General features: G+C 30.2%; 1 non-coding gene across 1 annotated transcript; it reads left to right on the plus strand.

The window, feature by feature from the left end:
• Window positions 1-108,459: 108,459 nt before the first annotated feature.
• On the plus strand, window positions 108,460-108,531 carry TRNAQ-UUG (transfer RNA glutamine (anticodon UUG)). Its single transcript has one exon. It is a non-coding gene; the product is annotated as a tRNA-Gln (tRNA).
• Window positions 108,532-144,179: the final 35,648 nt, after the last annotated feature.

Below are 144,179 nucleotides of genomic sequence, written 5' to 3' on the forward strand. Positions count from 1 at the left end.
TTGAAGGATAGGTTGCGGGAAATGATAAAAGTACCGACATTTCTAATATCTCAAATTGCAATACACTTGGCTTACAAGTTTTCGATTTGGATGATCACATCTACAGTGATGGCCAGCAAGTTTCCGTAATAAATTTTTTTATAAATTGGTTAAAATTGTTTAACTTTCCGACACACGAGGAGTTTTTCAGTTGACTGCGCACATAACTAAGGGATTTTTGAAAGACATACATATATATGTTTTAAGATAGGTTTAACACGATTGGTATTAATAAAAATCCTTTATAATTTTCGTATGGAGCTTGAAAAATTTTAGTTGTCGGAATACAAAAGGGATTTCAATCTATTTTTGTACAAGCTCTGATTTACATAAGAACTCGACCGCATCGCATTCCATAAATGGAAAATATATATATATATATGAATAGTAATGCGACCGTTCTTACTTATGACTGAAGGCTGCAGTCCCTTCCCCTTTAGTATCGGTCTGTTCAAGTTTAGTACTACATATTAGTCCTAAAAACTTATATAGTTCATCCCTCAACTTTATGTCTTCTTTATTTAATCAGTTATAGTACTGATAGTCCTAAGGAATGGTAGTCTTCAGGACCAGTCCCAAAGATTGTTATAACCAGTTCTAGGAGTGGAAGGAAGTAGACCGAATAAATAAGAAACGACATTACACTTTATATGAGTATAAACACTTCTAAGCATAGCAAAGCATAAATATTTTGAGTTTGCGTAAGAAAAATCTGTTTTAGAAAGTATTTTGAAATTATCTCCCTTACTGTGTTTTCCAAAAGCCTATTTTCAGTATATATCTAGGATTAGTTGTCAACTTTGGTACGCGTAACACCTGTGTTGATATCTAAGCTCCCTGGAAGTGGTATTTGGAGGAATTAATAGTTTTTTTTTTGTATCAATAAAATGTCATCAAGTCTATTATTGTCTTCTATAAAAAATGTCATTCAAAATTTTTACAAAACAGTCTGTTAAATGTTGTAAAATTTTAAATAATGGTAATGCCTGGAGATCTAGATTTTCTCTCTGGTGGTACACAATTTAAAAAATTGGAAAACCACAGATCTGAAACTTTTTGATTTTTTTTCTGTATTACTCTGTACGTATAAAATTACTTACTATATTTGCAACAGTCCAAGGTAAATACATTCCGTTTACAAATCAATTCTCTGTCTTTCCATTCCTAGTTAGTTCATTGAGAGTTATTTTTTTTCCTTCAAAATTTATCCCCCAGATATTTCATTCCCAATTTGAAAAGGAATATTCATGACATCATACGGTTTCTGTTTTTCAACTAGTTCTTTATTTTTGTGTAAAGCTGAACAAGGAGAGCCCGGAGGAACTTGCTTAATACTTACGTAGATTTGAGTTGTAAGGAGAGGACAGAAAGAGAAAAGAGGACTATGATTGTTGATGTATGTCAAGAACCAGGGTTAATTATTTCAGACGATAGTCGATATCAGGGACATCAATAGGGTTATCAATAATGGGATTTACTTCTATCTCCAAAAGTACACACCAATACCATCCACAGATTCCGTTACTAGTCACCATAAGATTTTAATGATGAAGAATTTTCCAATCCATTAATCATATATACCCGTCTTCCATTCATCACTTGTCATCTCCAGTGCCGACTGCCCCAATTCTCATTGTACAGCATTACACAAAAAGTAATAGCTTGTTCAAAACTTAAACTGTATGACGTCACTTATTGAGGGAATAAAATCTCATTCTGGGGATGAATTTACTAGGAATGAAATTACAATGCAAATACTGGTCACAATTTGCAATAGCCTGCTAGAAAGCCCATGTTTGTCGGACAGTTAATGAATTTCTAAATAACCTTTGTTTAGTCAGACTTAATATATCAACAAGCACTTTAACCAGAGGCTTGGACACTGATGTAATCAATGTGACATGATAATTACCACCCATCGATAAAATTAGGTTCATTAAAAAAACACGTTATTAGTCAATTTTAGTTTAAATTGCATTTTGAAATAGATATATTTTTCTGTGATCTAACTAAAGTATTACAATATAATGTAGGCACTTTAAAAGGAATGCTCGTAAAAATACCTCTTAAAAAAAGAGGGGGGGGGGGCGAAGAGAAAGACCAAAGGTTATCTCATCCATTACTCAAGTGTTGGGCTTTTAATGGCTCCTGTACATAATAAATACCCATATTTTACTCTGCTGTTAAATACCTACGTACTTACTTATGCTTCATTAATAGTATATACTAGTGATGTAACGGGATTGTGTTTTCATTAACTGCTAAACTGATAAATAGTTAACTAGGAAACAATTTTTCTAAATACATAAAGGAACCGGTTGATGAATCGTACATTTGACAAACCAACCAAAAAGAATAAATTGTCATCCCTTAAGAAGAGACTAAAAATATAATTATAGTAATTAAAAAGGAAAAACGGTTGTTGCGTATGTTTTTTTTTATTTTCTGTCCATCATTTAATAAGTCGTGGGAGTATCAACATTTCCCTCTAAAAGAAAAAAACTTCCGATCATAACCGCTAAAATTTAAATGATTATCTTTAAAGAACAGTTAACCGTTATATCATATAATTACTAAGAGCTCGGAATCGAAATTTAAGGATCAGTTACATTGCTACTAATGTTGTGCTAGTTTTTATTTAGGGCTGAAGAATTCAGTTCTGTCAAGTTCACTTTGGGGCTGGTCCAACTTTGTTCTAAAAACTTATAAAGATGGGTCATTGATAACGAAACTCAACCTTATTTCTTATTTAGTAATTAGTTCTGGTACTCACAGTCCGAAGGATTGGGCTCAAGGACTGATAGGAACGATCCTAAGACTGGAATAGACTGGTCCGTTCCTAATACTGGAATGTAGGGGACCGAAAAAATAAGAACGGACACACCACTAATCCCTTGTACATACATATAGTATTTAAGTACTAATCTGATGGTACTAAAAAAACCTTTTATTGCTATTTTTTCTCACTCCTTGAAAGAAAATAAATTTTACCTGCCAAAAAAATAATAATAATAATATATAAAACAATTCAATTCTTACAAAATGTAGATATATATTGTATGTACATATAATTTTAGTAGACACATACTCGTAAAAGCTTTTATATATTGATAATATAGAGGCACGTCATAATATCACAGACAATTATATATAATGGCTATAATTCATTTCATTGTTTGTAAAAATGCGTTTTTAGATTTTGAATAGAAATATATTTATAGGAATAATTACTCAATTCATGACTCATCTCATCCATCCATGCCAAAACCTGGTAATTCCCTGGCAATTTCATCAAAAAAGAAACAAAGAAGATGTCTGATGCTTCTCTGTTCCTTAATATCTGAACCACTATTAAGGCCTAGGCATAAAAAAACAACAATATGATAATTTATGTATTTCACGCTTTAATCAATAATTAAACTGTTATATTTTTTTTATTTTCTAAAAGCGAGAGATGATATTTCAATCCTCATAAAAAAAGGTCAAAATGACATAGAAGAACGTAGTAGTGTTTTGATCTTTCCTTCTACTTTATTAAAAGTACTACCTATTTAAGCGTCACGTAGTAAATTTTTGAAACTACAAAGCTACTTTTAAAAAAGTAATTAAAAGGATTCTCCATTTTTTTTTATCTCTATGACATTTGTTTCTTTAAAAAATATATCTATTTTGTGCGATCCAAAGGTTAATTAGTCATGGAAAACGATTTCCATAAGATCTACGTTCTATAATCATGACAGTCACAACAATATATAAACTTCCAACCGAAGACATATGTGAACTGATAATTGGATCAGTCTTGCTTTACTTTAATTTAAATCATAATCAAGTGGTGTTGGGCTTTTTCTCGTAATAATTAGAGGACATGCTCAGACCTATACTAGTCCCAAAATCAAGCTTATGTGGCCATCTGTAGCCTGGCTCTCTTTGCCTTCTTTGATACAGAGTCATTGATTATATTTTAGTATGAGATTTGCTCATCGACTGTGTAAGTTGTTCTTATGGGATGGTTAACATAAGGTAAAGTTTTGATAAACTTTAGTTTTGAAAAGTTTCTCTAGGCTTCAGCAACAGTCACGGGAAGAGTGAGACCAATTCTGAGAACATTTTAAAAATATTTCAGAAATCTCCTTTTCTTGGACAAATTTCAGCAGCTTAATCAAGTTACTCATGATTGACAGGACCTTAGAAATTGGAGGACCAAGGAACCATTGCCAACCCACTTTTTGAAAGACCATAACCATGATTAATAGCAAGATAATGTGGTATCAATAAATGATACCATTTTATAAAACTGCTTCCACTTCCTTGATGAGTTTTAGAGCACAGGAAACAAAAGATTTTGCTTTTTATACATGAATACAAAAATACTCATTCAAAAAGAGAAAGACTCGGAATTATTCGTCAATAGTACATCACAAATACCCTGTTAAGTACTAGAGGTGGATTGGGGTAAAATATATCGGTGTTCGAGCTAACTCAGGCTACAAGGTTCGGGCTAATTCGCAGGCTTTCGATCCAAAATATGATACATTTTACTTATTCTTATATATACTCTAGGCTGTAGTGGAATGTCGAAGTAATTTTTGGTATCAATGACGGGATAAGAGGGTTATGAAGTGTGCTCTCTCTCTCCTGGGAGTTAATTTTCTCCTTCAATGTAACTCTGCAAAATGAAAGATTCATTTGCATTATTTGAAGCAGTGATTTTATCTGTAATTTGGAATCTTGTATCGTCATTTTCATTCAGTTTGATCAATTCCAAACTTAATTTTTCGACAGCTCTTTGTTTTTTCACATCCTCCCAGAATAATCTGTCTTTAAAACTTCGCATAGGGAGAGTTGAAATAGCCAAAACAATTGCAACTGCAAAACTTACAAATAATCAACAACGTCATCCTCCACTTATTTTTCCCAAGGTATCAAATCGACGACGACGTCATCGATTTGTTGTAAATGAATTATTTTATATTAGAAATAAATTCTGGGATAGAAGATTTCGGCCACTTGCTTCTCGAGCTTGACAAAAGGAGGTTATAAGGTTTGGCTTTCAGGCTTGGGCCTAGACCAAATCCACCTCTAGTAAAAAAAAGGACCCACCAATAAAGGAACATACCCGTCCACGGATAATTAGGCACTGGATACCTATTTTCGTTGGTAATACCTGAACATTTTTCACATTGATGTTCCCATGAACGGAAATTATCTGCACCTATCCCTAGTTTGTAATAAATAAAAATGGTTACCTATTAAGTACCTACTATATGCATAATTGTTTTAAATAGGTCAAATACAAAGATATATATATTGGTAGTAATTGAAGTCAATAATTAAGACGTTATTCCATCACCCATAATTTATTATGATAATGAATATCCTCCAAAAAGAAGAAGATAATAACAAGAAATGTAATTAAAGAAGTATTAAAAGAAATATTGTGTACTATGTAATATAAGAAATGTTCTCTCTGCACAGACATTTCCCTTCATCTTAATTACAGTGACACCAAATTTATTATGTTCTTAATGAGTTTTTTTTTTTTTCTTCATATTATTAAAGATAAACAAGTTCTATCTTCTTCTATGTATGATAATAAGAATAATATTTATGTGAGTGTTCTTATTTTGCTCCTTCCTCGTCACTCTTTATTGTCTCACAAACAGCCATAGCTGATGCTGTGTCGATGCTTATGTAGGACTGAAGACTCCAGTTCTGTCAAATTCAGTATTGGTTCAGTCCAGTTTAGTCGTGCATATCTGTTTTAAAAACTTATAAATTTCAGTCCTTAATGATGTCACTCAACTTTAAAAAACAACAACTATTAAATGATTGAGTCCTTATTTAGAACTGAAGACTGGAGTCACTTCCAGTTCGGGTTGGTCCTGTCCAGTCCTGCATATCAGTACTAACAATTTATATCGTTCGTCACTCACTTCTTCTTTAATCAGTAGTAGGAGGAGGGGGGGGTAATTCATGAAATGGAGAAAATTAAATTTTAGTCCAACTTTTCGGATACAAGAGCCAAGAAGATCTTTTAAGCACTTTCGGGAAAAAAAAATTACCGGCCATCCCCTTTACTCCGAAAATTACTTTTTCACCCATAAATACGTATTTTTTAAATCTATTTTCAAAGCAATAAGAAGAAACGTGATCATTAGAGCCTTTTATGCTTTAATCAATAGCTATGAAATATTTCATGTTTATAAAATATAGTTTTAAGGTCATAAAAAAGATCACAAAAAAATTCAACTCCTGCTAAATTTTTATTTTATTGTGTGTACTAGGATGCTCAATTTTTAGGATGACATGTTAATTTATACTTCTGATGTACTTTAATGAGAAATTAATGTTTGTAAAGTTTCAGTCTTCAAAAGGCGTTTTTTGACGTCCATAGCCATTTGAAAATGACTATTTTTAACGACAGTCTCAATTTGTAAAGGGATTCAGAAGTTTCAATTTTAAAGTTCTGTTGACTTTACTGTTGATACTATTCATATTAACGAAAATGTGTATAAAATAATAGAAATGGTCAAATTCGAGCGTCATGTAAACACTGTTTTGATTGCCAAGGAGATTAATATTAAAAGAAAAAAATCCATGAAAAAAATGAATTTACTTTTACTACACCTAAGATTATGGATTTTTGTTTTAATTTATGTATGGCCGTATATATGAATGTATGTACGTACTCATGCAACTGTGAACATATTGTCAGTTCATCAATAATAATAATGAGATACATATGCACATAATAATATATAATAAGAAAAATCCCGAACGAATTGACAATGAAAAAGAAAAACTGGGATAAAGAAAAAAAATAACAACAGCCATTGCTCATTTCTCTCTCCTAAATTCCATCTATTTTCTTTTCCTTTATTCATTCATAGCTCATTCTTCTATACAATCCATCCTGCTGTCTCCGTCTTCCCATTCAATCCCATGTGGAGTTGTAAAAAATAATTCGTTTCAGGGATGGCTGTTGACGTGACGGACATATCAATAGGCTGATCATGATGTTTCATTCACTAAATGTATATTGTACATACATAATATGTAGAACTCCAGTGACACATATTATGAAAGCTGCTTGTGTTTCTCTAGAGTTTACACATACAAAAAAAAGCTAGAGAAACAGGGGATTCATATGGAGAATTTGAGTGTTTGCTTTATGCTCTAAGGGGGCCATTGATCCAAACTATTTAAAGAAAGGGGACAACAAAACAAAACTCTTCATTGGTCTATTTTACTATTCTTAAAATAAACCATTCTGAAAAATGACAATAATATATTCTTTGCTTTGCAAAGTTATTTCCTTAGTATTAAAAGGTTGCGATTGAATGTCAACTTTCTGCTGTCGCTGTCTCCAATTTCGAGATAAAAAGAGAAAGTATGAGGTGTGGTCAAACTTATACAGTGTAACTTTTATTTTTGACGGCAAACGCAAGTTCCTCACTTCTCCAATTCATGATAGTGACTGACTATATTTCCAAGAAAACTTTAGAATATCGCCTCTGGAATGAAACCATGTCTATGCCGCTACTAATTTAATGCTTTATTACCCTATATTATAAAAAAAAAAGTTCAGTTGCCGCATCCTGTACTTTGAGTGAAATTGTGCAGAATATTGATGAAGGATGTATTAAACAAAATATGCTCTTGGAGATAGGCATACATTTTTCTAGCCACATTTCCATCCTAATAATACTCAAAATCTACAATAAATTAACAGCTTCATATCCCCAATGACGTCATTATACAGTAACACGGCTAGGAATTACTTTTTCTTTCCCAGTACTCAGACCTTGTTTTTATAACACACATTAAAATCACTCAAAAATACAATCCGGCAACTCCGTAATTGTTCTCATAACTATAGCAATAGATCATTAGTGGCAAGGTATTGCAACATTCTAGAATACTTGCTTACAAACATTCGTTGTTGTTCATATAATTTGATAGTATTGATCAAAGTGTGAACTATAAAACAATGTGGGTTAATATGTTTGTGTGCCTGAGAAGATTCCCTCGTCTACGTGAAAACTTTTATCTCTGCAGGATTTTGCGTTTGATAGATATGTACAAATGACGTTACTTTATCATTACATTATATCTGTACAATCGTGTAGGAAAAATAAAGGGAAGAAGGTATGAATCAAGGGGTTTCCTACTAAGTCCCAACTCCTACTAAACTAAATTGGTCTCATCATCGTTTCCAATATACTATATCTCTACCATAGATATAAACATAAATGATATATTCACAATAAAAGCTCAAAACTGCTGAGCAATGGAACTACTAATACAAATATTTCCCATATCAAACGGAAAATAAAAAGAGTAAAGAAAGAAAGAAAAAACCAACTCAGTCATCAATTTTTCATTGATTGAGTTGATGTGTACATATCTATATATAGTATCATACTCAATACTATTGAATTTCTCCATTTCTCTACAACAAAAATAGACCTTGGAGGCTTCAATAGGAATGAACAAAGCTACTTTATACTAATGCTATTCTGAAAACTAGCCTTGACTTTGTCTAACTCTCAACAATTCACATTATAGGTCTAACACTCATGACAAAAATAACTAGAATGTATTATTGGAATATCAAAAATACTCAATCTTCATTTAATCTTATAAAAGTCTGTTGTTCGTGTTATCACAAATGAAATCCAAAACAGTCGAACAGATCAGTCTGAAGTTTAGGCAGTATAAACGAAAAATAACATAGAAAGTTTCTATAATATTTTTTACGGCCTCCAAGATGTTTTTGATCAAAATAGATCCTCCTTTTATGTTATGTATTCAGTAATGACTCTTGATCCTATGGATTTCTTCTTTTCTTTTCTTCTAATATAATCTTCTTCATTTAATATGTATGTTATTTGTAAAGTATAAATCTTATATTTATATCTATAAATACCCTGTCAACATTTTATATGTCAAAGTAGTATATATTCAGGGGCGTCAGCAGAAGGAGGGCTCGAGTGGCTGTAGCTCCACCAATTAAGGAATTTTTTATTCTTACTCAAAAATTTAATATTTTAATTTTATTTTTCAAAAAATTTAATTTTTGAAATTTAATTAAATTTTTGAAATCTTTTTACATTTAAAATTTTGTTTTATACATTTTTTTCCAAAAAATCTAATTTTTCGTAAATAACTATGAAAAAAATTTCGGAAAAGCTTAATATTTAAATTATTTTTCAAAAAATTTATACTTAAAATTTAATTTTAGAATATTTTTTTTTTTGGAAAGTAGCTAAGGATTTTTCAAACAATTTAATTTTTTTGTATATGGCAGTTGGTTTTTTAAATTTTTTTCCAAAAAAAATATTTTTTCAATTTTTATTGTGAGAAAAATGTTATTTTCCAAAAAAAATGTAAATTTTGCTGTTTTTTAATTACAAAAATCACACTTGATATTTAGTGATTTAATATCTATGCGTATATAGAAGTTATTTAACCTAGTTGTCCAGGATCTTTACTCATTTCTCTCCGTCCTTGTGGATTCTATATATTTAGTTTGGGTTGTGTAACTTTGTAATTTTCCTTCTCTCATTCTATATTTCTCTCCTTTTTATGTGTCTTCCTTCTTCTTCTCCTCTCCCTCTTTCTTTATCCCATTGTCTTTTCTGCTACATTCCTTCTTTGTTTATACTCCGGTCTATTCAGCCCTGCAACGCGGTACTCTCTGCTAGTATATTATAAAATATTGTTAACCAATCTCAAAAAGTTTTTTTCTTAATATTTTGCATTTTCAAAATTTAGCTCTTGCTATCAAATTGACTCGAGATAGTATTGCTGTGGTGAATATCTTACTCTGATATCAAAGCATTGAAGGATTTAACAAAGTAATTTTTTTCGAAATAAGAAATGAAATTTTAAGCAATTAGCTTTTTCAATGTCTAGTTCTTATCGATCTCTCATTTCTCCGTAGTTTTGATGTCATTTTAATCTTAAGTCCTTACATTTTTGGTATCCGTTTTACAAAATTTTATTTTTGACTGGTATTCATGCCTGAAGGAAGTGATGTAACAGCAGAGGAGAGAGGCATTAGGGGCCGTGCCTTCCCAAAAACATGTTTGTGCTCCCCCAACTGAAACATAAATTAAAATCCAAATTTATATAATTAACAATAGTTTATTTTATATTTGTGAATACGAAGGAGTATAATAATATTTTATGTTTTGAGTAAATTGTCTTTTATAATAATTTGCAATTAATCATTCCAAATTATGGGCTTCATAAAAAAAAATTATTACAAATTTCAAGAATTAATATATGTCTTAAGTTTCTCAATCTGCAAAGAGGGACCACTCTTTGAATTTGGAGTGCGCCATCTTGTACATAGGTAAAAACCTTAAGCTTGGTTCCTCTAAACGTTGCTATACCTTAATTTGCCAACCGTTGTTTTGAAAAAGTTTACAAAATCAACATCAAAACATAAAATTGACATTCAATCAATTATAAAAAAAGTTCACAGCATCCATAAAAATGTACCACTGCCTTCTGAACCGTCCTAGAGAGTAAAGTACGGAAAGCCTCCAAATCCCAACTTTCAAGGATTTTGTGGTAGTGTTGTGGGACCTTCATTGGAAATCTGTTCAATATTGCACCTGACAAAATAGTCTTAAGGATTAAACTCTGGTGAGTTTGGAGGACATGAACTCGGTGGGACGTAAATCACATTCTCTCAATCATGAAAATCGAATGTTCATTTCAAAGTGTGACAAGGGGATGCGGGGAAGACTTTGGTGCTCAAAACGATGATGATGACCTTCAGGCCTTACTTGAAGATGAAGGAGGGCATAACGTGACCCTCCCTGCTATCATCGACGAGAACAATAACTTACTTTGAGTACTTGGCCTTCATGGTCCTAGGGAAGTTATAAGGACCTTTTGATAACCATTTATTGTTCTTTGAGTTATGCTCTTAGATTTGAAACAAATTTTGCTCATTATAGAAGAACCTGAAAAGAAGCGTGATTGGACCGTGTCGACAACATCAAGTCACCCAGAAAAATTCAAAATAGAAACAAAAATACAATCAGTCATGTACATGACACAGTCGAAAACACATACTTAAAAATGCATTTCTACAATCCATGCGAGTTACTATAAATGACGACAATTGTTTTCAATCTCTTGTGTTGTTCGTTGAATGAAATACTAGACACATTTATTGTTATGGAAGCATAAGGAAAGAACATTAATATAAATTAGAATTTTAATTGAAATTATTTCTCACGAAACAGAGTAACTTATATATACACAATGTACATTGTACATACGTACACAGATATTATAAAGGAACGCGAGAGAGTGAAAGACACACACACATACAATCTCAATCCATTACAATAATGAAATAAATGTTGCAATCATGATGAAGAAACACACATTTTTAAAAAGGCAATGCAAAGGCCTTGTCTCATCCATACTGATAACGTGTAACATCTCCGTGAAATATAATTATCTCCCTGTATCTACATTAAAAGAAATAATATAATATAATAATTTATATCCGGGGATCCCGTTTTACTAGGATTTATTGGAGTTTCACTCACACGGAAAATCCTGCATTTAATTACTTCATAAATAAGTTTTATTTAATTACATTATAACTCATTAAATTGCACGCTAAATAGTGTGCTGTGGGTCGGATCGGGTTACGTCATTTAAAAAGTGGGAATCACAGGATCTAAATAAATAAACATACTGCGTACTACTAGTAATAGCTAGAGTTGACATGTTTGTAATGAAAATCCTACCTTTCAAAATTATACAATGAAAAACGGCAGATGTATGTTAAATAGTTCCCACAATCATTGAATAATAATCCGACAATTAGAGAGAATTGGCTACTTTGGGCTCTTTATTTCTATTTTTTATGAAAAGTGCAGATTTTTGGAAGTGATCCGGACTATTTTTTTTTATTTAGACCCAATTTTATTAAGAAGACTTATCCAGGCACATAATAAACTACCTATATTAGTTTAGTCTTACAAAAATTGTAACTATCTTTGACAGGTTATAGAATCAAACTACAACCATATAATATACAAATGTTGACATTCGGTCTGAGGCCGAATTTTTTTCCAGAGTTTATAACGAACTGAGTGGTTTTTTGGTCAAGACCCAAATATAATCATTTTTTTCTCTTTTCTATCAATAAACGTTTTTTTTTTAAATTTTATGATCGAAAAAATAGTGTATTTTTTTTCTCAGTTCAGACAGAACTAGGTGGTGATTTGTCATAGACTGATCTGGACCAATATTTCAGTCCATACCGAAATATAATTGTTGGTGTCTCTTCTCTAACAATTAATGTCTTTAAAAAAAATATAGTTAAAAAAATGACCTTTTTTTTCTCTAGTTCAGACCGATCTGGATCTATATTTTTGTCCAGACCTGAACATAATTATTTCTTTCTCTTTTCTAAAACTAAACAGTTTTTTTTATTTTAAAGTCGAAAAAATAGTTTTCTTTTTTTTCCCAGTTCACACCGAACTATGCGATTTGTCATAAACCGATCTGGACTGATATTTTGGTCCAACTCAAATATAACTATTGGTTTCTTTTTTTCTAAAAAATTTTTTACTTCTCTAACTTAAATGATGTGGGACTGGATGGAGATCAAATTTTACGAGACCAGACAATAACATACTTGAACCTGAGTTAATTAAAACTATAAAGGTCTCAGACCGTTCTAAGATTTTCAAACCGAACCCAACACTATTCCATAATTAGAAGGAAAAGTAAATGAATATACTAGTAGGTATGTATGTAATAAGATCGAAGAACCTCTTTGAAGGGGACTCTAATAAGAAAAATAAAAAGACTGGAGGGGGACTCTGGAACAAATAATATCTTTTGAGGATTGCTGGATATTATATGTAATATGTATTAAAAAGTAAGGGGGGGGAAGAAGGGGAAATTGCTTTGTAATGACATTTTAATCTACAATAATACATAATTCTTCACAATCTATAATTGAAATACCATTTGATATAATAAAAATATATATAATATGCATTATTATATAATCAGACTCAACATCCATCAAATGAAACAAAAAAGTAATAATAAAATATTTGCCTCCAAGATAAGCTCATGATGACCAAAGGAACTATGCTCCTACATACATACTACTTATTTCATTATTTTGTAAGTAGAGGTACAAAAAAGACATCCCATTAAAATAGTTATCAAATGCATTGAACTCTTATCAACTAGACTATTTTTTTCATTGTAGTATATTTTTCTTCATGTTCTTCGTAGGAAAGGGAGCCTTCTTAAATCAGAATTTGAAAAAATCAATTTGAAGGCTCATCAAATATCTTTGATGTAGAGAATGTAGAGAAGATCTATTGAACCACCAAAAGTAAGTATTGACGGATAGCTGTAGATATTTGGTAGCGATTACCGAGGAGTGGGTGGGTTTCTATATCTGAGGTAACTTTGAGGTTAAGTATATCCTTTCTGATTTGTGTAAAAAAAATACTTGAGTGGGCTTGAAAAAGTTATTATTTAAGAACAATTTATATTATATATGTAATATTATAATGTTTTGGGTGCATAAAATACTTCCCCTCTGTCCTATTACAATTGCAGACCTCGCGTCGTGGCCATGATGAACTCTGTATGTGTATTTAAAAAAAAAAATTTCAATGATCTTAATTGTGTTTCTTACTCAAGCTTTGTTTGTTTGTTTCTCGTAGAAATAACCCCTGGTGTGTGTATTATGTATACCACCACCCTGTTGACAAGGAAACATCCTGTGGCAAATCAAAAGTTAATGAAAAAGAGAACCTCAATCAATCCATGTGTTAAAATGGAACTGCCTATCAAACTGATTCATTTTTTGATATATATGCATCTTCCAATAGTTATATATATATACCTACATCTAATAAATAACTAATGTCTTAACTGATTACAAATTAATTAAAATAATTAATTAACGTCACTCTGGATCTCCTTATTATGTTAAGAAATAGGAAAGATTGAATATAATAAAGAACTTGGAAGTTTTTTTTTATCATTACCTAAATGCAATTTGTCACAACGATCAATTCGTATTCAGGAATTAATTTAAGAGTTTATATACCTTTAATTATATGTATAAGGAATTAGGGTGTGATATAGAATATATTATTTGAAGTGACGACGTTTGTTGCTGTATATAACTTCTCTTTTTTGGTGTTCATTAGCATTGTGTCGACTAGAACAATTATAGACTTCATGATTATTTTTTGACCCCACACAAATAGTGAGTTGACTTTCTAATTGGAATAAATCCGCGTCTACTTTATGTTTTTAATGAGTCCACTTGATTTATATCTTTGTTTGATTTTCAACTTTTTTCGAATTTCAATTACATGTAGTGTGCGAAAGTATGAAAATTACCTATGCAAAATTGTATTTTCCTATGAGGTAATCTTTAGGTCGTACATTTCGATCAAATTATGAAAAAAGACAAAACACTTTACTTAGTGAATATAGATTCTATGAATACATTTTTGGTTCCTCTCTATAAATAAGTTATGATAGATTCTTCCAACCAATAAAAAGTATTTTCAAGTTTTCTTTTCTAAAATTGTCTTATTGAGGTAAAAAAGAGAAAAAAGTTAGGAAAATTTGATAATCGGCATATCGCGCGCATCTTTTATTTTACATTTTCTAAAAAGAAATATCAAATTTTTCTTCTTATTCTGTCTTTTTGCTCTATAGAATAGCTTTACAACAAAAAATATGATATTTTATATAGGCTAGAATTATGTCTAACTAATTAACGTAAAGTAAGGATGAATGCTGCATTTGAATCTTTATTGACCAATTTAAGAACTTTTGTCTCCTTTTTAAACTTTGAGCTAGATGTGCCAACTAAAGATGACATCGTAGGAAAACGACTTCTTGAATAGGTGATTTCCTTTAGAAAATCCCAACTTTTCCGAATATGCAGTAATCGAAATTCGATAAAAAGTTGAAAAACAAACCGGCCTAATCATTAATCATTTTAAGTTTCATGGCATTGTCTCAAAGTCATTTTATAATCATTCAAAAATAAAAAAAAGTATTGTTGTAAGTATATGTTGTAATTAAACGCCCATATTAGATTTTTATCAAGGAGTTAAAATGCACTTTCTTGCAAATTTGAAGGATTTCAAGTAATAAAATTGTTAACTATTGATGTACTATTTTATTTTAGTGATTAATGAAAATCAGTGAATTCCTCCAATTTATAATTTAAAAAACAATTTTTTTAATAGAAATAATATATTAATTTTAAGGAAAAATTTTTAACGCCAATATCTCTACAGATAACGATGGTAAAAAAGCAAATTTGATGCCATCAGATCTAGTATCATTTATTCTAAAGAAAACCAACATTAATTAGTTAACCAAATTCTCATCCACAACATAAAATTAGATATGTTGCAAATTCGTTTTTGTATGAAGTAATTATCCCTCTAAAACCCTCTTAAAAAAAGAGATTTATAGAAAAAAGAAATACATACAGGGTGTTAGCATAATATGTTCGTTTTATGCAGAAATGAGGGATGACATCTTTTTGATATGCTTTTCAAAATTGTGTAACACAATCTTTAAATTATGAAACCTAAATAAAACTTCTTTAATATATGAAACTTGTTTTATTGCCTTAAGAAAAAGGGAAGTTATTTTGTCGCACCCTGTATGAGAATTATTAGGTGGACTCTGCGACTTTAACTCCAAACAGGACAATGACTTGATTAATTTTATGCCTCTACTCTAACCTGAAAAAATCAATCTCTGATAGCCTTTAAGTAAATAACTGTCCTCAGTCTATTAATGAAGTTATTTACAGTCAAATAAAATCTAAAACAAAATTGATAGAATAAATAGTCAATACTAAGGTGGTTACTTGTTACTGTACACATATCTCCCAATTACTCTGTAACCCTTTCCAAATAGTAGTTGACGCCCTGCAAAATAACAGTTTTGCTTTTTTTGGCCTCTTCCCGGATTTCAGTCATCTATTTGGATTGTAGGTATTTATGTTTCAGCCGTAACGTGTATCCATATTTCATCTACAGTAACTAATTGGCGTCAAAACCCGATTTTAAATCCCAATACTTAATGACAGTTTGATACTCAATTTTATTCATTTTCACAAAATACTCACCTCAACTCACTCAAACGACTGTTAACTAACAACTGCGCATACAAAGTGGAAAGTAACTTTCAACAGATGTTATAAAGATGTGAATAGATTTTATTTACAAATGCTGCCTGCCATCTTCATGTTGTGGTCAGGAACTTTTCAGAACACCCTTGTTCATGATAGAAAAATAATCAATGGGCTGTGAGAAATGAACATCCATTGCTACTAAACTTTTTATCTTTTTCCCTGTTATCTAATTTATAGACTCATGTAGATCCTTAGCAACATGACTCAATTGACTTAAGTCGACACAACACTAGTTTCCACCCCTTATTTTCATTGGGAAACACACCCAAATGAGAAAATACCTTAATTTATGATTTTTTTAATGAGATTTAGTAATGATCATTAGTTTATAAGACATCACTTTAATCTACGGCCCCATCCGTCTTCTCCTGATTATGTTAGTCTTTCATCATCATCCCACCAACGACACTTCTTCTTCCTAAATTCAAATAATAAATTCGTGAGAAATTAAAATATGCATAAATATATTTGCGTGTTTATCTCTCTTTTCAATCACCTCATTCCTTCGTTTTAATCACGAAATAGATTGCAAAAAAAAAAAAAAATAATAATAATAAGTGTTGAAAATCTCATCAACCCATGATATTAAATTTAGAAAAAATAATAAAAGATATATGTATAAATGCTATTATATTTATGACATATCAGTTTAATTAACAAAATAATAATATATATATGTATATTAGACTGGTTCTTAAAATGTTTGTTTTTAAAAGTTGGGAGGACATAGTCGAAAAATCTACCCCTTTGTAAAAAAGTTTGAGCCATATTAGTCATTGTAAAGTGCTTGTAAGGGCATTTGAAGTTTTATAATTTTGTTGGTGGGAAAAATAGTACTTTTACCTAAAAAAATAGCCCACCTGTGAAAATATACCAATTTCTTTAACTGAATGAACAATCTTTCAAAAGTAATTAAATAGTTTTCTCGTTCAATGAGAGTTTATGTAATAAATAAAAAATGACTTATGAAATATTGTTGTACTATAATATTTGTAGTTAAAAGAAATCTATTACTTATAAAGAATTTTATTTAATAATTTTTTTTCTCCTTGGCAATTAAAGTACTTCTTACATGAGGGTATCCACATTTTTGACAATGGGCCATCCAGAGTGTGGTGCATCCTAACCGGAACGGAATCTACGGAAAAAAATAGAGCGTAATTAGATGTTACGGTATCCGACTTATAAACACTATCTACACTATTTCAACCGCATAGCTTAGGTTTTTACCTTTATGAAAGAAAAACTGGATAATATGGCGTTATATCTCATTGCAGGTGTCCATTTTTGAGAACTGCTCAAACAATTCTTACTCAAACAATCACAAAATAGTCTGAATAGTATTTTTTGTACAAAATCTTATCTTTTTAAACCAATTGCATTGATACAATATGAGATACACATTAATAACGCCTTCTATTGAAAAAGAAAAAAAATACGCGACGTATTGATATTTTATTTGTCACAAACTACTCTATTTTGACTTGTATGGACTATTTTTAAGTAAAAATGCTATTTTAAAAAAATATAAAAGTTGTATAGTTTTTAAACTATAAGGCCTCTGCAGAATTTTTATTTACTTATCTATACAATTCATCTTTATATTTCTACATTTTTTTACCAAAAGTATCATTTTATGACAATATACCTTCAACATTTTCGAAAAATAATATTTTATGGACCAGTCTAATGTACATATAAGAATATTATTAAATTTATGTATTTTACTATTCCCTTTAGACATGCTCTAACGAAATAATAATTTTTCATTCTTTTTAATTGCATAACAATATATTCTTTTTTTTTTTTTTTTTTTTTGACAAATTTCGTATAAAATTTAAGCAATTCTACCTACATAAAAAATAATATCAAGTGTGATAGTTTTAAAAAAAAGCTTTGAGCAAAAAAGTATGAATATATATGTACCAAGTTTTCTCTAACGAGATCCCGGGATTTATTGGGCTAATACTTACAAGAAATTCCCGAAATATATCGTATTTAATTTTGTGATTTAAGATTAATTTAAATATATATTATAAATCATTAAATAAGTCATGAATCGCTTTAAAGGTTTTACGATTTATGCATTGCAAATTATATTTATCGATCATAGCTCGTTCATTACTATTTTTTTTTTTTTTGGTGTGTTAAATAGACACACACAATTAAAACACAAAACCACGTTTTATGAATGATAATGATAAAATTGAAAATTGTAAACCAATATAGTGTATACAGCTTTCTTCAACAAAAGAAGTTTGAACGACTGTGATAACTGTGCATGTGATGGTGGGACCTTGTTTGTTGGCTAGTCAGAAGTGTTTGGCTTCATTAAAAAAAATGGTATTGATCCAGGAAGTATTTATTCGACAATCTTGGAAAAAGCAGTGTGCCATTGTTGGTATTCTTAAGCCTGAATAAAACTTTTTTTTAGAGAGTCAAGAAGGAACTGGAAGAGTCTGGAGGTATTTACGAATGCCACATTGCAAAAAAAAAAAAAAAATGTTCATTTCGTTATTAAAACTTTTTGGTAACCTGTGTTTGTCCTCCATGCTCACCAGCCATTAACCTCATAGACTTATTTGTGCAGGTTGCTGTGTAGCGACACAACAACAGATCCTTCTGTAACACAAAATCTGAACTGATATCCAGGATCCGAGAGGAATGCCAGAATCTCCAAAAGGAGACTGTTATCAAGATCTACTCCCCTTTCCGTGTTCAATTTGAGGCTGTTATTGACACCAAATATTTGAATATTGAATAATATGATTAAAAATTATTCAGCTTTCATTTGGCATTCAGTTTTTTTTTTTTTTTAATTGCGTTTGTTGTTCAAAAGATGTCGCGCCCTGGATGTGTAAAATTAAACTTTTTCTTTCTTATTAAACTATAGAAAAAATTAATAAATATTTCGCACTATTTATAATTTATTAACGGGATCTAAACTATTTCTCGGGATACCCCTCAACAACAATTTCCCGGGAAATGAGGCACCCTATTATTTGCATAGGTAGCTACATCAAAGAAGTGCACCAGGACAAAGGCAAAAATGCGTCTTTTTATATAAGTCATAAGAATGATTACGCACAAAAATATTTATGTTTTTTTCTCCTTCAGACAATAAGTAGGTGTGAATTTATTACTTCAATTTCTACCCTTTCACATATGAACATTAGTTTGTTTGACAGAAACTAATGTGTAGACATCTATTGTATGTGTTCACTACAGGGTAGCGTTTTATAATAGGGGCCCCTATCTTTAATTAGAAATATCGTCACTATTTCCATCAATTTAGCTAATAAAATTACAAATTACATTTTTGTAACTATATACATGTACTTATCTTCTACACAATGGTAAAAAAATCAATGTGGATGCAAAGAAAGTCTCCGGAAGGCAAGAAGTGGGTGAAAAAGGAAGGTATGTCCGGAGAAAATAAAACGGTTGGTCACCCTATTTAATATAACTTTTTTTATAAATAAAAATCATATGTATGTCGCAATCAGAATTCCAGAATATTTGATTCAAAAAACATTTGTTTGGACTTTTCATTCATGAAATTTAAGCTGAATATAAAATGGGCCAATTTACAATATCTAATAATATAAATCTTAGAAGCACGGGCCCCTTTTTTTTTTTTCTCACAATAAATCTGTTTTAATGATGTGTTTCTTTATCAATTGTATGATTGAACTCTGAGCGTAATTATTTGAAGCATTTTGTACCATTAGAAGTGAAAAATTTACGACTGAGAAGGTATTAATTTGTTTTTATATATTTTTTATTAGAGGAAAAATGATTTGGAACTGAATTGCATCGACACGTCTCGGGACTCCTTTTGGGACAAATTTCCCCATTTTGCAATTTCAAAATATGGAGACAGTTTTAAGAGACTGGGAGCAAAAGTCGTAAATTGAACTAGCAAGGAAATGATTCGTTATGTGAATACTTAAATGTATACCTATGACAAAGCATCATTAATTATATAATTGAACTCTGCAATGCAATTGTTGTTCGTCGTTAGAGTTCTCATTACCATTTAAATGGTAGTTTTAAAGATAAAAAACCATTTAACGAAAATCCTAATAATTATACGTAATTATATTTACATATGTACATTAAAGTTCATGTCTTAGCAAATATTTTGAAAGAGTATTTGAGTTAATTATATACAAATATAAATTTTTCTTTATTAATATCGTTGAAATGATAAATTTGCGTAAGTATAAGGTTTTACGGTAAGGAATCTAAACTATGTTTGGATAATATTTTACAATTTTCTATGAATATTCATATAATTCAAAATTGGAAATAAACTTTGACTATCATTAAATCATATAATTGATTTATTGAGGATCATAATTAATTAATCTAAGGATAATTATTTATGTGAAGAAATTACAGACTCAAAAGAAAGAATAAACATTATAATACGAGAAATCATCATTTCCCGCATTTTTCTGATTGGCTTGAAATAGTTTCCTGCAGTTTGTTTCCAATTAAAAGCATATTTAATGTACAAAATTCAATTCCTTGCCCAAATTTGAAATTTTTAGGAAGAAAATAATATTTAATCAGTTCCATATGCCATAAAAATGTATTATACGTTTTCTCCATTTAATAGAGCGTGTCTACTTCTTTATATTCCACGTATTTAATCATAAGATTTTCAGTTTTATCACGCGAGGAGGTGAAGACTTCAGTTGTACATCCTTTTTTGTTTGATGCCCACTTATGTTTTGTGTTGACCTCAATAATTATCGACTTGGTTTGACTCAATTTGAGTACATAGTTTTTGGCCATGTATAAACTGTGATTCAATTTTCAAATTCCAGAAAAAAAGAGTGGATTTCATATTTTACATATTCAGTCGGTTTTATGGTTTTTATCACTACACCTCGTCAAATATTATAAGATTTGTGGGGATGTTCCTTATTGATTTTCAAATTAATTTTTATGGAAAAAAAGAAAAGACAACTCATAACCAATTTGTGATATGTATCATTACTATCTTTAGCTAGTTTTTTTTTTAATATGTCCTCCTTCACAAGCAATAACATCCTCGACAAGCCTGTGAACAATTTGGTAACTCTTGATGATGGATGCTGTGTCCATGGCGTACTTTGCTGTCATAACATCAGCGAGGAGAGAATCGAAATTTGGATGAAAGGTGCAACAGATGAGACGCCACAAACTGTAAAGTCCAAGTGGTTGAGGTCAGGGATGGAGGAGGGTTAATGGAGGCCGGCAGAAGTATGCCATATTATTGCTCCAGACATTTTGGTATCTTCTTGTCTGTGTCGGAGGGTGTTCTCACTAATTGAATTCTTGATGTTGGTGGCAGTCCGGATGGAGATGCCTACGCTCTCTGTAGCCTTCTCGGCAACGACACCGGTGCATAGGATATAATAGTACACGCGTTGGATTTTTATATAGAGTCATGAGAAAAAAAAAACTTTTTTATTTTTGTTTCAGCTGTCGTTTGGTTGCGTAATGAAATCTTATAATTAAAAATCATTGAGCTATAATCGTAATGGAATATTACTGCAAGCTTTAAGTTCCCACTCTGTGTACCACGGTTTTGTAATAAATTTTATGATATTACAGTTAATAAAAAATATTATTTTAATTCTGCTAATAGATCCTTAACAAGTTTGTTTGGTTCCGTTCAACTCAATCCAATGATGTAGGTACAACACTAATATATACGAACTAACAAAATAATATTTAATTCAGACTCCTATTTCCTTCAAAATGAAAAACACAAATATATATATATAATTTGATATTCTGACAACCACGAAATATTTTATTATTTTACATATGTAGATATTATACACTTATATTTGGGTTGTTAATTCCAACTCATTTATTCTACCTCCCTGGACCCACCACCATGTCTCTCTTCTCTCCTCTCCTCTCCTCAATAACAAAATTAAAGAGAGAAAGAAAGAGAAAGACCACCCCTGACATTTAAACTTTATTGTAGGTAGGTCGATTGAGTGACAGAATGAGTCATTCATTCACATTTTGGTTGTTCTGATCCATCCATCATTTACCATGGTCTAACACCCTCCTCACATGACATTATTGCATTATGCATTAAGCTTAATAAATAGGTATATAGATGAGTTTATCAAGATAGTTTGAAAAAATATATATGGGACACAGTTTGCCATTAATAGGGGAGAACAGGGTTGTTTGGCACTCTTTTTACTTATTGGCAGAGATGGAAGAAAGTCCTTATACTACAAGTCGAGTCACAAGTCTCCCTTCACAGGTCTAAATCCTTCAATGTTTTCATAGAGTCCAGTTCAGGTCCTTGAATATTTTATTTTGTTCCGCATAAAGTTAAAATAAAGTGACAAGTCTTTACTATAGAGATCAATTCAAATATCGAGTCCAAGTCCTTACCTCTGCTTTTTGGCGTATTACTCAGCTTATAAATGCGATATTGAGAATTGAAGTGTTTTTTTTTAAAGTAAAAAATCATCAGTTCTAATGTTGGTATTTTTTAATTTTTTAAACAACTTGCCCTATCGAAAAGCAGTAGTGATTCTCGATATATATTGGCATTTATCGGGATAATTGAATCAAAATTTAATTAGACGAAACTATATATTGAAAATAATCAACTAAACGTATATGTAGGAAATCATAATTTAGTTATAAAACTTATCATAATTAAGTCATCACAAATTGGTATTTATATTTATAGATTAATGGAAGTGTAAATTTGATTTTTGAAGTTTTTGGCTTTGTAGTTTATCATTTTTTTACCCATAGTTTCCCTCCTAAGAACAGAATCAACTTATTTAAAAAAGCCAACATGAGTTATAAAATAATTATCAACCATAACAAATCCATATGTGACAAGTACAGTATCCATTTTTAAACGTTTCCCTTCGCATCTATCATTCTTAATTAATCTTTTTTTTTTTTGACCCTAACAATCAACGAAGTAATATAAGGTAATTGACATCATATCTAAATGTGTCAATTATAATTATTTAAAGTAAAAAAAACACCTGTAAAATCTCAGTTCATACCTCACTGGTAGATTCACAACATAGTAAACCTTTAATTTCTAATAATCCATAACGATTATTATTAGAACCGATCTTAACTATTGCGATGCCGTATACGAGAAGACTTTCACGGTCCAAATTCCAATTAGAGTATGAGTTAAGATAATAATAATTTTTAAGCGCGGAGCCTAATGTTATTGTGTACCCAAGTACATAAGTGGCCCTAATACATACAACACATAGGCTGAAAAGTATCGGACTTGACAAATAAACAAGATTTTTTGTTTGAAATTGTTATTTTTTTGTAATTAATTATTATTATTTCAATTTATTTATTACTCACTTTATGTAGCAGAGTCCCCATGATATATTTCAAGCCATTGCTTCACTTGAAAGGTATTTTTTTCCTATCAAGAAGCTGTGTAAAATTAAAACACAAAATTGTTTTGATCCATTGTTTTGGAAATTACAAAAGTATCGTAACACATAGCACAATAACTTACACACTATAGAACAAATTGTCATAAAATTTTGACTGCTGTCCTTTGAAGGATGGTACTAACTGAAAATGAGGTTAATTTAAAAAATAGCACCATTTATGCGTGAAGCCTGGACGTTTCAGTCCATGTGTAACATACTTACATAATTAGTTAATGATTACATTCATCCATTGAATCAACCGAATTCAACATTTGGATATTTCTTATGTTCTGGTATATTTAAAAAAAGAATTGTTGACCCATTTATATTTTGGAGGGCAGATGGTGGACTAATGTATTTACATATATGGGTGGGCCAATTATGTGCATACATCTAAAAGGGAAAATGCTGTTTAGATACGTTCACAGACCAGAGAAGCTCCTTTTGGCATCCCTGTCAAAAAAAGATAGGATCAACAAAGACGTAGGGAGGGATATGAGAGAGGAAAGGAAAAAAGAATGATAGATGTCCTATCTAGGGCTGTTGCTTGTTTAATTTCCTTTATCTAACAATGTCTGAGTGAATGATTCTCGAACACGAGTAGAATACATTTAAGAGTTCGTTACATCCATTCTGAACGATGTAAATTTATGTAATTCTATTTTTTTTTGTACCAGAGTCTGGCTACCATGGAATTTTAGTAAATATACGTAACAAAGTTATCAGTATTTTGAACTTTGATTGGTTGATCTCGAATGGGCTCTTCTGACAGCCGTAAATATTTATCTTCTAATCAAATGAAGGATAACTCCACAAGAGGAAAAAATTGGCTGACTACCAATTGAATTTGGGAGATTTTCTTCTTTCTCTTTTGAGTTGACTGTTTGCAAGAGCAATACAGATGGCGACATGTGTCTGGAACATTGCTTTATGTATTCAAATGAAATATTGTGCTACAGTTAACTATTTTAATTACCAATTAAATAAATATGGTAGTACAAAGTGACGTATTTATCCATGCTATATTCGAAAAGCTAATTTCAGGCCTTTTTGTTCTCTTTTTAGAGGCACATTGAGATTCAACTTAATTTCTTTTCAGCTGCCGAGTTATTTAATCTAAATTATGATTTATTAGTGCTTTAAACACTGATTTATGTTTTGAGGATGTAACATTCTGAAAAGTTTTGCGCACCGTTTGGTCCGGTTTTCAATTTAAAAAAACACGTCCAAAACCGTACATACAATTTTTTTTTTCCTAAATGACGTCATTATACATATTAGCTAGTGATTTTATACTTCATCAATCTTCATCAATGCTTTTAAAAATATTATATACTTTGATAATGTCAAAATTAAGAATAAGATACTTTAAGCATAAGTAAAATAATTTAAATTGTAAGCATAGGAACTTTACTATAATCTTAGTGAAAATGATGCATTGTAGAGGGCGCTTTTAAGTTTAGAACGTTCTTTATGAGCCTATAACAGGGATGGGACCATATTAAGAACAAATATAGCTCTATTAATTATTAAAAAATATTCTTTCTCCTAATTAGAGGAAAGGTTGAGAGATTCAAAAAAGGTATAATTATAGATTGCTCCAAACTTTACAAAAATGAGATTTTTTTTTTTTTTTACTCTACCTTAAAGTGTATTACCATTCAATCTAATTACTTTATGTCCTATATTATATAGTTATATCATCGACAGATAGTATCTATAATAATGTTCATGTGAAACACAGAAACAATTTAGAAAATAAGAAAAAGTCATTTCCTTATAAATATATTTTGGAAACATGATCCATTTCTACATACGTACATTTATCTTATTTCTGATAAGGGTAGATGAAAAAAAAGAAAAAAATGTGTATAGCTCACATATACTTATATACATACAAGTACAATATTATGATGAACGAAAATATAAGTCATATAGAAAGAACAAGAGAGAGAGAGAGATAGATGAAAAGATGTAATTTACTCAACGATCCATATCTTTTGAACTTCATTAATGAAATAGATGAATTAGTAACATGACTCTTTGCTTCAAGTTGTGTATCAACGTACGTTGATGCATCATAATACATTTACAATTATATAGGGTATAAAATATTTATGGGACGATTACTCGGAATCGGAGAATCGGATGTTTTTCTGGAATCGGAATCGTCATCGGGAACGTAATGTTTAATTTGCATTCAAATTCTTATTTATTACTGGTATTTAAATATTTATTACTTTTCTAAAATATGAAAAAAAAAATAATATAAAAAATCCAACAAATTAAGGAATTTGGGTTTTTTTACTTGAAAATTTAATATTTGAAATTTTATTTGATTTTCCAAAAAACTTAGTCTTCTCTAAATTGTTATGTATTTTTAAAAAAATTCTCCCAAAAATTTAAATATATACACTTTTTTTTCAGAAAACTTTTATATTTTAATTCAAAAATTACATTTTTGATATTTTTATCCAAAAAATTCATTTTTTCGAGAACAATTGTGAATTTTTGGAATTTATATAAAAAAAATGTGATTTTTTGTAAACACTTATGGACTTGGAAAATTTTGGGGTTTAGGTTAACTGGAATAAAACTTAAATAGGAACGAGGTATAGCACAAAACCTTCGTTTCAAATCAAATTGAGTTATATCTCTCAATTTAAGTTCGATTGTCTCTTACTATGACGGTATATAATCTTTTTACCAAGTTTGATTAAAATCAAATCAAATTACTAACAAACAAATTAAGTCAAAAACACAACCTTCGTTGACCTTCCCTTGGGGCAGGAAAAAAGAAAGATAGAAAAACATAACTTGATATAAATTTTTTCAAAAATGAATGTAACTGTTGTTAGGTTTTACAACGAGCTAAAGTACTCCATGGCAAATAAAATAATATTTCTTTTTCTCAAGCTGTTAATATTATTTCATTTTTGAGAAGAAAACATCAAATTATAGTGTAACTACTTATGAGTTTGCTCATGAAAAGGGCAGAGTAACATTAAGGATTTCTTAAGGAGTTATTATTTATAATTCATAAAGGCAAACTTTTTTTGTTCGTCCACCCCTAAACAATTCGGGTAATTCCGCTTTTACTTTTAATAATTCAAAAAATCGAGGTTGAGTGTTTTTTGCTAACAATGTCACTTCATATGGGACAATGGCACATGATTACATCCAAGTAATAGTTATATCTAAAAATGCAGGTATTAACTTTTATAATTATTGTATTCACCTTTTCCATTAAACTGTTGATTTTATGAAAATTTGCAACTAGTTAATTTCTTCATTTTTGAACCTAAGAAAATAATTCATACAAATGGTTGCATATGCCGCGTACAAGTTGCAACCAAAAAATGAGTTGAATTTTTTTAAATCAAGAATTTAGAGTAGACTTTTGATGATTTAAATGTAAGAATTTCCATGGATGTTCTGTAGTTATTATTTTTTACCTTTTATTAAAAAAATTGATAAATAATTAATTGATGAGTATTCTGTGGCACGTTATTAAGTTCAAATAACCACAGTTCTATTACATATCAACGCATAATAAATGCGGAATTTTAATAGATCCAAATGATATACTAGTTTTAATTAATAGTTCGTAGACAAAATGACTGAGGCTCTAATTACATAAGATTTAGTTAGACGTACTAGATTTAATTGTTCGTATTTGTTTATACAAGTAACAACATGTAAATAAATTTTAACTAGTAAACAAACATAAGCAGAAAGCATCTGTATCTCAATTACCTAGCCTGGAAATTGGCAAAAGTGGATGCGAATATTTCCTAAAGGTGTAAATAAAAATATTATTAATTTTTTTGTAAAAAAACTTCAATTATCCATAGCTTTTCACAAAAAATTAAATTTAAAGAAAAAAATGAAAAATTAAGTTAAATTTCAAATATTTAATTTTTTTGAAAAAATATATTCAAATATTTTATTTTGCTTTTAAAAAGCGAAAATTACGTTATTTGGAGGTGGGTCTACAGGCCCTCTAGTCCAACCCCAGCGGACACCCCTATTTCCTCTACCACAGCCCTCTCTCCCTTTCTGAGGTACAGTGGTATCTCACAAATATAAGAATATATATTATTATTATTATTTCTCTGACCGTTGATAAGTCGAATTTATATTAGGAGTTGCTAAGGCTGGAACCCCTCCCCAAGAATTATTAATAAATAATACAATATTTAGAAAAAAATTATCAATTGACTAATTACTACTAACTGAATTTGGGCATTTTGTTTTCTTTCTTTTACAAGGAAAGGATGGAAGATACAATAAAGGTAACGACGTGCTCGTCTTCAAAAACTGGCGTAGTATTTCAATGTGGAGTGAGATAGCAGGGGTGTCCACAGAGGCTGGGCTGGAGGGCCTTGTCCCCCCGAATTAATGAATTTTACTTTTTAATAAGACTTTTTTGATCAAGATGTAACATTATACGCAAAGATATGGTTAAAAACATTTCCAAGACCAAGCCCTCCCCCCTACTTTCATAAAAAAAAATATAATTCTGTGGACGGCCATGGATAAGAAGAAAAAAAATCTGCATTTCAAAATTAAAGATCTGAATGCTGGTATTACTTTCAGTGATTGAGTGGATGTGATTACTTCTTCAAATGCAGCTAATCTGCTGGTGTAAAAGTGAATATCTTATTCATGTTACGTATTACATACTAATCATAGATATTTATGTGCTCTGGGGGTCATTATATATAGTAAATTAAGTGAAACGATCACTCAAAAGATCTTTTGTTACTCATAGTATATAAAAAGTTCTTATAATGACTATGAAAAAAGAAAAAAAAAGATTTGTGGGAAGGCATTGTCTGAACTCATTCAAAGGAATTATTCATGTACATATGTATGCATGTATACATAATGTATGGATGGATAGATAGAGAGACTCAACATTTGCTGACGGATAGTATTTCCAACATTATTGTCGTTTTCAGACATTTTTTTTTCTTTTTCAGGAGCATGAACAACAGATACATTCATCATGACAGAAATCATGACTCTCAAAAAAAATATATAGATATGGTTTATACAAATTTGGTCTGTCAACAGAAAAGTAAGCAAGAATGGTACCTAGATTACTTTTTTATTCTTCAACTAAGTATTATTAATTTCTATCAAAAAAATAGTCTGATTAATCCTTGCTAGGCGCCACAAATTGTACTTAAAGTATCAAAAATCATCGTCACAATGAAAAATTAGAAATTGTTACATTATATATGAACAGAACATATCGGGACTTAATTAAGTCTCATTTACCGAATAAAGAAATCAAACTATAGTTGGTACTCTTGGGCATAATAACTCATACAAGAAATTTAAATACGAAATCTCCATCTATCGGGTGTGACGAAAAAATCTTGACACTTTGTTTTTGCTACATAAATCAAAGTTTTTGTGAATGCGGTAAAATTGTTCCGGTCAAATACTAAAAATAACCATAAAAATGAATAAACAAGAAACTAAATCTTCCTATGTGTCTTAAAAGTCCAGAAAATGCCATTTGAACGTTAACAACAAATTTCGGTACATGCACTTATGGACGCAGGCAAGAAACCAACAAAGATTACAAAGCAGTTGGGGATCTCCATGCCAATCTGTTATGTCGTTATGAATTCGAAGACAGTGGACAGGAAGCTTGGGTCGGGTATGCAAATGAAATTGAATCTGAAATAAGTCAAGGAGACTACCCAGGCCAACCTTTTGAAGTCAATGCGGGAGTGTTCAATTATATACAATTATTATAAATCGAAAAATACACATTTTTCGATGGTACGGTGGACAGTTCGGTTCGAAACGCAAAATTCCTTGTCGTGCTTCTGTATCGACTTCAAAGGTTTAGCCAGAGTAGCCTCCTTCACTTATTTCAGATTCAACGTTCAGATGGCATTTTCTCGGCGTCTAAGACACGTAGAAAGTTCTAGGTTTATTTTTAGTATTTGACTAGAATATTTTTATTTCATTCATTAAAAATTTGATTTATGTAGCAAAAGCAAAGTATAAAGATTTTTTTCGCCACACCCGGTATCAAAAATATGAGTTTATAATATTGGGCTGTTTTTATAATGATAAATTATAGATTGATGCATTACATTTAAAAGGACCATATCGTCACTAAATGAAGTCTCATTTACCAAATAAAAACTCAAACTATAGTTAGTACTATTAGATATCTTAACCCACACTAGAAATTTGAATACAAAACCTTTAAATTACCGAAAATATGTGTATACAATATTCGGTTGATTGTACAATGAAAAATTTGAGATTGATACATTATATTTAAAGGACCGTATCGTGACTAATTTAAGTAGCATTTACTAAATAAAGAATTGAAACTACAGAAAAATATTTTTGAGTATCATAAATAATCCCAGAAATTTGAATACTAAGTCTTAAATATATCAAAATATCCTTATAAAGTATTGGGATGATTGTACATTTAATTATGAAAAAAAAATGGACATTAAACCTTTTCATGATTTTGTGTAAGATTATTTTTATATTGAGACACCACAGTTCTTTATTTTAGAAATATGTGAAATCTGAGTAAAAAGGCAGATATAAAATACCACTTTGCAATTTTATTATTTTTTACCCATGAATTATTCATTCACTTGGTTTTTTCTTCTTGATCTCCTTATACGTATTTCTTTTGTTTTAAAAGACTGAAAAAGTTCACGTCATTCCCATAACTTCTTATGTAAGCACAAATAGAATAATCATTGAATTGCATATTATTTATTCAAATGATTTGAGTCATGGATTAACAATATTCAGTTCCATCTAGTGAAAGATTACCTTAAAATACTATTACTATTTTGCATGTATTATAATAGGTATATTTTTTTCCTCGTTAATTCTCGCTTGAAGTAATTTTAATCTTCCATGCAAAGATTTATAAAGTATTATTATTAAAGTATTGGATACACTTAAGCGAATGAGAGTTTTAATTTTATGCAAATTTTTTGTAACTTACTACATTCAATTGCAAAGTCGTCACTTAAAATGTGAAAAACAACGCTCAAGTATGAGACACAAAAGTATGTTTTGCAGGTACATATCAAAAATGAAGCCTAAAGAAATCCTTACTCTAATTATATTTATTGTTCCTGGATTTTCATATATGTGATGCGTCAACACAAAAATGAGCATAAGTTACATTAGGGCTCTTCAACTAATGATTATATTCAATTTCTAATAATTGATCAATCACTCAGAGGGATCAAAAATGTCTCTAAAAGGTTGCATAAATTCCTGGTCACAATTAAACGAAAATAAATTAAAACAGAGCTGAAATCTCTCTTTCTGTAAGAACAATTTCACTAAGGTTTTTTCCCCTGGAAACAAAAAAAAATTACTAAAAAGGCAGTGGAGTTCTAGATTCCGGACTCGAGCTATTTTTTCATACGCTCACTACAATGAGGAATCGGAATTCACTTAGTCCCATGAGAGCTAATACTTAATTTTCACTTGGACTCGGAACCAAATGACCACAGAATTTCAGCAATTTGACGAATGAAAGGTACAAAAATGAAGCCCTCGTTCATGTATTTTCATATATTATCATATGTATGGTTTATCACAAAAATAATTCTATTTTCCGTTTCTATCATAAAATTTTATTATCAATTCTTCAGTAATTTCACCAGTGCCAGTTTTTAAGAAAACCATTACCAACACTTGTCCTCAACTTCGTATTTTAACCTAAAAAATATGGTGACAAACACAGTACGTAAGAAAAGCAGTTTAGTCGAACTTTTAATAAATTTGACAAAAATATCACTGTTCTAAAATGTTTAATATTTAACAATAAGATTAAAATATTTTTCATATGCCTCTATAACAAGTCCAAAAAATTGCAAAAAAACCACTCACAATCAAAAACATATAGTTGCTATATCACGGATCCTCAGACTCGAGTAAAATATCAATATGTATTTGTACCTTTTAGTGTTTTATGTACTCAGAGCTGTTGTACTTGAGTCCTGACTCGTAATAGTATGAATTCGGATTTGACTTTAACTTGGAAAAGGTACACCCAGTAAACATTTCGACCACGATTGACTCCATTGTCCTAAAATGCAATAGATTAGATTGCACTCCAATTTCCTGCCCCTGTATTCACTTCAGGATCCGAGACCGCTATTGAGGACAATGGAAAATTCATTGAGGGGTTTGTATTTTCAATGATTATATAAGCTACTCAGTTTTGTTTTGGAATAAATCTTAGATAGATCAAAAAGGCTGGATTTTGTTATTATTCCTGTATATTTGAATATGTATAAAAAGAGGTGACTGCAATCCCCCTTTCGCTTCGAAGAGGCAGATACAGCCATAGAGTTGATTAATCTTAGTCCTGGTCATATTATATACACATACGTATATTTCAATCTTCCCTCCTTTTACTAACTTCGTTTCCCCTTTGAGCAATTTTATAAATACATACACAATCACATTTATGCATTAGTCAAAGCGGAAACATTCAATCAGTGAAGTTAATGGAAAATATATTAGAGTCTACATTTCTTTTTGATATTTACATTATGAAAAAGTAATATTAGAAGATAAAAGACAGAAAAACAAATACATTTAATATTGTGAATGTACATTAGACTGTCCCGTTTTCGGGTAAATCCTTATTGTTGCCTGCACAAAAACACGTTCTGCTGCAGACAAAAAAATTAAAAAAAGAAGTCTTTATGCGTCGAAATTGAACAAATGTTTCAAAAATACGTTCCATGATATGTTTGTATCGGTTCTTAATATGCGTCTTAAAATTTGTACGGTTCATATTTTTGGTTCTTAAAAAAATTTCAAACATTAAAGAGCTTTCTCACTGGGTTACCTCGTGAACACAAAATACTCAGTGTATTTTGTTGTCAACTGTCAATTTTTCTGCTTCCTTTCTCCAAATCACTAATCTGAAAGTTGATTGATTGAATTAGAAATATATTTTTTGGATGCTCTTAACAATTTCCAACAATTATTGAACAGTAGTTCTATAGTTGGGTAGTTTTCTAACTACCAAATGATTTTGGGCATCTTTATGGAAGAAAGGTTGTGTGATCCAATATCGGTGACAACGTGGCCTGGAACATATCGTTTTCCCTAATATTCTAAGTAAACTACTTTAATTTACTATTTTATTAAGTTTTGTATAACTTTAGTGATATTTCATACATAATAATAGTTGACATTAGTCTAATAACTTAAGCTTAATTAAAGTATTTATCATTCTTATAGTAATTGGTGGAGATTGTTCTATATGACGGTTTTTGCGTGCGATTCGGACATCTCCATTAAATTTAATTAAATCTAAAAGCCACAAATTTTAATATATCCGGACTGATCGGACTGCAGTATTTTAAATTTTTTTTTAATGATCCAACTTTAATAATTGTAATGTTACAAGATCTCTAAATGAGTTTGTTTATGTTGAAGATACTGGGTGATGACTCAAAAATTATAAAATTTTAAAAGCCGTTTTCACTTTCACATATTTTTATTTTGTGCCATTTTTATGCCACACTTTTGAAGCAAAAGTTAGTAAATCATCAATTTTCTATACTTTTTATTCAATATGTCCCCCTCCATTTTAAGTAAAGGCTTCAATAACGGGTACGAACAGAAGCACAGCTAGCCTTGATGAAATCAAAGGACACATTGTTCCACACCTCCGTAATCCCAGCCTTCAGGCCATTGACATTCGGATTATAAGTCTTGTTTATCTTGCCTTCAAAGACAAACCTAACATCGAATTCCAGGGGGTTCACGTTGGGTGAGGACGATGGCAAGAAGTCTACCGGCCATAAGGTAGCCAAATTCTCCCTGCAGAAATACTGCACCTTCTTCTACAAGGTTGCCAGCCCCCCGTCTTGGGTAAGCACATTGTTATCCCTGGGAACGTGCTCTTCAACCATGACAAGACATGGTACCTAAGGACCTTGTAGTAGACATCTGTGTTGATTTCCTTATTTACCTTGAAGAAGTACAGAACTCAACTAGAATTTACAGAAAGTTGAAGTTAAGCAAATTAACAAGGAAAACCGTGCAACCATAATTAAATTTAATTCTTATTACATCAAAACACGTCGTTGTTAACCGCAATATAATTTAATAGTAAGTAGAAAATAACAACATATTTTTTTAGCCAGTGCAGTTTCTTTATACTTTATTCATTGTACATAGAAGGAAAATCCCTTTAGTTTTAAAATTATATATATTTTTCTTAGGAAAGAAAAAAAAAAATCCAACAATAAAAATAAGAAAATGCAATCAAATAAAAGGTGGAGGTAATTATATTTAAGAAAAAGAAAAGGAAAGTCAAAGATTCAAAGGAAATACCGAACAACGTTCGGAAAACATGTCTTTCAATCCATAAGAGCTTCTTATGGGTAACATTTATTTTGTTCATATATATATATATGTATAATATATGTTATAAACCATGACAACCCTAGAACATAATATATTCTTGTTGCTACATAAGATGGTATCTTGTTATAAAGAATACGTATGTACAGAACCATTTGATGGTTAGAGATAAGTTTCTTGTTATGCGCGTATATGTATAGTAATCAATGCCCGCTTTCTTTAAAAATAATAAGGAAAAAAACGACAACATAACAGTCTAATATCTAACTATGCACAATAGGGCGGTCTGCGTTTTAACTACTATTAATAATATGAATATATGGATTTTTTAAGTTACCTTATAGAGCAAAAAGAAAGAATAATATAGGGGTATTTTCATGATCCGCGTATAGCACAATTATTACGTTATTCTATATTTTTGTTCCATCAAGTAACTTAATAAAAAAATTATTTTTTATATGTTAGAAACAGTAGAACAGATTTTTAACATTTTCATCACTGCAAATCCCAAGTTTTAAAATGGTGCAACTAATCTTGTCCAAAGTTTTTAGCCTGGTATTTTTTTATGACACTTTTTTTACTAAAAATTTCTTTGAAATTTAAGTTGACATTTCTTTAACCCCCTGTTAATGAACATCCTTTTTATGACACAGTTAGTGAAGGGGATAGAAAGAAAATGTAAGGCATTTAGTTACATGATAAACAGTTGAACGGTTAAATAAATGGTACATAATTTAAATGACGTAATTATTATAACTATTCAATCCACTTTGAGCTCTTAAATATCAATGAAAATGCAAAAACTACTGTAAAAATATAATACACCGAGAACAAATAGATCTTTTTCGAAAATAATCTTAACGCCATAAATTTCGTATTTTACTAATTTGTTAGCCTTATTGTAATTACATTTAATTTATGTTTTTAATTAAAATTTTTATGGAATATTATTGATTACTTTATGTAAGTTTTTGGAATCTATTTAGTATCATTAGTATTTCAGGAACCTAATGAAAATTATTGTTGATAAATGTAGATTTAAAGAAATAAGGAAGCATTTTTATCAATATTGGGGTCTATAATATATCCCAGTTCCTTAATAGAGGGTTTTTAGTAAAAAGAGGTCCTTTTAAATAAAGTACATTTGACTTAGATAATCTGATATAGTCCTAGACAATGCAATGCGTATCCTTGTGGTCCGGGTAGCCACGGTTAGGTATGACTATTGTATGAAAATCGAATATGACACTCCATATTTTCCAAATTAGTCGTAATAGAAATTTGACAAAGAAAGTTGAAAAATAAGTCACCCTAATGTACATTTAACTACATACATAACATGGAAGTAAAACATTCAAAATATATGGTGATAGTTACGTACCAAACATGTAAGACTCCTTGTGTTTCTACTACAACTAAATTGATTTCAATCTTCTGTCATAAACGTGACGGTTTGAAAAACTCTTGTTACAAAATAGTTCCATACGCAGACTGTCCTCCCAAAATAGATAATTATTTAATGTTCTTTTTTGTTTATATATATCTATAATTATGTAGATAAAGATACATGCATTTCCTGTGAATACCGACCTACTTCATCACTAGTGAGGATCAACAACTATATATGTCTCCTTTCAAGTCATGCTCATAGCTTCAACATTCTAACAACTCATTTTTATGTATGTATAAACTTTTTTTTTTCACTTATCGTTTATTGCAGAGATCAGGCAAACATTAAGTAAAGAGTCTCATTAAGAAAACTTTAACTTTCAAAGTTATAATTATGAAAATATTTCATATGTAAAATGATCAAAAATTATTATCATAAAGAAAAAAAAATTATCATATATTATAAAAAAATCTACATTGAAATGAGTTTTGAAGAATTGGAAAACTATCATACTTACAACTGCGAGCCTTTTTATATATCTTATTAGGAAATGCAAGGTTGAGAGAGTCAATAAAAAAGGCTATTTGTTTTATTAATATACTAGAGGTAGTACCCGGTGTTTTGGAGGTTGACGAAAAAGACAAACATGTTTTTAGTCATATAGAAGATAACTCACCAACAAATACTTAGTGTTACTCCTGTTGTTGTGTCGGTCCTTATTTAGGTCCAGTCTCACTCGTGGGTCCTTAAAGAAGGTAAAATCAATCCCTCGTGACGTCAATGAGGGGTTTGCCCCTTCTTTTAATTATTCTGTGATATAATCGAATAAATTATATAACTTAATACATATTTCTTATATCTTATTTGGCTTAATAATCCCTCGATATTTTCATGAAAAATTTAGGACCGACAGTTAAGGACCAATTTCAAGGATTAACAGTCCTAAGGACTGGTCATAATGACAAATCGTCCTAAGTACCGATAGGTCCGATCCTAAGACTGGACTGGATCAAATAAATAAGGACCGATATAGCACTAGTTTAAAAAACAAACAAAAAAAGACTCCTATGTAGTTACTCAATACTTATATGTTCTCTCCTAAAGAATAGTATTAAGAGGTTGATAAAATAATATAATATCATATGATGAGCTAAGTAGTACCTTAGATAGATTCTTAATATCCTCTAAAGTCACATTCATTTTTTATATAAAGTACGTCCCTTTTTTTTAATATGATGATGCAAAGGCTCAATTCTATTTTTTTTTTTTTTTCATAAATCGAGAATATACAATTAAAAATGACTTAACTTCATTCTAGCTACATGCATACAAAGATACTGACCTACTTTTCTTTATAAATTAATATATATTTAACACTATTTAAAAGCAAAAATCTAAATCAATTCACATTTCAAAAAAGTATTAGCTTAGTCTAATTTGGTTAGGCGATCGTAGTTTACTCACGCTAGGCTGATATAAGTATAAGGAAAGTTGACTTTTACTGGAATTATATTCTGCTAAAGATGGACCATAACCCTAGTACAAAACTATATCAAAATAGTAGAACTAATTTAACATATAGATGTGTTTTTCTTTATGGAAGTAGGGTTAGGAGCTATATGACATTCAGTTGTACATACAAATTACGCCTACAATCCATAAAACAAAAAAGTATTTTTGTGGAAAAATAAATATTAAATTTTTTGAAAAAAATTATGAATACTACATTTTGAAAAAAAAAATTCCAAATATCGATGGCAGTTCAGAAAAAATAAATTAGTTGGAAAAATTTTTTAATTTTTTTTTTGAAATTTGGATATTTGGGAAGGTACTACATCCCTTACAGCCCAACCCCTGTGGACTCCACTGGTCTATATTACTATAATGATGATTACTCCTCAAGGTGCTCCGTTAGTTCAATCCTATTAAAGTATAATGATATAATTGTGATTGTATTAGTATACAATTTAGATGTTATTGTCTATTCTTTTGTAACTCTGTTTATGAACAGTGAAATGAGGAATACTTTTTTTTGAAAAATGTCGATAGAGATTGCAATCAAAGAAACAATTTAGAAAATTATAAAGTTATATGAAGAAATAACTCTGTTTCCTGTTTGTGTAAATATAAGCACAAGGGAAATGCGATTAAATTCTGATTCATGAATGCTTATTTCCAAACATTTGATTTGAGCTCAATGGATATTGAATTATAAACAAGCCATTTATTTACTTTTATACTAGTGATGTAATGGATTCTTGAATTGCACTCCCTAGTTCTATGGGGTTTTTTACTCTTAAGGTTTCCTGCTCATTGCGAATCATTCTCTAAATTTTAGAAGTTGTGATTCGGTTCCTCGATTACGATGGAGATTTGTTTTTTTTTCCATTATATTATGTAAGAAATAGCACCTACATAATATGATGGACAAGGGGGGGGGGAGGTTAAGACAGATCTCCAGGTTACGGGAGGTCATAAAATCTTCTTTATATAAGAAAGCTTTTATTTTTCTATAATTTTTAGAAGGGGCAGCAAATAGTCACGAGTAAAGACTGTCTTAGCTGATTCTCTATTTCTGATAGAAAGAGACAATACACGTCGTTACCTTTATTTTATCATGTTCTCCAAAAAAAACCCAAAAAACAGAAAAAAGGCCCGAAATCATCTAGTAATTAGCCGAATTAAGTAATCATAGACAATCATTCTCATATAATTTCTACACAAATTTTTAAAATGAATTACATATATATCTTTCATTATATTGAAATCCTACACAATATTTTATTCTATAATGTATTAGAATATTACTTAGTAATATTTTATTGAAAGCGTTTCTATATTAGAAATAATAAATGGTCAATATATATGTATATATACGACGTGGGATCGATGATAAATTGTATTCCTGACCTTTTCGGAACAGAGCCTAAGTATAATATAACTTATTATTTCGTTTACTTATAAAGAAAATAATTATCAAACAGCCTGATGTACAAGTGAAACGAGGCAATTGATAGCTGAAAATAAAATACATAGGATATTTTTGTGATAACGAGATAACACAAACTTGATGAAAATGACTTAATATTTTTTTAATTTATGAGCTCTAAAACACGGTTCAGGAATCGGTTCATTTTGGAAGAACCGATTCTTTTACGCAATTTTGAAAGACGGTTCGTAGATAACCCATTTTACTCAGAGTTTATCGGTTTGCCCCCGGTTCGTACACTTAATCCGTTTCATCACTAGTATGTGCTATACCTACATGCATAGGTGAGCTTTATCACAACAAGACTACTCTTTGACGGATTTTTTTAAATATATTTTACTTAGATCAAAGGAAATCTTACTGACTCGAATTCAACATCAAAGAAATGGACACGGTTTTATTGCAAATGAAAAAAAAACTCTTTGTCAAAAGGAATATTTTTTGTTTTTTCGGAACTTGTTAGAAAAGTAAAAGTGATAAATCAAAGAAGAGTCATAAATTTGATATATCACTACAATACTATATATGTAGCCATTATTCAGCATCAATGGAATCGTTGATAAGTAGTCAGTCGAGTTGATTAAATGTGAAGGGAACTGGTGCATAAAAATTGCATCAGTGTACAACAAAAACGGGTAAAAAAAAATTTTTTTGAGTAAAGGAAAGATAGTTTTTTATTTTCATTATATTCATATGATGTTTTTTGGCACTTTTTCCAAAATAATGAGCTTATATAAAAAAAATCTTCTTTATTTTTTCAGCTGTTGATTTGTTTAACTAGCTCTATATTTAGTGTCCAGAAAATTAAAATGATTTTGACATCAAATATTTAGCTGTTGAACTGTAACTGAATCTTATTTTAAGCGTGAACCACTGAATATATCGAAATAATATATAGGGAATTTCAACACATGAAGAAATTAACATAATTGGTCTCCTTCAATTGAGGGAAGGATGGAAAATGAACTTATATTAAATTTGTGATCTCCACTAGATCAACTATTATAATTAATGTTTTTGTCATCTGTTTATTTGTCGACTCTTTTCCCTTAGGGTCCATGTACTCGTACAATGTATATACACAAGTCTTTGGTATATATTTTTACCCTCCTACCCTCTCCCCTGTTTATATTTGGTACACATTATGTAGATACTTTATTATAGCTTGTGCAATTTCAGAAGCCCTCCTCCTTCAGCATATATACTTTATACAAAGAAGCTTATTGGTATTCAGAACGACGTTGATTCGTCAAACTCCATAGAAGTACTTAATTTATATATACATATACTACCTTTAAATAGAGGAAAGTCCAGCAGTTTATATAAAGACAAAATTGGCTAATAACCACGTTTAATACCTTAAGAAAGAATAACAATTGGTTTTGATTGCGTACACGGCGTAAGCTCATTAACACAATGTTTTGTTAATTGAATTTGAATTTATATGATGTTAATCTATAAATAACTCTGACAATCCAATAGCTAACTATCAATTGCTTTTAGCCCTTTTTCTCTTTCTTTAAGAATGAAAGATTGCAAGATAGAATAAAGGTAAAAACATGAGACTAACTTTTTTTTATGTTGTAGAGATAAATATTTGCAACAACCGATTTTAAAATAAAGTGTTCGAATCCAATCCTGTTTGGAATTCAAGTATTTGCTAAAGTTAATTTTGGCTATAATTCTCCGCTATAATAACTTATCGCCTTGGGTTTATGGTAATCTTGAGTTTGAGATGGATCTACATACCAGATTAGTCCAAACGGAGGCAGCAAAGCCTCACTTTTAAAGTTAATTCATTGTGGTCTCATACCTAGTAAAGGGATACTAAGGAGATATAATCAGCCATTAATTACTAGAGATTGATATGACTGCACTGGAGTACGGGTATGAAGAAGTCATTCCCTGTAGTGAAAAAAAAAGATGAAATGAGAAAATTATTGGTCTTTATGTTATCAAGGGGGAAAATGCAGACCTCTCTTATCAAGTAATTAAGTGACGGTCATAAATGTAAAGTTTCTTTTTTTATGGATGGTATTGCAGTCTTCTCATATTCTATTATTGGATGAGCCTACCAATCACTTGGATATAGAAACTATTGATTCCTGTGCTGATGTTGTTAATAAGTTTGAAGGAGGGTTAGTTCTTGTATCACATGATTTGAGACTTATTTATCAGATAGCTGAAGAAACATGGGTTTGTGAAACAGTAAAATAATGGTATAGTGACATTTTGAAATACAAAAAGCATCTTAAAAACAAAGTTTTGTCTTATTGTGGTTTTTTTTTGGAAGACATGCTGCAAGATAATCTAAAAGTCGCCTGGTCTATCTCTTAAAAGGTAAAGAGAAGAAAATAAATGAAAATCTATAGAAAAATTTCTAACAATGAGCCCTACATATGTACCTACACAAGGGTATATATATATATATTTAGTTCAACATTATAGAACAATAGACGAGATGAAATCTCATAAATCAGTCCTTTAAAAAAAAAAAAAAACACTTTTGAAATGAGGAATCTCGATATGGTTTTAATTAGTATCAATAATAATAAATCGTTTTAAATAACAAACCTTAAAAAATATATATTATGTATGTAAAAAGATTGACAACAATTATGATTTACGATCCTTTTACATGTAGCCCTCCTCATGCATCGTGGAGGGGTATCCAGTTAAATTGGGTTCCTTCTTTTTTAGGGGGGAGAAGAATAAATAAATCCTTTGTGTTTAATGAGCAAACAGTGAACTTTTTTCCCCCCTCTTTTGATTTATTTTGTTTTTAAGAAGTAGTAATTTGAGAAACAGAGGATTCTAATATCTTTAACATGGAAAACAAATACATAGAGGAATCAGTACGATGTACATACACATTGTTTATTTCATTTATATACAAATCGGTTTTTTTCTCTCTATAATGAGAATAACAACCAAGGATAATCATCTGGATTTAAGTAAACAAGTACAAATTGAAAGTCAAAGCTGCTGTGTGCCTACAGATCTTAAATCAATCAATTAGAAATGTTTGTGGCAAGTACTTGCTCGAAGGATGATGTTTTGTCACGTTTTTACGTAAAGATGGGATTTTGATTATTTCACTCAACCTTTTCTCTAGAAATAGAAATAATTCTTAGAGTTGTAAATCCTTCGCATTTTTTGCCGCTCTATTTTGATTTTTTTAGCAACCTCTGCAGTGTTTTTTTTAATTAAGCTGTAATCATTACGAAGGTTGTATAAAATATGACCTGTTGCTATGAAAAAACAAAAGAAACCGAAAGTTTAGATGGTAATCCGGACAATTTGAAGAATATTTATGAGGAGAACAGCCAAAGTATCATGAAGTTTTATTAACTCCCCAAAACATTGATAGTGTTACTCTCCGTCATTTGCACTAGTGCCTACTTTATACTTAGCTGTTCTCTCTGCAAGAATTATAGAATCATGATAACAGTTTTGGAAGATAAAAAACCACTTTTCAGATTGCCTAATAGAAAAAATTTCAGACTAGGTAAGTTTATATTTTATACGACTAATCATTATTATTTTTCTATTTGAGTAGATAACTTCTAATTAATCAACATCTGAGTAGCTCTTCTCTGTGTTCTTGTTTCCTCCACTCTGATTAGCTTTTTGTACCTGATTTAATCAAACATTATGACAGTTGAGCTGTTCTCCTCTAAAAAATTCGTCAAATTGTCAGAGTTACCAAGATCATTTTCATCTTCTTTCTTTTTACATATAGAAATGCTTAGAACTACAACGCTACAAACTCTTGAAATTTCTACATACATCAGTATTGTTGTTTGTTTTTCAGATCGGTAGAATCTGTTTTTATTTAGTCACTCTGTTATTTAAACAATTGAATCAGTTTTAATCTTTTTAAACTACACTAGCTTGGACCTCACTGATACTTAATTGTAAGTAGTGTTGAATTAGTGTATTACTTGAATTCGAAAAAACTCGACTTTACGAAAGTTGACAATTTTATGATAATTACTCAACTTTGCACATAAAATTTGTTTTTAGAAAATTCGACTTTACTTAAAGTAGAATAATCAAAATCCGAAGCATTCAAGTAATGATAAGTAAAATCGCATTCAATTATAGTTTTAAGTATAGGAATAAGTTTTCCAGGTGGTTTGAAAAACTTAATTATGTATCTACTTAAAATCAATTCCATTCTATTTTTATCTCTACTTAGATGACTTGATACGTATGTACATATGCAAAATGATTAGTGATATCCTTGATTCGTGTAATTATTTAACGTTTTAAAAGAGCTATTTAACGCTGCTAATTGATACAATGAAAGATGGAATCGACTCTAGATACGTACATACACACATACAATTATACATTACAAATATTATATATGTAAATATTAACGGCTTTAAATAAACATGAAAATAGTTGACAAATGAAGAAGATTAGGAGTTCGTAGTTAAGGGTGTAATTAAGGGATATGTTGGAATTCCTTGCACACCAATAGAAATAGTTTTAAAATTTCGAGCCGACTTTAAATATTTATAACTAGCAGCGTCTGGCGCGATACATAGCTAAATAGGAGGGAATAGAAACAAAGAAGGAAGATAAAAGAAATGAGAAAGAGGGATGGAAGCATAATAAGATAGATATATGGAGAAGAAAAGAAGGAAGAGGCAGAGAGAAGGAGAGAAATGTAGGAGGTTTTTTTTTTTGCATTTTTGGTCAAAAAACGCCTCTTAATGACCTCAGAGCCCCAACAAAATAATCATAACCATGTGCTTGGGGTAATTCTATACGTCTACTTAGTAAATCCCCGACTGATCGTTCCATTGTTTTCGATTCAATGAAGAAAACGAAAAAAACAAACAGACTTTTATACATATAAGATATTAAGAACACTGAGTTCAGAACTGGGACAAAGACATATTATAAATTACGAAATCTTTTAGATCAGTAGTTCTTAAATTTTTACGGTGTTTACGGGCCATAGAGACAGGATTCCATGTCACTTGTACTTGGTGAATTTAGTTTCCTTAGCATTTTGTGTTCTATTAAGTTTAGATAAGTATATCATTCAATTTCCACTTGCAACAGCTGACATAAAGTCATGGGATAACAGGGCTCTAAAGTAAATTATATTTATTCATGGTAGCACTTGCGAAAATAACCAGATCTCCAATTACCTTCCTTATCGATTGAAAGCTACTTTTTAGATACTTCAGCTAGTTGGTGTAAAAATATGGCTGTCGGGGTGGATGCACTTTAATCAATTTTCTAAAGGGACTCTAATATAAGGATTTGTAATAGGCGGTTTACCTAATTTTGGAACCAAATGTGGTCCGTAAAACAACATCATGTTAAAAAAGGGGGAAAAAATACCATACACTCCTGACTTTCTGAAAAATAATTTATTTGAAACCTCTGCTTTGAGAGGATGAAAGATAAAATCTAAGAATTTTTAAGGATTTTATTTGTTAACTATCTTTAAAATTATGGTATTCGGTTTGAAAAAAAAAAAACTAAACTCAAGGGATTCTCTTAATTTTGTTAATATCAGGGTCATTCAAACAAGTGGATTTGAGAAATGTATGAAAACCCTGCAGGAAATTTTCCATGCGTGCTAATCGGAAAAAATCGAATATTAATCTGGAAATTTGATGTTATGCAAACTATGTAATTTTTACGACTTTTAACTTATAAAAAATGGTTTTTCCCCCTTTACTGCTCAAATGAAGTTACACCAATTACGTGTATGTAAACATTTTAGTATCACAAATAAATTTATGTGACCTCGGAAATATCTTTAAATTCAATATTCATAATGTATATTTCCTTATCTAGAAGCGATTAGGAATCGAATTGCACACATTGATTTCAGAAAAAATATAATGGGGATTGTGTAGACTGCAAAATTTCCACCTAAAATCAAATTGAATTATGCATCTCAATTTGTTTCAAAGTACTGATCGATTATGCATATTTTTACAATTTGTTTTACTTTGACTTTTCAAAATTTTATAGCCTCTTACTGTGACCAAATATAATCTTCGTATCAAGTTTGATCAAAATCAGTCCGTAACTTTTTCTGTAATCCTGGTTACTAATAAACAAACAAACAGGAGCAAAAACTTCGTTGGCGGAAGTAGTAACTTCTCTCTTCTTACAAAAAAATTATTCAAAAAATACGCTTCCATGAAATAGGTCACCAAAAACTATATGCATAACATAGATTTTAAATGTTTTGACAAACAGGAACACCCCAAAGATAAATCTTAGTCACGACCCTTGTGGTTATCATTTTGATTTTTCTTTTTTCATGATTATAATTGTTCATTATTGTACTCATAGGACTTACATACACCCAAAGGAATTGCCAAGATGATTGACTCACGGTAGGGTTCTTTGTAAATATATAGAATAACATAGAATGTATGTAGTATTTAAAGTGAACTCAGCATATTTACTTTTAGTAGAAATATACATATATATACAAATAAGAAGAAATAAAAGAAACGGAAACCCCATTAAGCAAATATAACTACTGTAAATATTTCTTCCCTCTGCCGCTTATTCACAGCACAGGATGTTTCAATATGACTTAACTAGTACGTAGGGGAGACAAAGGACAATTGCAATACGGGTGAGTTGGAACGGTACCTCTTTCTCAAATATCAAATAAGCTACAGCCATTTAGTTTACATGACAATTGAATAATATATTGTAAAAAATCAATCATTTGTCTAAAATTTTCATCGAGAACAAATGCTAATGGATCACTGGGCAACCTCGCTAACACAAAAATACTCAATGTATTTTGTTGCCAGCTGTCGATTCTCTCTTCTCATTTGATACGTAATGGCTTCTTGATCATTCATTATTCTTGGTAAATAAACAAAGTAATAAGTTTTACTTAGTATGAGAAAATTTTCAAATCCACGTGAGCATACAAATAAAAAATGATATATGTTGGTAATCTGCAAGATATTAGTGCTCTTATTAATTATTTATCTTAACTTAGAAAATTCAAAAGTGATATTTAGTCATATTTTTCTGCAGATATGTGTTATCTAGATAAAGTTCCTTATTTGGAGGAGAGAAAATGCCACAAAAATAAATTTTGGAAGCATATGAGTAACAAAAGTGATTCCAAAATTTATTTGTTTGTGGCATTTTCTCTCCTCCAAACAGGGTTCATTTTAAATCACAAAACCTCTTGAAGAATTGTTGAGGTTAGAAGACTGTAATATGGAAAAAACGAATAATCTATTGGTCTGTTCCAAACTTACAACGGTACATTTACAAAATGTCGATAGATGTGGTAACCAATCTTATCCTTAAGTACAAATGGATAGGAATACAATTTCTTGTTGATCCCTTATATATATATTGACAATTTTATTATTTTTAAGAATAAAATTTGACAATCATATACAAATGATACAGTTTCTACTTTTTTAATAAAATTTTAGTACGCAATATTATAATGATGTATCGATTGAATTACATTGTAAGATTTAAATATATGCAATTCATTTTTAAAATTGTAGATGAATGGTATGACAATGATAGTCTGGGATTACTTAAGATATAAAAAGGAGTTAGTATGATTGGCTTTTTTGGCTAACTAACAATTAGTTACTGATTTTAGGTCATTTTTCTGTGTTGCTTGATACAATAAAGGTAATGGCGTAGGATATCAACTGATTTTGGAAAAAGTTGTTTGTTTAGAAACCTTATTTTTTTAATAATACATTCAGTTTTTCGTTGTTTTTCCAGTAACTAATGTCATTTGATTTAATGATTTATTTTGTTATCTGTTGAAATAAATATAAGTGAAAAATTGAGATATTTTAATGTTCAGCACAAAGAGGAAAGTGGTAAATTTTCCTTGCATTGTTTTTTTTTTAAATTAGAGAGAAGTTGCAAAATTTGATGGATTAGGTTGTATGAAAATGCAACTTATTTAAAAATAGTGGCTGATGTAACTTTTAAATCGATTGAAACAATAGCAGACATTATAAAGGTATATTGTACTAAGTTTAACTAGTATAAATTAAAACTGGCCGGAGTAAATGAGACAATGGTTAAAAGTGTTCCAACTATCCTCAATTGCTCGTTCCCTTCTACTTGTACGTAGGCTTTTTTTGATAAATCGCATTAACAATAACTGTTCTTGATATTTGATCAAATTACTTTCCTCCTTACTCATTTTACTACCACTGACATCTCTCATATAATGAGAATAAAATAAATAATATATATACAATTATACATTCATAATATAACGTAGACACATTGAAAAAATACTAAAAAGATAGAAAAGTCAAATAATGCTTTATATATATATATTTTTTTTTTGTAATGGGCGTAATTTGAGCATTTTAAATATTATCTATATGCCTAAAAATATATGTATATATTTATAAAAAGTTAAAATATTGTATTAAACAAATGTGAAAAATAAAAGACACTTTTTTTTAAGGAAATTTTCTTTACGAGTTTTAATTTTATTCTGAAAAATTATTTTTTTTGTTTTGTTTGTTATTATATACAAAAATAGTTCTTACATAAATAATAGTGCTGGAAACTAATGTTGCGTTGGTCCCTATTTAGGATCGTGGACCGCAGTCCGTTCCCAACTAGTCCAGTCCTTGAAGAAGGTTAACTGTAATCCTCTTGACGTCATTCCTTAGGACCTATAAAACTGGTCCTAAGACTGGAATAAACCGAACAAATAAGGAGAGACAAAGCTCTAGTGGAGCCACAGTCCGACAAGTTTTTTCTTACCTATATTTCTGTTCAGACTGTAGACCTACATTTAACTGTTTTCTAATTATAGTCTGGTTTCAAAATATGCACCAATTTTCTCCCCTTCTCTGATGTACGAATTCTACAAAAAAATAACAACTCGTTAAACTTTATATGACGTTATTGTATCCATGATCACAATTTAAAAAGACACATGACATCATCATCAATTCATCTATAAATTTGGGCTGTACCAAATTTTAAATGAGAATGATGTTGACAGATTTTTTTGAGTGACCGATACAGCCCGAATTGATTTTGGGACTAGTGTTGTTTGGTATACTGACGTATTTAATATGGTACCATACTAAACTGGTGTTAGAACTGATATACTGGTAATGTTAATCCAAATTTTTTTTTAAAAAAGATACACAGACGACGTAATATCTCCAATTTCTGACCCTAACAAACAAAAACTTCATAAAAATAAATTTTGTGACAATACTATATGGACTAATTTATATCGGATTGTTTTGTTAGACTGATCCAGGTCAGTCTAACAAAAATTTAACCGTCTCTGACCAGTCTAGGATTTCCAAAGCAAAAGCTAACACTTTGGAAAAATACAATTCAATTCAAGAATAGACATATAAAGTATGGTTAACATCTACTCCGTTAGTAAAGGATTTAATAAAAACAGCTACAGCTACAAATACATGGATAAAATATTGAGGTATTCATGAATCCATTAGACAAAATAGACATCCACATGACTAGACACAAACCCCTTACAAACACACATCAGAATATTTAATTGTTCCTAGCAAACAAAGAAAGGCAGGCAGGCAACCATCACGTCGGTTTCCATTGAGGTAGATAAGGAGAAGAATGGAAAGGGAGATTTTTAATAAGGCTTTAATGAATAACCTCATATAAGTTTTTATCTCTTGATTGGCCTTGAAACCACCGGCTATTAGTTAGTTAGTCAGGTATTATTTAATTCAAGTTATCTTGATGATGCTCTGACAGAAATGATATGTTTTAGTTCTGACTTTTAAGAACCTCCATCAACCTGAGATATTGATATCTTTTTCATGTATCATTTCTTAACGCAAAGCGTCGTTATCGTCGTAATTTATGCAAATAGGCCACGTGATGATGATCTCATTTTCAATGGTTGTCTAGCTCGTTATACCTAATTAAGTTTAGTGGCTTATGAATACAATTTTTTTTGGTCCAGTGCGTAAAGAGACCGGTCCTTGAAGTGTTTGTTCTGAAGATTGAAACATGGGCCGGCTTATTTTTTTAAGAACGATTATTGAAAAAATCTAAATATATTTTTTCACTGTAGAGAAGAAATTGATAACTACCAACTGAATCAAAACCCTTTTTCTTAATCTTAATAGAGAAACAAGTTCAAGATAGAATAAAGTTAACAACTGGTATTGATACTCGTTCAAATCAAATTATTTCTAATTCGAATACGTCATTTTATAAAAGGTAATTCGAAATTATTAATAAATAAATAAGAAGCTTTCTACAATTCGTTTTGCCACCATTGGACTATACACAACTTTAAATGAGATCAATCAAGACAATTTTTTTTTTTGTAGAACGAATATAGAGCAAAAATCTGTTCCAAAAAAAACATGGACCAAAGAATTGAGTCTCACAAAACATATAATAGCTTCAACCCGGTCTATAATTTACAAACAGACTCAGATCACTTTTATTGCATTTAACAACATTTTGTCTAGGGTATCCGCGGAATTATATTCTTTAGGGGGAGGGGTTTGGTTTAAAAAAATTGAAAAATCCACAGCTATTCAGAAAAAATTTAATTTTTTGGGATAAAATTTCAAAAATTCATACCTTCTCACAAAAAGTGAGACTTTTTGAAAATTAAAAAAAAAAATCCACAACAACTCACAAAAAATTACATTTGTAGGGAAACAATTGCAAAAATTAATAGCTACTCAAAGAAAATTCATTTTTTTGGGGAAAAAATGTATACACCCACAGTTATTCAAGAAAAATTTTTAGAAAAAAAATTCATAAATTCATAGCTACTCATACAAAATTAAACTATTTGAAAAAAAAAATCAAAATCCATATTTATTTATAGAAAATTTAATTTTTTGAAAAAAAATTCAAAAATTTTATTTTTTTGGGAAAAAAAACAAAATGTATAGTTATTCAGGAAAAAAATAATTTTTTTTTGCTCTGCAGTATAATTTGCCCAAATAACGTTTTTTTTAAGAAAATAAGTCTTTGAAAAAAAAAAAAATTAAGCCTATTTTTGCGTAATTTTTTGTAACTTTACAAAAATTTTCTAGTAAAAGGAAACAATACCTTACCCCTTTTTTTAGGGTGGAGGTTATAATAAAATAAAGGATTAATTTGTATGCCATTGAAATGACGTCGTGACATAGCTGTGAAAAATTTGTTGGAATACCAACTGAAGTAGGGCCTTTTTTATGTGTTTATGTTTGAAGGAAAAGTACGTCAGTATATTAAGACCCCATAGAAGGAGGATACAAAAGATCGATTCTGTATAATAATACATCAAGTGTGATGTGCATATGTTTGAGGAAATCAGCATGTTTAAGGAGGAGTAGCTCTTTATCTACCCGGCCATGGGTACAATCACTATTATTATTATGATTACACTTTTTTTTATCATAGTCATCATCTTCTTCATAAGTGGTGCCTTGGAGAGAGAAGAGGATATTAGATTTGATTGAAGAGAGAGAGAGAGAGAGAGAGATAAGATTGAAGATAAATCCCCTCAGCTCCTTTTAATAATAAACGTCGTCTCTTTGTAATTTAATGCTGATGGCGCAGATTTTCTTTATTTATTTCACATCTACCAGTCCACAGATGTTGCCAAGAGATTCGCTTCGTACTACATACTTACTCATGGTTAAAATAATATACATATATAATTTGTAGGGTATTAAAATCGTTCTAATCGGACTCATATTAATGGTTTATTATTGGGACTATTAGGGCGGTCTGTTTTTTTAACTTTTTTCTAATTTCAATACCGCTGGATGCAAAAAGTTATCCTCTGGTAAGAAAATAACCCTTGCAACATTGCATTGCTCTAAAATGCCATCTTGAGGCCACACATCTCAGTGTATGTCTGAAAAAAAAGACATAATTCTTTATTTAGTGAATAAATATAATTTAAATTACTTTAATAAATATTTTTCTGTCATAAAAAAGTATTAATGCAGTTTTTTTCTACACTCACTCTATGGATCCGAACGAAGGAATAACGTAATGAAGTTTAGAACATATCTTTTAGATTTTTCTTTTCTGTATATATATTAATATATGTATATTGTATACAAGTTGCAACTTGTACAAATTGCAATCAAATAATTCAGATGACTAATTTGAAACGAAGGATTTACAATCCTTGGGATGATAATAACGCAATAATTAAATATTTCATTGATAATCAATATAGTAATGATGTAATTTAGTGTATTTTAATTCAAATTACTAAAAAAAATAAGTATTATGGGGCACCATTTAAAGTTCAAATGGCCATAGTTATGCTACTCATAAATATATAGTAACCATATAATTTTAATTGATCGAAATGGAATAATAGTTGGTAATTAGAATGACCCATGCTGTAATTAAATAATGCATTTACAGACGAAGAAATTGCAACTTGTACAATTTTCTTATACAACCTGTAACTTGTACACTAGATATAACGTACAAAAAAAACCAAAAAAAAAACTGCACGTTATAAGCGAATGATCAACATTGCCTTAAGGTGTCCTCTTTTTTTGTTGCATAGGATAACCTTGGAAAAAAACTTTATAAATATTTTTTTGTAGGTTAGAGAAATGTTTTAATTTTTTTTTTTATAAAGAAAAGAATAATAATTTTTTTTAAATCTTTATTAATGAAATAATTATATTTTTTTTTTTCAAATCAAATGTTAATCGAGTTCTGCGACCTTGTAGAGTAATGAAATTTTGTATTTTTTATTTTCTTTCAACATGACAACTTTTCTGCACTAGTTGTAATTGAAAATTGAATAACAAACCTCCCTAGCGTACATATAATCAATTGTAGTATGTAATATTGTTGTACCATTTGCTACACTCCATAAATATCATTGATATATGAATTGTCAAAATACTTTTCTTAAGAACCATAATATAATTTGAAACATCCTTTGCTTCTACGCACATTAAACGTACTCATATTCGGTATTTTTCCTCCTACTTGGGGGGAGTCTACTTCTCTTGCTTTATTCCCTGGCATACCTCGTGGATATAATTAAATAACTCTGTTTCTTTAATATTATTACTATCATTATTATAATAGACTTCTTCACAGCATGAAGGAATGCAGGCAGGCAGACGCAGTCATCCATACATATAACATCAAAATTGAATCAATACAAAATACTAGATATTACATCATGACCAGTAATTTAGACCGTAGATTTTCGGCTCCTCTAGATTTTACTGTATGACATATTTGACATCTTCTTATGCTTTTATATTATAGGTTTTAACTTAATCATTAACCTTTACTTTTGTATCTTAGCGGTACAAGAAAAGTTACTAGGGTGCACTCTATACAATCGAAACTAAACAAGATCTGAAATTTTAAACAATCCGAGGAAGTAAGTAGAAAAATTCCCATTACTCCGTGGCATAATTTTTTTAGAATATAAACTATGTTTTAACCTTGAATTTTTCACCTTTTATAATGTTTTTATTCATAATTATCATTTAAAATCTATTCAGTTTTGCTGCAATACCAGCGCAAAGGATCTGCATAAAATTCGTACCGGATGTTAAATAGTCCTAATAGTTCAGAAGAAGAAAAATAAAATTGTGACGTAATAAAGAAGGAATGGTTTTTATAAAGACGAAGGAATAAGGAGTTTCAGATCTGGATTCATAAATCTATTCCAAAAGGACCAGTGGTACCTTAATCAAAGTCATTATATTCGTTGAGACTTGAAGAAATGTAAGAAACTACATCAATAGAAACAAAGGAATGTTTCAATAGTACGTACAGTTTAAGTTCAAACATACAATATCAAACATAAAATACGACAAATATGTCATGTGGAAAAATCTACAAGAGACGAAATTACAATCAGTAAAAAAGTTCACCTAAAAATTGTCCATATCGATATTACTTATAACTACTAGGAATGCCAATGGTCTTCTTCGGACGATTTGCAGATCTTTACTTGACACATTAAAGATCATGACGATGTATATTATTGGATATTGCTTGGAATTTTGAATCCAGTTCCTACAACAAATGTAGACACTGCAATCATGCCCTCGAAATAATTGAATATAAATTGAGTATGATAATTTTTTACTTATAAGTAGTTTTCTTCCCTATTTGAAGACAGTGGCGACATCTTCCGTTAATTATTCGTTTATTCCGGCAACTCAATACATTTGTGTCATCTTGAGTATAATTGTAATTATTTAATTGCCTTATTCCCTGTAGATGTGGAAATGTTTCGAGTTTCACTATCTGATTTATACTAGGGTGATCAATCTTCCCCTCTCTAACGTGGAGATGTCCTCTTTTTAAATTATGTCTGGTGACTTTTTATATAAATTTATGGTATGCCTGGTTTATGTAGAATGATTTTTATTCGACTGAAATGAGCCAAATTAAAAATTTGGAATGCCCAAAAGCAAAGAAAATATTTAAAAAAACTCCAAGATCAAAAATAGACAAGAAACAAAAATTATTAATGTCAAAATTTTAACAGTAATTCATCCAACCCCCTAAAACTCTAATAATCGGTACCATATAAAAATATGGTCAGGCAAGAGTTAGCCAAAATTGAATTAAACGCAGATCCCTACAGTTGACCCGTTTTGTGTTTCTCCATATTTTGATTTGTAGTTCTATAAATTTAATTCTCTATAACATCATTATTTCAAGAACATAAAATTTACCATGTATTTTGTTGTCAACAGTTAATTTTTCAAATTTCAATAATCTTATGAGTAGTTGGTTGAATTTTAATGTGTTTCTGTTAAGTAGTGAACAGTATCAACTAACAAAAATTCCATATTTGAAAAGAATTGGCTAATTACTAATTGATTTCGGACTTTTTTCTATTTATTTTTTGAATAAAGGTTGCAAGACCGAATATAGGTCGTTATAAACTTTTTTTTTTTTTTTAATAAATCATGAATTCACACATAATTTTGTAAGATGTACCTATTTGACATGTCATTGCCACAATTTTATTTTTTTAGGACTGGATAGTAGAAATTGAAAGTTTCCCTTCAAAAGGAACGATGATACTTCGCTAACTGGGGCAAACTCGTGTCATCACTAATACATAGAATATCCATGATAAATTAAGCCTTTATTTTTCATTATTTATTCTGTTCTATAATGTTAATAATACGTATTATAATGACCCTTATTTATTTTTTCCAGGATTACGTTCTCTTATCAGCGTTTGCCAGGCATTGTGCACACAACGCCCTTTTTCGATAAGGGAGCTTATTATCCTGTTCTTCATTATCGCATTACCCATCTCTATAGAAACACACCATCATCCTCTGTTTGTCAAAGACAAACGTTTGATTAATTATAATTGATCTCCTTTAATGTCGAAATCTTTCTTTAGAAGGCGGAGAGGCGTTCACTCCCCAACTAATGCTACAACAACCTCTATATGGATTTTCTTTTTTTGAATACTGCTGGGTATCCTTTTGAGAAGAAGAAATTAGAGTCTTTTCATCCCTCTTAAGGATTTTTGAAGATCATTACTCCGTGAAATTCTTTCTACGTATAATATATGAATATATATTATATGTATGTGCGTAGAATGAACAAAAAATGTCATTCAAAAAAGCAACCGACTATTTTTTCTTTTATGGTCAAATCATTCTTTATTGTTACAACTCTGTTTCCTCATATTTGAAGGAGGAGATTTTTTTTTTTTTCCATTTTTCAATTCAATTCAATTATTATTATTATTTTTTACTCAAATACATTGTATTAAGTTTTCCTTTCAACACATATTAATATTATACATATATTTTTTTGTACGCCTCTCTTTGAGTTATTTCATATTTATAAAGAAAGAAATGGTCTCATTAATCATTCCTTATCCTAATTGACCAATGGGATATATATATATATTAATGTAATAAAAATAGATTAGGGGAAGCTGTGGAAAAGCGATAAACGATTAGGGAAATACATATCTCCCCCCTCATATGTAGTATATTCTCGGGTATAAAAATTACTTCTATGCTGTTTTTATTGTGTGTAGTGCATTAGTGATGTATTGAACATTCGCATCCGTTGATTAGTTAATTATCTGCGTAATGGAAATATTCAATCGACAATAATTGCAATATTGGTATGGGAACTGGTGTTCTGCGGTATTCTGTACAATAGTGATTTAGAGATACTGACACATTTTAAACTGTAATTTTTGTACTATTGCATCACAAAGAAAATGTACTATTTGTACTATTGTATCACAAAGAAAATTGTCTGCCGATAAATTAACACCCTAAAATTTTTAAGTTATCTTATAAACAGGGTGCGACCTCTATTTAAGAACCAATACGATTTTCCCCCAATGGATTTTTTCCTAAACTAATCATCCAAGTTTAATACAAACCAATACTAAATGAAATCTGAATGAGAAATAATAATTATTATTCAATATAATTGCCTTTGGCGTCAAAAACAGCTTTGACTCGACCTTGGAAATGGGACTAAGTCTTAATGAAACTCTACCTGATCTTGCACATCATCTCATATTTTATGTTGCAATATGATTATGTTGGTGTGTCGCTCAATTTCCCTACATAAAGAAGTCAAAGGTTGAGTTCCGGTGAACTTGGTTGCCAAACATGCCCAATAAAGTCAAGACAAAATATTCCAACCTCATTTTATGATCAGTATGCCTTGCTGTTGATTGATTTTCACTTCAAGGCTCTTGCAGTTCCTTCATGACTCTCTAAACAAAGGACATGTCAAGCATGAAAAAGCATACAATTTCAACATAGTTTTGTACGGTGTGGATCGCAATAATAACTCTTTGCCTTTTCCACGATCGTAGAATCAATACTTTGTTGATCGATGCAATTCTTTTAAACATTTGTTTCAACTTATCAACATTCATAAATTCATTGTAGGCATCTCCGTAATTGCGTGTAAATTGCCCATTGACGACGTTCTTCTTTAATTTTTTTTTAGTGGAAAAAGTATTGATACTTGATAACAATGTGGTATTATTTGAATTTTAGAAGTATTCGTAATCGCATTGACAATACATACAATATTTTTTGGTATAAAATGAAATATCTGTATTCCATTTGCAAAATTGTTTATCCCCCTACCTATTTAATGCTAATATGCACTAAAACATCACCATATAAGGCAAAATATTTCGATAGATGATTTTTTTTAAAAAAACACCAAGGGTGTCCATTTACTTGAATTGTAATGGTCCTTAGTATGGGATTTCAAATATGTCCAGCCAACGTCTCGTCTCAATACTTAAAAACGTCATTAGTTTTAGAAGGTACTACTTCTAAAGGTGTCCTTTTCATCAAAATCATAGTAAAGCCTTATCTCACTTTAAATATATAATTTATTTAGGAAAACCGTAATAATCTTTTTGTTGCCCTTATTAGTAATTTAAATATAATTAAAGTTTTTATTATTCTTATAAAAAAAAATAAGGGCAAAGATTAATTGATGATGAAGTCATTTAGCAAAGATTGTTTTGATTCGGATATTGGTATCAGTAAATGGAGATAGGAAGGCCCAAATACGAAATACCAGGGTAGGGTATTGGTAAATTGTTTTATCCGAGACCCAAACCGGCTTCGGGTACTCAAACATTTTTCGGCTCTTAAAAGGCAAATAGTATTGCTTAATCCTCGTTAAAAAAAAGATTATCTATATTTAACATAACATCTCTAATTATCTTGATTAGTGGTTGGAGCAACCTCTACATATGTACATACACAACATTGTTTCTTTTGTTGTACCAGTTAATCTATAGACCAAAAAGAAACATAAAAAAGGCTGAATATCATTTAGAAAGTTATCCAATTATATCAATTATGGAATCATTATTCCATACTTGTTGAAAACTAATATCATATTAATAAGATATTCTCCTAATTTAACCAATCAACGTGCAAAGCATTGATTTTGATAAGAAAAAAAGTAGAAACATCAACAGCTGACATCGAAAGACACATTATATTCTTGTTTTAGCGAGGTAACAGGGTGTCCGTAGTTATTTCCACACGTTCATCAATTCACTAACACAAAAATTGACACTGATTTGGTTGTCAGCTATCAATGTTTCTTCTTCTTTCCTCTAATCAGTGTTCCTAACATTGATTGGTTGGACACAAATTAGTTCATATTGAGAGGTGAGCAATTATCAATTATTATTGAATAATAATACCATATTTCGAGGAATTGGCTAACTAACAACTGATTTTGGATCTTTTTTTTTTCCTTTTAGGAGGAGTAGTTGGGAGTACAAATAGGAAATTATCAAATGATATTGTATTAGGAACTAATGTTGTTCTAATTGTAATAAAAATGAGTTATTTGTTGTTTCGAAATTCATAAAATTGTACCTTTAATCCGTATTTTATTTTATTAAGGTCCAAACTTCTGTTACAATACTCTAAAAATTCGAGACAATTATCCCTGTACTTTTGGTTGCAAATCAGGATCCGAATGATTGGGTAGGGTACCCAAATATTAACGTTTAAGGTCCAAACCCATCTGGATCTGAGAAAATGTAGATTCGTCCTCTCTTTAGCAGCTAGTTTCTAAAATATTAATGGCCACATTAGAGTATTTTTAGCTATTCGACACATCACTACATAATATGTCCATTGTATAAAAAGTACGTAATCTGTCTATTATATTCCTATCCCAATCAACCTCAATATGTCGATATGTACTACTGCCTACTTTATACGTAATGCTGTTTAAAAAAATCTACAAAATTGTAGTTCAATAACAGGATTAATTTGTTATTAATCCAAAACAGTTTATCAATATTTACTCTCTTACAATCCTACGTATATTTCCCTCCGTGGAAAATATATATGTTATTATTATTATAATCTCTCTGGGTAGATAACAACACATTAAATACACTCACTCACCACTTACTCAAGCAATAACAATATTACATACATACTAATAGCATGTCTTTATGTACTTTTCGTTTACCTATGTCCGTACTCCTATTGGTGTATTTGTAGGGAAATTCTGCTTTTGGGAAGGGAGTACGTAATACATATGTATGTATCTACATAATTCAATAATGGCATAAAATAATACGATTACTTATAGATGTTGCTATTAAATTATCTCCCTCTTCATAGGAAAACAAATGTACACAGGATTAAAGGGGGAGGAGGGGGCTTAGTTTTGGATTTTTTTTTTTACAAAAATAAATTTTTGTAATAAAAATTTCAAAAATTAAACCCAATTGTTAAGTTCTTTGAAAAAAAAATTCTAAAATTTAATTCCAATTGTTAAACTCTTTGAAATAAAATTTCAAAAATTCACAGTTGCTCACAAACAAGTTTAATATTTTCGAAAAAAAATTCTCAAATCCATAACTATTCTCAAAAAAAATTTCAAAAATGGACAGTTGTTGACAAAAAATATTAATTTTTTGGAAAAAAATTTCAAAAATTGTTTCTGGAAAAAAATTTCAAAAATCCTTAAATATTCTCGAAAAATTTCATAAATTTACAGCTGTTCACAATTAATTAATTTGAAAAAAAAATTAATTTCAAGTATTAAATTTTTTAGAAAAAAAAATCCATATCTGTCCCGAAAAAAAAAAGATCTCACAAAAATTTCACTAATCCATAGCTATTCACAGAAAATTAAATTAAATTTTATGGTAAATTTTTTTTTTTTCAATTTTGAAAGTAGGAGACGTTTTAGGTTTTAAAGGACTTTTTTTATTAAAAAAATGCAAAATTTGATATAAAACATCTCCTATTTTCTAGTAACTATTTATGATTATTTGATTAGGTGATTAATTATTGGCAATTCTACATAGGTCATAAACCATTTTTCGAAATATTTATTTTCCTCATCAAACTACTCCAACCCATAATAACAACTGACTGCGTTTCCAAAAAAACACTTTAGAATCTCGCCTCTAGAATGAAAACATATCTACTCCGCTACTAATTCTACATCCTGATTGCCATGTATTATACAAATGCAACTTTCATATTGCCACATCCAGTATTATATATGTCGTGTAGAAGTTGCGATTTTGTACAAGTTGCAACCAATAAAATAGATAAATAATTTAGCATACATGTGATTAAGATATTGCAATAATTGAGCATTCCTATATTGAAGATGTAATTATTTACTATTTTTATGATAATTAGTAATATAAATGACGCATAATAAAGTTCAAATGTCCAGAGCTATATTATTCCTTAATACATAATAAATATGTTATTTTTAGAGGTCAATGGAACAGATGGTGTAATTAAATCAATCATAATGAGACGTTGTCGTGTACAAATTAAACTTGTAAACGACATAATAGTACTAAGACTATATATGGGTTGATACAAGATGTAATTTGACAAACAGATCCTATAAGTTGCTCATTTTATTTATAATAACATCAAATAAGTCATGAATAATTTATAAAATGATGAAATTAAACTGTTTTTTTATATCTAATTGTGATTAAACCACTATTTGTAAATATTAGTGTTGTTCGATTTATCAGTACTCTAGCAGTATAGGGAGATTTGACCATTTAAAAATGTACAATGCTAAATTACTATTGGAATAAGTACTTGAAATTCATTACGTCATACAAAAAAAAACCTTCCGATTCCGTAATCTCCAAATTTCTCAGCCCATCCTGCTCCAAACAAAATGTTGCTTAAATTGAAAGACAATTGGTGGACAACGCGGTCGGAAGAAATTATTCTCTTGAACTCAATGGCTGTAGGTTCGCGTCTCAATCGTTTCTAGAAAAGGAAAATATACAGACTTCCAAGATAATCCATATTTCATATGGAGTAATTGTAGATTGAAATTTTTTCAAAAATCCAAGTTAATTTTACTTAAATAGTGCAACTTCATCTGACCATTTAAGTAACATTAAAAAAAAAAAAAAACGGTTAGAAAAAAAACCACTTTCAAAATAGTCTATAAATATATATGTAGTAGAGAAGTTATGTATGGGCATTAAGACTGATTTCCTAATCAATCTTTCTCCTCCACGGTATTAGGTCAAAACGTCTACCGACAAAATGTGGAATAAACAAAACGTCTAACGGATAAAACGTTGAATGGACGAAACTTCGACCGTAAAAAACGTCGACCAGAAAATATTACATTTCAAAATATGAAAAACTGTTTCGACCACATTTCACTCCAGACATTTCCCGCCCGAGATATTTACCCCACCACCCCTACATAAACTGAAAGTAAGGAACCCTCACAAATCCCAATTTATATCTCAAAATTTGGGATTATTTTGGGTACCACCGGACCTCAAAATGAGATGAAACCAAACGCTAGTAATTAAATTACTTTTCAGGGGCCAACACCCCAATTTATGTCACGAGAATTTATAGTTATAATGTTAAGACATATTAAATATTCTTATTTATTCCATTATTTTCTTATTATATAAAATTATAAATCCTGACTAATCCAACGTATATATTCTAAAGTATCCATGTGCTAATTTTTTATTAACATTTTCATACTTTTTGGATTTTCTGCTCAAGTCCTGTCCATTTTGAATTTGCCTACGTTACATTTGTGTTGAAGCTTGCTCAAGGGTTATTTTCTTTAACAGTTTTTCTTTTGTAGGAAGATTAACTTGCAAACGTATATGAAAAGCATTATGCCGGCCATCAACTGAATTATTCGTTCTTGGTAGATCTTTTTTTATTCATTTCAATTAAATTATATTATAAAAATAAGTTACCTTCCAGGGCCACTTCCAATACTTCAATTTAAATCTAGGAAGTTGGGGCTACTTTCGGATACCTGCGGCTCCCAAAACGAGATGAAACAATAAACAGTCTCAAATTTCGGGGCCCCTTTCTGGGTGTAAATGGGAGTGGGATAAATTTAAATATTGGGTGTGGGTTTCATCCCATTTTGGGGCCGGTGTTACCCGAAAACAGCCCAAAAATTTAGGAGGTAAATATGGATTGTGAGGGGCTTGTAGTAGTTGCTTAAATAGTGCCGGTGGGTTTTATCCAATTTATGGGCCAGGCCGTTCCCGAAAAGGTTAAAACATTTGGGGGGTACATATGGATTGTGAGGGCTCTTAGTGGTTGCTTAAATAGCGGTGGCGGGTTTAATTCCATTTTGGGCTACGGTGGTGACTGAAAACTGCGCCAACTTGTAAAAGGGGGTTGAGAAGGGCCCTTACTGGTAGTTTATATAGAAATTCTCCTGGTGGATTATTTTTCAGGTGGGAAATGTCTTTATGGGATATATTGCAAACCTATTTGGAGTGCCCCTTTTATTTTATATTCTACGGTCAACCTTCTGTCAGTCGACGTTTTGTCTGGTCGATGTTTTGTCTATTGGACGTTTTGCCCATTCGAGGTTTTGTCGGTTTACCTTTTATCCACTCACCCTCCTCCACCCCTTCATAGTTTTTTTTTTCTACAATATTTTTTTACAATTCGAGTGTCATAAGGTTCATCTACCTTTTTATTTTCTCTACTCCCAACTAGGATTGAAGAATATTAATCGAAGAAAATAATGAATAATAGCTAGACCGTATTATAATAAGTTCCAACCACACACCTCCTACTTTAAACTTCAGGTATATTGTCTCTTTGAAAGAGGATATTATAAAAGGTCAATAGCGGAAATACGTAGTTATTTACTAAGTCATTTCGGACTTAAGGACCTTAAGGACTGAACTGATAAGATTGCAATCTTTTTAGTTTTTTAGAGCGATCCGAAACTAAATATGTCAAATAATTTTTGCCTAGATATATATTTAACTTAAACATTTCAAATTTGATCCTAAAATAGTGCATAATATATTAAGTAAAGAAGAAGAACAACTTATTATATTGTATGTTATTCCGCAAGGACATTGAAGTCTATACATATTGATAGTTTTATGAAACTTTCATCTTAAATTTTGGTAATAAATACTACTTTTTCAAAAAAAAAATGCTCTAATGATCGTGTCTTAATTTATACTTTGAAGAATAACTTTTAGACTCATTAAAAATCCCAAAAAAGTGATTTCTAAAGTTTTTTCCCTGTTTTTTTAGAAAAGGTTATTGGCATTCTGCTATATGTAAACATAAATCTATTTCAATGAAATTGTACAAATGTTTTAGTTAGCTCTATATACAGTATAAAAAATATGTAAAAAATTTAGCACCAGCCTCACTCTAATATGTACTTTGTATGTTGAAGGAAGTTTGAATATCCCTGAGACTGATGAAATAAGAGGAATCTTCATCATTCTAATATAAGAAAGGACGGAATGATCTGAAGAAAATGCTATCGAGTTACAACTTTTCTTATCTTCCTTTTATGAATGTACAAAGAATATACATATGTATTTATTTTTCTTGACATGGAGTTCAAATATCATTCAAATAAGCAAATTTTTCCTCGTTTCTTTTTTAAAGTTAAGTTGTTTTTTATTCTTCATCTTTTTTTTTTTTGAATAACAATATTCATACATTACAATGTGTTCACTATTATATCTCAAAACCTTTTCCGTCAAAAAGATGAACTGAAAAATTCCCTCAAATCAGTTTGCAGTTTGCCAATTATTCCCTACTGGTGCATTATTCTTCAATAATGCACTGCGTACAAGATAAAATTAGAATTCAACCAATCGACGCTCAGAGCATTTAAAAGAAACCAGGGGCATAGAAAAATATACTGCTGATTAACACCTACAATATGAATTTGGAGTGACATTTAAGCATTTTCACTGACATTATGGATTGTATAATTTACTGTAAGTGACGTCATAAGCAGTTGTTAATATACACATTTGTAATTCGAAAATATCGAAAATGAAATTCGATTGCTTATGCTGTATTCAAGATAGTCACCATTTAGAATCCTGAAATTAAGTTTTATCTACATGTATGAGAATACAAATGTTAACTTAAGTCTTTGTATAAAATTTTTAAATACTAGGGTCCTTGGTAATTCTGGGACAAGGTAGTATTTTATACATGATGTCAAATTTTAGTCAATAATTTTATGTTTGCATAAGTGAAAATGAATTTTAAGGTAGTCCTACCCATACAAGCAAAAATGTAAACATGCTTCCTACGCAAAAAGATGACGTTATTAGATAAATATTCATTTGTTGTTTGTTATAACTGCTTCTTTGGGCATTATTTTTTATCCATACACATTGTACATAATCTCCAATGTAGTTTATATTGTTTAAAACTTTATTTCAAGTGAATCTTCAATAAGTTTTCAACTTTTCATTGAATGAATGACATAAAGGATATATATTTATTTTTTTGACTGTTTTGTTATTTATATACGTCAAATTTAATAGATAATTTTTTAAAATAGACAAAACACTTTTTTTCAAATTTAAGATTTAAAATTTTCGTAAGAGTCTAAATTAGATAACAAATTTTCAAAAAAAAAATACGAGATAAATTATTTTTTTTTCTTGAAAATTATGGGATTTAAAATTTTTTAGGCACTACGAAATTCTTTATTTACTATATATATAAATTCTGCAAAAGTGGGGGACCAATGCACCATGGCCACTATGGTTTCGACACCACTGATACAGCATTATATAGATAATTATTTTTATTAAGTTCTAGACTTATGTTTTGGCTTTCTTTTTTAAACCTTAGGCGAAATCAAGCAAAGTAGCTGCGATGTTAAGAGAGAGGAAAAACTAGCTTTGATAAAATAATCTATTATTTCATATTCGTTCATAACTTTTTTAAAAAAAAGGTATGTATTCATTTTGATACAAACATAATTCCGAGATTTAGTATTATCATTATGTAGGCTACTTGAGGGATAATTTTTTGTCTGAAAGGAGGGTTATGTTAAAGCAAGGAATATGTCTTACAGTAATTTATTTTCTTCTACTCTTAATTTGTAAAACCATAGATACATGAAATATACATGATATTTTTCTTTTTCCAAAATTTGTCATTTTTTCTTATATGTAATAATAAAAAGCTTGAACTTCAAACTTGTATTATATTGATTTGAAGGATTATGTGTGAATAAATTAGAACTGTTTGTAATTGTATAGGTAGCCATGTATCTCAAGGACCTGTTGCTATTTGAATCTTTCAAATCGGACGAGAAATGTCATCGCAGCGAGATTCAAGGCATAGGGAATCATCTTTTCTTCGTGCGAGTCACATTCCAACAGAGTCGACTAGGCTGGCGGAAATGGCTCGTAAAATCATCTACAAATTTAAGAAGAGGCTAAACCACACGAGACCATAGAGAAGAAGGAGGGCCCAGAAAAACCCCATAATTAATGGGGTTACCCTCAAGGATCCCCCTGATCTGGTTCCCAGAAGGATACATGCTCACGGTAATTAATTGCATCGACATTTTCAAGAGCAACCTGCTGCCTGAGTTCAGGCAAATTTCTCCGACGGCACCTTTGTCTTTTAGTAAATTGGGGACCTCGCTCACAGTGCGAAAATTAATCAGATCTTCTTAGCTAACATCATCGTTTTTGGGGACAAAAGAATTTGGCCGTCATATGGTCCAGATGTCAATCTCCTCGACTTTTCTTTCTGGCCGCACATTTGGAGAAGGGCCAATGGCATCTGTCACCCAAATGTTGAAGTCATGAAGGCCTCCGTGGCTGTCATGTACCCAAACCTTATATGCAATACTTGCAACTCTTTTCGCAAGTGACTTATCGCTAATGGCGTTCGAATAGAACAAATCAATTTGACATTGGCTATGTGTTAGAAAAAGATAAATAATGATTTTTATTAAATATATAATTAAAGAATGGCCGTCTATTTTTTTTTCAAGTGTGTATGTTTCAAGTTTAAACACTGTATACAATAATATCGGAGAAAAATAAACTCAGATATATTGTGTTGCAGAAATTTTAGCAAAGATTAGTCTACTTCACATTTTTTTATCATAAATTTTAATTTTAAGAACTATTTTTCACAAAAAATTTAATTTTTAAAATTATAAGTACATATTAAAAATGTATATTTACCACAAAAATGGATTAATATGTGTTTTTCAAAGAATGATCTACAAAATAAAAATTATTTAAATATAAATTATGCACTAAGAACTGACATTATATAAGGAAATATAAGAAGAAGGATTTACTATTCAAGTGAGGTAAAAAGTAAAACAAAATGATGTCGATAGACTTCCATGTTTCTAGATTTCCATGGTCAAACTACCAACGATTTATGTATAGTAGAATATTTATTAAATGAAAGAAGAAATTGAATCCGTTATAAGAATCGTCTAATGAATGTCTTAAGAAATTAAAGTATATTTGTTTGGTCGTTCTATTTATTTATAACTAATTGTAAAGCCTCTTTTAATTCCCTGAGACAATCATTTCACAATTATTTTGGTTATATTTTTTGTTTCCGCCAGTATTCGGTGAAAAAATAATGAATGTTCTATGTTTGATTTAAGTAACCTAATATTATAATTCATTTCCCTTGGTCACTGCAATTTGACTACAACAATCCCATTACTACTCCTCCCCTCCTCATTGTGGCTATAAACTTACTTAATGTGGTAGAAAGTGTCGAATAACTACATATACAGAATAACATTTATACTTTTGAACTGTAAAGCTAAGGAAGGAACTTTAATTAAAATAGGATTATTTTAATTATTAATTATCATAATAAACACTTATTTCTCTGACTCTAAGAAATTAATTTAATGATTATGAAATGAAATGTAACATCTGTTTCTACCAACATAGACTTATTAATTAATAAGTAATTTTTTATGACTCTGTTGTAAATTTATCATACAGGCATATATATTTTTTTAAACTGTAAGTACCAATGTACATACAGAGACATATTTAATTTATTGGGAATGTTTTAAAATAGTTTTAGTAGAGTAATAAAAACAGGAAACAATGAATCCTGCACCAAAAATATGTTATGAAAATAGTTTTATTGACTAAGATATTATATATTATTAAATTATTATTGCCTTTTCCTTTGATTAAAAAAATAGTTTTGGCTAAAAACAATAAAATAAAAATAAAAACTTATCAAGGACGGTTTTATAATTAATTTTCAGACAGGTTAACATTCCGTAAATTCACTATTGTTATCAGTATACCTACTACGTTCATATAAATATATATATACTTTTTTTTTTTGCATGAATAACCATTATTACTATGTATTCAACGTACTAGGTATGTTAATACATAAGTGCCTTTAGAGGCATTAGGACCTCATTGTCATTAAAGCCGAAAGTGTAAATATGGAAATTCATATTAGGAGTCGTAACCTTTCCACAGGGTCAAAAATATCTCAGCTTTATTGTAAGCAACACAGATATATTTAAATCTCTTACTCAAATTAAAATCTTATTCATAGCATATTTTTTAAAGTTCAAAATCATATCAACACATTTCAATCTGTTTTCACTCTCTGAACCTTTCCTTCAAAAAGAGGAAATAGAAATGCCCAAAATTTTAGGGTAAATTAAGTCATTTTCCCCGAATGCTTGATTATTTTCTATTTAGTAGCAAGGATATTTCATTTTTTTAACAAAAAATGAATAAAATTCTACTATGTAAATTTAAAGTAAATTCTCATAAGAGGCAAAATTAGACGAATCGACCTCTGACAAAACCATCATTGGAGTTGTTGATGGTTTGGAACTCCTGTGGTGCTAGTCTTTAAGTTTTTCCCTTTGGCAAAAAAACAAAAACATCATGGGACTGCCATATTAGGAATGCAGCACTCCTCAATATACGACTTCAAATCGGTCCCATCTCTGTTATCGACCCCTTAAAAAATGTCTTACATTTTAGAAACCCCTTTTAGAAGCTATCCTTTTCAAAAATATTATATATACCTAGTTTATCAGTTTACAAATTGAATTAGCTGAGTAAAACTTTAGTTATCTTTCAAGTATGAAATCATCTTTAAAGACATTCTTCATTTAGGCCTTTATTTATCATTCTGATAAAAAGTGATATTTTTCAAAGATTGTTCCATTAGACCGTTTAACATCCGATCCGAATGTGTCTTTAAGTTTGTGTTTTTGTTGACGTAATATGTCAAAAATTTGGAAGCTCTGGAGGGTACTCTTGATTATCAAAGCTTAGTAAATTAATGTTGATTATATCATTTAACTCCTTTGTTGGTGAATTCATTAGTAATTAAAAACCCAACTAGTTTAATGACCAAAATTATCTGATTTCATTTATAGAAGTTCATGCTATTCCCTAAATACATTTATAGGCATGAAATAAGTGCAATTAAAGAGACTATGTCTCTAGTATAAATAAAGAAGTAAATTAATAGTTTATAAAGAGTATTTATTAGGTAATTAAATAACAATTTTTCTTACTTATTTTTTGTGACGGTCAAGTAAGGCTTGACTGGAGTGTCTAAATAGCCCTGACACAACCATATTGAATTTTTTATTAACCTATCCTTGCACTTAAATTTGGTTCATTAAATCAGATTTATTGTTAGACATTCTATAATACCCTCAACCTATAAATATAAAAAACATTTTTCTCAATGCTTCTTTCATTATTATTATTTTTTTTTTGTTAAATAAAGAATATCATAAAAAATTTAAATTCTATAAAAGAACCCTCTTCTCTTAAGTCATAAACAGTTTTATAGATTCATTAAATAGATTTAAAAATACCCCCTCACATAAAAGTAATAAACAATTTTAAAGACATAAACATTTAAAGAAACGACAGTTTAAAACATCTGCTAATTGAAATAGCTTAATTGAAGTTGTTGTTTTTTTAGAAAAAAAAAATTAATAGGCAATTACGTAGAAATGTATGTATGTATATTCTTTAGTAGAAAAAGACTTAATGGAAGAAGTGTGAATGCAAATTATTATGTTTACGACTTAATGGCTAAAGATATCATCATCAACATCAAATATGCTTTTGACATGATTATATTATTGGGATTTAAGGGCAAAAGCACTTTATTAAAATAAAAGGCAATCGTGAGCAAATATCAAGAGAATAATATTTTTTGATAATAATAAAATATTTTACTTCATCAAAAATATAAACACCTAATGATGTAGTTTATATTCAAATTTCTGGAATTGGTTGATCGAAAGCTTTTAAACAAGCTAGAAAAATGCACCTATTTGCTTCAGGATATACAAGGTATTCTAAAAGTCGCAAGCTTCTAAGATTTTGGTGTCTAATATTTTAGTAGGAGAGTATTCTATCTGCTATTTGATTGAATGTAACGCAATTTAGGTTCAATCTTTATCTTCTAATGTAAAACAAATGAGTTTAAAGTTATTTATATTAGTCAAGATGTATCATCTAAGAAAAAAGGTTATATCGAGTTGAAAGTATTAACCCACCAATATTCAGAATTGGAAGATCTTTTTGCTGCAATCGAGACAAAATATGCCAAACTTCCCAAAGATATGGTGTGTAAAGCATATTAGACATTTCAATCTCGTCTAAGGTAAGTAGTTGAGACGGATATATCGCCACAAATTATGATCTAAGTTCAAGAAATCTTATAAAATATTTACAAGTAGTAGTTTACTCAACATGCAACCTATCACTGAATTAAATAAAAGTTAAAGAAGTTTACAACTTATGGTCGACCCTGTACCCTGTGGTAGCAAAATAGTTTTTTTCCATGTAAGATGTCACTTTTAATTATACCACAGTTGACGTCACTAGATTATTTTTTGTCATTTCTCTAATGCCTTATATGCAACTGTTTCTTCCCTACACCTTGTAAATTTAGTTAAAAGGGGGAATTCATGGTGACTGCTTGGTAAGTTATGTTGAAGACTTGTAAACTACTCTAGAGGCTTTATTTGATTTATATGACTTTAACTATATAATCTATGAAATGTTTTTTTTATAATTACTCGTATGACCTCGATTTTTTTTTAAAAGATTTCTTCAATAGATCAGATGGAATTAAACCAAGAAAGTATAAGTAAACATTATAGTAATACAATGAATTCATCAGAGGTAGGAGTTGCCTTTAAAGTTCGTATACATAGTTGATATTCCCTTCTCTAGGAGCTACCGTGAATCGAACCTACGTACATTCAGTTCAATACAATAACTGTGTGTTGTCCGCTGAGTTACGTCGCTTCTTTTTTGGTAACACTTGAATCCAATTTGTTGCGATTCTTAAGGATTAATAACTAAATAACTAACTAATAAAGAAAAAGAAGATAATTAAAATTATCTGAATAGTACAAACTTCAGGATGGGGTTATAATCTCAACTTATTTTGATATTGAAAGTATCATATTGTCTAATAATATACATATACAGTGTTGTTAAAAATATGAGCAAAATTGAGTACAACACTTTTTGTATTGGCAATCTGACCAGTATTTTTATTTTTCCTCAGCTGCTATGATTAATCTGTAATTATTGAAGAAAGAACATGTAAGTATAAAGTGGGTATCATCATGAAAGATGGAAGATTTGTTGGGAAATTATAATAAGTGTAAATCTTTGTTGGACTCAGAGTAGAATTGAGGATGAATATTGGAGCAATTCTTGTCTTTTGCATTTCCTTACTAATTAGGAAGTGGGATTTTTGTTCCTTCCTTTTCTCTTTTAGCAGCTTGTAGATAATCTAACAAAGTGTCATGACAGCTAAGCTGCTCACCTCTCATACATTCCTCAAATTGTTACAATTAGGGTTATTTTGGTACAGTCTTTGGGTTGGTACTTTGGATTATCAGTTCTAGAACTGATATACCGAGAAGAAATACATTTTAATGACGTCATCAAGGAGAAAACTTTATAAGTTGTAGGACTGAACTGAACGGAACTGTCTCTTTCTGTCATAAATAAGGACTGACATAACATTAGTAATTTTTTGTTTCTTTTTTTAAGTATAGCGGTGAGTCATATTTTCTAAAACTCTACCCCTATAACATAATCAAAACTTTTTATCTCTTCATCAAACTCTACCATCCACATGGTATGCTGCAATATGTATAAGTGACGGCTGGTTCAGCTACTGCTGCAGTAGCTCTTACTGCTTTTATTCTCTATATCATAATTTTCTATTGAAATTCAAAAATAATGATAATAATGGTACACCATACATTTCTTTTTACGAGTTTATTGTATGTTCAATCAAACAATGATTGTATGGATTTGCTTGTACATACCCTGTATTGAACATCTATTCAATACATTCTATATTATATAAAATTATATGTAATAGTAAGAATATCAAAGATTCTTATTAATTTTTCGTCTTTATGTCAACGACAGATGTCTCCTCCGAGGATTTTCATTTAAAGAAACAAAATTGTCGTAATACAAAAACAGACATAATGTACATATTATATTGTACATCAGAGTGCCTTGCATATTATATTATTGAAAAAAAAATTCCCAATAAATCTCACAAACTTCGACAGAAAATGAATTGAATTTAAATAATTTATAATATATGCATCATTCGTAATATGGTTGACAATTTTTCATTTGTTTGTATTTGAATGAGAGCAAAGGATATTGACATTATTGATAATATGCGCATATCTAACAACAGATATAATTCCTGGTCATAGTTATCCCAAGTTATGAGTCGGATATGTACGATATATCATTGTCACCATAACAATATTGTCGTATCAACATAGGTATCGGTATTTTGATACTTTTATGATGAAAAATATAAGACAAAAAGGATAGTTGAGGGGAAAATGTGAATCCGATTCGATTTCCAGAGTAGACTTATCTCGAATAGTGAGTTTAATTTTTAACCCAAAGTGATCATAAAAAATATTTAAAAAAATAGTAACGACATATCTTAAAAAAAAACTTTTTTTTATCTTCCATGCATCATTAACACTCATTTATCTATGATGATCAAAAAGTAAGAAATGACGTCACCTACTTACTTAAATATTTATGCGTTTTTAAAATCTTTGTAGTTTATAAGGAGAGTAATACAAATTAATGATAGGAAACGTATTTCTCCTCGGAAAAAATTGCATCGAATGAATGAAAAAACAAGCTATAAAATATTATTAAATACTATAAGTAGTATCTGGCATTGTCTTGAATAATTCGGTGTTGACTTACAGATAAACATTGTTTTAATATTATAGAAGAAATCATCAGAGTTACTCTCCGTTTTTCATAATCACACTACCACGTAGCTACCAAGGTTGTGCCTTTAGCAGTCTGGTGGTTCTAATGGTTCAAGTGGTTCTGGTTCTTGAACTGCTAGAAGCAGAACAGACAAAGTCGAACTGTGACAATAATATATTGCTTATCGGTCTCGGTTCTTGTGCTTTTGTTCCTATATAGAATATATTATTAGAATAAGTTACTTTTAATAAATATGTCAATTTTCTGGGTTTTTTTTGTGCAACTGCAGCGTTTTCTAATGATTTTTGTACGTGCTAAGGTAATACATTTGTATCTGTGTTCAAAATAGCTAAGACCTTCTTATGGATCTGGAAAAGTGGACTTTATGCAGATTTTTTAATCCACGTTTCTTTATTGCGAAGTATTTTATGTAAAAATGAATTGTATAAGCGTATTTTTTTATCACCGTTTTTAACTGTGAAATGAAATGGCAATGGTCCATACACAGAACCATAAAAAGTATACGCATTATCTGTGAAAATTTGAAATTTGTTGGGCATCAGCCTAACCACAATGTTAGTATTTATGAAAGTAGTGTTAAGTTAGTCCTTATTTAGGACCAAAGACTGCGGTTTCATCCAGTTGAGTCTATGCCAGTTCATTCCTGCATATCTGTCCTAAAAACTTATAAACTTCGGTCCTTTAAGACGTCACTCACCTTCATTTTTTGCTTTGTTTAATCAATTCTAGTACTGACAGTCCTAGAGACCGGTCCTAAAACTGGACTGAACTAGACCGAATAAATAAGAAATAACAACTCTATTTATAAGTCTATTAGTGGAGACGTACACAACCGAAAGGGTTTGTAGAAATAAAAATCAATTACATGTCATCAAATAGAATAAAAATAAAAACCATGTAATATTGCTGAATCAATATATGAAATGAATAAATATTTTTTTTATGGATAGAATCTAATTCTATATCAAATTATGTTATTACAGCTCTGTACTACTTCATTTAATTCGTCAACCATTGACAGTAATAAAAAAATGTCAGTTCCCAAAGTTCATTGACCATATTTCTTATAGAGGGGGGAGAGGAAGAAAAATGTAATGAATGTAATTGGAATTTTAGTAGTTATACATGTACATATACGTATGCATACAAATAATTGATATCTTTCATTACTTACTTACATTGAATTATCTAGCATACTTTGGAGAGATAGGAGAGAGTGGAGCTAGTTGGCTCACTTTTTGGCATATTACTCAATTAGTATGAGTGATATTGAGACATGAGTTTTTGTGTTGCAAATCTCAATTTAAATATCTAACCTTTGACATCAATTTCAAAACATAATTCATAGTGCTTTAGATCTACTATCAATTCTAATGAAGGCAATTTCTTGATCTAATTTGTTTCATTCATAGAAGAAGTTAGTGCAGTAGTATTTACAGGTATATAATTAAAAGAAAGTTTGATTTAATTAAAAACATATAATTCAAATAATAAATTAACTTATAAAGATATCTGCTATATCGAAAATCTATAAACAGCCAAGTTTAGCATATGTATAAATGTATGTTTGAATTTTAAATAAAAGGCATTTTACAGTGTATTTATGTTAATGATATCTCACAGGTGTTTTACATATAGCTATAGGGTACGTTGCTTATAGTGCTCCCAGATGAATATCGTATACCCATAAAGAAAAAGCTCTGTGTGAGTGTGCTCATGTAAAACAAACATTAACACTGATGATTTGTTGGGTTATCTTCTTTGTTATTAAATCAAAATTTGTCTGTCTAATAAACCGAGACATTGCCAGGCACTCCCACTAGTAAAACGTAAACTAAACATAAACATATTCACCACATTAAACTTAATATATTTTAGGTGATATCACAAATTCCTATTTATGATCGCAGATGTTTACATTTTTCATTGGAGTTTTTTTTAAATGTTTATTTTCGTTTTTTGTTATCTTTTGTGTTCCCAACAAGCGTTAGTTAACTTGCCCAGGCTCCTTTTTGACTTCAACCACTGATATACAAGGGCAAACTCATTTTGTACTAATGAATTCTAGACAAAAAATAAATTTATCTTAGAGCGCAGAATACAAGACAGATCTAAGTTTCTCTCTCCGTCATATGAATTCTGAAATATCTGGAATGATAGTATCCATCCTTTAGAGTAATTTTCTAGCCTTAAAACAACCTCCAAATTAAAATTAGGATAAATAAAACTTATGTAAAAGTGTTTTTAATGATTACAAAGGGTTTTTATTGAGTCTGTATCTTGTTCTGAACTTGATGAATTTTCATTTTTAGGGTGAAAAATGATAAAAAACGAGACTCTTCTTTAGACCCCTATAATTTATTCATAATACATGGTGATGAGGAATATCATAGCTTATATTAAAGAAAAATATTCAATGTATAATTTAAAACAAGATCTATTTAAAAAATATGTATCTCCAAGGATACTCATTGTGAATGGATCACTTTATTATTTCGATCCTGTTATCTCATTCCCTAGGGAGGAGTCCACTCTACTCCCTTATGAGATCTGGTAATTCTCCTCTGATGAATTTTCCTCCCTCGTCCTCGTGGAATTTGAAATCTGAGTTCTAACATCTTTTGAGATGGATCGTCAATTTAGAAGTACCTACCATTCATCGCCTTAATCTTCCTTTTACGAGGCATGAGTCATGAAATTAGTATTGAAATCTACAAACTGGAACGAAAATCCTTGAAGGTGCATATTTTTTAAATATATCTATTTTCTTAAAATTATACATTTTCAATAATATAAGCGATCATATTCCTCATCACTTTGTATTTTTAATAAGTAATAAAGGTCTGACGAAGAGTGTCGTTTTCATCATTTTCAGCCTAAAAATGAAAATATATCGAGTTCAGAACAAGATACAGAATCAATAAAAACAATTTTGTGTAGGTTTTATTATTCCTTCTCTTAAGTTTAGCGATTGTTTTAAGGATAAAAAATGACTTTGAACAATAATAGTCCGGAATTACTATACTCTCAGATATTTCAGAATTCAGGTGACTGTGAGAAAAACACAGATCAGTTTTGGATTTTATACACATAAATAAATTCAACTATTGTCTTCAATTCATTTGTACAAAATTACCTCTCCCTTAATTGTTCCCTGTGTAATGGTTGTACTATCATGAAATCCATTATTTTTCCAAAAGATAACTATAGTAATATTTATGTTGCAATTGATTTACACTAGTTATCGTTAGAAAAATATGATTTTCTACAAAAAAACTTTTCTGGCAGTTTTGTGATTGTTAGACTCAGTATTTTTTGAGCAGTTGTCAAAGATGGACATAAGCTAAGAGAAAATACGTGATATTTTACAGTTCATCTTCCAAAAATATGAAAATGCAAGCCAGGTTGGGGAAAATGTGAATAGTGTTGATGGTTCTGATACTGTAACAGCCAATTATGCACAATTTTTGTTTTGTAGATTCAATTTTGGTAATTTTGATGTCAAATATACACCTTCTCTGGAAGGCCAATTCTCGAAAATTGGGTTAGAATGATGGAAGTCGTCGATTCTGACCATATTTTTTTGATTTCCAAGGAGATTAAAAACTAAAAACAAATCTATTATAAACAATGGATCTATTTTTACTACACTTAATATATCAATATTTTCTGATTAACTCCATATAACTCATTAGTTAACAATAAATACATTTATTTTAATATAATATAATAAAAACAGGTTAAGAATTTAGGCAAACACTTGGGTTTCAAAATATGAAAAATTACTCAAAAGTTGTAAATTCAGAAATCGGGTGACAGCTTAGAGTTGGATTTACTCGCCACTCCCAAATAGCCGTTGCTAATGTACGAAATAAATGGAAGAAAACTTACTTGACATGTGGACCCACTAGCATCATTCACCACTAAATTATTATTTGTAATTAAACTTTATTTAAAATATAATGTAACCAAGGTTTGAATGCAGTTGGAAAACTCTATATTTATCACTAGAAAAATGATGGAATGGTTCTAATTTCCAAGTCCTCGATGGGTAAAATATCTTGCAATATTTGAATCTCTCTACTCAAATATGATCAAATATACATTGACTCCATATTTGTTAATATGAACTAAACGAAGCATTTTACTCCATTTCTTTTTATTGATTGAATTATTTCCCCAACACCAAATATAGTTAGGAGCTCATAGATTAGGTTAAATAAAAAAAAGGATAAATAAATCAATAATATTATTATTTATAATGGAGCTAAATATTTGCAATTTTTATTAAATATTTTATTTATTTATTTCCAAATAATTCATTAGCAATTTTAATTAATTTTTTTAATGCATTGCACACCCCCTTCCCTCATTTTGGACATGTAATTGACCCGCATCATTTTATGTTTTTGCTCCTTCATTAATTAAATAAATTTAATGACGAAATTAGAAACTTCTTTTTTCTTTTTGGACATCATTTTTTTTCCATCCTTATATTGTGCACACATAAATCCTAGCTACGATTAAATTGTTAATTGAATTTTGCCTCCCTTAGGAAATCTTATCAGTCACAATAGAAATATGAGATTACCTTTCAATAAAGACTTACTTACTCTTTAAAAATGCTTTGAAAGAATGGACTCTGTATTAGGGAGGATTTCTTTTTTCGAATTTCGATTACGGCTAGTTAGGAAAGAGAGAATCCCCAACTATACTATGTAGTATTCAGTTTACAAAAGCGGTGTTGTTCAATCCCACGTAGTTTTTTTATAGAAAATAATGAAAATTTATTTCATAGGTTCTATTTTTTTATCACAGTTTGAGCACCAACTCGAGACCAAAGTATCGGACCCAATATAATTCACCTAAGCCCAAACTTCTACAACATGCGAGTCTCTATTAACACAATTTTTTGTGGTGTTTGTACTGTTGTTGAGTGAGAGATAAAATGAAAGTTCTACATAAATTAAATTAATTAAGTTTCTAATTAGTTTGATAATAAATTTCCCTCATTAAAGGGCTAGTGACGAAATTTATGAATACATGGAATATTAGATAGGTGTGTTAAAAACCCAACACATAAATAGTGAGTATACACCCTTATGTAAGGGAATCTTTTCTGTATAGGTAAGTATTAGGGACGAATGTCGTAATAGTATCAATGTTGAATGAAAGATATCAGTAGCAATACTGATGAGGTAATATTAACATTGTGAGTTTAGCAATATATATTGTACTAGTATATATCTATATTGTTAAAAAAGTGTGTGAAAGTATCACAATTTTGTTTTTGGGGGTAAACTTACAAACGAGGGAATCAATCAGTCTGAAACTGGGCATGTAAATACTTGGCAGTGCTCTTGGTAACCCGATCAAACAAAGTTATATGTTTTATTATAATATTTTATTGTCAGCCTCAAAATTTGAACAAGTTTGAATATTTCTGCTATTTATAATAAATTACCCTCGTAGTAATTTACCAAATACACTTCAAAATGAACTGGATTCAGACATAAAGGCAAATTTAAAAAGCACGGAAAACCTCGATAAGCTTTTGAGTGTTATGCATAAAATATAGCACAAAACTATTGCATCTGTATCTCACTTTTTATAAGTAAAATTGCATCACTTAAAAATGAGATACAATCAATTGTAAAACTATCTGGAGAGAATTTATTTTTTAGTAAGAATATTAAATATGATCACCTTCAGTATCAATCATAGCTCTTACACTTCGACAGAAGGCTTTGCAGGAGTTGATGACAAACTCCTCAGACAAGTTGACCCACGCAACCACTATGGCAAATTTAAGTGTGTGTGAATTTTTGTTGGTTCCCTCTCTACAGTACCCCACACAGCAAAGTCTAGTGGGTACAAATCTGCCAAGGAAGGGACCACATAGGTCTTTTCTTCCTTGCTTCTCGAGCCTCCCGGCCTTCATGGTGTATGTCAGAAGGTAGTGTGGGGTTCTTGTGTATAAATAAAATGCCAAGTCACTCTTCACGGCCGTCCGAATGGTCCTAGCAACCACGGAAAAGACTATAGCGAGGCTATTCATCGATTTAGTAGGGTCATCCTTGATCTTTTTCTCCAAGCTGGGCTCACTTCCCAATGCCCATCTTCCTCTCTACCTCAACTCCAGCATCGAGGAGATCTGAGAAAAAAGGCAGCACAGCCTTTTGGCTCTTTGCTCACTCCTGATGACAAAATGTTTATTAAAGTTTTTTTATGCAAAAAGGATGGCTAAACCAGATTGTCAAACATAATCACGAAACCTTACTTTATAAAAGAGAAATCTAACATTAATTAACAGTCCACGTTTTGCTACACAACCCGGTATAAATTTGATATATATTTTTCCTTATTTTCACATTAAGCTAATGCTATTTTTTTTAAACGGATATTAATAATAACACTACAATTTCCTTTATTTTAACATCCCTAGTGAATATATGTTTACCTTATGAAAGGGTCTAATTAAAAAGACAATTACTTATATTTATATACAAAAGTAGTAAATTCAAACAATTCCTCACAATCCTTTTTTGTTTTTTTAAATAATAAAATTTACCATTTAATGCATCACGAAATTCGTGGTGCTTTTATTTTATTTTTCTATAATAGAATACAATGACGCATCATACTTTCCATATTACGTCGTAAATATTTTGACCACATTAGATATCTAGTCTAGTCAATAGCAACTACTATCTGCTAGTTTTTACACATATTACATTTTATATATAATATTCTGTATAATGATAATGAACTTTGTGATGAGAAGATCTGTCATTTAGCAAAGACTGATCAATTCTATGGGACGACTAATGCATCCAATTCAGACGTATTTAGTCCTGTGTCAGTCCTTATTTATGTAGTGTACTCCATTCCATTCTTAAGATTGGTCCTATCAGTCCATGGAAAATGTTCTTTGGACGGTCTGTACAAGAACTGATTAAAAAAGAAAAGAAATAAAGTTGAATGATGTTATCAAGGACCGAACTTTATAAATTTTTAAAACTGATATTTAGGACTAAACTGGACCAGACTGAGACTAAACTGAACGGGACTGTAGTCTTCAATCCTAAATAAGGACCAACACAATACTAGACGTATAAGGATAAGATTTAGGATAGGACGGGGAAATTTGTAATTTTGTTTCATTTTTGAAAGATTGAGAGAGTCCATATAGATCACATAATATTTATATAGATACTTTGTTAATCCTTTCGTCTTTCTAGATTAATTGAAATTGCCATTTATTTTTAATTAATATAAGCTTCTAATCAATCTTACTTATTCTCTCTCCTCCCTCCCTGTCCCCTCCTTCCATTCTCCATCTTCTTTTCTTCCTTCCAGCATCAAACAATATCAACATCATTCGTTGTTAATCCATTATGATATATGATGAAAACATTTTTTAAATGACAAAATGTATGTTTCGTAATTCTAGCAGCATAAATGGATAGGTACATCATACATATAATAACAGAGTTCCTCCCAGGGAGAACGAGAAAGAGGGTAAAATAAGACTCCTACATATGTCTATTTATTTTCATATTCCTCGCTTTTTCCATTTCCCGAAAAACTATTTCAATAATTTCTATTATCATTATATTATGATGTATTTCCTCTTTTTCTTCTTGTTTTTGTAAGACAACACGCGTGTTCCTAGTTGGGATTAGGGGTTCTGGTGGAACATGAGAAGAAGAAGAACCCATGGGATCCACTCCCTTTCTTTACTCCCTATGAGCCCCCCCCCTCACTCTTCTCCTTATGATTCCAATCAATTATTGTTATTATTACAAAAATAATCATTATTAATAAGGGTATGAATATTCTAATTGATTTATGATGCAGCGTGTCGAAAGAAAAGCTCCATGCTGGCGTTATAGTCCTCCCTATACGCTCTGTATCTAATTACATTGATATGTAATTATGTACGTATATATGTATGTGGCAATCTGCAATACGGAAATGAAATGTCTTTTGGTCTAATTGATAGTCCCTAATAGAGCTTAACTCCATACGTAACATATTTGATACATGTGTTTTGGAGTCCTCTATTGGAGTAGTTTCACAATTAATTTTTTTTAGCACAAAAACTTTATGGATGCAATTGCAAGCAAGAATGGGCACTCGGCACAACCCAAAATCTCCCTCTAAAATCAAATTGAGCTCTCCCTCTATTTTCTAAGTTTATGGTTTTTTGGCGATGAGAATCAAAGACTTGTTTAAAAACAACTAAAATATTAGTTCCAGCTATTTTTAGTGGTAGAATGAGTTTTTATTGTTGTTGTCGTCTTACTAGTTCCTTCACTCTCAGGGATTGATTGATGTTAACAAATGAGCATGACTAAGGCTGATGATGGTAATGTCTAAAACAGGCTTCTCCCATTTATTTGAAGACTTTTAACCCCCCCCCCCTTTCATACCCCTAGTTTTTTGTGTTTTTTAAATATATTTCTCATCTATCAAGTTCATATTGCTTTCTGTATTCTGGAAGAAAAACAACTACACATTGAATCACTTGTAAAACTCAAATAAATGTATCTCTTGCGTCCCTTTACAATAAATAATATTGTTAAAATTTTCATATTCCCAACATAAAGATTTCTTTTTTTGCCTCAAACTTGTGACAATGATAGTTGTTTGATTACCCTCAGCAGTTAAGTTTTTCTATTGAAATAAATATATATATATTTAACCGAAAACGAGACATTGATAAATTATAACGTCTCAGCCTTGGTGAATCAAATTAACTAATCAAATTAAAGGATTAACAACACACCAAGTTCATTAATTAACAAATCAATGTTCCATCTTCTAATTTTTGTCATAAGTAAATAATATCCTTATAATTGCATGATATTTTATATCGGTTATTATAGAATGGATAATTATATATAATCTTATTAACTTGGACTTTGATTAAGAGAATATAATGAACCTCAACTAATCTGCATTGAGTATAAACTGCAAAAAGGGAAAAAATATAATGTTCATGTTATATATTTATGTGTAGATAGGTTCCTAATACTTTTCACTTTTGACATCATTGACCAAAAAATAGTAACCTATTTAGAAGGAACCTTTCATTATGGTTCTTTTAACAAATGCTATTGATCGAATTATTTTGTACTTTAGTTTTGGTATTATGTGACAAAGTGTTGTCAGTTCTCAGAAAAGCATTTGGTTACCATTGAATGGTTATAACTGTATTTTAATTGATAAAATTTCAATAAGTTTAGGATTGTATGCCTTTTTCTTTTTGTCATCCAAAGTACTCCTATTTTTGTTTACTTTTTGCAAGGAAAAAAAGAGTGGGAGGAGAAGATGGGAGCTATAAATATGGTACTACTGAAATAAAATCCTTGTTAATATCACCTTTTTGGGGATAAAAGGAATTACTGCTATAAATAGTAGACCCTTCTACATATAAAGTAACATTAGTAGAGGAAATAAATATTCTTATTTTATTTAAATTCATATAATTGGTGTAGTAGAAAAACATCCAGTAATTATAATGGAATTTTTTAATTAATTTTTCCATTAATGTTCATCTCTTAGCAATCAAAAAAGTTTTACATGTCGGTCAGACTCGACGATTTCTATTTTTTTTTTTAATATACATTTTGTACTTCTGGAACGTCGGGCATCTTTGACATCAAAATTATAAGAATGGAAAAGTTGATAGTTTTTGCCTTTATTTTAAATACTTTAAACATGGCATATTGTCTCTTTTCTGTTGTCCATTTTTGACGGACACTCAAATCACGATACTTTTTTTTTTTATTATAAATAAATAGGAAGTCTTATCTTTCTAACACAATCAGACGTAAACCGATTGCACTTATACAACGTGATCTACACATAACTAAAATAATCTATTTGTAAATAACTAAAATCATCTATTTGTAAATAACTAAAATCATCTATTTGTAAAATAGATGATTTCTTTTTACTACTCTAATATATTCATTTTATTATGCGTTATTCGGACAATTTAAATCAAAGATAGGGGAAAGTGCATACTTCAGAGGGGCAATTTAACACCAAGACGACATATTATATAATGAACAAAAAGATCACACACAACAACTGTTTTCCCTCTTGTTGTTTCTAAACTTAGTTATTTCCTAACAAATATGGCAATCCTAATAATGTTCATATAGGTATTGAAAAAAATCCTTGATTTTCTTCTCGTGTGATATTCGGACAAGATTCGAATTAATATCTGCAAAAGTGTGAGGACAAAGTAACCATCCCTCCATTTATGTCATTCCTAATTTGTACTCATGTGGATATGGGAGGCTAATGGACCGGCACTTTTTGAGAAACAATATGAATTTATGTAAAGTTGCCTGATTATGAGTATTTTTATTTTTATTATGCTTACCCATGCTGGATCTTGCCTTATATTATGTTTTTTCGTCAATCCATGACTATTTTTCTAATACGAATAATAGATCATGTCGAATAATAACTAATGGATAACAAAGAAGTGATTACCAACTCTTCCATTCGAATCGCTGTCGTGCTTGTTTTTAATTTAATTTATTTAGAGTACTACAGCAATAAAGGATTCAAAGTACTTTCGAGGCACATGCAAATCTATTGTATTTATATAATTATCTTTAAAAATAATTAATTAAAAAGTATTTTCCTACAAAATAGCATTAATTAATTATATTATATACAAATACAGTATATGGACAATACTTATTTATTATAATATCATTTTAAATTGAATTAAAATATGCAATCGCAAATATCAATATATTAAATATTATCTTTTGGGCAAATGTCCGTAATGGGCGACGAAATTTCCTTTGACAAAAACTTTCCACCAATAGTCAACTTACGGTTTTAGGTGACTCTGCTCGAATTTTTCTTAAGCTGACGGATAACTTTAGAGTTTAAAAGTATATGGTAACAGTTTATTTTATGGTTTTACAAAGTATCTATATATATCATGGATATGTAAATTACTTTCGACCAGAACGTAAAGAAATCACCGACACTCTACAGGTAAACAAAAAGTTTCAATCGCTTGAAGTTATAAGTATGTTTGTATTGAGTAGCGACCTATGTTGGAGTAACTTAATAATTGATGGAATCAAAATTATTAGAACCACAAAAAACTAGAAACTTAAACCCTCTTATACCTTCAAATCAACTCCCATTTCCGTCTTCTTTCAAAGATATCAAGTAACGTGGGATCCTCAAACAAACATCTCTCCCGTGAAATCACTGTATACTCTTAAAACTATACACAAAAACGATGATTTAATACAATAATAAAAGACGCGTTCATTTCCCTTACGATTGAAGCTCTTGACTCATTCTACATATAACTATTATACAAGTCTGCGTGAAATGAAACTGCACAAATATGGATGTAATTTTTTTATATTGTTTGTTCATATGTCACTCAATGGATGATGAGCCCCCTTGGGACATTGTGAGATGGCGTTTCCTTGTTCTACTATTGTTTGTGTTAGATTGTTGCCAGAGTATATAAGTCACTTTTAGTCAAAAATGGAATAATTAGTTCTTATTGATATCGGCTCTAATATTATTAAATAATGTTTTTTAACAAATACTGTTTCAAGTCCTTTATAAAAAATTACTTATATAATAGCCAATATCTTAAAACAATGTGGCTCCTGACAAAAGATCCAATCACTAATAACTTGATAAAGTAATTTGTGGAAGTGCAATATGCCACTCCCATCTATGTCTAGTTTTTCAGCGCTCACAAGAACTTTTCGATGGACTTTAACCCATCTTCCAAAAGCTCAACAGCATGTATCTTTCTGAAAAACCATTTTGTATTTGTACAGAGTGATGCCTTAAAAGTTTTTCCTTTCCATTTTTAAAGAAAAAGTTAAAACAATTAGAGTCTTTATTCAAAATAATCAAAAGATTTATAAATAACAAAGATATTTAAATTCATTTAAAGAAATGAGTTATTTCACAAGAAAGATACTTAACTTTTTTTTTTATCCCATGACTTCTCCTATATCCTCTATTTTCTGATTGATCCTGGATGTTTGGAGGCTAACAATAAGACCTCATCAATCTCTTTTTAAAAAATAGGTCTGGAATTAATCATTGGTTCTTTGCCGATGACGTTCCTGCTCCTTCGTCTCGTACAATCTTTATCAAAAGTATAAATCTTCAATTATCAAATGAAAACATTTTAGAATAACTTGCCATTGTTATTAAAGGTATAAAATATCAAAACTTAAGGGAAATATTTTATAAGTTTACCTTGTATACATATGGAAGCTGTACAACTCTAGTTATGATGGCCATAGATGAAATTTATAAAAAGATGGAATAAGGCCGGTATTTTGTAAATGCTATTTGAAAATATGTTTTTTTTTTTCTAAACCTGTTATTATTATTTCATTGTTGAGGAGAGAACACATTATAAGTACATATAAAGAGTAACCACGGATCTGTTGGCTTAGGAACGATGGAGAGTAACGCGGAGGTGTTATAAGTATAAGACATTACTATACTTGGAGTAGAATTGAGGATCAACATCGGAGTCATTCCTACATATATCCATCTAGATAAGGAGTGAGGTTTGTCTTTATTTCCTTCATCTCATAGCTCCTCGTAGATAATTCAATGAAATGTCATAACAGCAAAGCTTCTCTCTTCCATAATATTCTTCAAATTGTCATGGTGAACAATTTAATTTTTTTTAACATACCTGTGGATGCTATTATTTTAATCTAAGGTAATGGCCTATGTGACAAAAGAAATTTTATAGTATTTCTGAACAGGTCAAGTTATATACTATCGTATTTTGTACATACTGTTTGAACCTATTAAGTTTAATGATAAAGATTACATAATTTAAGCCTCCATTTGTTTTTTTCTTCTCAATTAATTCATTAATCCAAAAATCTTTCTCCCATAAAAAAAAAATCATATCAATAGCTTTGAATGTATGGATTCATTTTAATAATATCGCTATCCATTTGCATTGTCATTAAAAGATCATTTTTAGTACCTTACAATAGCAATGAACAAAATTTTTATCGATATGTTGATACTTTTCTGTACTTTTTCAACTAAGGAGATAATTCATTAATGTCATTATTGATTTTAATAAAAAAGAATAAGCTTGGAAACCCAAGCTATTTGAACTTCAATCAAATTGTACATATTATGAAAATCATGATACTTTAAGACAACTTAACGCAGAGACATTCCTTTCAACCTACCAGTTCAGAAAAGTTAAAATGATGTCACAAAGGAAGTCTTTAGTATTTAAAATTATTTTGGTTACTAAATATTTTATTAATTGGTATAAAAAAGTTCACAATAAAAATGAGATATTATAGATTTTTTTATTAGTTTAGTGTCAATAACACCTATTTATTTTTCAGAAATATACAGCAATATCAAATTGTAAATATCTTCAATTGTCAAAGTTCTTGTGATGCATCTTGAGGAAGGACTTTTTTAGTTACTGAATCTCCTTCATGTTTAAACAAACTTCTTCAAAAACAACACTTTCAAGTGGATTTCGACTTCCTAACGGAGGAATTTTGGATAAAGTATTTACTTTGAGCTTAATCTAGAGGAGACCTAATACTATTCCATAAGTTAAAGCCCATTAGGAATTGATCACCAACAGGTCTACATGGCAACTGAATTAGTTTGTCAAGAAGTGACAAGTTTCATGAAACTTCAATGGCCCCAATTGAAAGAACAATATGAATTTATCTATTTAATCAATAAATTGTACACTATTTTTTCACCAAGACAAAAATACGAGATAAGATAAAATGTGGTGATAGTGGGGTTCATCTAAAAGAACAACAATATGTACGGGAGAAAGTCGTGTGACAAGTGGGAAATTGGGTACTCACAAACATATTTAGAATTTCTAAAAAAGAATTATAATGACAACAAATGCCCTGATATGAATGTGTACGTATATCAAGTACCATTATGCTGTTGAATTCATAATATATTTTATAAAAATTAAATTATTGAAGGGAAATAATTATGTGTAAATTTAAAAAGAGAGCAACAAAAACTCATTGTAATGTAAAAAAAAAATTATCAGTAACCTTAAAAATAGGAATGAACTTGTATCAAATTAAACATCTTGGATATTAATGATTTGACATATATTTGAAGTTTGTATCTGTAAAATTTGGGTGTTTATTGAGAAAAATATTTAATATGGCTTATTTTGAGCATTATATATATATGTATTTAAACCCAATTTTAAATACACATTGATAGGTTAACACAACCTTTAAAATAGTTAATTTAAAATGCAGTTTTTATACATTTGGCATTTATTACAAATAACTACCATACCTCCACTTTTCAAATTGTATTAATTGAAAATTAGCATTTTTTTTTTTTTTGTCAATTTGACATGGAATGACCGTTAGATCTTGTTTATTATTAGTCACATCGAATCATACGATAAGACATTGTAAAGGTGTGAATGTATACTACAAACACTTTTTCGACAGTATTGTGCTTGGCTGGGTGAGTCGTAAATCATCGTGCGTCGAGTATGGAGGTCTCAAAGGAAGAAATAATTTGTAGTATATGTACACTCACAACTTTACAACACTATATCGTATGATCCGATGTAACCAATAATGAACAAGATATACTTAGTTAAAAAAAGGGGTGGGAAATCCGAAATCACATTTCTAACCAACCTAATGTATGTTATAGGTAGAGTTGTAGAAAACATAACATGACGGTATGCACAAATAAAATGAATTGAAAAATTACATGGTAACTCTGGCAATTTTAAAAATGTTTAGGAGAAGAGAACCGTTTCATTAAATTAACGTACTAACGACAATGAGAGAATAGAAATAAACACAAAACCTACATCGTTTTTATTAAGGGTATAGGTATGAACTATTCCGATATTAATAGACAATTTTACTCTAAATCGAAAAAGAACTTATTCTTATAACTTTCCAACTATTTTTTTATGTTACACTCTATTCTTCATATACACAACACTCGTGTTACTTGTGATCAAACTTTATACTTAAAAGTTCTTACTGTAAGAATAATGATAATAGCTTAGAAAAATAAAATAAAAACACTGTTCATGTTTCAATAACAAAAAGTATGGACTACATTTAGGTTATATTATCTCTGTATATACAGCTTTATATCTATATCAGGGCCTTAAGAACCGAAAGGAAGGCAAAAATTCTATATTATTGAGTTTAAATTATATGCATCTCATACGTCATATATAAGTTTACATTTTACACGTCAAAAAATGTTCACAATTCGAGTTTTGATATTTTATTTTATTTACAAAAGTGAGGATGCGTTATATTCTAATAATCATTTGCAATTGTTTTTATTTATAAAAATTGTCTGTATCTTCAAAGACGACAAAATAGAGAAAAACATAATTATTGTGCTGAAATTTATCACGTGTTAGATGACCCCTACCAAGATTGTCAGTTACCTGAGTATCAGCTGAACATCCGTCTATGTAATTAAAAATGATTTGAAACACTAGGAGGAGTCGCCAGAAAGTATAGGATAAGTCAGAAACGAACAATAAGAACAAATGCCATGATTATGTGAGTCAAAAACCCCCTTCATAGAAATTCAGTGAGGAAGTTTCACAGTATGGTTAAGGAGATGAATGTGAGGGAGGTTATAGTCTGAAGGATAACAAAAGAATCATCTCATTTTGACGGCCACAAAGGAGAAGAGCTTGTCTAAAGACAAGCTTATTTTTAAATGTGTTCAAGAACATCTGGCCTCCCAGCTCCTCCGACCTTAATCCTTTGGATTAATCCATTTAAGCAAAGGTATAGTCCACCCATCAAGTCTACACAAGCTGACTCGTTATCAAATTCAACTGTAATGTTTGTCCAGTCTTTAGGAAGACGGTGGATTTCGTGATTCAGGACGAGGGAGGACATATTGAATACAAAATGTCGATTTCAATTTCAGTTACAATTTGTTAGAAATAAACTTAATTTTGAATAAGTTTTTAATAAAGCTTGTAAAATAATCTTATTTTTCAACTTATATTTGACGCATAGAATGTGTCGTAACTATTGTCATACCTCGGCCAAAACAATATATGCAGCGCAATCCACCCACATTTTGCGCCCCACCTATCTAAAAATTGCTTCTGACGGATATATATATATGTTCATATCTAAGTATGTACTCAAACTAAGCTATATTTCTATAACGAAATCAACAAAGGTTATTTAACAACTTCAAAGAGAATTTTAAAACATTATTTGACGTGTATTTTTTGTTCTTAGATTATATATATCCTGTCATAATATATTATTATTATTTGATTTGCTTTGATTTTCAAAATTTAAATTAATTCTCAAAATAATATTACATTATATATACATACAAATACATTGTAAATCCTGTGATCAAAGAACATTATATTAGTTATCTAATTTATATGTACATTTATACGTAAAATATACTACTCTTCAAACCCCATCAAAAACTAATAATAACAGGTTTGGAAACTTGGTAACATTCGTAACATGATGTTATTCAACAGGACTCTCAAATTTTTAAATAAGTTCTGAACTCAAGCATAGGCCCATTCATACATTTCCCTGTCATTCTATATATTTTTCTATTCATGTGCACATTTTTTAATTACATTGAATATTAATTACTTTTGAATAAGGAATCGCAGATGGTGTGATCAATTTTTATTCTATTTTAGTTGGTTAGAAAAAAAAAATTCCGTGGCAGATCTTGAGTTTTCACATACAAAAAACGACGTCACTTAATTATTTGACAAACGCAATTGTTTATTCCCTTTGGTGAACTCATGGAGGTTGCATAGTTAGTTATAGAGTAATTCATGATACCCTCAGCACGCCTACAGAGTGGGTGCTCAAAACTTGCAGTAGAATTTAATAACAATTATACCCCTTAGTTTTAATTATGAGGTTTGATTATACAACCTAACGACAACAGAAACAAAGAAAAACAAGTATTCTTTTTATCACTCGTATCTAAGTGTAAAAATCGGAGCTACAACAAAAAAGGCAGCGATCTCCTCTGTGCTTGCGTCAGTCCCCAGAAGGATTCAGAGATCAATATCATCCTCATACGGACTGCTTACAACGTTAAGAAGTTAATTATAGCTCCAAACATCGAAAGAGAGGCAAAAATTCTGCTGCAACAAAATGCCCGACTTCTGGCTTGCCTCCATGTGGCCCTCCTTTGGACCTGACCTCAACCCCCTGTACTTTTCAGTTTGAGGTGTCTTGGAGAAGAAAGTTTGCTGCACCTCTTACCCAAATTTCGATTCCCTCCAAGCTGCCATCATGGCAGATAGTAAGCTATAGATACGGCTTTCATTGTCATTAGCTGGCAATCTGTTCACCAGCGTGTCGAAGATGTTATTGTTTGCGAAGGAGGACATAGTTAATAAAAAAATTGCTGAATATATTATTTCGAAGTATTTTAAATTGGTTGTGAGTTGTTTGTCCTTGATTCGATTCAAATAACGTTTTTTATAATTTAGGCATGCTACTGCAAGTTTAGGGTCCCAGCCTGTGGCAGGCCAAAAAACATTATTATCCAAAGACTTACAAAATAATTGATCACGTGGTCATCGTTTGGAAATTTAGTTTTTAGGATTGGTGTTGGAGTAAAATATGTTTTTGTAGAACATATTTAAAAAAAATTTCGTTAACCATTGTTCCGGCGCTGAAACGTTCAAAAATGAACGTCACTCATTAACCATTTAGTATCCAAGTATTTTTCTGGTTTATGAAGAATAATAAAAGCAAACAAAAAACTTTAGATTAACTGCATTTATCTTTGCTTTGAGGACTTTGTGATTGGGATGGAAGGTTTTTATATGAAACAATGAAGTTATAAGTAAGATATTTACAACTGTCTTGATTGGAATTTTTTGTGAAGTGAAATTGGTGGTGTGGCATTGATTGAGTAAAAATAAGTATCACATCAATTTTGAGAGACTTGAGAGTCCTGTAATAATATGAATGAAATCAATGGAGATTTGTGCAGAAAATTCGAAACATAATCCGCCTTTTTCTATGTGTTGATTTTTTTAGATAAAAAAATATTTTTTTTTGCACGTTTCAACAATTTTTCTATGAATATAAAACATAACTATTCATATATACATGCACAATATGTAAATTCTACAACGCACAACAGACGGATAAGAAATCTGAAACGTTCATTCTTTGCTCCTATTCCATAATTAATGAGGTTGTCACTGACAGCCGAAAAAAAAGAAAAAAATGTTTATGAAAACATATAATATATAGTAGACTGGATGAAGGACGGAAATTAGACTTTTAGAAAGAGATAGAACGAGTGAAAGCTTTTTTGTTAAAACTAAAAATAAGAGACTTATTTTTTTTTAATTTAATTTTTTACTTTTAAAATTGAGTTGAAAGAAATTTTTAAAAGGGATAATACTATCCAACTAGCGTAGTAGAAACTCCATTATATTTTAAAAACTTTTGTTACATATTCTTTAACAATAAGACCATTTGTTACGGGTCAACACAAAAAAAATCTTGAAGAAAAATCAGGAAAACGAGAAGTTGTCATTTTTTTAAATATATATACCGAAGGGCTATATTTGAATTGAGAGAAATAAGTAATCACTAACTGCAAGGCATCTCTGTTAATTATCAAACTTTGTGTATGTATCATCCTAAATCAAAAAACGAAACACCATAGTTCATAATTGAACGATAGTCATTTCAATAGATAGTTAAGAATACGAACACATTGGGGTATTTTTAAATGATGTTTTAATTCAGTGGGATCTTTAAATTTGAACTTAAATCGGCAAATGAATTATACTATTCAAATTTTAAGTATTTATCCATCAGAAATAAGGCTTCTGGAAGGAAAAGAGGAAGGACTGAAGTTATTATTCAGAGGACCAATCGCCTTCCACAACAAGCTTTAGATATAATGTCCGATAACTCATTTGAAGAGTTGTATTAAGGTATATAAGTATAAGTTCTCGTTAGATTTAGAGAAGAAATTAGCATCAAAATTGTAGAAGTTCTTGCCTATTTTTTTGCTTGATACGGACTGATTTTTTTTTTATTTCCCTCCCTTCTGCTCACAGCTAATCTTTTCTCAAACATTTTCAAACCTTCAGGATTACCATGTCATTTTTAGTTTTTATAAATTCAAACTTTTACAAACCCGCAGGTTATATTTTTTACAGCTCAACTCATCTGCTATATTGCTATATTTCTACCAACATACTACATATTAAAGGACTTTGACTCACTTGGAGTGAGCAAATTGATATTATTTTTTACAGTCAAATGGGCTATTGCCTCCCTCCACCACTTTTTCAAAATTTTATATTATTATTATAATTTTTCTAACATATTTTTGATTTTAAAAGAATGTAGTCTTTATATATAAAAAAAACATTCTGTCAAAAGTGAACCCAATACACCCTCTCTCCTCTAATATCCTATTCAGGACTCTTCCTTCCTTCAAAAAAATCATGCAGCCGTGCCAGTGAGCATTTCCATTATACAATTGTACACTACTTACTTGAAAATACATTCTAGTGCCGGTATTCAGGACCATCACTGATAGACTGAACACCATTTGATACTCAATGTTTAAGGGTCTTGTATAATGATAGTATAAATCTAAGAAGAGGTTGTACAATTAAAATAGTCTCCCTGGGAGTTGGGACTTTTTTTTTTCTTTTAAAAAAAATAATGCACAAGAAATATACCGAAGAAAAATAAAAAAATCTAAAATATTTTTGTACATGAAAAAATATCATGTGGGTAAAAACAGAGGATTACTGGGTGGTATCTTTATGAACATGATACTCGTCTAACTTTACATATTTATAATCTAGAGCAGTGGTACTTAAAAGTGGATATTTAATATATGTGACGCATTGAGGTGCCGAGTTGTGGGCTCTAAGGCGACAGGAGGGGATTAGTTGGAATCGGCATTTTCTAAATTAAAAAATGTGTAACAGAAGGTTACTGTCACGGTTTTTTCCAAAATGCCTACATACACCTAAAAAGTAGGTTGGTATTGAGGAATGACTTCTGATTCTCTTTTTTATATGTTAAAAATGGAAGGTGTATCACTAGAAATTATATCATTGTGTTAATGATTTAATGATGATGTATCATGAGTGTTAATTAGGGTTATATCCTATCCCGTAACCCGACCTATATAGATGGAGAGACATTCCAAATACTAAATTGGGCCCTAAGTTGCAACTAGTATTTTTTTTTTCTATCTTAAGATGATATTTATTAACTATTTTTTTTTTTTAATATTTGATGACCTTTTTTGTTTATATTTTATATTTAAGCCCGGCGTTTGATATGTATGTATTTATCTCACTGAAGTCACAAGTCCGGAAGGTGCATTTCAATGCCAGTTTTAGTAGAATAAAATGTAAATTATATTTATAATTCAGTACTTCAGCCCCCCCCCCTCCCCCCGGCTCAAACATTTTTTGGGTTGGCATGGCCTCGAAGTACCTGCTCTGTTTACGAAACTGTTTTTATCAATCTTAAATATGGAACTTAAAATTAGTCCTGTTCATAATATAGGTCCTTGAAGAACATCATGTATTTTAAGTGGCTCTCTATATGGCATCATATAGAGAGCATTAAAACATTTCAATAGAATGGGCACTTTATAGAGTAAAAATCTCCTTGTATTTTTCTTCAATTTGATTTATTGTACTAGGAAGCATCTTTATTAAATCTACATAGGGACACCAATTGGAGCTCTGTTCCTCAATATGTTTCAAAGTTGCTATGGATTATGCATTTCTAATTTAAGCTTTTTGTTAGCTGGACCTTGAAAAAAATATGACTTCTGTTCAACTTTATCGCGGAGGTATTGAGCGTACTTATGTCTATTTACTGATTGAATTGGTTCAAAAAATATCAACTATCTTTAATACACGATAAAAGTTATCCACTATTCTTAAATAAAGTAAAAAAATGAAAGTATTAGATATTAACAACTCCAAAATAGGCAAAGTAAATTGATGATGACGCACTGGTTCATATCTATAATGACGTCATTTTGCAAAGATTGCTTAATAAGACGTCTTTTGCGTCTGATTTGGACAAAATGTCCAAGCTTTGGGACCAATACATGCCTAATTTAGTTACTGCAAATGACATGAAACTGAATAACGCTTTACTGAAAATAACTTAAGACATATTTAAGTCCATTGACAAAAGAGTTACCTAGGATGGTTTTTTTTTGAAAAATTAGTCTGGATTATATTTATATCAATCAACCAACGATTTTCCATTTCGACACATAAATTATTCTATTTCATTATTTATTCAAATTACACTTGAAGTCGCAAATATGTTCGTTCACTAATAGGACAAAAAAAAACCTTTTGGAAATGTGATGAAATAAGTTATTTTTTAAATGTGATAGAAAAAACATTTTTGAAATGTGATAAAAAAAAACCATTTTTGAATGGTGATATTGGAGCCAAATAAAGACATATAAATTAAATTAAATCTTTCAACTATACTTATTATTCTTAGGTCTCCCGACTCAATGCATATTTTTGACAGAAATAAGTAAATAAAATATTGAGTTGTTTATATACAAGGGTGGTCCGAAAAGTTTCCATACTCTGATTTTTTTAGTTTATTTATCAAAATCGTCTTCTTCTAACTCTCCACACTTCTCCAAGGGCTATTTTTATCTCTGTAACACTTCCAAATAGTACTCGGCGTTTTTCTCAGCAAAAGAACTATTCATAAAGGTGATTGCCTCTTAATTTGACGAAAATCTTTACAGTCCACTCTTTGGACTGTATTTTTGTTTGGGTGTATAATGGTGTATCCGAGTTTCATCTACAGTAATTGATCGAGGCCAAAAACTCATATTTATTGCCCCAAAACTTCGCCAATAGAGCGATACTCGATTTTATCCATTTTCACAAAAACACTAACATCAACTAACTTAAACAACTGTTACATAAATTTTGCGTGTTCAAAATGGCTTAAACTTTGGTGAATATCTTTTAAAAGATGTTAAATTGATGTGACTATATTTTATCTAAACCCTCCATTTGATTTCTAAGACTTAATTTGAAACCAATATGGTCTTTCAAATACAATATATAATATTCCTATTATTTTATTGTGTCGATGAATTTTTTGCTTTTTAAATGCAGTTTGCAGTGCCTTGCACAGGATTAATCAGAATAATTTGTTTAAAATAACTGACAATCATTTGTCAATAAATACAAATGCAACATCATTCTTGCTTGGTTTTGTGTTGACGATCCAGATATGATAATCTAATTCAATACCTTTAAATCACATGATACTAATTACGTTTATACATAATATATGTAAGTAAAAGTTTTTATTATATCCAAAAACGAACGTCTCATTCAATACAATTAGTCTATTGATTAATTATAATTAATTAATTGATTGTTTAACTTTGTACATTGCTTACATACAATATATTATAACTAATGTAATTTCTATAAACTCGTAATTTACTTGCATGACTCTTAATACCAAATAAATAAAAAACAACTGATAACAAATAATACGTCGACAACAATGAATAATTACATTTTTTTTTTCTCTTTTCAATAATGATCCTCTACTGAAGGCTTTAATTATGTATAGCGCATATTATGCGTTTATAGAGTCATGGAATGGAAATAATGAATGTTAATCGATTATATGTTTTATACTTTTTATATTACATTAGACACATTCATTGTACTCAATTACATGACAAAATAAGTGATATGAATGGATGTATTTATACTTTCAAGTATCAGGGCATCCTAGTTTTTGTACTGAGAGACATTAAAGAATATTTATCAACTAATTCTCCTTCTATAATATACTATATTATTGGTAGTACCCGGCCTTGCCCGTATTAATTAGACGTCGGCTAAATTAAAATTTTTTTTTAATAATATAAAAGATAACGCCCCTAAAAATTATCAGTTTACTCTCTGCTTTTCATGAACACACTCACACGTAACTATCCAATACTTAAATCAATTCATTTCGTTCTGTTCTCAAGTATGAAAGAATAACGATATAATTTTGAGGGGGAGGGAATTAATATGATGGGATGACGGATGAGTACTCTGGTCTCCTATCACAAAAACTAGCAAATCAGTTATCCATGTATGCTAAATACAAAACGCATGCAAATGCTAATTTATTTTTACATATCAGCTCTTATATTATATTCAAATCTTAACGTATACTGAAAATGCGTATGAATTATCATATACATAAGAGATCCATAAAAAACAGAAAGGAGGTTATGTATTGGCCTTCGTTTGTTTATTCGTCACCAGGATTACGTCAAACATTACGACTCAATTTCATCTTAATCTTAGTTCCCATTCTAGTTCATTAGTAAATATAATTTCCTATGAACAGTGCCTCATTTCAAGGCATGTAAATTTTGTGCTACTACTTATGCATGATTTATAAAGCAACGTGAATAAAACAAACTTATATAAATATAGAATTACACATGTCTAATTACTAAGATCACGTTGAGTTCAACACAGATATATCCTTATACACAAAAGCTTAAGGATAATCATTCACGAATTACTTATTACTCATAATCAGTAATCATGATGCTCCCCCCTCTCTAGTTATAAATACACAAAAATTAAAGTTACAGCATGTTCAATAACGATATTATTATTTTAATATAATGAACATTTTCTCCTATATTCTGCGACTCCCCCCTCCCCCCCCCTACTCAGTCTGTTTTACTCATAATAATAATATAAAGTCTTCCATCATCGTTGTTCATTGTCGTCATCTTGCAAGAGCAATAATACTATTATTATAAGATATGTTTGTTCACATAAGCGACGAGGCGCAATTACTGGAATAATAAGAATCCCTATTACATATACATAAAGTTTAATATAATAGGAAGTTGTATATATGTATAAGTTTACAGTAATACCATTATTATTAATGCCAAATCGCTCATATATCCTATTTCTTCTAACATATTACAAAACAGTGGCGTACCCACTGGTTTTGCCGGTTTATAGAGTAAATTTAGAGGATGGGGATTTTAAATCCGAGACAGGTTTATACCTCAATATATTAGCAGCCATGATATCTATAGTTATGAGAATGTGTTCATCAGATTTTTTCTTACAAAACTGTGTAATAAAAATATTATGAAATGACCTCAGAAGACGAATGCTGTTTTGCCATTATTGTGTACATCTGTGCCGGATGCACACACAAGGAGATTATTGAGTTGATGAAGATGTCCCAAATAACTGTATAAGATATTTATGATGCCTTCAAGGAGTCGGATGGAACGGAAAAATCTGCAAGGAAGACTCATGATCCCTCTCAGAGCAAAAAATGCAATCCAAAATTGCTCAAACAAAAGGGCAAAGGAAATGTGGCCTCCTAGATACGTGGATCTGATTCCCTAGAACTTATATCTGTGGGGCGCTCTGGAAAGTCTAATAAACGTGAATATAACACTGTTCACTCCTTGCGGGTTTTTATTCTCGAGGCAGTGGCATATATGTACCTTGAGTTCCTCATCAAGGCCTGGGCAAGGTTCAGGGCAAGGTTGGAGGCTGTGGGTGAAGCTGAGGGTGATTAGTTTGATTGATCAACTTTACTATGGATGCCTTCATGTAAGGTCAAAAGAGTTGTGAGTTGCAGGATTAATTTTAGGAACAAAATTCTGATATACATGATCCTTAAATATTCCAGAATTAAAATTTCCACCCTGTATACATTAGACAGTAGTGTTGTGTTGTTCCCTTTTTTTGGTGCAGTCTAGTCTTAGGACAAGTTATATTGGAAGTTATACCTATCGGTTCTTTAATTTTTCACGACAATGTCTATAGAGTATAACCCCCCAAAAAAAAAAAAAAGAAAAAAGATATCAACAAGGAATTGACAGAGGTTCAAATTAAATGAAACGCTTCTATGTTAAAAAAACCGAACCTGGTCACCGTGAAAATATAAAGAATGTTTGGAAGAACGAAAACATAAAGAATGTTGCATATCAATGTTAAGGCAATGGAATGGTCTTTTGCATGCCTCATCATCTCTATATTTTTCTTTCTATATAGACTAGACCATAGTTCTGGATAAGAACTCACTCAACATTACTTGTCAGTCAAAAATTGGAAAGATAGGAGGTGCTAGAAAGGCACAAGGAAGAGTCCCCCCCCTAAAAAAACAAAAAAAAACTTTAAAGTTAGTAAAGAGCAATGATTTTTACCTAATGACATAAAAAATGCTGACCAGAATACTTGATTACGACTGATCTTGTTATAAAGAGAATTGACTGTATTTCATTTTTCCTAAATTTCATTATAATTGTGTAATTGTAAATTTTATTTTCAATTGTATCGTTCGAATTCGAATGAGAAAGGGTATTAGATTGTACTTTTCCTATACTCACACAAAATGGGCAGGGCCGGTTTTAGAGTGAGGGGGACTTGGGGCCTTTTCTTTCTTTCCTTTAATTAAATTTGATTTTTTCAAAAATATTCTAACTTTTGTAGGAAATAAAATGCGTTGACATTTTTTTTTCTTTTTTTTACCTTTTTGAGAAGAAAATAAATATTTTCGAGCAAAGAATGTCTTATTTCTACAATAATCTTTTTTGCTCAAGACAAAGCCTTCTTACGACTTTTTTCAACAAATTGTGTCTATATTTCATTGAATGCTGCGTTTTTTTAGAAAATAATGTATATAGAGATATATTTTTTTTTTAAGTCAATCCTTTTTTTATTTTAGGTATTGTTTTAAAAATTCTTTGTTTATATTTTAATTTTTTCAAATCTTGATTTAGTGGGGGCCTGTAACAAATGCTCCCAGTGCCCTCCCTGAAGATCATCCCCTTAATTTTTTAGTGTAGTTAAAATTCAAAAATATTTCTTATTAAAATAGCTTTCTGAGTCTAGACTAAAATTGGGAAGCCGTTTGACTCATCTAGATATTCCGAATTGTAATATCTAGTTACACCCTTGTTATCAAATATACATAAACATTTATTTCATTTTCTTGTAATGGCGTGTACTCAGTTATTTGTGTAAAAACATCTTGAACTAAGTAGAATGTACAAACATACATATATATAATATTCATACAACAGACCCATCAATTTTTTTCAAGTGCATCTTTATAGTCAAATAATATATATATATGTTTATTTGATGAAAAGAACGCTTGCAATATTTTTAATTGTAACTATAGATATATCAGTAAACAAGGACATCTAGTTTATGGACAATTACCCCCGTCACAACTACTTTGATAAACTCCATAAATACGAAAAAGCAATGAACCATAAGTTAGATATTTGAGGAATCCATCAAATTGATCCCATAACGGAAAAGAAGGGGGGTAAATGACATCAGTGCTGGTTTATCGAGGGGGTAGATTTCTTAGTATATTTACTTCATAATGAACTTAAAACATCATTACAATGCAAGAGAGATAGATAGCGATAATTGCCGAGAGGGCAGGAGTCCTTCCAATTATTCAAATTTTATAACATATTAGAATACTCGTCTATTTTCTTTTCAAAACATGTGTGTTTCCCCTCCCAATGTTTGAGATCTTCCAACGAACCTGGTGTTGGAAGTAAAACCGTCTAAGCCTTGACCAGTAGTTCATCAAATGTAGTATGAATGAAGACACCATTGGAAAGTACGAGATAGAGAGTTGTTAAGGCAGAACTCATCCACTGTCCTCCATCGATTAAATTCCATCTGCCATTTAACCGATGAAACAACTGGATCAGCGATGTATCGAATATATCAATCATTTTAGAAGTATCTGATTTTACCTTGAACTAAGACATCATCAGAAGATCTGGGAGATAAAGATATTTATAGAGGCAGAATGGAACTCTCTCAATTCCTAAAATGGGGTGATGAGTGATGTATCGACTATTTAAATTGACCAATGATCTGCATTTGAAAAATATTCATATCTGTTTCAGGAATAATGGGATACTCGCATCTGAAAGAAACATCTGCGTTTGAATCAGTAGTTTGAAAATGTAAATATATTTCCCCCCACCTCTTAAGTGGGATGATTCCACCACAACTTAAGTGCCATTGAAGGAAGTGGTGGATGAGTGACTTTAAGGCAGCTTCGTTTGGCTCCACCACCTTCATCAACTCATGTCATATACCCTCCACTTGCAAATATTTAATAACTCGTTTGTTAATCAAATTCAGTTACAATATGTTGCTATGTATTCTACTTTTCGTTTAATATCTTCCCAGGATAAGGGCTAAGAATTGTTTTATAGACTGACTCGTTTTGTTGCTTACTCTGAAGGGGCTGAAGTTATATTATACCACTGCTACTCAACTCAACTCATTTACATATTAGTACTATTTTTCCGTTTTTTCTTCCTTTTTTGTAGAACCTATTATTATGTGTTACTACTTTATTTTCATCAAATCGAATAATAATAATGAATTACTCAGTATCACCGTTGAAACAATGCATTTTCTATTTTTTTTTTAAATTTCTATTTTAGCGAAAAAAGGAGGAATACCCCTTTATTTTATAGTTATTAGTGTGATGAAATAAAATTGTTTCATTTTCAAAAATACTCTTTTACAAGCATCTTTTATTCAATTAATTATTTAAAAATGAATGTCTTATCGAATTCTCTTATTTCTGTATAATACCTATACATGCATAGATAAGTAGTAAAATAAAAATATACAAATTAATAAATAAATAAAAGTGTTCCCGAAGGGAAAGAAAGATGGAGAGGCATTTGAACCCAAAACACTCCCACTGTCCTATACTTATCGAAGTCTTTAGATCCTCCACCACTGAAATTTTCTAAGACGTATTGAATATGTGCATTTGCATCTACAGATTAGACACATTTTAGAAACATTTGCGTAATGTAATATTCGCATTCGCATGGTTACATTAAGAAATATTCTGTAATGTATTTGTATAAGTGATATTACACTATTCATATTATAGGGGTTACCTATGCATGTGCACGTGACGTTATCTTCCTTTTCTCCTTTTACTATGATTATTCTTATGTTTTCCTTCGTGCTGTTAAAACGTGCTAATAAAATATATGTAATTACAATCACCATGGTGTATCTCTCATAATCATTCGGATCCCTTGTTCCTCTACGCCGTGGGCGGTAGGCGACAATATTAATTAATAATTACCTCTTCTTACCCAGGTGCATGCTTGCTATAGTTGTAATCCACAACGTATTCGCATTTTTATTTACATATATTTTTGAAAAGTGGATGTTTTACATAATATTCGATCACAATGAACTAAAGCATCATCGAAAGGAAAGAGGGACAAAGAGGATGGTGAGGCAGAATACGTATACCCCAATTGTTCCCTATCTACCAAACTATATTTGATCATAAACCTCCAAAATTATCTGATCAGTATTTTATTGAACTTTTAGAGATATTCACATTTATACTAATATAGCAAAGTCTCTCTGTATGGAAAGTAATCCAATATATACTCATGAGAGCTAAATATATTTAAAACATCAGCATATAATAACTAATTTTAGTTTTTTGATGAGGATTAGAGTTCTCTCATATTTTGATCTCCAGCCATTTCCATAGAATACCGCTTTACCGTTTTAGACCTTCATAATTTTTCGTCATTTCTGTTAAATACAAATAATCAATAACATCATCGTGCCCTTATCTTTCAGATGGTATCAAATTCAGGATGACTTCATCGATTACTTTTAAAGGAATTATTTTATATTATAAATAAATGTCGGGCTTGAAAGTTCGTGACATGATTTTTTTCGGACTTGGCAAAATTAGGATTGGAGAGTGAGCTTTTAGGCTCCAGGCTCTATCCCATCTAGTTAGTGAAAAGCTTTTAAAGAGTTTCCCAATTCATCTGGACCACCATTTATACTACTAATTAATGGACTTGAGTACCTTCATTTCACCAAGTTCATGTACAAACTCTGAACTCGTCTGACGCGAATACCATTTTTACATAAACAATATGCAGATATATGAACATGCATATTATGTACTTGAGTAAATAAAGTGTTTGTTTAATATTAAATAATTTAACACCTCAAAAGAAGACATTTATTTATTTGAATGTGTCTTTGATTGATTGCATATTTTTTGTTAAAAAGAAACATTTATAATATAATATTTAATTTGTTAATATGAAAATTGAATGCATCGAAATAGAGGAGACCAGGGTAAATTGTCAGACTTTTTATTATGCATTTCCTTTAATGTCGTCTGTACTTTAACAATGATCGAATCGAAGTGAGTTGATGATTTTTTAACTTGACTCAAATGGTGAGTCCATTTTCACATTTTAAAAAACTAATATTATTTGGAGTAGGTTTACTTATTATCACTAAACCTCATCATATGATGTTTTGAGTTTTTTCAGTGATTTTCTAATCAACTACAATTTCAAACTAGAATGGGCAATCGGTAACGCGCCAAAACTCCCCTTAAAATCAAATTGAGGTATGTGCTTCAATTTGTTCCAAAGCTATTACGTTTTTTGTTACTTTGACCAATCAAAATGTATTGGTTCGAACTGTGATCATATATAATAATCGTACCAAGTTTGATCAATATCGATCTGTATCTTTTGCCGTAATCCTTTTAACTAACAAACAAACAGATGCAAAAACATGAGCTCCATTCAACTTCGTTGGCGGAGGTAATGAGGTTTAATCTCTGAGAAGAGAAATTTTTCTTATTCCACATTTTTGGTAAAGTATTGCACGTTGTCACAGTTTTAAAAAAGTGACTCATTAGTCATTAGAACTCACAAAGCAATAAAAAGTGATACAAAAAGTATTTCGTTGAATATATAGTAATAAATGGGAAGTGAACATGCTTCGCTGTTTAATTATTTTTGTCTCTCTTTCTTCAGCAAGGTATTTATTCCATTTTGTATTATAAAATACAAATTATTAAATAGATAAAATAAAGGAAATTTCTATTATTAAAAAAAACTTAGGTTAAAATTTACTTCCCTTTATTGACCTCTTGATCTATTTTACAAACGCTTAAACAAATTTTTATAAAAACAAATCCTCGTATATAATAGTAATATATTTTTCAAACTTAATGTACTTAACAAAAAAAAACATCTAAAAGGAAAAACAAAAAAAGACTACTCAGTCCGTAGATTCTTTCTTAAACTTCTTATTTCAATGAATAATTAACCTAAAAGAACTTTCCTACATATATGATATCAATGAAAAATATTTTAATTGATTGGGCAACTTAATTTCACGATGAGTCTTGTGGTTATAGAATCCTCTGGATTATATCGGTGTCTCTAGTGCAGCCGATATCAAGATAGTCTTCACATTTCTTCCGTCAATTACCCTATTTTCTTTGAGATGGTGAGCAATAAACTCATTACAGATACCAATCGTTTTGTCCTCATCTGTACTCTACTTCATGTAGACGGAATTTCAAATAGCACAAACGCTTCCCGTAATACATCTTGGCTCAAAATGTTTGGAATGAAGTAATGTAAAATAGCTTATTATTTTCAGAACTGGACAGTAAACAGAAGCGTGTTTGATATCGATATAGGTTCGTCCGCAGTCTTTGCAATATAGTGAAAAGCTAATCAAACTAGTTGATATCTGAAACTGAGAGGCGAATTTCCGGCCATCATTGATGCCTTTCAATGAACATATAATTCTCTTCTACTGTATTTTTCCTTGTTTTACTCTTATAATTTATCGACTCGATTTGATCCAACTCTACTTAAGCCAACCCATCACTATTTTCAATGACGAATGCCCTTGATTTGATCTGTAATTTAGACCAGTGATACATAAAATGTCTTATCTAATTATAGTATTTATTTTTTTATTTCCAAATGTGAGCACCTGTCTCAGTCATGAAGTTAATAGTCACATTATAATATAATGTATATAATTATGAATATAAATATGTATGACCAATTAGTAAGGATATTTTTATTCGTTGACTATAATTTATGAATTTATAAAAATCATTATTTTATCAATTTAGCACTAAATTGAAAAAAGTACTTTTATAAATTAAATAAAAAAAACCATCTTACAAATTTTCTTTCAACTCTCATCATCACAGTCAATTTCGATGATACAAATTTTCTGCAAGTATCAATATTTCATTAAATATTATTATCTAAAGAATTTTTTACATCCGTTGTTTATTGTTGCTAACAAAATAATTATAGTGTTACAAATGATAACCTAATTATTAGTTTTGATATTTATTCAATTAATAAATACAATTAATATCAGAACAATTATATGAGTTTCGAGAATATGACATGTTCATCTTCTATCTCTTACAAATTATAATAATAGGTTGAACAAAAAGTAATTTTGATTTATATTTTTCGCTTGATTTCAATGCTTTATTAAAAGTGTTACAATCATCCGATTTAAGCTATGTATGCCTTGTTCTGTTCGATAACTTTTTGACAACGATAATTCAACTTCATAATGTTCTTGTAGTAGAAGCCCTTGTTCCTATTGCGAAAAACCCAAACAAAAAATTTCCAAAGACCTCTATTGAGGCCAAATTTGTACCTAAAAGCACGTTGGCCATTGAAAGGAAAAGGTGGTAGTCTCTTGGTGAAAGGTCTGGACTGTAGGGTGGATGCATAAGAACTTCCCATCCGAGCTCCCATAGGCTACAAGACAAAGCCATTGCTACCTTCAAACGGTCGAGTTGTTCACAGTGGAGGGCAGAATTTAAAGGGGAAAAATGGATCAAAACACTGTGGAGCAACACGAACTGAAAGAATATCGGTGCTGTATACATCAAAAAAAAAAAAAAAAAATTGGTTGCTTAAGAGATGTTTTCCATAGTGAAGTCAATCACTCAAACCAACCACCAAAATCTTTAACCACAGCCTCCAACCTGGGGTTGAACTAGGCTCCAGCCGTGATGAGGACTCCTTGTTCACTGCCTCGACAGTATAAGGCCGAAAGGAGTGAACAGTCTTATGTGCACATTATTGGACTCTCTCTCCAAGACGCCTCACTTGAGTAGTCCAAGGGGTTCCGATCCGGCAAACTAGGAGGCCAGATTTATTTCACCAAATCATAAGGATCTTAAAAAGGTTGGTTTTTCAGGAATAAATCCGGTTCCAAATACCCACATTGGACAAACTACACTATTTTAAAATTCTAGCATGACACCAGATCTGTTAACATCAATTTAAGGTCTCTAACATCATTATCTATTGTGTTATTTGGATCTTTGGGTGTGCGCCGTATTGCATTTATATTAAGAAGACAAATTCAGGAGTTGTATTTTTACTTTTACAGGTTTGTCAGCTGAATCTGAGGAGCACACTTCCATAAACAAAGATCTTAAGGGTGCCCAGATTTTTCTGCTCTAAACTTTTTCCAGATTAAAAATCACAACCTTCTATACTGACCCTTTCTGATATAATATGTTGTTTTTGTAAAAAAAAAATATATTTTTCCAGACACTCCATAACAATAGGATTTTCAAAAATATTACAAAACAGTTCTTTCTGTCATAAATGTACCATTTAAAAAAAAATTAATGCATAATACCTTGTAATTAGATTAAACTATTATGTTTTCTATGGAAAAATTAAAAAATACTCCCTTAATAGACTTTTCATGTAATTATAATATATTATGCAATAAAATTTTCTTCGACATGGTACTGTGTATGACAAAAATATGTGCATTGTAATTTTAAAAAATCCTATTATTAAGCTGTTGGTAAATGAAACAAATTTTTGCTCAGATATAATATGTTTTAATATAAATAATATTTTATATATTGCAATTCTTAGAAATTATAGCAATACGGTATTTCTTAACTATTATTAAAATATTAATGAATTGGAATGGGCATTGGATTTATTTTTCTTCTTTGAATCATTCCATCACTAGTTATTTTCTATTTAGTCAATTTTTAGTGTCATTTAGTGTTAAAATGCGTCATTATTTACTCATCAAATCAGATATTTACAAATTAAAAAAAAAAAAAACCCGGGCTTCCCGAACAGGATGCAAAAAGAAGACATTCCTTGGGAAAGGTGACAGTTGATCACCCTAATTACACATATTAACGGAGATCCTATGGAAATAGATCAAAAATTAGTGAGTCGTTTCATCAAGTTATCATACAAAATGATTTTCTTTCACTTGCTTGCGTTTGGGAGTGGCAATTGAAATCTAATTCACTCACTCAAGATGATTTTGCAATAATATGTTATTCCCAAAGTTTTCTTTTATGAATTTAATATTGTTCTTGTATTCCCGCCTACGAATTAACAAAGAAATCTCAAGAAAATAATGACATTGTACAGAATATCATTACAATTTGATACTCACATAGAATCAGTTATATTTCATATTCTTCTTTACCTTCAATAATATCTACTGATAAGTGTATTAAATGAGCATTCCCCTATTCAAGTTTTGCTATTAAAGTTTTAGGAGGCTGCCAGTTGGAACATGTACACCATTTCTTTCTAATGGATTGTTTAGCTGCAGTTAAAATTAGACGAAACGAGAGCGTGTTCTGAACAAGTTGAAAACTACAACATGAGTATTAAATTTTTCAACGCTTAGATTAACAAACTTTGAAGATAAAATTAATGTAATTAATTATAGTTGCATATATGTATAAAATCTTAAAATTTCGACATTTTCATGGAAAGTATCCATGACATAAAGTAAATATCCCAAGATCTTGAGATAAATTTTAAATAGTGCTATATTTGGTTATTCTCTATCGCATTGTAGGGATGTATCGGTCTATTGTCGTTCTAAATTTGAAGGGCATGTATGAATAAGATGGCTTTTGCCGTCGGATATAGAACAATCTTTGATGTCGTCGTAGATACCAACCAGTGACGTAATCATATATCTATCTTTTGTAATTTTAATAAGCCTAATTTATAGTTTAATTAAGCCAAAATAAAGACGAAATGTTCCCATGTTTTAAAGATACTTAACTAATTCAACTAGAAAACTGAGATACTTTGCTATTATACCTTAGATATACCTATGAAAAACAATATATTCTTATAAATGACTTTGCATAGCCTACTGGCGAAAGGTTAAGTTTTTAACTACCTAATTTCAAAAAGAAATAAAACCGTTCAAAAGTGAATGGCAATGATTGAAAAATAATTCCAAGCATCATCAAGAATCACAAAAACATTTTCTCAATAGACTTAATTTTCATTTGAACAACACTTCCAATTCGAGCTCGACTTTTGAGTAATGTAAATGATTTATAATTTTATTTTTTATATAATATTATATAAAGTACTCCAGACGACAGATAAACAAAAATCAATTAATAATTTTTCCAGGTAGATTAAAAATTCATACTTTTATATAGTATTAAATTAATACACCTATCAGCTGGAATGGGTTAAAATGCATTTCACCGGGTGTTATATAATGTTCAAATTTGTATCAAAATCAATTAACGATTCATTTTTTTCACGAGCCCATTTGGTTTCGAGGCCCACAGGTTGGGAACCACTGCTCTATATGAAGAAGCATCTAACATGTGTGAGCCCACACATATAATGTAGGTACATATTTACAACATAATACATTTATAGAACATCCCTTCAAATCTCATTTGCTTTTAATTTCCATAGAGAATTCGTTATAAATTCATTACTTTTTTTAATTTATTCTTTTTAATATTTCATGTTTCTTCTTCATCATCCAATATTTAATAGTAATACTATTATGATTATGATTAAAATTTGAGAGGGAAAAAATCCATTTACTTAATTGATTTTCTTTCTTTTTCTTAATAGTTTGACTACCATAATAAATCAAGAATTTAAAAAAAATAAAATAACAATAGATTGAAAAAAAGTACATACAACCATTTTAAAAGCAAAAGATGAGGAGGAAGGAGAAGGCGTGTCTATGAATACAATCAAAGTTTGTTCCTAGATAGTTTAATTTTAAGATGAATTTTTTTTTGCTGTTGTTTAGTTATGTGTATGCTCATTAGACTGTCCCGTTTTCGGATTAATTTTTTCTGGCCCACAAACAAATACGTTTTTGTATGGCAGTAATAAAAAAAATTGACTTGTTGGGATTGTACAAGGGGTAACAGGAGCGTCTGCAGGAATATATATATTGAAGGGGCTTGGTTCTTAGAACTTTTTTTTAAATATTTAATAAATTTAAATTTTTGCCCCAGACCTTATGAAATTTTTCTCATGTTAATTTTTTTCTACCACGTCAATAATGTTTGGTTTTTGCGTACACCCCTATGTAAAAAAAGGTATCTGATGGATTTTATTTTGAAGGTGTTTTAATTTTTATAGAAAGGACAAGAAAAAATTTCTTAATGGAATTTTTCTTACCATGTGACAATTTTCACGTGGTAGAGACAAAAAAGGTCTAAAAACTCTAAAATGATTGTAATAAATAGGTTCCTAACAAAATCGTGCTATACTCTAAAATTATAAAGGAAAAATTACTGTGATTACTAGTGACGTGCAGGGTCATTTTTATCCCGTGGGTAGGATTGTGTATTTCAACCCGCAGTTCCAACAAAAATCATCTCGTTAAAAAAAACATTTTCTGGAAAATAACACTAATTAATTTACTTACATATATAGCATATAAACAATAACCATCGGTCAATTTATCCTACAATCTTAATAAACTGAATTATAATATGCTATCCCATATATAATATTTATTAAATATTATGTTTTGGCCAAATGTCCCAAATAATCCTTCATCGAAATGTCTGTTAGCCAAATTGGCATTCGGCAAAAAGTACATTCGGGGAATTTTTCTACAGGTCGGGGCCTTTACTACTCTTCGTATAAGCTTACTCCTGTTTGAATTGTAGGCTCTACAATTTTAATCCTAATCATAAATTGTCCACTCGGCAAATGTTTTTCGGCAAATTGTCCTTCGGCAAAATGTTTTCGGCCAATTGACCGCTCACGGACAAAAACACTCCACTGCAAAAAAAATTGAATTAAAGAAAAACAAAAGAACTCGAACTATTCTACTCCATAGTGATGAAAATCTGATGTATTTTTGTAGCTTGTCTGATTTTTTAAAGCGTCTAACTGAATCAGGGTTGCAGAGTCGGTACATAAAATGCTCGACTCCGGCTCCAGTATTTTGAATGTCACCAACTCCGACATCAACACACATTATTATTTTTTATTAAAATGTTTTATAGCCAATATAAGTACTATTAATTCTTTTCAGTTTATATACATAAAATATAGATTTAATTTATAGCTATATGTAGATAGTTATATGTAGTAAATAATTGTACTATGTATAATGAAAATATTTTGAATATAAGATGTTTAACTAGATGAACAAGAAATGAAATGGATCTAAATCTAAATATTGCTAATACATTTGAGAAAATAAGTTATATACTTGTAGCCCAGGAAACACAATACACACTACATATGAGTGCAATGTTACACTTTACGCTTATGACTGACTATTCACAAGTGTAATTAATGAACTAACACGACTAGTCGCTATGCTCTACCCAACATAATAATTTAGACTTTAGAAATGTTTGGGATTTGTGATTGTATTGACCATGGAGGACGTTGGATATTTGTGAAGTAAACTTACCAATTATTGAACTTAATAAGTTTCATATATTAATAGTACTTAATACCTTTAATTAATAAACATTATTCCTTAATAACTTAAGGAATACTCAATATAAGCGTTAGATTATAAATAGGTAAAGCTTTGAAAATTTATAATACTCCAGTAAAAATTTTGCAACTCCTGACTCCACCAAAATGGAAACAAAGCCTTGAACTGAAGAATTTATTTTCTTTTTCTAAGCTGTTATCCTATTTATTTAACTCCTGAGTAGTGAACTTCCTTTCCTACTACATTCAATAATTTTCTAAGCCTGATTGAACCTTCAAGTGTGCTCATGAAAGACGGAGAGTAATCTTGATGATTTGTTGCGGAGTTATAATTGTAAGTCCTTGTTTGACATTCAGGAATAGAATTGAGGATCGACATCGGAGTAATTTTTGCCAATGTCCTTCTTTATTTCCTTCTCCCCTCTTGCTTTGGCACAACCACTTGTAGTTGATCTAATGAAACATCATGACAGATATGTTGATCTCCTTCTAAACATTCTTCAAATTGTCAGGGTTACCATGTTGATTTTCGGTTTCTTATTTTTAACATGCCCAAAATGCCTGAGCTAACATCACCTTTTACCTTCCTCTTCATTCTTGCACTTAACCATTAGGATATATGTAGTAAATAAGAAGAGTTAATGGCAATTCAGTTCTACACCTCAATCATAGAACGATTTTTTTATATATATTTGAGTTGGAATACATTTAATGAAAGACAGCCTTTTCTTTACTTTGCCCCCCCCTCCCTCCCTTATGAATTATTATCTACTGTTTTACTTTTACTCTTAGCATGCACACATGAAATATCAATTTCAAAAATCATGATTAAGTTAAGATATGTTTTTAAATTATAATAATAAAAAATCATTGTGTTCCATTTTAAACATAGATAGACGTAAATTTATTAATACCATGGAAGCTTTGATAATAAAGAGTCATGTTCGTCCTAAATATACAAAGCATATTTAATTTGTATTTCATTATATTATATCGTTATGCAAGTAATATTCTATTTTTTCTTATTGAATTTGGGCCATCGTAACTTACTTGTAAAATTTAATTTAGTTATATTTTGCTTAAAGTATCAATGGCCCCATGGTGTAATGGTTAGCACTTTGGACTTTGAATCCAGCGATCCGAGTTCAAATCTCGGTGGGACCTCCACTTTTTTTCCCTGCTACTTATTTAACTGTAGAATACGTTATATAATTTAATATTAATAAGTCAATTAACCCCATTTGTTTTATTTTTTTCAAGCAAATAACCTTCACTTTATTAGAACCTAATTATATAAGGTGCGACAACTTGACCTCCTTTTTTGAAACGGCAATAAAACAAGTTTTATAAGTCAGAAAAGTATTATTTTTGATTCACTATGATAGTACACATTTCAAGTTAAAGTTTTGTGAAGCATATTATATAGGAGAAGTCTCCCAGAGTTCATACACAGAATAAACTAAACTTTACTTTGATACTTTAATACCCCGTGATTTTTTCATTTTTTTTTGCTCTCTTTAAATAACTTTTAATTAAGGGGGTTTAGAGTAACATTTATTTGATATAATAAAAAGATGTACTTTTCAAAAACAACATAATATTTTCTTATTTTAAAAATGTGGGTGATTAGTTTTTTAGATAATTTATTAGGCATTGGCGTTTTGAAAGGTACAGATAATACCTTATGGTACGGAAAAAGCAATACAAATATTGCTTTCTCCCTGGAATAAATCCGGTTTCAGTTACTTGATTTCATCAATTTGCACAAATATAAAAATTTTGCATGACAAAGGATCTAATGATGCTAATCTTAGATGTCGAAAATCATTATTTGTCGAGTTATTTGCGTTCAAATTATAAAAATGAATCGAAAAAAACCCGAAATTGAAGCAATTATCTGATTATCATATATCGCACCAATTAAAACTTAAAGCTAAATTGTAAGTTTGTATTTTAATCTTATAAAATTCATTTTCGCGACATATTTATTTTCAAGAGTAGACACATGTTCCTCACAACTATAACGGTATCGACTGTGTTTCAAAGATTACTCTGGAAAATTCCCTCTAGAATGAAAGAACGTCCACCCCACTACTACCTTTACAGCTTGATTGCCAAGCAATATAAAAAAGTAAGTTGAATTGTCACACACTGTATTATTAGATATAGGTGTTCATGTCTACATATGTAAATTATATTATAAAATACATTTATCATAATCATAATAATTACGAAAAATACAATTATTACAAAAACAAAAAGAGAATTATTCTGCTATGAAATGTTGTAATTTATTTATTGTTATAATATTAAGTGAATTCCATCCTATTGTGATTAAAGAAGGCATGTAAAAAGTTTAAACAATCAATATTTTTATCGCGTAAACTAGTTTTTTAACGAGATAAATACCTAAAAATAATTCACTTTTAATATATTGTTATTTTCCAGAAGGAAAAATAATTTATTACTAGTTTTTTTTTCGACAATAAAAACAAAAGGTTTTCGGTAATCCAAATACCTGGGAGATAATTCATAATAACTAATTATAAACATGATTAATATGTGAAAATAATAATTACAAGCATAACATAGAATAAACTTCTTTTTTTTTAACATCAGGATTTGTCCTTTCGAGATATTAAAATTATGCAACTTGGGGAATCCATAAAAATATTACCAAATTAAATGACATTTACATATTAAAGCATTAATTAAGATTTTAAATCTCTTGATTGCTACCTTATCAATATAACCAAAGTATCCCTTGTTATTTTGACGAAAATGCCATTGTATGTTTTGTTCTGATATTTGACTAATGGTATTTTATGGTCATTAGATTTTATGTAGGTTAGTAGTAGTTAAAATGCTTTGTTCTGTTTATATATGTTAAATCTACACGGATTCACGAATATAGTACTTTTTTTTTCATTCCAAGGATCCTATAGCTGGCCTTAAGGCAATCATTATTTTCGTTTTTATAACCAATAAACCTGAATTTGACAATTATTTCTATGTTATTTTTATATTGGAGTATTTTCTTAGCCTCTGTAAAATACAAATAGAACGAGCGATGCATCATGTTCTAAAGTCACATTACATTTATTTTTTAATAATAAAAAACCCACAACATTTTATAGTTAAGGTTCATATACATATATGTATATGGATCATTCGTATTGGACATCTTGTTAATCCTTTACATAGCTTCTGAACAAAACGAGAGTGTTAATATTTTGCATTTTGATGCTGACGTCATATGTATATGTTTGGTATCTTTCTCCTAGGATTTCTAAGGGGTTTCACCCTTTGTGAAATTCACAGATAATCTGACAATTAATTATTTGATTATATTAGGTGAAGTAAAAAGTATTCCATGAATTTTATTGGATATTTTTTTTTTTTTTTTCAAAAAAATATTATCTCCAAGGCCACCAGTTTTTTCACATTCACTATTCAAATTTTCGAGAATTGGCCTTCAAGAGTGTGATACATCTTTGACATCAAAATTACTGGAATGGAATCCAAAATTGCATATCATTGGCTGTTGCAGTATCAAGCACTATTAACATTTTCGGACACCTGGCTTGAGTTTTCGCCTTGTTTGAAGAAAAGCTGTAAAATATGAATTATTTCATTTTTGCTGGTCTCCATTTTGACGTGCCCTCAAGTAGTACTGATTCAAAAAATCACAAAATTGTCTAACTTATTCTTTTATCACGAAATTTATGTTTCCAATTCCATCCAGCATAAACCGAGTGCACTTATCCAACGCGAAATACACATTACGAAAACCATGTTTGGAAAAATAAATGATTTATTTTCACTACTACAAGTATATAATTAACTTAATTCATATAACTATTTATGCATACCGTGTTGACTTTTATCTCGTGAGCCAAGTTTTGTATTTCACAGTTATACAATTCCCAGCTCCTCCAAAAATTAGGTCTTTCATTTCTTACTAATTAAGTTTTTTATTACATGTCGGTTTGGGTTACTGAATAAAAAGTTAGCAGGATTAGTGGGCTCTAAAAAACAACCTTCGTGCTAGTGGTGTCAATAGCCCCTCTTTTTGGAGGAGGGGGTGAGCACCTTAATATATATATATAATAAACTTTTTATATAAGTAATTATTTTACGCTGTTGATGATTTTTGGGACTAAATCACCCCAAACGATGAAAACTAGCAACGCCCATGTTGTATTCTATTAGTCGTAACGATAAAATGAGAATTGATGTTTAATGGGTAAGGATAGTTAAAAATATATTTATTCTTAAAAAAATATACAAATAAATAATAAAATTTAACTTTATTTATAGTTTACCAACGGATTTCTCACAATTTAAAAATCTGTTTTTCTGGGATACAGCTCATAGACAATTTTCTTGGAAATTAGAAACAGCATGAGATAATTGCAAAGTCTGTTGACAAATACATTGAAGTTCTTTTCTTCAATAAATTAAGGTTCCCAACAACTTTATTACGAACTACTAAATTATTGTTACAAACATCAATTTGTAGATTTGCAATGAAACATTTGTTAACTTCTAAATTTTCAGTAAGCCTTTCAAATATGGCAAATTTTTGGATAATGAGTTCAATTAAACAAAATTTGGTGATCTAACTCCAAAAGGTTGCCGACTCCCTTTTTCGTAGATCCATCTTGGTAAGACATGCAAACAAAGGTATTTATTAACTTTCTGTTACTTCTCTTCAAATCCTTAAGCGAACACTTCTCATAGGATTTGAGCCAGCCTAACATAAAAATAATATTTCACTGATATAAATCTTCATGTGGCATTATGAATTGTTACATATGATAAAGAATGTCATTTTTGAAGAAAAAAAAATATATATACTTGAGAAGATGGCAGGAACCAAAAATGAGATGTTACTGAATTTAGAATCATCAGCTACTTGTTATATGACTTTGAGGTGATAAAATTAAGTACTCTTATAAAGAGGTGAACATTCTATATTTATAAGAGTATTAGTGCACGAAAAATATTATAATGATGTTTAAATTCATATAAATTCACTTCTAAAAAAATTACAGCAAAAAACTCTATCAAATGGCTTTTTGAACAAAAAATACCCTTACATTGGATACTACTTTATGATAATGATTACGTCATATTAATTAAATCAAAGTGTTATGTACTAAAAATGTATCAAAACGTCTATATTTGTACAATTATTATTAATATAATGATCCATTAGGGACAAAGAAAAGTAGGATAATTAGAGAAAAATATCATATTCTTTCCATTGTAATAGTGATTTTTTGTTTAAAATCTTGAAGTGAGACTGTGTAACGATGTAATCTACATAATGAATACATTTTAGAGTCTAATATATAATACAAATAGACACTAGAGGGATGATCTTTAAAAAAAAATAGCAAAAACTTAGATCCTTTTATTTATTTGGTCCCCCTTTGACATTCAATAGTTCACTATTTCATCTAATATTAATGAAGTTTTCATTGTTTTAAAAGTAGTCTGTTTAGGCCCTCAAAATAGTCTACATCAACAACAATGACATCACATTCAAATGCTGTATACATCGTTGAGGTAGACAAATAATAAGAACGCCTAAAGACATTTTTCTAAAAAAAAAAATCATAGATTAAATATTTTTTTTTAAATCCACAGTTCACAAAAAGTTAAACCTTTTGGAAAATACTTTCAAAAATCCACAGTTATTCATAACATATTAATTTTTTGGAAAACAGTTGCTTGCAAAAAAATTGAAAAATTAAATTAAAATGTTAAGTATTATTTTTTTTTGAAAACAAAATTGAAATTTTAAATTTTCTAGTAAATAGAAAAATTGCTTTTTTTTTTTTTTTGGGGGAGCTACATCCTCTCCAACCCACCTTGTGCGGACAACCCTGGATACATATTAAATTTTTATATACCATTTCAGTCTTTGAGGTGGATAAACACAACGTGGAAGTAACAAAGTGTAAACATTTTTACATAGTTGGGAAATTATGCATATATGTATATTGGGTTTAAGAAATGAGAACCAATTTTTATTTTCATTTTTGGATTTTTATTGATACGATTTATGTCATGAATACTTTTCTGTCATTCTTTTTCAAAGCTTAACATGTAATATGCATAAAGTATACACTATAAGAGCTAAAAATAATATACATAATTGGAATTTATCAAATGAAATGCAAGAGTTGTATTCTTTTAGGAATGAAAACATTTTTACATTTTTTTCAATATAATTTATTGCAATCGAATTGTATTTTTTTATTTTGTTGAAAGATTATCTATCTATGGACATATACATATTTGTGCATTTAAATGAGGCCACCGTTTTCGAGAATAGCATAAGAAGAATGAGGATTGTGGTATTTAAGATACGGAATATTTGAATAATCTTACGTTGATACGTAAGTTATTTGATGTATTTAGCCAGGGTTCTGCAAAAAAGAAAACAAACGACAATCAAATAGTGAATTCATTTATAATACATTCATAATATTCTACTACTAAGAAAAAGTAAAAACCCCATGGACATTTTTGAAGATTGATTGAATTGTGATAAGGATATTTTTGTCCTGGATTTAGAAACCTTAATTGCTTTTGCAATTATCGAATATTGTTGTGCGTGCTTGAGTGTGCACTCGACTATAAAATATATAGATTTTATATAATTTATGCCTTACCTGATTTGTCAATTAAATAACAGCCTTCATTCTAGCATTCCATTAGTTTTTTGTCTCCTTCATCAAACATTGTTTTTACATTTATAGGGTTCATGAGACTACGACTTACTAAATAGTGTACCAAAATAACAAAAGTTCGAAACTCAGTAAGCAGAATATTTTTATTTTACATTTTATTCTTTTAAAGAAAAAAAAAGGAAGTTCAAGGACGCGTTTTGATTTTAAAATCTGTAAAATATCGAGAGGAAAAAATGTTTTTTGCATGTTGTTCTATTAAACTTATGCAGTTGAATATTCTATAGGATTTTTAAAAAAATTAAGTATTGTAGATTTTTAAGAAAACTTTTCAACAATAATTGAATGTCATTGTTGATCCTTCCAAATTATCGAATTGAATCGATATACATGGTTTTAAATAAAGTCAAGTATTAATGATTAGAAATATATCTTCCAACTCTATTGTTTAATAATTCTCTAATTTCCCTCACGTTAAGACTATTTTAATCCTAAAAATGTCGCAATTAAATAAATATGCACATTTGGTACAATGTATTACACAGATTTATTTAGACGGTTCTCTTCATTTTTATTACTCAAATCTCATTTTTTAATGACAAATGTGAAAAATATTATTATTAAATATACTTTTGTTGTTCATTTATGCCAAGTAAGATACATTGTTTTTACTAATTTATAATTTTGGGCTACAAAATCTGTCAATTAAACTTTTAAAAATGCAACCTTTTATTTATTATTCCTTAATTTCTAGTGTTGAGTTGCTTTTAGAATAACATATTTTATTTTTATGTTCTATAATTTTTATATCTTTCATTTATTATGAATATTTAATTCCTTCCTTATGGTTTTTTTGTGTTAGCTTTTTGGAAAAGAAACTGTCAATCAATTATTATTGCTTCTAATTATTTTCTTTTCATTAATAGGGAAAACTAAACGCAATTTGAATGTTACATTTATATGTCTCTCTTGTCCATAAATTTGAGATGCAGTGTTTGTGACTTCATTTACTGTTTACTTTTGACGTCCATAACTTTGTGTGTGGTATGTTTTTTGAGAAGTCGAAGCGGTGAAGAGAAAAAATAAACAGTTGATTTCCTTTTTTTGGACATTTTACAGATTTTCAAATAAAAACGCGTCCATAAAGGACCTACTTATGGGACGTTTGATGGTTCATTTTCTTTATTTAAAGGAATAAAATACAAAATATCAGGCGATACCAAATTCCCAACATTTGTCATTAGGGTACACCCTAATATATATGCATATATTCTTTTCGTATCGCGTATAACGCACATATCTTTTTATTTTTTTCTCATTTTTACTACTCTTATCTCTTTTTTTCTACCTGGGGGAAAATATATTATCAAATGTACTTCCAGAGTTCATTTATGCAAAATAAAAATATCCTTTAATATCCAATTGTTTCCTTTTATCATTACGGTACAGTCTAATGTACTTGTTTAAAGAACTACACTAAGTGAGGTCTCTTAGAATGCTAACTAAATTGTATATATCAGATCAATCACATAATTGTAAAAAAAATTGGGGAAGAAACTATGGAGTAAAAAAGCTCTAAATATGGAAACCCTTGATTGTTCCCCAAAGAGTATGAGCCAAGAGCCAAAATACAATAGTAAAAGTCCTTGGATAAGAATATTAAAGTATCGATTTTTTAATTATAGAAGAATATTCTATAGTTCAAAGACTAATAGAAAATCTTAGACACATCCAAATTCTATTTTCAGGTCTCCGTTAGGTCTTGAATGATCCCATGTATGTTGGGTCCCATATCGGTTTAAAGGGCTTGTTTTTAAGAAACACAATATTTGCTTTTTACTAGTTACTCTAGCGCGTATTGAAACCTGACTAGTGGTTAATTTTAGCAGCCCTTATGAAATACATTCACAAGTCGGACTTGGGACGCGGGCTGCCTGTTGAGAATCTCTAGTTTATCCCGTTTGAGTTTTATTTAAGTCTGAATAGGATGTTTTCGAGTCCGGGTTGTGTTTGAAATATTTAACTTCAAGCCCTAGCTGAGTAGGGAGTCTTATCACCTCAATTTTAAATCGAGCCATAAGTTGCGATATAATGACGTTTAATTTTATGAATCCCCAGCTCTTGGCAGACCCTTCAAAGTGTGAGAAAGGGAAGGAAAATATAATAAGTATATTAATCTGTCAATATTGAAGTAGCAAAATATGGAGTTATATACTAGAACATAATATGAGAAGGAAATCCATCACTTGAAGTCATTTCCAGCTGCATCTTTATTATGCCGGTCTGTGCATACATACTTCTATTACATCAGTCGCCAAAGGAAGAACGTAGTCGTAATATCTTTCCCCATTTGAGTAGGAGATATACATAAATGCTCATACTGTTTTGATAGGTCTCAAGTGTGGATATATAAATATGTAAATATAATGTATATTCCCTAGCAATAAACCCTTCACTTGCATTCATAAAACCATCATCTTACAGCATCACCCGTTCCTTATTGATATAAATCGTACATACGTGGTGTGTCAGCATAAAAATAATCTTTCACAAAAATAAAGAAAATGAGGAAATCCTAAAAAAAAGGAAATGAAAATTCAATATTTAGAAAAATTCTTTAAAAACTCCAACAAGATTGTTCTTTTTTTAATTTGAACACATGTAAACAAAAAATATGTATAATAACAAGTAAAATTTAATTTTTTCTCCACTAAATTGATTAGGTTTTTTTCAGTTTTTTTTTTCAATAGTAGAAAATTGCAGAGAACAACAAATGACGTCTAACCTTTTTATATGTAAAATACAAAATAATTGATATTGTCAACATACATTGTGTACATATGCACGAACATAATAAAATTTTTTAATACAAACTGTGCGATTATTGAAGATACATAAGAATATTAATATAGTTACAAAACTTTATTTGAACGATTTAAACGACTTAATTTTGCCCTATATGATATTTGATATAATATAGATTAATTTATAACCGATTTGTGGGACCTCCAAAGGATTAATTAAAATAATTTGTTGATAGAAATAAACGATACTTCATCGCCCTCACTCGATAAAACACATAGGACCATGATGGAGGCAGCACTTTGGGACGACCTTTGCCTTGCTATCGGCGATCCACTTGTTGCTGTGAGTGTCGAAGTTGAAAACTTTTTCTTCTGAGAAAAATCTCAGAGGAGGAATTAGGCCAATCTTCAACTGCTACAAGATCATAGTTGGAGCCCCAAACGCTTGGTTTTGTCACCGGTCAAGAGGATGTGTGCTTCGCCATAAATATAAGGGGTGATGCCAAAGTCTTTAACGGCTCTATTCACCGCTATCGTGCTTAGAGAACGTTCCTTGACCAGTTTTGACTTGAACTTAGTTAAATCTGTCACCATTGACCTCTAATCTCTAATAAATGGCTTTCAATTAGAACCACAATGCCCTCGTTTTTCATCAAATTTATTTGTTAGACCCTTAATATATGAGAAACTGTTTTCATAATAGAAAGTTTTAAAGGCATGCTCAGTTTAGTGACATAATAAATCTTAGAAATATAAGGGAAGGCTGTCCTCGGACACTCAACACATTGATGAAGATAAATTAAACTTATCTTCCTTACGTCAAATCTTCCTGGCATTGTAGAAAAGTATGGACTGATATACATAGATTTGTCTCTAAGTATCCTTGTCTTGTTACATAAGTATAGATAAACGTCATTTATTGTTGCAAAACACAGTGTAGCTCTATTAAACTAATAAATAATACATTTTTTTATATTTTGGGGAACAAAGTTAAAAATTTGTAATTAGAGTGTATTAGGAGCGGAAAAAATTAAATTAGAGCAGGAAAGTAACATGGAATGGAATTATAATTGAATTAGGTTCGTATGTAGTTACTTTTCTCTTTCTTTCTATCCAAGTCTTAAAAATGTTATTATTATTATTTTCCATTACTACTTTTATTATAACACAATTCTAAAAACTCTAGGTGGTCCTTGGTTTCTTTCTTTATTTCTACCTTTTTATTTTTATGGATATTAAAATTATTATTTTTTGTTATTCTTCATAACATTATATTATGAGTATACATATATTTATTTGTAGGGTTAAGAGGCTTTGATTGCTTCCTCCATACAGGGCTAGTAATAATTTTGCAATGATTAATGTTTTTTGAATGACCCCAGGGATCGCAAAATTATAAAAATGGTTATATTTCAAATAATATCATCAAATTTAGAAAATTTAATACATAAATACAATCAATAGACACTTTATTTTAATTTTCAATCAATGTAGCCGCCTTTTACATTAATAACCAGTTCTAAACGGGTACGGAAGTTTGCTCAATCGTTCTTTAAAACAATCTGCTCTTGATTGGCCCTTTGTTTTGTCTCAAACTTCTGAAATCTTTCCCTTTAGGTGTTCAAAAATACCAAAGATCTGGGAGAACAATAGGGCTGTGGGGAGGACAAAACTCTTGCATTTCATGTTTTTGGAGTAGGATTTTGCACTGAACTATACGTTTTACTCAATCGAAAGGCTTGACGGAATTAACTTGAAGTCTTACTTCACCAAGCAGCACATGGGGGTTTGGCTGCTGTTAAATTCACGAGCAAAGCCATTGACAGTCATATTTTTTTATAACACATTTTAATCTTTAAAAAAAAAAATTAGACAAAAATTTTTAATTTTTAAATATAAAAAACTCATTTCTTTACGATTATCCAGTAATACGTTTAATTCTAAAAAATCACCAACGAAAAATATATTTCAATCGAAATTATTCAATAAGAGTAATAAAAAAAGAAGAGCAAAAAATGACATCGATAGACTTACATACCATAGTATATATAAGATCATTATAAGGGAAATTATTCGTACCATACAATCGCTGGATATCATCCTACTCGATAAATTTTATATTTGTATAAGTAGGATAAAACCAGTAGCAATATATAAATATTAATGGACAAATTGCTATCGCAGGTTGCAAGAACATAAACATCTATTCTAGAAAACCACATATTTTGTCTCAATATATCCAGAAAGGACTGATTGGATCGTCAGATAAACATCAATTGCACCACTGCCTCCACTGAAGTATTGCTCCAAATTGGTTTATAAAAAAATTCCATTAAACCGAATTGACAAAAAGAATCGGTCTCGAAACGAGTGTCATCACTCGCATCTAAGATAAATCCATTGAGATTGTAGTCTAATGCGTGTCTGTGAGGGATATAAAGTCGATTATAAATTATAAAATGTGTAATCGTATCCAGATTTGATTGTAAATATATTCTCTTCTGTTATATTTCTTTATGAAATATTTCCCTTGAAATTATACAATATAGACCTAAGACTGTAATGAAATGACAAAAGTTTAGAATTAGGTACTGCAATGATTTAAAAACTTGCGTCCATGTTAAATAGGTCATAAAATGTTGTATTTTTCATAATTTAAAAGGCATTTTTGTAGTTTTAAATTATTAATAGCTATAAAAGGTTTTTTTATTAAGTATAAATGATTTCGAAAAGTATATTTGATAATAATATATTATAGACTTGGTATCAAAAATGAGGTTTGAGTAGTGAAAATAAGGAAAAAATCAAAATACATGAGTGAAATACACTTTACCAAATGGGTATATCTATTTACTTGCAACATCGTCAGGAATAAAATAGTCATAACGTGAGGCAAATTATAGAAATATTAACGAAATTTAGTTAAATATATATTTCTAATCTATAATACTTAACTTTATTTAAATCCAGAATCTGGATTCAATTCGATAATTTCGAAGGAACAACATGAAAAAATATTTTTTTTTCAATATTTCACAGATTTTCAAATGCAAACACGTACATAAAAACCTTTTTTCGGACAATTGAAATTTATTTTTCTGCTTAAATGAATAAAATAAAAAAATATTTTGCAATACCGAATTCTGAACCTGGTCATTACAGTACAGTCAATTAGACTTATTTTATTTTTATTTTCTTAAAATGTTTTCATACTTATTTTAACTCCAAATGTTTTCCTGTTTTTGTTTTGTTTTCCCTTTTACTTCTTGAATAATAGACTATTAATTTCTTAACATTAATGAGATTATTCTCTTTCCAAATATTATTTTTTTCTTTTCTTTTCGTTCCTTTTACTTTATTTAATGTCTGCACAATAAGAAAAAAAAGAAGTTTGTAATAAGGAAGAAGAAAAAGACATAAATAATTAATTAACTGACATTGAAATAATTAAAAGTAATTGTGTTTTTCTATTATTTATAATACCTACATATATATCTTTTCTTTCTTCACTTTCATTAATGAAAAAATAAATGTATATAAACTTTCCTAACTAATGGACTCTGCTTTCAAAAACAGGGTTTGCTCCTTACTAACTAACTGAAAAATCTATTAGGGTTGCACAGTATACTGTACATTAAAACGGTACCATAATAATCTGATATCGTAATCGACACTTGCAACACCACTACGTCATAGCAAATTGGTACACCGATAGTAAATATGGAATTCATATACATTTTCTTGGATTTGAGTAGTGTCAGAAATTTAGATTTTAACATTTGAGTAAATTTCCGAGACCTCAACTTTCGGATACGGACTCTAAATCAAAATTGTTGTCACATTTTATAAGTATTTAACCCGAAAGTTTGGAAATAATAAAATATTTTCCGAATTACATTCAAATTTTTAGTGATTACTAATAAGTCCCTTTATGGGGGGGTTAAGCTTCTAAAGCCCCACTACAATATTTATCCCATTGTTTTTATTAATGAAACAAAGTTGCACTTCTGAGTGTTGATAATAACATCATCCCTTGCTTCCTTCAATGTAATAGGATTTTCCATTAAGGAAATTAGGTCATTTCATTATGCCAGCATGAGATACAATGTGAACATTCATTAAGTTGATACAATTTGACTGGATTGAGTTAAATATAAGTTGTTATTTATATAAAAAAACATTGCTAATTGTCGTGAAAAAATCTATAAAAAGTAACATCGATTCAACTTAAGAGCCATTTCGAGAGTAAAAAATAATTTATGAATGTTTTAAAAACACGGTATCTGGTCCAATGTACGTAGTACTCCCTGATTTATATATCATTACAGAATAAAGAGAAAAAGGATTGTAATATATAGAGAACACTTTATAAAATAGTTGAAATGTTACAGGCATTTAGTTCAACTCATATTTAAAAAAAAAAACACACACACACATGGAAGTATTTGGTAAAAAAAAAAAATGAATGTTACATGAGATGTGGTTTAGAAAGGAGCTTAAGTACTCCCCAGCTCATCAAATCATATTATTTTTTTCTTCATTTTGTTATTATTGTTTTTTTATTCTTAAAGTGAGTAGCTACGTGTATTTGTGGTTGTGAAAAACGGAGGGTAACACCAAGGATTTATTGATCTGCTATATTTTATATTATTAAAGTAAAATTTGCTTGTTCGTCAACGCCTAATAACTCCAGGCAATGCTGGATACTACAACTAGTGTATGTAAAAATCAACATATGAAATATAACATTGTTGATAACTTATGGGCCTAAGAACCCCCAAATGATGAAAACTGGCAACGCCCCTGCTGATTACTGATTCCAAAACAATGAATAAACCTATGGTAATAGTATTTCCCATAATTATTTGTTATTACTAGAGTGAGTGTTATAATAACATTAGACTCGTTGCTACCTTTACTCAATTTTATCTCACAATCTCTCCTCCGAAAGAAGCAGATAAAATGTACAAAGTCCATTATTATTCAATAATTGTAGTTGATAATTGTTCTCAGGTTAATAAGAACAAATTGCAATCCTACCAATCAATATCAAGAACATCGATTTGGGAAAGAGAAGAAGAAACATCGACAGAGAACAAGTAAATATCGTGTAAATTTTTGTGTCAGAAAGGTAACACCTTGTGGAATAACCTCGGAAACTACGTTACTTCGTTACCAGAAAAATGTACTGTATATTTTGTTGTACATTGTTAATGTTTCTGATTCTCTTATAGAAATCAATGTCCTGAACGTTGATTGGTTGAATTCGAGTAGACTCTTATTAAGCTGTAAACAATTCTGAACAACTATAGGACGTGCTATATGGTGTTACCTTCATATTTGCTATTATTGTAGTGTGCTCATACACACATATTATGTACTAATACTCTAGACCAGTCCTCCTTGTATGTTTTATTTTATGAATAGTACTCAATCAAAAAAGTTTATTTTTATTTTTATATTATGGTAGAACTTTTTCCAAAGATTTTAAAGGACACAATATATATTATGTGTATATACAATATACACATAAATATATCTTTACTTTTATTAAGTTGTTTGTACGACAATAGTTTGTTTGTTTGTTCATCCATATGGCCGATCGGAGAGCACAATGACAACTAAATATATATGTATATAAATTAGAGTGGTTCTTAAATTTATTTATTTTTTTGATATGTTGGTTAGGAAAAATTTCGAATAATGTCTTGATGATAAATTATTTATCGAATGCTTACAAAAGAATTTAGAAAAACTGGCGCTAGAAAATTAGTTTTGAGAAAACTTACAGTAAGTATAATTAGATTTTTATATTTCTAGATTTCCCAGAGTTATTAGGCGTTGCCGAATGGAGAAAAATTTGTTTTAATAATATAAAACATAACTTCCCAACATATCCTTTGTGTTACTCTCCGTCTTTCATTATCACACTCGTAAGTATTTATTAAATACTTATATGTTCTCTCATCAAGAATAAAGGAATTATAATAACAGCTGGATAATTTTTAATTTATAGGATTTGATGAGACAAACTAAACATACTCTAAAGTCCCATTCATTTTTTAAAAATTTTATATAAAGTTCTTCTCTTTTTTTGAGTTGAACTAAAAGCTTCTGATATTATATTTATTTTTAGGTACCAATGTTTCCTATTTCATACCACTCTTAACATACAGCATGGGGTTGTAGTTTTTAACAGCAAAATTTGATTGCGTGAAACAACTTTGCATGCGCAGTTAGAACATTGATTAAAGTGTGGTGTTCTTCAATAAACTTGTCGCCAGGCCAGGAGAAAGAATGAGGCTTGATGGTGATTTAAAAAAGGATATAATATATTATACAGGTGTGCGCATCTAAAACTGAACACTCCTTTAAATTTTACGCCATGCACATATTCGTGATTTTATTGAGTTGAAACTGGTATATACTTCGAGGCAAGGGTCTTGACTAGTTATAAACAAAACTCCAGCAAAATCTAAATAGCAACAGTGAAACAACAGCCGATAATATGGAGAGACGTCGAGTCGCAATTTTGGAACTTTCCGTGCGGGGAAAAACTCCCATAAGGTTCTGAACTGCAGAATAGCGTGGTAGCCAAAGGGACTCCTGAGACGACCACAAGATCTAAGTCCAGGCCTCGAAGGTCGGACGAAATTGTTGCTGCTGTGAAAAAGTATGTTGAGGACAAGAGAGGCAAGGTCACTGTCAGCGGACTCTCCCGGGAGTTCAACGCCAGCAGAAGGACCATGTACCAACTAGTTAAGAAAGATCTTGGCCTTAAGGTCGTCATGCCCTCAAGACGAGGAAAAACGCCTAAAAATTAAAGGAGTGTTCAGTTTTAGACGCAAACACCTGTATATAAAGACATAATAGACACAATGACTGGCAACATCCTCGTGGAGATTCACACACTAAAAGTGCAAATGTAAAATAAGATAAAAGTAATAAAGAGTAGATTTATATTAAAGGGTCAATCAGGTTGAGTACGTAGACACTACAGCTAGATATAAGTGTTTGGCGTTGGTGACAAAAAATGGCATCGATCCACGAAATACTTATTCCACAACCTTGGAAAAGGGAGAAGGTTCTTGTTACGATCCGTGCCGCACGAGACAATTATGAGATTGAAAACTTTTTAAACCTGGACAAGTCCTTTAACTGGAGAGTGTGGAAAGAACTGGAAAAGTCTAAAGGCAATTGTGTATTCACAGAAAAACATGCCGATCACAAAATGAGGTTAGGTTACTATAGTTTTTTTTGTTTTTTTTTTAACAGAGTTTGGTCTCCAAGCTCACCAGACCTCAAACCTATGTACTTCTTTGTATAGGGCACAGTTGAGCTACTCACCAACAGATCCTCTTGTATCACAAAAACCAAGCTGATCCCCTGGATCCGGGAGGAATTCCAGAATACGGCAAAGGAGACTATCATCAAGACTTTCTTCTGTTTCTGAGGTCCAGTTGAGACTGTTATTGACGCCAAAAGGAATGATATTGAATTATATTTTTTTATTATTACTTAGCTTTTATATAGCATAGGTTTTTTTTTAAATCAGATGAATAGTTTAGGAGAAAAATCCATTCAAAAAATGGCGTTGGTTGTTAAATAAAGGTCACAGCATCCTGTATACTGGTAATGTATATTAATTATGCTATACATCAGATAACAAAATTATGCAGTTCTCTCTGTGTATTATTATACTCCCTTTTTACCTCTATAGGTATATGATATACATCAGTGATCATTATAACCAATACATCGACAAATTTGTACTTGATTAAAAATGTAAATTATTTCAATTTCAAAAACGCATTTCAAAAAAGCTTATGACATACCTAAAGGACTCAAAAATGAAAAGTGCATGCGTACATGGTACAACCTTATTTTGATTTTTCATTCAAGTTTTTGTGAAACTTTTGAAAGATTGTGTACTCATTGTGTACAATCTCTATACATTGATCAATTTGGCTCAAACTTTAAATTTCTATTTTTTTTTGGTATTAAATTTAACATTTTTTGACTTTTCTGTCCCTCATCTCTCTTCACGTAACATTTTGAGAAAAAAATAAAACAAATTTAAGAACCACTCTAACAAAAGTAATGTATGACAAACTTTTGAATTAGTTTAGCCTTGTTTATCACAAAAAAAATAAAAACTTCATTGAACAGCAACATCAACAAACAAATTCAATAAACATTTAGATCATGAATAACACTTTATTTAATTTACTAATCATTCAATGAGTCATTTTTTGTAGATGTGTTTACAAATAATCTAAAAAAATGAATTCACTAATTCATATTAAATTTTGCGAAATGAAAAATTTTGAATTTTTGAAATATATGTACATATATATCTAGATAATAAATTACAAAGGAAATTAATTTTTACTATTTTGTTGGTGTCTCGAAGACATTGGATTTTAAATATTGGTAATCAAGTAAGGGAGATCCTCCAGTTGCAAATTCTGAATTTATAACATTTTATATAATCGTAGTTTATACTATCCAAATATTAATCTAGTAATATTACATAATAAGAATAAATGAATTATTTTTTCATAAATTGAGTGGATAAAATGTACTACTTAAATAAAGCCTGACCGATGTAGAGTGTTGTGGCGGTCCTTATATTTGACATAAAACGGCAGTCCCGTTCACTTCAGTGGCGGTTGGGTTCAATTTAGTGCATCATGTCGGTACGAAGCTTATGAATTTCGACACTAGAGGGCGTCTCTCAACTTTATTTCTTCTTTTTTAAATCAGATATAGTATTAATAGTCTCAAGGACCGACTGTCTTAAGTATCTGTCCTAAGACTGGACCTAATAATTAAGGCCCGAAATAACACAAATGGTCACATCACATGTACACATAAAAAAGAATGTAGGATCTCAAGTTACTGAAATGAGGACTTGGACTTGTTTTTGGCTTGATTCTATATTTTAAAGACTTGCAATAGGATTGAATCTCACAATCAAAGAGAGTTTATTGGATTTAGGAACATTTTTATCAAGTTTTCTCACAATCGTTTCTAACTTTTCAACAAGGTATATAAAGTACTCTTTAAATTATGATTTAAGATGAGGTAATCAATTTGAGACAAATTTTTATGGGTTTCAAATGAACCCAAATTGTACTCAATGTAAATATTCAAGGACTTGGGGGAAAAAAATCGACTTGTTGCTCTGAAATTTTGCTAATTTATTCAGAAATAGGGTAATTGGGCAATACTGCTGGGGTGAATATGAGCAGTGACAGAACCAAAAAACAAAAAAACTAGAACCAAATTTGTTCAGTAATGGCTCAGACGTAGTGTTGTGTGACTTAAAAAATTATATTTTATAGTATGAACTGTCTTAATATGTTTTTTACCTGATTAAATACAAAGTTCACATTCGTCTCAAAGTTAGTTAACCATCAGCAACAAAAAAATAAGTAAATAGTAAGTGATTTTCAAGCTAATTTTTGGTCTTTAATTGAAATAAAATAGTTAAAAGGGGGATTTCCCGGAATTTGAATTTGTACAAACTAATTAAATCTTTCTTTCATCTTATGATAGTATTATTATTATTTGTTTTTGCTAGAGTTAAATCTGATAAATTCAATTATTTCAAATACATTGAACATATTTTTTTATAATAATGATACTGAATAATGATAAATAAAAAAAAGCATGATTTAAATCATTCATAATTGATTAGATTTTGAAGAAATATATGTATATTGTATGTTAGGTAGAAAAACAATGAAATAGATAATAGTATTTTCAAACATATATCATACATTATATACAGTAGGGCGGTTTGTTTTCAACTTTTTTTAAATTTTGATACTGGTTAGTGGGGGAAAGTTGTCATGGAGTAAGGAAATAACTGATACAGAAATTCGTCGTTGTACGATATCATCTTTAGGTCGCATATTTCGCTCAAATTCAAATAAGAAAAGAAAGGAAAACAATTATTTATTAAGTCAATAATGATTAAAATAGGCATCCTGTTTCATTTTGAGTAAGATAATTTTGATAGACGTTGTTCTAACTTAATAGATTTTTTTTCTTCTAAAATCACCGTAAGGAGCAAAAAAGAAAAAAAAACCTAAAAATTATTTGGAAGATCTGCGTATGAGATGCATCGTTTTACTTCCGCCAACAAATTTATGATTATACGTCTGTTTTTTCTTTTAGTCACCAGTTTACTCCAAATGACAATGATCAATTTTGATTAATCTTGGTAAGAAGATTACATATATATTATCACAGTTTGAGGCCTTCAAATTTTGAGAGGTCAGTCAAAAGTCAAGGTAAAATAAAACGTAAAAAAGACTACAAATTTGGAACAAATTGAGATAAATTACTCAAATTGTTTTAAGACGGAGGTTTTGCACTCAAACCTAGTTCCCATTCAAGTTTATTAATAATTCTTCAAGTTTCCTTACATTTATTTATTTTTTTCTCCATGGAGTGACTTTAGAAAAAAACTTTATATATTTTTTTATTGAATTAAATGTTAATTTATACAAAATGAAGCATACTTGTTTACTTTAATCTTTAGTGTCTAAATAAATAATTTCACCCTTTCTTTCCCAAACTTCGATTGAGATCCTTACCACATAACAGCTTTTCCGCACTAAGAAAGTATCAAAATTTTAAAAAAGTTGAAAAACAAACCGGCCTATAATACCGATATATATTTACTTCTCCTGATATTTTATCAAATATATACTATATATTGAAAAATAGATTAATATACTTATATCTATATATATGTACATACTACAGACATTTGTAAAAGAAATTAAATAAATATTGGATAATCAATAAAACTCAATCAATTCTGGGAAAATATTTTATTATAGGAATTTTATTATTATTCCTATTATTTATTCCTTTCATTCTTAGTTCCCTAATACTTACTTAATAACATTTTGTACTACTAAAGGGCCTACCACCTATAAATAAAATCTCCTCAATCATATATTGAGGCATGGTATTATGTTACTCAGCTATAAGTAAAGTATTTCTTTGGTAGAAAGAAATACTAGGTAATCAACAGAGATGAGAAAAAGTCCCTATAAAGGGGTGTCCGGGGGAGGTGGTTTGGAGGGGCTATTTTTTTTTAATTTTATTTTTTAATAAAAAATTTAATATTTCAACATTTTATTCCAAAAAGTTCAATTTTCTATGAATAGTTTTGAATATACCATGAAATAAAAAAAAAAAAAAAAATTGTGAACAACTGTGAATTTTTGAATTTTTTTTCTTCAAAACTTTGATATTGGAAATTTAATTTGTATAATTTATTTCCAAAAAGTTTTATTTTAGGAATTTTTTTTTCCTAATAATTTTATTATTTAATCTTTTTTCCAAACATTTGAAATTTTCGGATAAAAAAAAATCTCAAAATCTAGCACCTCACAAAATATAATCCTGGGGTCGCCTCTGCTATACTATAAAACTATGCTGAGTTTGAAGACTATGCTCATATCTCTAATAATTTTAGCGAGTTCTCCGATTTCTTTTAACACACCGTTATTCAACATACATTTTAAAACTAGTTAAAAATCAAATCCCAAAAATAAAACATGTTTAATTACATGATTAACAGTTGAACGATTATTATTTTAAATAATTTAAATTTTATCTCATTTTTTTAACTATGCCATTGATGTTAAATTCTTAAATACCAATTAATAATTAATTGAATAAATATATGACGCTACAGCGCCTCCAACACCCAGCAGACGCCACTGCAACAGTGCCGTACTCATTGCACTAGTGATGACGCCATTACTGCTATTTTACTCCATATTTAGAAGTCGCCCAATGAATAACATATTGATTTACTATCAGCAGATTTGTACCTGTTTAAACTTTTTGAACTTTATCCCTTAGTTTCAGAAAAAAAAAACTCAACGTTGAATCGCTCACTCATAATTTTTTTTCATTCATTGCTCAAAAAATAAAATAACAACAAAGTAATCAATTTATTTTGTTCAAATTTAGGTGGTTGCGATTTTTTTTCCCCGCCAAACGTCACCTTTGTGATATTCCAGATGACGTCACTTTATCATTATTCCTCGAAACGTATGTAAGTATTCTTTTGCTTTATGCATTCATTGATAGTGTGTAGTTCGTTATAACCTCTTGTTTTATCACGCAGCCTTACGTACAAAATAAAATAAAAAAGTACAAAAATTTGTTTCTAGTTGACAATTCTGGGATAATTCTCCACAATTATGAAAGAAATTATTAATCAATAATTCTTCAAAAGTGTTCATAATTTAAAAAGAACTAATTTCAGTTTAAGTAATCGACGTTCAGAACACTGATGAAAGGGAGGGGGGTGATCAGAAACATCTCAGCTGATAACAAAATACACTTTATATTTTGATGTTGATGAGAAAATTCCCTTTTTTATAGTAATTCATGAAATACTTATTTGAACTGATTTGTTTATGGATAACTGTATAAAGGAGAAAAAAGGGCTTAATGAACGCTGTTCAAAGATACTTTCTGCTATTGTTCAATTTTTTCCATTCATACATTCAAAATGAACAGAAAGCATAATGAACCCTCATTTTTGGCTCAATCTCCAATTCTGGAAATAAATAAATAGGGAAATTAGATCGAAGTAATTAATCAAAATATTTCTTCCAGGTCACTCATTACGTTAAACTCAAAATCAAAGTTTCATGCAATTAAATCAATCTTATGTCTACCTATGTATACGTTTGATTTTTATATTTAAATAAGCCCTACATATAATAAAACGTTTGTATTGCATATCTGATTTGAAAAATCCATCCGTAGCTCACACCCCTAATAAAAAAGACAGGCGTTTTATGACATCTCATAAATACATATTTCTGTTAGGTACATAACAAAAGTCCTATATGTGTAAATAAAAGAAATTACCTCCTCCTATCTTAATTATCATAAAAGCACTCCAATTTAAGAAGTATGCATCTGTAACTATAATAATAGACCCCTGGCAATGAGAGAGATGTATTTGATAGTTACATTTAGTAGTGTTGTTCGGTACACCGGTATTATAGTCATACCGGAATATTAATGCATTAAAAATAGTATTTTACTAAATTGTTATTGAAACCGCTATTTGTAGCGCCATTACGTCATAAAAATATTGGACCACCGATGGTGGACCCCCTCCAAAAAAATAATCTACCCATTTCTTACTATTGTATAGTGGGCATCGCGCTCTCCAAAATTATTCTACTGGAAATTATGATGCGTATGTTGGAATCCCGGTATAGGGAATGTTTGATGTACAGTTATAACCACTAGGGCACCACGTTCTCTCCAATCAAAACCTGACCTAATTTCAAATTTTAAACACTAAGAGGAAGTCAAATTTCCGTTAAAAAATTCAAATTACTCTATGGTATCATTTTTTTGTGATATAAACTTGCATTGAGCTTTGATTTTTCACATTTCATAATGTTTTGAGTCATACTATCGTTGAAAATACTATTGAGTTTTGATGCGGTACTAGTACTGTCATCTGCAGTCGTGCCGAGTGTTAAACAGTCCCTATATCCTAAAGCATTAATCCTAAATACTATTGTTGAGTATATTCCTTGCCTTAATAGTTTCCTTTTTTCCATACAAGATGTAGCTTTTTATGATAACCCAAATGAAAAGTATCTATATAAAAAATTGGATTAATTGTAGTATTACAACGTCCATATATAAATAATAGGGTATGAGCAAGTTAAAAAAAAAGAATTATCTGCCCGGTTTTATGATAATCTGTAGCTTGTTGCTTAAGGAAAATGATAATGCTGATAGGAATTTCCATAGCGTCCTCTATGTGAGTAACATACACCTTTATTTTATATACAATAGTATTATTATTCAGGGAGGTGTATTATTAAGCCACAAATCACTATCTGCTGCTTTGTTAACAAATAAATATAAGTAAGCTACGTTTATGTCCAATTGGTAGAATTGACATTTTCCTATGGAAAAAAAGAGCTCCAGAAAAAGGCGGGAACGAGACAAAAGGTACTACTAAGTAAAATCTTTTTCCATATCACCTTCTTGTTATATAATTTTGGGAGAGAAAATGAATTACAGCTATAGAGAGAAGAAACTTTTGCATTTAAAATAGCATTAGTTCAGGAAAATTATTATATTTCTATTGTTATGCATTTTTAAAGCTATTTATAATAATTATAGACGCAAATAACACCACGACAACCTCTTAAGTAATGGAGAGAAAAAAAAGAGAACACGAAACAACCGTTTCTCCTTACCTAATTTCTAAACTTTGTTTTTTACTAAAAAAATGTCAACTCTACCTAATGGTATTGCTTTATTTGACTAATAATGACTATATAATATACAGGTGTAAGATATCTGGCTTTGCAGATAAGTTAGAAATTTATCAAATTGTTACTTGTCGAGGAGTTTGCCTTCTCCTTTGCCTACAAGGCAAATCAGTCATTATTGTCTGAGTGGGACCCTTATTTCGTGAAGGCGGAAATTTGGCCTAGTAATAATACAGATTTGATTTACTTTCGACTTCTTATCTGTGAAGAATCCCTGAAGAACAGGTTAACAAACGCTCTTACAGCAGTGTTAGCTTCGTAAAAGCTATCATCACTGAGAACTGCTGGATTATCCCAGCTGATTATGTAATCATGGCTGCAGCACGATTTAGGTCAAGGATCACAAAGTGTATTGAAGCTGGAGGAGATCCCGCCAAATGAATCAAAACACAAGATCACTGGCTACAACTTCACAAATTTTCATTTGATCAATAAATGACCATATTTTAAAAATATAATTTATCGAGAATAAATTCCAATTTATCTGTAAATCCCTGCATGTATATTTGTCGGGAAAAAAAGTATCAAAAAGCGGATACGGGGCTCCGTACAAAAGTATTTGTATTGTAACACCACCAGTTACATTGAAATTGATGAATGTCATTTCTATGAATATAACAATAAAATAAGTAACTAACTTTAATAAATATAAGCGAATGAAACAAAGAATACAAATCTTTTTATTCCATCTACATACAATCTACATGTGTGTACGTTTTTCCATCTCTTTTTTTATGAGTGTGTTCCTGGATTTATCATTTCCCATAAATTCGTTGTATATATATTATATACCAATTTCAAATTACGTGGAAAAAGTTTGTACATTCTATAAAGCTTTTCTATCCGTTTCAATTACATACCTACCTCACATTATATAATAGAACTTCTTTTTTGTGAAAACTGATCATAGGATACACTTTTATAAATTGTTGTATACAAGTCAAGATTATTGAATTTAGATATCATACAAAATAAAATGAGTTTAATTAAAAATGTTGCACTGAATGAAATACACTTTTTGAAAATAACTCAGATATATAAAGAGTGGAGTGTAATTAAGGGCTATTCATATGTTACCTATATGCAAGGCTATAATACGTCATCGGTTCTTGATCAGCTAAAGCTGGAAGTGGCAAATTTGAGACGGATGCCGGAACTGTATTATTTATCAGTCCTGTACAATCAATTACGAGATGACCATTTGGAATGCAGTTTTTTAGACCCAGGGTATGAAAAAAAAAATTATATTAAAAATGCGTTGTTTTGTGATATTTCTTCTTTAAAATTGAAAATTGACGTTTATTGGGGAAAAAATGAAATTTCAGGTAAGCATAAATTTTTATTTGTCATATTTATATGCAAACGAATCTAAATTTTTACAACATGTATTTTATCTACAAATCCAGTATTCCATTGGATATTTATTTTTTTGCATCAGAAAAAAAAACGAAACTTTAATTTTCAACCATTCATTTTTTTTTTTTTTTCCATAACTTTTTGATTTTGAATAAATTTAGAAGACATACTTATTAGTATAGTTATTGCTATAGACGCCAGTCACTTTTTGATTTATAACTCGACCTACTATTTAGTCTCCTTGAGCTCCAAAGAACAGTTTTTGTTTTTTGGTTGATTATAGAATAAGCCCCTCTTAAAATCGCCACCCCCGTTTTAGCCTGAACTGGTTGAAAAGAGGCATCTATGCAAAGTTTTAGCCTCCTAGGCCCAACGATTTGGCCAACCATAAAAAACACATACAAACTGTATTTATAAGTATATAAGATCAAGCGAACTTCAGTATATTATTACTTATTGTTTTTTTTATTTTTTGTTTCTCTTTACATAACTTTTCATTCAGAAGTTTTAGAGGGATATTTTTTTGATAAAAAAACAAAACAAAGCAAAATTAATCATACTTATAAACAATATTCGTTCATTATTTCTACAGTAATTCTATTTTTTTATTCACTACGTTTCCTGATTTATTTTGTTGTCCGATGTCAATTTTCTCGTCTCACTTGTTACGTCATGGCTATTTCATAGTTTACTATTTTTTGATAAATAAACAAAGTAAAAATTTTAATATACTAACGCTCCGTTTCCAAAAGGGCAGGGCTACAATTTCTTGTTGATTCCCTGTTGTATATTTATATTAATAATCTTATTATTTCTATACTTAAATTTTGGCTATCATATACAGAAATAAAAATATGTCGATAGCTTTGTAATAAAATATTACAAGGCAATATTATAAATTATAATTCAGTATCGAGAAAATACTTTGTAAAATTGAAATATAATGATTAAAAATTATTTAAAAATATTATGACATTGATAGTCTGGGAGAACTAATGAGAGACCATGATTTATTTATTTGGATAACTACCAATTGATTTGGGCCTTCTTTAGTTTCTTTAAAGAAAAAAGGTTGCATAAAACGATAAATGTAACGACCTGCTTCAGATCAATAGCTGTGATACAACAAGAAAGGCTAAAGTTTAAGTTTGAAACTATAATATAAGACATGAAATATCGATGAATATGTCGACTGGCAAAATCCCCCAGCAACTAAAAGTTTCTAAGAAAAATTATATTTGTAGATTTATTGGCAACAATGCGTTTGTGATGGGTTTTGTATTCCATGACGGGCTTTTAAGGGATTTGAACCTATTAAAATACTTCCCTCTATCGACACTACATGAAAAGAAGGAGAAAAATAAACAAATTCTATTATTATGCTAAATACATGAACAGAGCCTTTTGCCAAAGTACGTATGCATATAAATATATATTGATGTTGTTTGTAAGAAAGAGGGAAAGTGACCTCTTATCTCATTATCTCCCCCCCCCCTCTCCCCTTTCCCATTCATTCAAAGTCTGTTTTGAATAAAAGATAGAAAGAATCTATGTTTGAATATGTATATATATACCTAAATATATTTAAATCATGAAGAAGATATCAACTTTGAAAAAAAGGGAAGGGGATATTTATGTATAAATCTTTTTTCTTTTTTTTTCTGTTCAAAATTGGATTCTTTTCAATTTCCTATCATTTTTGTTCCTTCTATTTTTTTTTTAACTTACATTCATAGGAGATAAAGAATGTTTATCTTAGAATTGAATACCATCATTCTTTTGTTTTCTAGGACACTTGAGGGATTAGTTAGTAAGTATATAGCCTCTTCACCATTCATTTTAATTAACTTTTATTTTCCTTCTATCTTTTATGTACATAAATGATTGCCAATACTAAGTTATACAAAAGGAGTCTTCGAAAAGTGAAGCAGCCTTTAAAAAAATCCTCCTTTTGTCGAGGAGTAAAGTCACTATATGCCAAACAATGATTTATTGGTCTGAATATATTTTATTTATACTCTACCAATACAAAAAGTATTCGGAGAATATTTTCAAGTAAGTTTAAACAATAGAATTTTAAGACAAAATTTATGACTCATGAAATTTAAATTGAACAATTAGCTGTTGTATTATTCAGTATGATCACCCTCGGCATTGATCACTAACTTTAAATTGGACAGAAAGTCTGAGCAGGCCTTTATTACATCTTTCTTGTTGAAGCGGGGAATGCTTCTCATCACAGAGAGCTTTAGGGATCTGAAGGGACTATACGGATTTTCGTTTTACCTTCCTTCTCAGCTCTGACCACAACTACAAATCAAAAGGGTTAAGGTCAGGGTTGTTGGATGGCCACTGATCAGTTTCGATAATTACGTGGAAGTGGCTGTCGAGGTAATGCATGACAGTTTTGACAACATGACAAGGCGCTTAGTCTTGAATCGACATGAACCTAGGGTAGGTGACTTCCTGGCATGACATCACAATATTCTTAAGAAGGTCCAATTACACTGATGAGGTCAACTTGTGACCGTTATCAAAGATGGGAGCCACTGTTACATTCCTGTCACTGGTTATCAAGCCCAACACCATTATCTCGGACGGTAACTTGGTTTTCATGACAAGAAGACATAAACTTTGTCCTTGGTAGTCAGCGGTAATTCTTTGGGTCGTATGCAGCATCCAATGTAAAGTTTAACTCATCACGAATAGTTTTATTATTCCTAGATTTGATTTATAAATTGGGCGACGTTTTTTCCCCCTTTACAATCTGATGTCCTTCATCTTTGTGTTAAGAAGGTGATACCTTCCTCTGATGTAAGACTTCAAGCCCATGTCGTCCTTAATGACCCTTTTCGGAGTCCTCCTACAAATAGACCTCCTCCAAACATGAGCAGTGATTGAGATACCAGGATTGGCATTGATAGACCTCTTAAGCTCAGCCAGGAAGTTGCCAGTCCATTATTTGACTTTGTGTGAACCAAAGGAAGAATAAAAAATCCTTTTACTTGCCTTCATTTGCTTATAGACGTCATAGACGGTGCTTTTGCCATATTTTATGACTTTTATGATTGCTTTACCATCGTTGTAAGCCTCAAACAATTCTGCAATGACGTTTGTCCTCTTACTGCTTCATAGTGAAATTAAACAGAAAGTATAAAAGGAAAACTTGCTGTCTATGAACATTAATTTCAGATGAAGTTATAGCTTAGAAAGATAAACGCACTAGAATTTAAAAAATAATAATAATAATAGAAATATGTCCTGATACTTCTGCCCACTCCTTTCCAGATATTACTATTAATTAGACTATATAAATAAATAAACACAAAGGAACATTTTATTTTAAATTTATTGTCTTGAAAGAAAGTAAGTAGTTGATTTAGTGTAAAATTATCTATTAGTCTTCAAATCTTGTTTTGTAGTCATAGATTTGATAAGTTTTAATAAGGAATTTTATATTTTTTTTTCAGTATTACTAGGGAGGTAAGGACATCAAACCACCGTTTTAAAACAGCGGCGTGGGCCGAAATATTAGTCCAGTTAAGAAAAAACATTTGTTTTCAGACCGAGTCTCAACAATAAAACAATATATAAAAATGTGCCAACATAAAATCAATCTTGAACAAATATCAAGAAAAAGTGAAAATCCCAATTTTTTCCCTCAATTATAGACGTTGCATTCAAATTTGTTGTGTGTATGAGGATACCTTATAGTTTTATCTACAGTTTAAAAAATTTAAGTGACCTGTATTGGTCCTGCCTGACGTGTCCTTTCAAATGTAATTTCTCAATTTCTAATTATTTTATTGTTATGATCAATTTTGGTTACTTCAATTGCAATTTGAAGCGTCTCCAAAGGGTAGAAATGGTTGATTTGTTGATAAAAATTGACTATATACAAAGAATACAAATGTAATCCAGATATAATTTTAAGCAAAGTCATTCTTGCCTGATTTTATTTTGACTGGCCACATATACAAAATTTGGTATTTATTACAACCTATAAATACTCAATAATAATTGAGGTTTTTTTAACCTGTAATGGTGATCTGTATATTATGGCATTTTTTGAATTATTTTGAGAGACTTTATATTTTTATGACGACATTTTCTCAATTTGACTCCCGATATCTTGAAACAAAATGTGCCTCGACTAAAATACGCCTAGACATAAAAAATGAATCGGCCAAATGAAATGTTTTTATTTTTACGTCTACACCATGCGAGATCTGCTTCTTTTTTGATTTACGCATCGTTATAAAAAAATATCCATGGAAGATGAAATATATCTCATTACCATTTATCACCAATCTTTGTAATGAATAGATGGACTTTCATATATCTATTTAGAACGATTTTTCAAATAGTACATATATAATATAGCAAAATCTCATTTTTTTCGACTTTAGATAATATATTTTTCCAATGAAGAAGGAAGACATGGCAGTAGCTTTTATCTTTATTCTCAGAAATGTTCCCAATATTTCTTTTTTTAACGAGATCCATTAAAAGCGGTTCTTCAAATTATATTTTATGAAAATTGGTGATTGTGTCCTGTAAAACTTCACTTATTTAAAGCTTGAGTAATGAGTCCTTTTCACACAAATGTAATAAAGCTATAATTTCATTTCTTTGTTAAAATATTTCCATAAACATAATTTAATAATTTGTTAAAAAATATTCCTTTGTGATAAGTAAATACAAAAACAATCTTGAACAAAGTCTAAGTCTATTAATGTCAAATTATTTTTTAACATCAATCATACATTCAGCCCAATATTTCATCAACATTTTTCGGATCAATTACTTGTATTTTTTTCCAACTTCAAGAATGAGTTAAGATACCTCAAAATGTATTTAACTACTGTTTGAAACCTTCATTTGATTTATGATACTTAATTAGAGCCCAATATGGCCTTTCAAATAAAATCCATCAATTTCTTGTTATCTCATTATTACTTAATTTTGAGAAAAATTATTCCAGCTTGCTTTTGTTTTCAGTGGATATTGTATACAGAGTGGGGACTCAAAGCTTGCAGTAGGAAGACTTAATTACGAAAAAAGTAATTTTTATTAAATCAAGAAAATACAACTCAAACCCCATTTGTGTTATTTTCAAACACTACATTTTTTTTATTCAGAAACAAAAACAGCCTCGACACGACGGAGAACAGATGAGCAGCTCTTAACAAGGAAGGCCGTGTCATTGTGCATCACGTTGTCATGAGCTCGGAGAGAATTCAAATATGGATGAGAGGTACGGCAGACATTCTTCTTTAAGACGTCCTAAACTTCAAAGTCCAGAGGGTTAACGTGGAGCTGAAGGAGGGCATATGGAAGTAGACCAGAAGGTAGCCATATTTTTGCTTACAGAAATATGTAAGATAATGATATTTAGAATACAAATTTCAACACCATTCCCATCCTTAATTGACTTCTTGATATTGTTGGCAGCTCAGTCTAAAGATGTGAACGCTTTCTGCAGCCTTCTTGGGATTGATACTGGTTCAGAGAAAATTGCATACGCGTTGCCATTTTGATTGTTGCTCCCACATTTTTACACTTTCTATGAGATAAAAAAAAAGCTTGTTTAATTTGGTTTCAGCTGTAGAATGGATTTGTAAAGCAACATTGTATTCAAATTGTAAACACTGCAATATAATTATTTATATACATAGGTTTATTATATATATTATCATAAATTTGGTGGTTAGCTGACTCCCCCCCTTAAAAAAGGGACAAGCGACAACAGTGGTCCCCACTCTGAATATATGAAAGTGGATTAACATCTAATGATTAGGATCAGTCATAACATAAGTCATAGGACTGTAATGTACTACTTCTGAACGCATGTGCCATGGACTGCCCACCCCTGCTTCATGTAGATAGTATCAACTGCTAATGAACTTACTGTATGAAATCCCTCTGATTATTCCGTATTCCCACCATAAATCCATTTCTTTTCTCAATCACCCAGCAGACCTGATCCCTTCCTTCCTTTCTCATATTACAACGGCTGGAGCTTATTCAGTGCTGGTAGTGTAATTAAGGGATACAATTAATACTTATATACATGTAAGTATGTATATACAGTGTACACTATTCCACACACATGTATGTATAATTAGAAGAGGGAGGAGGAGGGAGAAAGAATGACCATAAAACATGACTGGTACCCTCATTACTTATTCATCTTTCCTTCATTTTGGCTCCAAGACATATGATTTTTTTTTAGAAAGAAAGAATTATAAATTCTAATTGGAAGAATTTTTCTATATTAATGAGAACTCCATAAAATACTTGGACTAATTCACTGTTTCTCAAGCTAAGAGGTACACACCGCGCCACCAAATGAAGAAAATGAACTAAATCCTTTTTTTGTAAAAAGAACTTTATGCATTTTTTTAGGTTATGTATGACCTTCACCACTCACAATTTAATGGTATCTTACTGTAACCTACTATAATACTCGTATTATGATTTCATATACCAAAAATATACTGGTTTTGCCCTTACTAAATAAGACTTTTGGCTGTTGGTCCCCAGTTGTCGCCAGTTAGACATTGTAAACTGGTCCAAAAATATAAATGTTTATTTCGACATGTGTCAACAATATTTAATTGATTGTTTGTATAGTTTCATTCAACAACACACTTTTTTCGCTCGTAAAAATGTCGAATTTTGGGCCTACAAACTACGATGTACGGACATAATTGATTTTCTGTTACAAATTGAAGAAACCCGCTTCGCAAGCCTATCAAACGCTTGTGGAAGCTTGTGGTGGACATGTTCTAAGCAGAGCTCAGTGCTTCAGGTGTTTTGAAAAATTCCAAAATGGTGAGTTTGACGTCAAAAATAAAGACGAAAGAAAGGAAGGCAATGCTGCATGTATTCTGGAACCAGTGTCGTATCATATGTTATGACCTTCTGCAACCCTGTACAAACCTTTAATGGTGATCGCTACCAACAACAATTTGGATGATTGGAACCATGCTATACGCCCAAAATATGAAGCCAGGTAAGACGAGGTAATTTTCCTTGATGACAACGCACCACCGCGTCGCTCTAGTCACACTCCAGCTCGTTGAATCGTACAACTGGGAGCCTATTGCTCATGCAGCCTACTCACCAGGCCTGGCATCTTCCGATTAGCACTTTTTTACATTGATAGGCCATGCAATCAATGATTTGTAGTTCGATTCTCAGTCTGAAGACAAAAAAATGGATCAATGGGTGGTTTGCAGCCAAAGACGAAAAAAAAATTCTGGAAAGGCATCCACAAATTCCCTGAAAGATTGGGAAAATGTGTGGCTAGCGAAGACGCATACTTTGAAAATTAAAATTCTAACCAATTTTTTCACAATAAACGTTAAAAATTAAAAAAAAAAAGAAGTATCATTTCATAGGCGCATACCTGGTACAGTGCACCCTGTATACAATTTGATGCTACATGAACACGCATCAGTATTTCATTAATACGTCTACATTGTTATTTCCTAAATCAAAATATGTTAATCATATACATCATGGAGGACTAAGTGACTTGTTTCATATATATTTCGTCATTCATACAGACTGAAAAACTTTTCTTTATTAATTGAATATTTATATATTCAATGTCCCTAAAGTTGGTCTGATGGAATTGGACTGATTCAGTATTAGTAAATATAATATTTTTGCAATTATTGAATATAACCTACGAATTGTCTTTTCAGACCATATATAAGTAATGTAGATTTACTCCTTAGGAGCGACCGTCAATCGAACCTACGCAGATTGAGTTCAATATTATAATTTCACTCAAGTGCGTTGTCCATGGAGCCACGTAGCTCAATAAGAAATATTGTCTATTGACCAAAAGTGAGAAATAGTCCTTATACCGTATGTTCAAGTCACTTGTCAAGTCATTTTAAACAAATCAAAGTCCTTGAATATTTTCATCGAGTCTAGCTCTACTCCATGACATTTTCACTAATTATTTAAATGTACTTTAAATCCATTTTAACAATTAAAATGACTTTCGAGTCCAAGTCGAGTCGAGAGCTTTAGCTTTCGAGTTCCATTCAAGTATACATATATTGTGTGATCAAGTTGAGTCGCAACTCTATTATTGTTTTCTTTCACAATTGATCCGTTCCGTCGTGTGATGTGGGAATTTAACTAATGAAGCTCACATCCTCCATTCTTTAAAAGTAAGATATTACTTATGTATTAAATGTGAGTAGGATGAGTCAATAAGAGGAACAAAGTTTCTGTGATCTTGAATGGGTGTGATTCATTAGTGCGGCGTTGAGTGAAATGGCCATATGTTCAAATAAATTATAGAGAAAATGAAATAAATCTTTTTGACCATTGTTTGATTTATAGTCCCTTTAGAAAGTCTACTGCTGCTCCTTGCTTTAAGGTTGAAAGGATAGATAAGCGCGTATAAAAACTGAGGAAGAAGGGTTGAGCATTTTTTTTTTTTTTTTTGAGATACATTTTATTTTACATTATTCGGAATGAGGACTGCAAACTGAGAAATGAAATGAAAATAAATAATTTATAGATGATCATTAATAGAATAGGTTTTTCATAATTAATTTTTGTAACCCAGAGATTGAAGGACCATCCGGTAGGAGATTTATATTTATGATTGTTAGATGGTCATTTTTTAGCCACATTATTTATAAATATTCCTTTAATTGGTCAAATGGAGTTGCAACGATTAAATATGGAGTATATATTGCGGAATATCCGACCTAAAAGTTGTTTTTTGAAGTAAATATACAGTGTAGGGACCCAAAGCATATAGTAGCATTTAATTATGAGGTTTCGTTATGCAACCAAACGACGACTCGGAAACAAAAATGAATAAATTTGTTTGTATCACATATATCTAGGTGTAAGAATGCCAGAGCAACAACAAAAAAGGCAGTGAGGGCTTTATCTCTTCCGTGCCAGTGTCCCTACAAAGAATTATCTCTGCCTTCAATATCCAGAAGTCCATTACAGCACCCTACAGTCAAGGAGAACTAAAACGTCTGCAGCAACAGTGCCGGTTTTAGAATATGCGGGTAAAAAAAAGTTACTTTAATTTGTTCAACATTCATTTTTAATCATCTAAATATTTAGAATAAGAATCGCTTGCTTTTTCTGAAATTCAGAAAAGGAAAGTTAAATATCCGATTTTCGATACCAATTCTGATGAATTATTATTTACTACTTTTCTGTGTCATAAGAAATAAATAATTAAATATTACCCGTTAGACTCCCAAGTAGTACTGTAACATTGTTCGACTCACAAGTGCGCAAATATACATATTACGCTCTATCCAGAGAAATCGATTGTCGAATAAAAATCGGGAATTTTTAACGGTCCAAATTTTCAAATAAGACAAAAAGACATGAACCCGCACTTTTATTTCAGCTTAATCCAGACTAAAGTCGTTCTTCGTCTCAGTTATTAATTGTTATCCACATTCCTACCCATGGTGAGATTTGGGACTCACGCAATCTGTTTTGCATAGTGCCATTCAATATCTAAGGCTAGCCCAGCTAAATCGACAATAGTCTCTCTACAATGGCCCTGGATCTTAATTTTCGAGTGGGTAGGGAAAATTATATAATGGGGACGTGATAAGTGAGCCAAATGATTATATCGCCAAGATGTTTGACAGTTATTTTGAAGAGAGTAAAAACTTTAGACAGTTAAATTTTTTAGGAAGAAACTTGATTTGAACGAAGTACCAAAGGACAATTTTCCTGGTAAGAAGTAGACATTTTTTAATCATTTAAACAAAAGGTTCTTTTTATTGTAATATTTTTAAAAAATTAGCAAAAGTGGGGAGGGGCAATGACCCCTTGGACCTCTGTTTCCGTCGCCACTGTCTCTTTGAGAAGTTGATTTCCCTATACAATTCCTATAGTGTCTTTTCTTATCGCCCTAGTACTCAAGTCGTTGGATATGTACTAACACATAAATTACTTAAATGAATAGATAGAAGATCTTTAAAATAGAATCATTTACGCTGCAGGAGCTGTGATGAAAAAGTATAATAATAGGGACGTGGTGGATATATTATGCTGCGTATTATACAGTCCTGTAATAATAATAATCCCTGGGAACTGAAAAATACATACATACAATAATAATGAAAAGAATATGACGTAGCTAAAGGAATGAATAGGTGGAGTTGCTGCTGCTGGGGGAGGTGGAGGGGAGGGAAATATCAGCACGAGCCATTGTTTAATGACAGTTTCTTTTTAGGGAGGCGAGAGCGTACAGACATTGATGGAAATAATAATAAAAACGGAGCTATTATAACAACTACCTTCTGAGTGAATGAGGTTTTAAATTGGCAATTCACAAGATTATTCTTCTTTTTATTATTTTTCCTCATATCCTTTTGTTGTTCAAGAAAGAAAGAAAAATAATAATACTTATATATAATTATAATTACTCCTTCTATTGAGAGCCCAAGTAATATAATGTCTGTCAGTTGTAGGTTTGAAGGATCGAGTAGTTTGACAGGATGAATTTGGAAATGCTATAATCATATTATTATTCATAATGTCTGGATGAGTATAGGAAGAACTAGGGGGAGTCTTAGATCTGTATCCGATGTTCCCGTGTAGAGTTTAAATAATCTTTTATTATCCAAAAAAAATCCAATATTCGAAAGGCTTCGGGTAATCGAACTTCTGAGGATCAAAAAAATATTCCTGGGATATTTCGGATATTGAAAACATGTACAATACACATAGTATTACTTAATACCGCATGATTATAATATAAAAAATCCAAAAATTAATATTTTTCGAAAAAAATCACTAAAATTTTATTTTTTGGAAAAAAAAAAATTCAGAAATTGAAATATTTGGATAAAATTTCAAAAATCCATAGCTATTCACAAAAAAATAAATGTTTTTCTCTGTTATTGCTGAACCATCTTTCAGCACCTTTAGTAGTGTGGCAGGAGTGGCGTTTTGTTGCAGAACCACATTAATATCCGGGAAGTTAGATCTAATCCACGACAGGAAGTGAGCATCCAGATTTTATTTTCCTGCATCAAGCAACAATCCGATCTTCACGCGAGTATCGGATTGAATAATTCAATGTATTATTTTGAGAACATTTTTATCACTTAAGTTTAAAATTAAACCCTCTTTTTTCAGACGCCTTTTTCTTGATATCTTAAAAAAACGGTAAATGAAATTTCTACGCAGTGTTATAAATTTTCAATGTGCCAAACTTTATTCATGTCCGTCTCTGAAAACTCACCCAAACCTCTCAACTTGCATAGAAGTACTCAGTTTTCAGCATTAACAATAGGAATATTTAGATTCATATTTTAATTAAATAAATTGTGACGTATAGAGACACGTATACGTAGTACATATATAAACAAAATTACATTAATTAAAGAAATGAAAAATTAATTGTGATATTTTTTTAAAAAGTTTACTCTAAATAATGCAGACATTATTAGCCTTTTTTTCTCTAATTAGGAAATATTTCACTGTTCCTTTTCATTTTATGAATGTATGCATGTATTTTTAAGTTGCATTTGAATGATTATTATACGAATACTTCAAAGATAGACATACATTATACATAT

Source organism: Lepeophtheirus salmonis, chromosome 5, assembly GCF_016086655.4.
Source record: "Lepeophtheirus salmonis chromosome 5, UVic_Lsal_1.4, whole genome shotgun sequence".
Taxonomy (NCBI): Eukaryota; Metazoa; Arthropoda; class Copepoda; order Siphonostomatoida; family Caligidae; genus Lepeophtheirus; species Lepeophtheirus salmonis.